Here is a 135,227-nt window from a genome sequence, read left to right on the forward strand (position 1 = left end):
CTGGCCTCTGTTCCAAGCACCCGTTCCCCGCCATGGCCCTGCTCAACTGGCCCTTCTGTGTGGATAGAAGCATCTAGAGCTGTGTTTGCTCGGCAGGGCTGGGCGGGGAGGGCCTTCCTGACCTAACCCATCTGCTCCCTCATCTCCCTCCCTCTCTCTGATCTCTATAATCAGTTTACCAGCTTCCAGATCAAAGACAGGGAGAAGAAAGGGGGCTAGGGCAGGGGGGGGGGAGAGAAGGAGGGAAGGCCAGCCAGGAGGGAGAGGGCCTGGAAGCTGCAGGGGAGAAGCAGGGGTGGCGGTCCAGGAAGGCACCTGCGCTCTCCAGGTCAGGGGAGGAGGTGGCGGCCTGCAGGTGGAGCTGTAGGAAGCGCTTCAGGAAGAGGGGTGGCACCTGGCTCTGTCTGTCACCAGCCAGGCAGCTCGGCATGGGTAGGGCCCCAGGGGCCAAAAGAAGGCTGGGGTGGGAGGTGGCGGGGGCCGGGCAGGCTAAATCCTCTCTGCCGCCGAGACAGCCACCAGGGCCACTGCCCTCACGAGAAGCAGAAGAGTCGGCACCGGGAGACACAGCGACGGTGGCAGGCACCGAGGGCAGGCTGACCCCAGGATAAGCAGGGGCGTGGGGGCGGCCTCCGGGAGACCAAAGAGAGCCCAGACTGCCGTGGCGGACAGCACTGCTGACCCTGGCACGCAGGCAGCGGCTTCCCGCCGGCACTCGCACCGGACCCGAGTGTCCCTGAGCACAGCCCTGCACGTGGGGTGTGACCCACAGGAGACCTCGCCCCACGCTCAGGGGCAGGGCAGACAACCCTCCTCGGATTCTTCCTCACCCAGGGGGGCCTGTGCTTGAGCACTCTACAAAGCCACGACAATACAGGAGCGGGGTTCGATCCCTGGTGCCGCACGGTCCCCTGAGCATGGCCACATGCGGCCCCAAGCGAAGAAGCAAGGACACTGCTTGTGCACCCGCTGCTCACCCAGTCTGCTCCCACGTCTCAGCTGGTGGAGCTGAAGGAAGCTCTGAGCATGGGTGTGGAAAGAGCTCCTTGAGAACCTGCTTCCAGTCTTTTTAGGGGGAGGTCTGGTTTGGTGGCTCCGTCTGGCAGTGCTCGAGGGATACTCCCAGATCAGTGCTCAAGAGTCACTCCTGGCAGTGCACAAGGGATCACATGGGGCCTGGGATGAAAGTTGGGCCTCGAGTGCCTCGAGTCTGTGCTCCGGCCGAGGGGTCACTGCAGGCCACAGGGCGATTTACTCTGACTTGTTTTGGGGCTGCACGTGTGACTCAGGCCAGAGATGCAAGCCTGAGGGTCTGGTCTTGGGCCTGGCAGTGTCGGGGGCCAGCAGGGGCCAGTGGTGCCAGGGATCAGATCTAGGGCTGAGCACACAGTTGGCATGTGTGAGGCCACTGAAACTGTCCCCTGGCACCACACCTGCTCTCTGAAGTCCCTGAGCAGCACTGTCCCCCCAAGCTGCCCAGCAACTGCCCAGCACCCGTCTCTCGGCACCGGCGCCCACACGCTCCCTCCCCTCCCCTTCCTGCCCACAGCGGCCACCCTCAGGGGGAGGGCATCTCACTGTGGGTCTGGCTGGCGTGTCCCTCGTGGCTAATGCTGCGGAGCACTTTTCTGTGTGTTCACTGACCAGATAGGCAGCGGATGTGGCTCAGAGGTGGCGTGGATGTGTCTGTCGCCTGTCTGGGGCCCTGGGCTCCACCCCTGGCTCCAGCAAACTGAAACAGCAGCATTAATCCCCCTTCCTTGCCCAGGATGACCAAAAAGTAAGAAAGAAAAATAAAACTACAAAGAATCCACATAACGATGGGGCCGGAGCGATAGTACAGCGAGGAGGGTGTTGACCTTGCAGGTGCCAGCCCAGGTTCAGTCCCCAGCACCTCAGATGCTTCCCCGAGCCCCACCAGAAATGATCCCTGAGCACAGCGCCAGGAGTAAGCCCTGAGCACTACTGGGTGTGACGCAAAAAAAAAAAAAAAAAGAAAAAGAACAGACACGCCAAGGAGCACACGGGGAACTAAAGAATACCAGGAACGGAGACAGCGCCAAGAGCTGGAACATCTGCTCCGCGTGCGGGAAACCCAGGTTCTAGCTCCGGTGCTACACGGGCCCGAGCACTGCTGTGCGACACCCAAGCACTAAGCTGGGAGTAGCTCCTGAGTTCTACCAGCATGGCCCCCAAACCAGCACATAAATGCCTAAACACAAAAGTGCCACACAGCCACAGGCCAGACTTCTTACTGCGCAGGCGACATTCCAGAGCCAGCACGGGGCCCGTCAGAATAGCATCTGCCTTCATTTTCAGAAATCGGTGAGATGATGCTAAAATATGCAGGAAAATCTACGGGGACCAAGAACAACTGAGGCAATCACGAACAAGAGCAACAACCGGAGAGCCGCAGCCTTGGCACTTTCGACAAGGCAAATCTCTACTAATTGAGACAGAATGGCACTGGGGTGTGGACAGACAGACGGATCAGAGGGACAGAATCGAGGCCCAGAAATAATCCTCATGTTCACGGTCAACTCCTATTCCACCAGGGCATCAGGACAATCCAGGTTTGCCTGAATGGCAACAGGACACCGTCCCCCTGGGTACAGAAGGTACAAGATGCTGACCACAGACCCAGACACTGGTCCTCAGAATACACCCGCATCCCGGTGGCCCTGCATAGGCCATGGCAGGAAACACAGACCAGCGCTTCCTCAGAATGAAGAGGGCCAGGAGGCGACAACAGACCGAGCACTTGATGGCATGAGGGAATCCAGACTGGATCCCAGCACTGCTAGCTCCCAAAGCCATGTCCCCCCGACTACAGGGCATGGAGTAGTCCCTGAGCACTGCCAGGTGTGGCCCCAAATAAGCAAACATGGGGCACACTAGTACTTGCGACAAAACGGGTGACTCCTTAGGCTCCCTGAAGTGAAGAAAGTTGGACACCAAGGGCTCAACAGCGAAGAGGCACCTTCAGAGATCTGGGGGTGCTGCCAGACCCCACTCCCAGGAGAGTGGAATGGCAAGAGACTATGGTCAGGGACTGAGAAGGGGTCTCTGCCCACCTGGGGTAGGTGAGGAGACCCCCCTCACTCTCCCACCCCTACTACCTCCGGGCCATCCCCAGCAGGCCTGCCCCCACCAGGCTGTGCAGGGGTCTCCCTCCCTCCCCTTGCCCCCCTTACTAGCTCCTGCAAGCTTTGCCAACAGAGCCCGGGCTGGCTTGGGGCCCTGTGCCCGGGCACCAGCAGGATGAGCCGGCACTGAGACCCTGGGAGCGGGGCTGTGAGGCGGGAGAGGAGAGAGTGGAGGCCACATGAGCGGGCCAGAGCTGCAGGCAGGAAACAAAGCCCCATTCAGGCCGGACCAACAATAGGCCCTTGTCCTCTCCTCGGCCCGGGCCAGGCTGCCCGGCAGAGTGGGAGGGCCCAATGGGCAGCCCCCCAGGCAGGACTCCCCCCAGACAACGCAAAGGAGGGTGAGCCCCATTTCGAGGAGCCAATCTGTGTGGGCCTCTAAGAAAGGCAGCAGCCCTGGGTGTGGACGTGGGGCCCTGGGACAGCCCCACAGGACATCTGCACAGGAAGGACCAAAGGGCCCTCAGCAGGCTGCAGGGCTCCTCGTCTGGGTTTGGAGAGCTCAGAGGGGGACTTGCAGGCACAGGCGAGGGCCTGAGGACAGGGCAGGGACCTTGGGTAGCTTGAAGCATCTGTTCAAGGAGAGGCACCTGGAGCAAGAAATCAGGGCTCAGCCCACAGCTGGCTGCAAGCAAGGCTGCGATGGAGACACTCCAGTCAGCCGGGGCCCATCAGAACTGCAGCTGCCTTTATTTTCAGGAGTCAGTACGTGATGCTAAAATCTGCAGAGAAATCCACGGGGACTCAGAACAGCTGGAAGAATCACAAACAAGAGCTCAGATGGGCTCAGCCCACAGCTGGCTGCAAGCGTGACGCCTTCCGGGCTCCACAGTCTGCGGTTCTCAACTCACACACACGGTCTGTGGGACTGACTACCAGATCCCCAGTGCCATACAGAGTTGGGCACAGTGACATGTACAGACGTCCTCCACCCCTGCCCATCCCAGGCCTCCGTGTTTGGGTTGAGGGTCTTGCTCCCCATTTCCTTACAGGGTGACCCCCCACCAACCTCCCAGCCTCCTGCAGTCACGGTGGTCAGGGTGGCAATGGGGACAGAGGCCTGTCTGCCCACTGCCCGAAGCTGTCCACATGGACCCATGATGCTCCAAGAGTCTGTCAGCTCTCCACGGGGGAAGAAATGAGTGAAATGGAGAACAGAGGCCAGGGAGGGCTTTGCAGAGTGGACACGAAGCGCGATGCCCCAAGCAGAGAACCTTGCCCTTGGCCCATCTTGTTAGAGGCTGCTGGAGAAAGAGCAAGAGTCATCAGAGGCTTCTGCTGACAGACAAGGGCCCACGAGTGACAGAACCCGGGCCATCGGAGGAGAAACACGTGAACAGATCACGGGTGCTGGGTCCTATGGCAGCGGCGCCGCCAGGCACACAGGCGCTAGGCACAGGTCTGAACCTGAGCTCTGGCTCTGCAGGCAGCTGACTCGGGGCCTCAGTTCCTGGCTGGAGCCCCGTTTCCTCTGTAGCACCTGGCATTCCAGGGGGTCCTAAGGGGAGGAGCCGAGCAGGGCTGTGGTGGTCCTTCTCACGGGTACTATCCTCTCACTGTCGCATTCTTTTACATCATTTTCACTCTGGCTGAGGACAAAGAAAGGAGTGAATGCAGAGCCAACCAAGAACTCAGACGGCCAGCCTTCCCCAGCGCTGGGGGGGTCTCCCCCATCTATAGGGGGGAAACGCCTCCCCCACCTCATTCATAATTGGATCCCTTCCCCGACTGCCACTGTCCTGTGTCTGTGGAGACTGGGGGTCCTTTGTCTGGATAAGGCCCTCTGGATCTACCATCTCAGGCAGGCTTTCAGGGGCGAAAAGGGGTCTCAGGGCGGGGAAAGTGGGAACTGTGGTCACAGGGCAAGACTTCCGGGCTAAAACCAAAAGAAACAGAATAAAGGCAAGAAGCGGTGGGGGAGTGCGACACCTCACCCTGCTCTAGCTCCAGGGTGCCTGGTCTTCCCTGCTCTGTCCCCTGGCTCCTGTCCCTCCCATACCCCTGCGAGGCTGCAGGCGGCAGGGATAGGCGCGTGCACCCACTGCTGCCCAGTGGCACTGTCGGTACTGCCTCGGAGCACTGGCCTGTCCAGGATGGCTCTTAGCAGAGACGCGGGGGGGTGTGCAGGGGGGCTCTGGGAATATTCCCATTCTGGAAAAGAACTAGCTCTCAGAGCAAAAGGAGGCAGAGAGCTTCCACCTGGCAAAGTTTTTTGCAATTCTGCCACTTCTCTTTCCCCTCGAGAATCTAGGACTCTCCAGCGTAGGGAAAGTTAAAACAGATGGGCCGGAGGCTTGTGGCTTAGAGGTATGACAGTACCCACCCCCCACCCCCACCCCCAGCTGCTCTGCTGCATTCTCTGGGCTCTGATTGGCTCTGCCAGAAGCGGAGACTTTAAGAACACTTTCGCACTGATAAGGCCCCTGGCCAAACAGGACTGGCCAGTGGAGACTGCCCTTAAACCCATTTTGACCTCTAGCCTCCTTGGTCTTTAGCACCACCCTAAAACACACACCCCTGATAGCACTTCTCTGTTTTCTGCACATGTGATGCATGTTCTCTGCATGTTCCTCAATGTGCACACTCTTTAATCCTCCTTCATGGATATGTCTGCGTCGCCTGAAAACCACTCGAACACGAAGATGCCGTTCGGTCACTGCCCTGCGGCCCAATAAACCAGACCCACTTGCTCGCTTTGAAGCTGCTGCCCGGTCCTGCCGGCACCTCCTTCCCAGCGGACGTCATTTCACTGCCAACAGAGCCCCCTGCTCTGGTTGTTCCTGCACTCTCTCTAGAATGACATGCCTTAGTTTCAGAGACACAGACTGTCCGCCACTGTCACTGCATCGCAGCTTGAGGCAGTAATGCAGCAAGAGCAGCAGGGACAGGGGAGCCAGAGGCCAGCAGCGGAACAGATGACCCGAAACGAGAAAGAATCTCAAAAGGCCGCAGCCTCCTCTCCTCCAAAAGCCGTGTCACGGACCAGAGTTTAAATGGGTCACAGAAAAACACAGCTTCTGTGTCACAGGAAATCACAAGGTGGAAAGGGAACGAGGGAGGGAGGAAGAGAGGAGAGAGAAGTCAGGGATTAGGGTTCAGACCTGACAAAACATGGCAAACCCTCCATTCTTCCTTCTTATTTGCAAACAAGGTGGCGGAGCCTTTGGACCAGAAGTGGGGAGCTTCTGTCTTGAGCAGTCCTCTGCTCCCCACAAAGCTGCCCCTCGGCCAGGGAGAGCCCAGCATGCTCAAGCTGCAGAAAAGGTTGCGGGGAGAGGGACGGAACTGTCTGGAGGCCTCAGAAAGCTAATGCCCAAACACGACCGAGCCTGAAACTCTCTCCAGGACCCACATCACCGTGGCAGCTGGAAGAGGCAGCAATACTGGAGAAAATACGCCCAGCTTACCAACGTGCCATGTGGAGCTCTGAATGAAAGGGGCTGTTATCTTGTTTAAACAACCTGGAATAATAGGTGCTAAGCAAGGTGCTATAGGTGCTAAGGACTCGGAGGCCCAGGGAGGCTTGAGCTGCAACATGGAGGGGTCCTGGATTGATCCCCCACACCACATAAATAAACAAGAAACAAGTAGTGGTGGGGTATCGTGTAAATGCCAGGGACACAGACAAAGAGGTGATACAAGTCTCAAGTGAATAATTAAGCTTTCAGTTTGCTACATAATTGTGTGAGTGTGTATATGTATGAGCATGTGACTGTGTGTGACTGTGTGTGTCAATTGTGAGAGTTTATGTGAGAATGTGTGTATGTACAAGAGTGTGAATGCGTGAGTGTGTGTAATGTGTAAGTGCGTGACTGTGAGGGTATGTAAATATGTAAGAGTGTGTCTGAGTGTCTGATGGTGAGAGTTGTGAGAATGTGAATCTGTAGATGTATGTGTGAATGTGTAGCATGTGTGAGAATGAGTGTGTATGTGTGTGTGTGTGTGCTGTATATGTGTTTTGCCGGTGACTGAATCCAGCCTCACACGTGCAAGGCAGCTGGATCCCTGGCCCTACATAAACCATTTTCCTCATCAATTCTACCATTGGAATGTGTAAAAATCAGTGGCTGTTAGCATATTCAAAGTTGTGTGGAACCACCAGCCCTATTTAGTTCTAGAATATTTTATCATTCCCCACAAAAACCCAGCACCACACTCTCCCCATCCTACCCCCTCCCACCCCTGGCAGCTACCCATCCACTTCCTGTCTCTCTCTGCACTTGTCTGCCCTGCTTCTGTCATAGAAAGTTCCTGTGATGTGTAGCCCTTTGTGTCCAACTTCCTTCACTGGGCAGAATGTTCGTGTATGTGTCAGCCCTTCCTTCCCCATCAAGGCTGAGTAACACCCCAATGGTAGACCACATTCTGTCTCTCTTCAGCCCCTGATGGACATTTGCTATTTCTACTTTAGGGGTATTATGAATAATGTTGTTATGAATATTCATGCATCGGTGACATTTTTAAATACATGCTACTTAATCATGCAGGCTGGCCTCCCTGCTCACGCTTTAATTAGTCAAAGCTGAATCCAACATTGCAACCTCAGAGCTCGACTCCCAATTCCGCCACTTCGATAACAAAACACAGGCAGCCAAGAAAAAGTAGGCATGGGTATTTCTCAGGGGGAAACCATCCAACAGAAATCATGGCGAAGGACATAATGACATATATTCTAGACAAAGACTTCAAAATATTTGTCTCAAAATTTAATTCTCCAAGAATTAATGAAGGATGTAGAAAAGACAAGAAAATGATGTGTGACCAAAGTGGAAATTTCAGTAAAGTCAGGGAACAAGAGAAACCCAGAAGAAATTCTGGAGAGGTAAAAGACAGAAGCTAAAAGGAAACGTCACTAGTGGGGTTCAAGTTCAGATGTGAACATGCGGAGAAAGAACCACTGAACTTGAGGATTGGACATGGAGATCATCAAGTGGAAAAACAAAAAGAACAAGAACTAAAGAGCGAGCAACTAGAGAGAGGAATCCAGCCATGCAAATCAACATACCTCTGGAGCTGTCCGGGGGAAGAACGAGGGAGACAGAGACAGAGAGTCTCTGAACAAACTGGCTGAAAATGCCCAAAACTTAATGAAAATCATGACAGAAACATCCAAGAGACTCAGTGAACGCCAAGTAAGACGAAGTTAGAGATCGCGGGGCAGGGAGACGCTTCAAAGGCTGCAGCACCTGCTGGAGCCCCAGGTTCACGCCCAACACCGCGTGGGCCTCCAAAGCACTACTCAGACTGACCCTGCGCCCTGAGCCAGGAGTAGCCCCCAAAGCACCTCTAGGTGTAGCCCCAAATGAATTTTAAAAAGACCCAAAGATTCATTATAATCATGCCCTCAAACAGCAAAAGAAATATGTGGGGAATTATAAAATATAGTACTGATTTTTTGCTTGTTTGATTTGGCTTTTGGGCCACACCCAGTGATGCTCAGGGGTTACTCCTATCTCTGTGCTTAGGGGTTACTCCTAGCGGTGCTCAGGGGACCATATGGGATGCTGAGAACCGAACCCAGGTCAGCCGCGTGCAAGGCAAACGCCCTACCCGCCCCAACCCGCTGTGCTATGGCTCCAGCCCCTCAGCTCTTACATTTTAACAAAGATCTGAAACTGTATTTTTATTTCCTTCATGACTTAGAGACTAATTTAATTAAAATGATCACTAATTTACATTTGGGGGCACTCTGCATAAGGATGTAATCTTGTGATATAATGAGTTAAAAGCAATTATAAAGGAACATTTTTCGGTACACTATAAAGTTTAAGTTGACATAAATTCAAACTACAATGTTATAACTTTGGGTTGTTAATGAAGTTCTCATGGCAACCATAAAGAAAATTAACATAGAATATACACAAGGAAGTGAAAAGGGAATTTAGACACTTTCATAACAAAGAAACCAACTAAACAGGTTCGGCAAGACTGCATAGGGCATAGTGTGATTGTGTTGCATGCTGCCCACCCCGCCGAATCCCTGGCACACCAAAAGGGTCCCCCAAGCACTTAGGGGTCACTCGTGAGCACAGAGCCAGGAACCCTGAGCACCACTGAATAAGACCCAAAACAAAACTAAACAAAAGAAATCAACTAAGCAAAAAAATTATAAAACAGAAAGGTAAGAAATAAAGTACAAAAAGGTCATGAGTTGGGTCAGAGAGCTCAATGGGCCGAATGCATTGCAAACGGGAGAGCCAGACTCCAGCCCAGGCATCCTGCGAGCCCCAGAGGGAGTAACGTCCCCCACCCAAAGAAAGCCAGGAGTCGCTCCTGAGCACTGCCAGGCATGTCCCCCAAACAAAACAAATTAGAAGATTGTGGCCATACAGCAAACAAACAGCACAGGAGAGAAGCACACAGTCTTCCTGAACGCAACATCCTTATTTTTGTTTTTTTATTTCGGGGCCCGGTAGTGCTCAGGACTTACCCTTGGCCCTGGGCTCAGAGATCATTCCTGGTCCCAGAGGACCCTATATTGGATGCTGGGAATTAAACCTTGGTCAGCCACATGCAAAGCAAGTTTCATACATGCTGTACTATCTGACCTCTGTGGTTTCTCTAACGGAAATGAGTTAGAAGCTGGAGTGGCAGTATCACAGGTGCTTTTACCCTGGTCTGATCCCTGAGCACAGAGCCAGCAGATTGCCAAGTGTGGCCCTAACCACCCACCAGGCATAAATGAATTCAATGCTCCAACAAAAGTAAAATACCTGATTCAACTCTCAAGACATACTTGAGATCTAAAGACAGAAATGTTGAAAGAGAGGGGGTTGGAGCTATAGTACAGCGGGGAGGGCAAACGCCTTGCACGCTGCCAACCTGGGTTTGATCACTGGCATCCCCTGAGTAGCCAAGAACAGGCCCCCTGAGCACTGACAGGAGTAATTCCTGAGTGCAGAGCCAGGAGTAACCCCTGAGCATCGCTTGGTGTGACCCACAAAGCCAAAAATAAAATGTTGAAAATGACAGGAGAGAAAATAATACTGAATAGTAGCCAAAAGAGGGTAGGAACTGCTGTACTAATTGGGCTAAACCAGACTTACCCCAAGTTTATAATGGAGAGAAAGAGATATTATGTATAATAAAGAATATTGTATAGCAAAAAAATATAATTGAGGGTCTGGAGAGAGAGAACAGTGGGTAGGATGCTTGCTTTGCATGTAGCCAATCCAGGTTCGATCTCCGTCATCTCCCATATGGTCCCCCAAGCACTGCCAGGAGTGATTCCTGGGCATCATTGGGTGAAGTAACCCTGAGCATTACTGGGTATGAATAAAAAACTATTGCTACTACTATTACTACTACTACTACTACTAATCACTGTATCACTGTCACTGTCATCCTGTTGCTCAATGACTTGCTCAAGTGGGCACCAGTAACGTCTCCATGGTGAGACTTCTTGTTACTGTTTTTGGCATATTGAATACGCCACAGGGAGCTTTCTGGCGGATACTCTTGGTAGCTTGCCGGGCTCTCCAAGAGGGAAGGAGGAATCGAACCCAGGTCGGCTGCGTGCAAGGCAAACGCCCTGCTTGCTATGTTATCGCTCCAGCTCCACTACTACTACTACTACTACTAATAATAATAATAAAATAATTTAAACGTTTATATTCTAAAGGATGATCAAAATACACGAAGCAAAACTGAGAAAAATACAACAATTCTCCAATAATACAGTTGGGGTTTGGGGCTGGTTTGTTTTCGTGCACACCCACCCTGCTTACTCAGGCCTACTCCTGGCTTGGCTGCGGGATCACTCACGGCCATGCCCAGAGGACCATGCGTGGTGCCAGGGACTGACTGCATGTGTGCGCGGCAAGTACCTACCTTCTATACTATCTCTCCAGGCTGTTTTGTATTTTTTTGTTGTTAGGTTGGCTTGCTTTTAGGTGGGCTCACCTAGTGGTGATTGGTGGCTAGTTCTGGCTCTGTGCTCACAAGTGACCCCTGGCTGTGCGTGGGGAAAGCAGCCAGCGCTGACAGCACTGCAAGGCAGGCGCCTGGCTGTACTATGTCCAGCCCTCTTTGGAGCCTTTAATGCCCACTCACAGGAATGGAGAGAACCACCCGGGAGAAGTAAGGGAACAGGAGACTGACCCAAGGCAACACCCAGCAAACGGAGCAGAGAACTGGGCTTCTCCGTCTTTCCCTCTCATGAGCCCTTTGTGTCAGAGACACTCCAGGCTCAAGATATATCTTGATTCAAAACGCAGTTGATTTTGAATTAAATTTTGTTCACAAGCCTTTCACTGTTACAAATTTTTCTGTATACCCTCATTCAGTTTTGGGGTTGGGAGCCACAGGTTAAAAGCTAGGGCAGGGCCAGAGGGATAAGTACAGCTGACCAGGGTTCAATCCCCAGCATTCCAGATGGTCCTCCAAGCACCACCAGGAGTAGTTCCTGAGCATTGCTGGGTGCGGCCAAAAATAAATAAATAAATAAGTAAATAAAAGCTAACAGGACACTCCACCTAACAATAGAACACCCTTTCTTCTCGATATACATCTTCTCAAACAAACAACATGATAGGCTCTAATTGGCTCTCAGGGACTTATTTTATTTTACTTTATTTCGGGCACACTGGCTTTACCCAGGGTTTACTCAGTGCAGTTCTCAGTGCCATATGGGGTGACAAGGATTGAACCCAAGCCTGGCGCTTGTGCAGTCAGCACTGTACTATCTGTACTATCGCTCTGGGCCTTCAACAGATCTTAAAGATATCACACAAAGTATCTTCTGGACAACAAAGGGATAAATTAGAAATCAACTGGCCGGATTTGGCCCAGTAGGAGTATTGAACCCATGTTCAATCTGCAGTACTGAACACACACACAGTTCTAAATCAATAACAATGACAAACGGAAACTAGAAATTTTACGAAATTATGAAAATTCAATAATAAAAATATTCTGGGTGGGGGAATACCTCAAGCAGCCCTCAGAAGCCCAGGGGTCCCTCCTGCTGGTTCTCAGTATGGCCAGCCAGTGTTCAATACAAGGGCCCAAGGATATCGGTACGGCTCAGATCCCGTGGTGCTGGGGACCCGTGACAGTAAGCAGGGCCTCTAGGGCCACAGCTGGCAGCACTCTGGGACCAAAGGGTGGGTCTGCCCCCCACACACACACCCAAAGCATACACCACCAGCCCTGAACTATCTCTGTGGCTTTCAACAAGAAATTTTCAAACAACCAAAGAACAAATCATGAGGAAAATAAGAAAATACTTAGAGAAGAATGAAAATAAGAACAGAACACACTGCCAGAAAAAAAGACAAAGGTGCTTGCCTAGCATCTGGCTGGAATGTAATTTTTATTTATTTATTTATTTTGCTTTTGGGGTCAGACCTGGCGATGCACAGGGGTTACTCCTGGCTCATGCACTCAGGAATTACTTCTGGCAGTGCTTGGGGGACCGTAAGGGATGCTGGGAATCAACCCGGGTTGGCCGCGTGCAAGGCAAACGCCCTACCCGCAGTACTATCGCTCCAGCCCCCTGGAATGTAATTTTAAACCCAGAATCCGCACCACATGGTCCCCTGAGCCCCACCAGCCCTGGCCACTGAGCCTCACAGGTATGGCCCCAAAGCCAGAAATAAATAAATACAACATATCAAAACTTACAAATACAGTGACAGGATGCCAATGGCACAGGTAAGAAAAGAAAAATCAGACAAATCTTTGTAAATTTTTTAAATTTTGCATTAAAATACCTTATTCACAGAAAAGATAATCCATAGAATGAGGAAAATACTTTCCTATCATAAACATGACATTAGCACCTAGAATATACAGAGGATCCCTACAACTAAACAACAGAACCAGAATGATTCTCAACTGGGCAGAGGACTTGAATAGATCCTCCAAAGATCCATGAATGGCCATTAAGCCCTGAAAAGAGAGAAAGTACAATGGCGGTTGCCGGGGCCGGGAGGGCTGGGAGAATGGGAGGATGTGGTGGGGGCCGAGTTTCCAGTTTATAACACCAGAGGGGCCCGGACTGAGATCCAGAAGTTGGAAACTCGAACTTTCATGTTACATGTGTTTTACGCAACCACAAGTGAAAGGAAAAAAGAAATCTGCAAGAGCAAAATAAAATAGAGGACCCGTTTTGGATTCAAATCACAGAAGCACAGCCAGGAAAAGTTTCGAACAAAAGCAAGAAGGAGCCTGCAATGAATCCCCCACTGAGACTGACCTGGTGTGGCAAAATGATGAGGGGGGCCTCTCACAATTCCCCCCACTGAGGCAGAACATGTGAGCAGGCCGAGGAATTTCAGGAATCAAAAGGGCAAAACATTTAGAAAAAGAACCACGTGAGAGGAGGAATCTGCAACTAGACCCAGGGGAGCCAGGGTCTGAAATAGGATAAGATCATCATAAAAAACCCTGAAGACATCTATTAATAATCGCCTCACGCTATTCCTGCTCCCGCAACCCTAGACCAAGAACTCTAAGGCGCACCCGGCCCCGCACCAGATGGGCAACCAACCCCAGGTTGAAGCAGGAAGGAGGGGACCCCAGGAATTCCATCTCCCGTTACATAACTCCAAGGGGCCTCTGGGACAAAGCTGCATCACATGCATTTGAAAGGAGTAAGTCAGAGACCCAGGCTCAGGCCAGCATCTGAGGAATAGTGCTCTGGGGGACTGGCCACACCCCTGCCCTAACAGTCTGTTGATCCTCAAGTGTGGGAACCAGGACCCCCCCAAAAATGGAAGCCACATTCCTAGGAACACTAGGGTGCTGTCAACAGAGCACTGCTGTAAAGTTAAGCTCCACCCGGGCTCAGAGACCACCTGTCCCTCCTGCTGTGAACAACCCCAACCGTGGGGGTCTGGGAGAGGCAGGTAAAGCACAGCACTGCAAGCCTGGGCCAGGGAGATCATGAGTTTGTTCCCCAGCACTGCCACATGCGCCCATGGGTGATTCTGCACAAACATCCTGCTGTTTGGGACCCCCAGTCCTACCCCAAAGTAAGCCATCTCGGGCCCACTGCAGCCAAGGGCTTGTGACGCAGCAACGAAGTGTGTGAGCCCCGGCTGCAGAAACCACCACCAACGGCAGGCAAGGGGGAAGCCAGAGAGAGAGAGCAACGTAGGGTACTTGCCTTGCACCAGGCCAACTTAGATTCAATTCCCAGCACCTCTAGGGTCCCCTGAGCACCACCGGGAGTGATCTTAGTGCAGAGCCGGGAGCAACCCCTGAGCACCACTGGTGTGGTCCAAAAACAAAACAAAAGAAAAAAAAAAACTGAAGAAGGAACCCAGATACGAGCCCGCAAGGCTGTTCAAAAGGGCTGGTGCACCATGCCTCGTGTGCGTGGGGCCCCAGATTGGAGCCCCAGCACTTCTAGGGCCAAGCAGCACCAACCACTTGGCTGGCTAAAGTACCAAACCAGCGGGCCGGGGGTGCTTCCAGGCCCCGAACACACTGGGGAGGACCACAAAACGAATACCCACCCTCAGAAGAAGCTAGATAAAACACACGTATGGATGTAATTCTCTTTTTAATCATTCTTTAAAGCAAGAGAATGGGGATAAAACCTAAGGGGAGGCAGAAAGGAGGGACGATGAGACCTCGACTTAAAGGCAAGTGCAGAGGGCAAGCCGGGGGCCACTCCCAGAATACTGTGCCGCTCTGGCCCGTGGGGCTAGGGATTACCTCCAGCGCCATACCTGGTGGTGCTAGGGGGCCTCCAGGGCCATGCCCAGTGGTCTTGGGGGACCATGTAGTGTCAGGGATCAAACTTGGGTCAGCCAGAAGCATGGCATGCACCCTAACCATTACACTATCTCTCTGGCCCCTGGTTTTTGTTTTAGTTTGAAACATTTTAATGGTTTCTAATCCTAAAAGGCGACCAGTTCTCCTTTATTTCTTTTCATTTCTTTTCTCCCCTTTTGCAATTGCGATCAAACATGTAATAGTTCACCATCTTAACTGTGTCTGGTGTACGCTCAGTGCCCGGGGGTATGGCTCAGGAATAGAGTGCAAGCCTACTCCTTGGGTGAGGCCCTGGGGGGTCCAAAAACAGGGCTTGCCTGGGGTGGGGCGGGTGTCTCAAGAGGCTGGAGTGAGGCTATGACGTGGGAGCCCAGGCGGGGTCGCTGGCAAGGCTGGCCCATCCCCCGCGCCCCTAGAATGCAGCTGGATTAGCCTAAGCACTGCCAGCTGGGCCCCAAAATAAAGAAACAAAAAGGGGACACCCAAGGCACAGCCCTGGGCCCATCCAGGGTCGGGGTGTAAAAAGAACTGAACCCAGAGTGGGCCAGAAAGACCAGACCCATCTCTCTCCGCCAAAGAACAGTGCGCAGGAGGGATCGAGGAGACCTAGCCCGAACAGAGGGCAGCTGGGGAACAAACGCACCCCCGGCTCCCGCCGCACAGGGAGGGAGGCTGAGGAGCAGAGGAACACACCCACCCCCGACCCCTGCAGGAATGGAGCCTGTGGGACCAGCGGGAGCAGCGAGGCCCACAGACCTCTCCCGGCCTCCTCCCATGCAAACTCCTGCTCCTTGGCCCCCAGAGCTACGGACAAGAACATTTCCAACCAGCACCAAAAGAGCCCGAAGGCTTCTGGGAGGTCGACAGGATGGACACAGAGCCCCGTGGGACACCCGCGGAATCACAGCTGCCCCAGTAGAACTCTGAGGCTGTGAGGGTCAAAAACAGGCCAAAGCAAGCAAACATAACTCGGGACAGCCTGAGGGGTAAAAGTGGGAGAGTCAAGAGCATGAATATTACAGAAGTCACAATAACTATTGTGGGCGTAGAGCCCGGAGTGCTGGGGGGGGGGCCTGGCCTCCCCCTTAGCCCCAGGGATTAAGGAATGTGGGGAGAACACAGAGAACACACTTTTGTGTGTGTGTGTGTCTGTGTGTGTGTGTGTGTGTGTGTGTCTGTGTGGTGGTAGCTAGGGGCTTTAGACCACGCCCTGTGGTACTCAAGGGTCACCCCGGCACAATGCTCAGGGCGGCAGTGTGGGCATACAAAGCATGAGCTCCAGCCTTTGCGTCATCCCCTGGCCCCATGATGTTTTGTTTTGAAGGTGTGCTTGTGTGTTACATTTGTCTCCTGGGGCTGGGGCTGGATGTGGCTGGTGGTAGGAGCATGTCGTTACACTCAGGAGACCCAGCCCCACAAAATGCAATAATAAAAATCAAATGAAAGTGTCTTCCATAAGGGTGCGGGCCTGTGGGGCAAGTGATGACTGCTATGTGGCTCTGAGCAGCGCCGCCATCCATGCTGGCCGGGCACGAGGGGGCACGGGGCAGGGACAAACTGCAGGAGGAAAATGGAATTGAGATTTTACATTTATGCACATCTGGCCCGGAGAGACAGAGAGTTCAAAGGGCACCTGCCTTGCATGCAGCCAACCCTAGATCAATCTCCTCTACCACATGTGGACACCCAGCACTGCCAGGGGTGATCCCTGAGCACAGAGCCAGGAGAAGCCCTGAGCACGGCCAGGTTTGACCCCCAAACCAAAATTGAGAATTATGATAATTTTAAATATTACGCATATCTATATTTTTAATAGTTTCATTTAGAGAGCTATATGGAGGGAATGAGAGAAGTGAGACATTCAAGAGAGACCAAGGGGTCCCCTCGAGGGGAGAGTTAGGACACATTCCGCCACGTGTGAAGGAAAGGAGTGCAAAGCTCAGGCTGACACCCAGGGGAAGGTACCGAGATTTGTATTTTAAATAGATTCCAATTTTAAATGCATTTATCATCTCTAAAAGGACAGATGAGGGGCTGTAACGATAGCACAGTGGGTAGGGCGTTTGCCTTGCATGCGGCCAACCCGGGTTTGATTCCCAGAATCCCATATGGTCCCCTGAGCACCGCCAGGAGTGATTCCTGAGTGCAGAGCCAGGAGTAACCCCTGAGCATCGCCGGGTGTGACCCAAAAAGCAAAAAAAAAAAAAAAAAGAAAGGACAGATGAAGTCCTTTAACCCTGCATTCCTCAGTCCAAGGGCCCCTCTGGGTCCCCAGGATATTCCAAAAGGGCCACAGATGAAAGTAATATCAGTGGGGGACACAACACAAGACAACAGGGTCTGCCAGCAGGACAGGGGTCCACAGGAAGGAGCCGGAGTTGGGAGAAGGTCAAGAAACACTGCTTTGACCAAGTCTGAGTCCGATGAGGGGAAGGAGCAAAAGGAGGGCCCAGGAAAGGAGCCAAACTCTGCACAGAACACAGAACCCTAGCTGGGCAGGGGTGGGGAGAATGTCGGAACAACCCACCGCTCTCTCCCCTGAGGACAGACTGAAGGCTGCATCGGGCCTACTCACTGTCACATCGGGAGCGTGCCCTAGGGAGCCAGGCCCTGATCAGCTGGGTGGCCTGTCGCTCACCCTTCTGAAAACTGTTTCTGTTTCCTTTCACTATCAAAGCCCCTTCTTGGCCAAGGCAGAGCACGGGGGCAAGGGGGTTTGCCTTGGATGCGGTCACTTGGCAGCCCTGGTTCTCTCTGGCACCGCAGACTGTTCCCCAAGCACCGCCATGGGTCACCCTTGAGCACAGACCCCCTCAGGGAGTGGGCCCAACGCCCCCCGCCTCCAAAGCCCCTCATGTAACTGTGCAGGCAAGATGACAGCTTGGAGATTGAGTCACCATCTTCCAACCTGCAGGCACACTGCCAATAACGCTCTTCCTCTCAACGGTGCACAGGTCAAAAAGGGCAAGTGTTGGGGCTGGAGTGATAGCACAGTGGGGAGGGCGTTTGCCTTGCACAAGGCTGACCCGGGTTCGATTCCCAGCATCCCATAGGGTTCCCCAGCCAGGAGTAATTCCTGAGTGCAGAGCCAGGAGTAACCCCTGTGCATCACTGGGTGTGACCCAAAAAGCAAAAAAAAAAGAAAAAAAAAAGGGCAAGGGTGCCAACAGTCTGGGCACGGGCTTTGCATGCAGGAGCCCAGGTTTGATTCCTGGCACTGCAGGGTTCCCCCAGCACCACACGGTTCCCCCAGGTGTGACCCCAAAACAAAAACAAAACAAAACCACAGAGAGGAGCATAGGCTTTGCACGCCAGAGTCCCAGGTTGGAGCACTGCTGGGGGCAAGCTGGGTACTGAGCCAAAGGCAGCCCCCACGCACTGGCAGCTACGCCCCGAACCCCCTACCCCCACCCCAAATAAACAAATAAGCAAAAGGAGACTGCTGCACGGTTAAGCATTTGTACTGGATACGGGCGTGAGCTACGAAAGCCCCTTTTATAACAGGAAGGCCTCACCCCCTGGGGAACTCCCGGCAACCTGTCATGAGGCTGTTAGTTTCCAGACAGACTGAATGGCGCTTGGCCTTCCTCGGCCCCCTCAGTCAACCCTCCACCAGGCCTGATCCCGGCAGATGACACGCCATTGTCTCAAATGGCTTCACCACCGGGCTCCTCCCCAGACCCCCCAGACCCCCACCGCCCACGAAGGCTCTGGACACTGTGATATCACGGGAGACAGAGAGACCCAAGTCTGCGTGTGATGGCACCATGGGATCTGGTCTCATTCCTGGGGCAGGGCCTGCTGTTTTCTTAAATATTTGTGGGCTTTATTATTATTATTATTTGCTTTTGGGTCACATCTGACGATGCACAGGGGTTACTCCTGGCTCTGCACTCAGGAATTACTTCTGGCGGTGCTCTGGGACAATATAGAATGAATATATATATATGTATATATATATTCATATATATGATTGAACCTGGGCCAGCCGCGTGCAAGGCAAATGCCCTCCCCGCTTTACTATAGCTCCAGCCCCTTAAATATTTGTTTGCTTGTTTATCCCCTTCCCTTTGTCACTGTTGCTAAAATGACAGGCTGACACTCACCAGGCTGGGTGCTCCTGGGCTGACACTCACCAGGCCAAAGTGCTCATGGGGGTGCCCAGAAGCTCACTCCCTGGGCTGTGGCCCGGAGCCCAGGAGGTTCAAACCCTCACACAGTCCTCAGTGCGGGAGACAGCCCCTCACCTCTCTGCTTCCTGTGAACCCGCAACAGCAAGGCCCCAGCCGTGGAGCATGTCCACAGGAACAGAAGACCCTGTGCTCGGAACCGACTGCTCACTCATGCCTTCTGTGGCATCTCTGGTGGTGAATCAGTAAGCGGAAGTAAAGGTTTCCCTGAGCCATTTGGTCAAAGGGCTCTGGGACTCAGTTTTGACCCTGGGGAGTCCACACTGCCTCTGGGTGGTCTATGTCAGAAAGTGCAGGACATGAGGCAAAGAACTTGAGGTGCTAGGCAGACCACCAGGCAAACCACCCCAGACACCCCTCAGTGGAGATCCGGTTCACTGGGCAGACCCAGTCCAGCTGGGCAGATGGGCTGAGCCGGGGCTCAGACTTGAAACAAACTCAAGAGGCCATTCAAAAGACCTGGACCATGAAATCCAGGTCACCAGAAGGAACCCAGAACCCAGAGCACTCAAAGAGAACTTCTCTGCAAACTCTTCCTCCCTGGGACCCAGAAAACACCACAAACCAACCCTCCCACACCCCAGCTACAAACAGACTCCGTGCGAATGGCAGGTGGCTGGCACTGTCCCTAGGCCTGGCTTTTCTCATCTCCACGCACTGCTCACTGCCTGGGTACCCACCAAGGGCCCTCCAGGGCAGCTCCCCCACGAAGTTCTTCCTGGGCATGCCCCAGGGGACAGGCATTCTGCCCTGCGCCACCCACAGGGCCACAGTGAGGCAATGACCATTCAGGCCACCACCTGACCTACATCTTCACATCGAGTGACCCCAAGAGCCCAGAAGCAAGGTTTCTGTTGACCCTATTTTACATTTTTTTTTTTTGGCTTTTTGGGTCACACCTAGCGATGCACAGGGGTCACTCCTGGCTCTTCACTCAGGAATTCCTCTCAGGAGGAATTCCTGGTGGTCTCGGGGGGAGGGGGGACCATATGGTATGCTGGGAATCGAACCCAGGTCGGCCACGTGCAAGACAAACGCCCTCCCCGCTGTACTATCGCTCCATCCTCCCCCATTTTACATTTGAGGAAAATGAGGCTCAGAAAGGCTGAGGCACTTTCCAGAAAAGACAGTGTCAGCAAAGAGCAACACGCAAAGGACCTGACCCGGGGGCCCTCTATGCTCACATCTGCCTCAAGCTCCTTCCCTGCCCCCCAGTGTTGGCCAGTGCCCCCCAGGGAGGTCAGAGCCACCTGCAGAGGGGGCCCAGGGGCAACGGGAGCAGGAGGGCACTGCGCACAGTTGGCACCTCCCTGCGCTCACATGTCAGACCCTGCCCTGGGGGTCTTGGCTTCCGTCTTCTCCCACCCCGGGGGTGCAGGGATCCTGGGTTCCATCAGGAAACGGAGGTTCAGCCCACACAACAGAGCGCCCGGGGCCTGCAGCCTTCAGCTTCCAACAGGACCATCTCGGCCCGTTCAGGGGCACCACACCTAAGGCAGAGACAGGCATCGCCACAAGACATGGGGCGAGACAGCACGCCGGGGAGCCCCTCACCCTTCTAGAACCAAGTGGGCTACTGGACAGCGACCCCAAGCAGCAGCGAAGGGTGTAGCGCGCAGTCTCCACCTGAGACAGGTATTTCCGCTCTTACCTCCGCTCTTCCCCACCCTGGCCACAGCCGCATCCACACGCAAGGCGCACACTCACCTCCCTCCCTCTCCCTCTTTCTCCCTTCCTCTCTCCCTCTCCCTCTCTCTCCCTCTCCCTCCCTCTCCCTCTCTCCCTCTCCCTCTGACCCTCTCCCTCTCTCCCGCTCTCTCTTTCTCTCCCTCTCACCCTCTCCTTCTCTCTCTCCCTTTCTCCCTCTTTCTCTTTCTCTCTCTCCCCCCTCCACATTGCTCCAGATAAATTTCTGTAAATTATTTTACTTTAAAAATTTGGGGCTGGAGCAATAGTACAACAGGTAGGGCGTTTGCCTTGCACGCAGCCGACCCAGGTTCGATTCCCAGCATCCCATATGGTCCCCCCGGGCACCACCAGGAGGAATTCCTGAGTGCAGAGCCAGGAGTAACCCGGGTGCATCGCCGGGTGTGACCCAAAAAGCCAAAAAAAAAAAATTTAAATGGAGTGCTCATGACTATGCTTGCTGAGATCAGAACAGCGGAGGGGTGGCGCAAGGCCTTGCTGAGGACCTGGTGGGGCCTGAATGGTTCACGGGGCTGAGCAACATGGTAGTGGAGGGCTGAGGGATTGCTCAAGGTTTTTTCTTTGCTTGGGGCCACACCAGTGGCACTCACAGCTTCCTCCTGAGACTGTCAGAGACCACTCCGGGCAGGCTCCAGGGACCATAGGGGGTGCAAGGGATTGAACACAGGTCGGTATTTGGGGTGTAGTGAAACTTTAAGATATAACAGATGGAGGCTGGAGTGATAGTCCAGCGGGCAGGGCATTTGCCTTGCACGTGACTGACCCAGGTTCTATCCCCAGCATCCCAGATAGTCCCCTGAGCACACCAGGAATAATTCCTGAGTGCTGAGCCAGGAATAAGTACTGAACACAGCCCAGAATGACTACCCCCGACCCCAAAAAATAACAGATGGCCGGGGACAGTGGTTCTAATGGCTAGAGCAAGGCTCTGCACGCAGGAAGCCTGGGTTTGATCCCCAGCACTGCGTAGGCTCCTGAGCAAAGCCAGGGGAAACCACCCCTATACCCCAGCACCACACCAGGAACGCCCCTGAGCACTGGCTGGGAAGAGAAGAAGAGTTTCAAGAGAAGCACTGACAGTAAAAGGAAGCTGAAAGATCAACACGTGAACTGCGAGCTATAATAATCCCGCCCCAAACAGCAAAAGAGCTAAACAGGATCCTCAGCAATACAGAGGACCCACAGGCTCCTAAGGAAACGCATGGGGCTGGAGAGACAGTGCAGCACTAAGGGCACTAGCCTTGATCCAGGTTCGATCCCCAAGCCCCACCAGGAGTGAACCCTGAGTGCAGAGCCAGGAGTAAGCCCTGAGCACCACCAGGTATGGCTAAAAAATAAATAAGTCAATGAGAAATGCCCATCGTGGGCTGGGGACGTCACCTGAGAGGGAGGCACATGCCTTGCATACATGAGGCCCTGGGATCCAAGCCTGGCACCATGTGGCACCTGAGTACTGCTGGCTGTGGGCTCAGCACCCCAGCCCCACTACCACTGCTCACCTTTACTTGAGACAAGAAACTGCAAATCTAAATCACAAATGAGCTCCCAGCCCACATCCGTGAGGACGGCCTCTCTCCTAAGAACCAGAAGCTCGGCCTAGCATGGGGGCGCTTGGGGAAGGGGCCCTCTCTGCATCGTCAGGGAGAACGTGAACTGAGCCAGCCACGCTGGGAATCAGCATGCAGCTTTCTCGGGGTGCTGCACACACAGCATACGATCCAGCAGCCTCTATCTGAAGGATAGAAAAACACTGATTCACAGAGAGATTCTAAATCTGCTGGTCACCGCAGCACGATCTACAATAGCTGAGATCTGGAAACAACTCCAGTGGCCACCAGTGGCCAGTGGACAGAGGAGATATGGTACAGCCAAGTTCAATGGCAGAGCGCTTGCTTAGTGAGCCTGAGGCCCTGCGCTTGACTCCTGGCACTGCTAAAAGTACTATATACAAACGGTGGAATCCTACTCAGCTATTAGAAATGATGGGCTCTCACCATTCACAACAACACGAATGCAGTTAACGGGTATTACACGAAACAAAGTCAGAAAGAGGAAGACAAGCACCAATGACCTCACTCCTATGTGGGATATAAAGAAACAGAGCAAGGAAACAGACCAAACAAATCCTCAGTCTCAGAAGTGAGGGTGTGGGAGGGGAGGGCACAGCGACCATCAGGGGCAGGGGGCCTGCTGGAATGGAATAGACGCAGCAAGGCTGAGGACACCGCAAGGCTTCCTGGGGTGCAGTGGCAGAGAGGGGCCAGGCCTGAGAGAGGACCCGCACACGGCCGCACGCAGGGGTGGAGGGGTGCAAGGACGAAAGGCGGCGAGTCAGGAGCTGGCTTCTCAGCCTGGGGAACAGCCGGCAGAGCTGGGGATGGGCACCCGCACTGCTGTCTCCAGACTTTGTCTGCTCTGTACTGGGCACAGGCCGAGCGCTGGAACCCCCTGCCGGCTGGTGCAGTGACTGAGAACGGGCTCAGAGAGAACTGCGTGATCACACTATAAAGTCAGTGTCCACGCAGTATCACCCACATGGCGGAGAGACAGTACAGGGTAATGCGCTTGCTGTGCAGATGGCTGACCCAGGCTCAAATCCCCAGCACCGCATAGAGTCCCCCGAGCCCTGCCAGGACTGATCCCTGAGTGCAGAGCCAGGAAGAGCCCCTAGCACCACTGGATGTGGTCCCACCCCCGCCCTCCCGCAAATAAATAGATAAAACGTTATCCACTGCAGTAACAGGCCAGCAGCCCCAGGGAGCTGTGCTGAGATAAGGCCGGGCCTGTGGGAACCCTGATGCCAAGGAGCAGAGACCACATGTGGCTCTGTTAGTCCCTGTCTGTCTTCCTTGAGGGAGAGATTAAATTCATCTCTGGAAACCAAACTTGTTCTGTGCTGTAATCCCATTCTGCTATCCCAAGCAGTCACTAAAATGCTGTGAAATGTCTATTTTATTTCATCCTTTGGGAGGGAGGGGCCACACCTGGTGGTACGCGGGGGACCAGATACGGTGCCTGGGATTCAGACCACTGTCCTGGCCACATTGCAGGGAAAGCAATTGCCTTAACATCTGAACTTCCTCTCTGGCCCTATTTGGGTGTCTTTTTAGTTAAGCCTGAGTCTCTTTGCCATACAAAAGCTTTTAAACTTCATCTCGCTCCACCTGTTTGTTTTCATTTTCGTCATCTTTGCCAGTACATTGAAAACACCTTTGGGTCCAGAACTAGAGCACTTCTGCCAGCCTGTCCTAACTCCAGTTCTGTTTTGTTTACTGCAGCTTTACAGCAGAAAGTCAGGAAAGGCAATGCCTTCCAATTTATTTTTTTTTTCAAGATGGGGAGAAGAAATGAATAGACACTTCCATGAAGAGGATATGTGGATAAACAAGCATATAAAAAGTGCTCATTACCACTTAGTATCATGGAAACACAAATCCAAACAACAACAAAGTATCACCTCACACCAGTGAAAACAGCATACACTTACTGGAAACAATAAGTGTTGGTGGGGTGTGACAAAAAAGGGACTCCCTGTTTGCTGTTGACAGGAATGTCATCTGGTCCAACTTCTATGGCATCAGTATGGACATTTCTCAAGAAAGAAAGAGGGGCTGGAGTGACAGCACAGCGGGTAGGGCGTTTGCCATATGGTCCCCTGAGCACCGCCAGGGGTAATTCCTGAGTGCAGAGCCAGGAGTAACCCCTGTGCATCACCGGGTATGATCCAAAAACCAAAAAAAAAAAAGAGAAAGAAAGGTGCTCCTATTTGATCAGCTATCCCACTTCTAGGCATCTACCCCCAAAATACAAAAACATTAACTCCAAAAGGGGCTTCCTCTCTCAAGCCCATGTTCCCTTGAGCACACAACTGTCTCTCTGCTCTGTTCCCACGCTGGAGAAGCCTGGGTTCTCTCTTGAATAGGTATCCCCCTATCTTTCTCTCCCCTTAGTCTAAGTAAATTTTTTTCAATAAAATTTATCTTGCTTCAAAAACATAAAAAGATAAGCACACCTATATTCACCGCAGTACAATAAGCAGGATACGGAAACCACCCAATGTACAACAACAGATGAATGGATCAAGAAGCTGTGGTTTATGTACACAATGGAATTCTGTGCGGCCCCAAAAAAAAACAAAGCCAGACAATCTGCAGCAACCTGAACGGAATTGGAGGGTTTCATGCTGAGCAAAATGAGCCAGAAGCAGAAGGACAAATACAGGATGATCTCATTCGTCGTGGTACACAGAAATATGAATCAAGCCTTTAGAAAATATTAATTGATAATAAACACTGAACACTGATTACAGGCCTGAGAGTTACAGGAGTGAATGATGAGGTAGACTAGAAGTAAACAGGAACACAGGTGGAGGGTGTGGAGCACCTGGGTGGAGGCTTAGGTGGGTAATAATATGTATCAAAAAACAAACTGTTGGGGCTAGAGAGATAGTACAGCAGGTAGGACATTTGCCTCCCACACAACTGATCCAGGTTCAATCCCTGGCATTCCCGAAGACCACCAGGACTAATTCTTCAGTACAGAGCCACGAGTAACCCCTGAGCATCACCAACGTGCCCAAAAACAAACAAACAAAACCCCATAACTGTCAGTCAACAAATTAGGGTGGAGAGCACAGGGAGATGGAGGAAGGTCAAGCCAGGGCTGGTATAGGGTCGGGCACTTTAGGGGTGGTGCGTTGCAGTGACTTTGCACATGAATATGATAAGCATTAACACTATCGTAACCCTTTTACCTACACTGCAGTTTAAAAGGAAAAAAAAAAAAAAGCAGCTTGGGGCCGGAGCGATAGCACAGCGGGTAGGGCGTTTGCCTTGCACGTGGCCGACCCGGGTTCGATCCCCGGCATCCCATATGGTCCCCCAAGCACTGCCAGGAGTAATTCCTGAGTGCAAAGCCAGGAGTAACCCCTGAGCATCGCTGGGTGTGACCAAAAAAGCAAAAAAAAAAAAAGCAGCTGATTTGAAGTCTTTCCTGCATTTCCTCGGGGAAGGATTTCACTGACTGCTTCATGGCCCGCACATGTGTCATATCAGGTTTCTTTGCATACCTCAAATTTATTTTTTATTAAAAAATAAGTCTCTAGCCCATGCACCTGGCTGTCTTCACCGGGGCCCCTCAGAGGGGGTGGGTTGAGTTTCCCTCCCCGCCCTGAGCAGAGCCCCGGCAGCCAAAGGCCTCGGGAACCCAGCCCCAGCCATGCTCAGGGCCTCTCTCCACATATTTAGACGAGCCTCACGCATAAAGGAACCGGCAGAGGAACCCAGGTATGCGGGACCCAGGGCCAAGATTTCCAAGCCTGCTCAGATCAGGACTGGGCCTCTTCCGCCCAGATCCCCCGTTTTCCAGTAGCTAGGCAGCCACACCCAGAAACTGCCTCCGGCGCCGTGTAATCCAGACTATAAAACCAAGCTCCTGGAAGCGTGCAGCTGCAAATGTGGCTGTGCGACATCTTATAGCCTAGTTCTCTCTCTCAGAGAACCTGGCAAGCTGCCAAGAGTTTCCTACCTGCACGGGAGAGCCTGGCAAACTCCCTGGGGCATATTCACATGCCAAAAACAGTAACAATGATGGGTCTCATTCACCAGACCCTGAAGAGCCTCTAATGTGGCACCATTGGGAAGGACAAATAAAGAGAAGCTGCTAAAATCTCAGGGCTGGGACGAATGAAGACGTTACTGGGCCTGGTCAAGCAGACAATGATCAACAGGATGACAATGATACAGGGATTAAAAACAGGATTTAACCACATTTTCTTGAATAAGTGTCCCTTGCATTACTGCAAGCCTTTGAGAGTTCTGTGAAAATTGATTTTGGGTGGGGGGTGGGGGGCAAAGAGATAACCCTAAGGGCAGGAGTACATGCTTTGCATGTAAGAGAGGGTATTCAATCCCTGACACTTCATGGTGCCCTGGGCATTGCCAGGAGTAGCCCCTGAATACCACCTGGTAGGATCCAAAAAGAACCTTTATCCACCACTCCCTAGGTTCTCTCTCACACAGCATTTAGAAAGAGGTTTCTATCCTCCTCCCAATTTTTCAAAGAAGTATTAAAGCTAAGAACTGTGATAGCTAAATACCCTGATCTTAAGCCACGATTGGTATTATAGATTGCACACTTCTCTATTGCCCATGTTGGGTTTTTTTGTTTGTTTGTTTGGGGCTACACCTAGCTGTGCTAAGGACTTACTTCTGGCTCTGCACTCAGGAAACATTCCTGGCAGGTTCAGAGACCACATGGGATGCCAAGAATCAAATCCAGGTCATCCACATACAAGTAAGTGCCTTACCTGCTGTACTATCACTCTGGCCCTGCACCCTTCTCTATTTAAAAAGATTATTCTTTAAATTAAAAGACAAGAAATTAAAACAAAAAAAAAAGATTGTGTAATTCCAAAATAAATGGAAAATATGTTACAAATTATTTGATACTGTATCTTTCTGGCGTAAAAGCTCGGTGGTCCTGGTGCTGTGGTGCAAGTCTAGAGAAACTTTGAGCATTCCGTTTGAAAGTTGCTTCACAGACTCACTGAACAGGTTACATATGTAGCAATCCCTTCCGAAGTCTATTCTGCGCTTACCCATTTCCAGATATAGAAATGCTGCTCTCAATGGCCTAGTAAGCTGGCCAGCTTGCCCCATTATACAAGTGGGGGGAGGTGTGCTGTTTCCTTTTTTTCTTTTAGGGGGGGAGTGCCAGGGCCATATCTCGTATGCATGGGGTCAGGGGTGTGGTTTACTCCCAGTTGTGCCCAGGGAACCAGGTCATGTGGTGCTGGGGAACAAACCAGGGTCCGTCATGTGCAAGCACCTTAACCCTGTCCTGTCTCTCTGGTCCCATTAAGTTCAGGTGAAACTTCTCAATATCCCCTGCATTTCACACCCCCCATCACAGTAGGGGGGCACACATTCTCCTCTCTTTGAAGGGGACTCTGTTACCCAGGGACATCACTTTCACCATTTAATAGTCTCTTACAGGACCTATCACAACAATCTCCTTCACCACCTGAAGCAGGTACAGAACAAAGGTAAGACGAGGCTGGAGCTAAAACTCTTGCAGAGGCACCGGAGAGAGTCCAGTGAGGAAGGCGCTTGCCTTGCAGGAAGCCCACCCAGTTTTGATTCCCAGCACCACAACTGATCCCCTGAGCACTGTCAAGAGTGAGCAGCTGGAGAGATAGTACAGTTGGTAGGGCACTTGCCTTGCAGACAGCCAACCTAGGTTCAATTCCTGGCATCCCATATGGTTCCCCAAGCACTGCTAGGAGTGATTTCTAAGTGCACGCAGAGCCAGAAGTAACCACTGAGCATTTCCTGGTGTGGCCAAAAAAAATAAGTCATCCCTGAGCACAGAGTTCAAAATAAGACCTGAGCACTGCCAGATATGACCCAAGTTGTTTTGTTTTGTTTTGTTTTGTTTGCTTTTTGGGTCGCACCCAGCGATGCTCAGGGGTTACTCCTGGCTTTGCACTCAGGAATTACTCCTGGCGGTGCTTGGGGGACCATATGGGATGCCGGGGATTGAACCCAGGTCGGCCGCGTGCAAAGCAAACGCCCTACCCGCTGTGCTATCGCTCCGGCCCCCTGACCCAAGTTTAAAAACAACAACTCTTGGGCCGGAGCGATAGCACAGCGGGTAGGGTGTTTGCCTTGCACACGGCCGACCCAGGTTCGATCCCCGGCATCCCATATGGTCCCCCAAGCACCGCCAGGAGTAATTCCTGAGTGCAAAGCCAGGAGTAACCCCTGAGCATCGCTGGGTGTGACCCAAAAAGAAAAATAAATAAATAAATAAAATATAAAAACAACAACTCTTGCAGAACATGGGCCGGAGAGATAGCTCAATGGGCAGAGAGACTAGAAAAGCTTTGCATACAGGAGCCCCTAGCACCCACGGTTCCCCAAGGAGGGATCCCTGAGCACAGAGCCAGGAGCAAGCTCTGAGCATTGCTGGGCGTGGCACTGGAGGGCCCTGAATACACTAGAAGGGTTCTGGTGGCCCCCAGAAGCAAAGGCCAAACAGCATTCTCAGGCCCAGCATCAGCCATCAGCCCCTTGGTCTAGAACCAACAGGAGCAGCCCCAGGCACTGAGGAAAACAAAACACCCTACCTGTGCCACTCGCGTGCTGCCCTCGAAAATCAGTTCCTCCCTGTAAACCCATCTCCTCATCCACAGATGAACGTTTTCCAGGATGCTTTGTAATGACATCACAGCCACAGATTTCACACTGCTGGGACCAGGGCAACAGCACAGCGGCTAAGGCGCTTACCTCGCACACAGCCGACCCAGGTTTGATCCCCAGCATCAAACATGATCCCCCGAGCCTCACGTGGAGTGATCCCTGAGTGCAGAGGCAGGAGGAAGCCCTGAGCACTGGCAGGGGTGGCCCCCAAGCCCAAAAAATGATAATGGTAACAGCAATAGACTTCACACTGCTAAACAAACGAATTCATCAAAGCCCCCAGACATATCCGAAGGTGCTCGAGGCGTGACCTCCCTCCGAGGAACTGTGGCCTTTCCCACACCCTGAGCACCCGGTAACAGGCACCCGAAAGAAAGGTGACCCACACAAGCATGACTCAGCACATCGAGATCACGGAACTTCCCGAGGCCTCTGCCAGGGGCGGGTGTGGAGCAGGAGAGGAGCGGCCACAGGTGGGGTTTGGCCCCACTCCTCCCACCACCAAGGGCGGCCTCTGAGAGGCCCTGCTTGCTGGCCGGAAGGAAAACAGGTTAGGAGGTGAGGGACAGGGGCAGTGGGGGATGGCCATGCCTTCCAACATGAGACACGAAAGCCAATGAGAGCCACGGGCATCCCCCGCCCCCGGGATCACCAAGGAGATGGCAAAGAAGAAGAGCGCAGGGCAGCGCCTTCACCCCCCACTCTCCACTCTCCACCCCTGTCCTGGTAACGGTAACTAATGGCTCTGGGGACCCAGCAGGGCCTTGAACTAATTAGCTGGCCTGGGAAAATGAGGCCGCAAGCTGAGTAACGTGCCCTTCCGGAATCAGAGCCGACTCTCACACAAACGGACCAAGTCTTGCCCTCGGCCAAACCCACCTACGCTCCGCCTCGATTCCCTACCTCTGTGCAACGAAGAGAAACAAGGTTCCGGCCGACGGACAGAGAAGAGCAAGATGAGGTGAGCAGAGGGATCTGGGTGGACGGAAACTCCCCAAAGCGGGGGTCCCTTCCACCCCACACCTGTCAGCAGACCCCTTTGGGGGAAAAACAGCATGGGGAGGCCTGATCGAGGACAAGAGGACACACTCGGGGAAGTTCTCAAGACAGGGGACAGGCTGAGTCACCTGGGAAAACCCCTCAGATAACGTTGGCAATCCCTGAAAGTTCAGCACACGCAGGCGCGTATCACCCCACCCCACCCCGCCTCATCCCAGCAGCACCAGGGAAGTGCATGTAGGGTGTCTGAAACCCCGGAGAACACGAGATGGGGACAGAGCAGGTGCCTGGCCATGGCCACCCCGCCCAGGGCTCAGGCCCAGGATTCTCAGGCTGACCCTGGGATTCAGGCTGAGAGGGCAAGAGGCACGGGCAGGGCTGCCTGAGCATTGGGGGAGGACATGGGGTCTTGCCCTGGCCCCTCTCATTTCTATTCCAGTTGTGTGCAGGTCTAGAAAGGCGGGCAGGGTTCTCACAAATGCCCACAGAGCCCCCCGGGCCCAGCATCCTGCTCGGTCCCATCCTGCTGACCACAGGGCCTCTCCGTGACCTGAGGAGCGCCGCACCCTCCTCTACCCTCCCCAGAAGCTAAGCGGACCCCCAAGACCAGGACTAACACTTCCCCAGTCCGAAATTAGCCTTGTGAATTTCAACACACACACACACACACACACTCAGGTCTGGACTCAGGGCGCAGGACTCACCGTCGGGCGGGGGTCTCTCTCCGAGGCAGGTGCTCCCTAAAGCAGAGAACAGACACGCATTAGCTCATCCGCAGCCCCCGAGACCTGGTCCCATTCGTGTCAGGGAGCTGGTGTGCGCGGGGCACTAGGCAGCACCAGGCAAAAGGGGGTCCCCGCTGCTCCTCTAATCGCTCCCAACTGGCTTTCTCAGCCGTGCAGTGGGGAGAACACTCGGAGGCCTCCAGGGAAGCCCAGCTGGCACCGCACCTGGCAGAGTGGCGCCCGTGCAGTCCCCCCAGCACCGTCTCCTCCAGAGGCTCCGGAACCATACTGGGGCGCTGAGGTGCTTTCTCCCCACCCACCGCCAAGTCCCCAGAGCCCCTCACCCCCAGGTGGCCAGGCATGCCCTGAGGACTGCCTGCAGGCACAGCCAGACAACACATCTTCGTTTCTTTTTTTTTTTTTTTTTTTTTTGGTTTTTGGGTCACACCCAGCGATGCACAGGGGTTACTCCTGGCTCTTCACTCAGGAATTACCCCTGGCGGTGCTCAGGGGACCATATGGGATGCTGGGATTAGAACCCGGGTCGGCCGCATGCAAGGCAAACGCCCTCCCGCTGTGCTATCGCTCCAGCCCCACATCTTCGTTTCTAACCTGGAGGGTCCTTAGCTGGTTCTGCAGAGCCCCCTGCACCCAGAGAGACAACCTCCACAGCCAGTGTCCCCCCACTTTCCTGAGACTGCAGCTGACTCAAGCGACTGGTCACCAAAGAACAAAAAGGTGAGGGGCTGAGGAGACACCCCTAAGTTTGGAGTCCCACATAAACACCGCTAGAGTGGTTCCCAGCGACACCCCGCAGCTTCACTGAGCACCCAATGTCACAAGTATCCCCAGGCCTGCCCCCCACACCGCCCCGAGCATACACGGTCCACACAGCCCACCAAGAAGGCCGAATCCAAGTGCCAAGGAAACAAGCAGGGGCCAGAGAAACAGTACAGCGGGTAAGGCACTGGACCCAGAGTGGGTGCCCCGCACCCTGCCAGGAGTGATTCCTGAGCACCCACAGCTGTGGCCCCAAATGCCAAACAAACAAAGCGCAGCCTTGAAAAGTGGGTTCAGGTGGACTGCCATGGGGCATTCCAGACGAAGGAAGATCCACTGAATGTGCACACGGCCCAAGGCCGAAGACAGGTTCTGCCCCCCACAGAGCCAAAACGAGGGTGGCTGGGCGCTATGACAGAGAGGGAAAGGGGACCGTGGCAGCCTATTTATTTCTTGTTGGGTGCCTAGGAGCTTCCCAGTTATGTGCCGACAGGACCTCACTGGACCGTGTTTAGGTTGTAATGAACCATGTCAGGAAGAGTTTGGTCAACGCTGGCTTTCAGATCACTCTTCCTCTTGTTGAGCGGCCTCAGGTGGTCCTGAGATGGCGCGCTATTTGCTGAACCCTGGAAACCTGGTGAGACCGTGCAAGTCCAGAAGATCGAACCTACACACTCACTTTAAGAACACTTGGGAAACGGCTCAGACCACCAAGGGCACGTATCCAAAAAGCCACTGAGTTGTGAAGGCTGTCACTCTGCAAAGCAATGCGTGCCCTTCCAGCATTACTGCGTCAATGCTGGTAGGTAAGCCAGGCCAAACAGTGGGGCTGGACATAAGGGCAGTGGCCCTAACGTGCTGAATTCTTCCTGCACATGCTTAAAAGTTCAGAGAGTAATCCTGCACTGAAGGGTTTAGATGTAGACTCTCCGAGGATCCACTGAGCATGTCCTGGTAAACAGAGCACCCAGATGTACCTTAGAACTTACAGGGTGAGCCAGAACAAGGTAGGGCCCTTGCCTTGCATGTAACTGACCCAGGTTCGATCCCTGGCCTCCCATATGGTCCCTCGAGCCTTCCAGGAGCTTTTCTGGAGCAGAGAGCCAGGAGTTAGATCTGAACACTTCCAGATGTGACTCAAAAAGAAACAACAAAAAGCCTTACAGGGACCCTGGGTGGATTAACACCTTAACATGAACTCTCCCGGCCACACTGAGATGATCCTGATTGAAAGAACGAATTGTTCCTAAGCCTGAACTGCAGCTTGCACAGAAGAAACCGAAGAAACAAAAACTTATGGCCCGGGAATACATTGGACATAAAATAAGTAGAAATTCAAGTTTTAAAAAAAAATAATGGTTTATTAACAACCTTAAACCAGTCATTGCTACTAAGAGAGAACTTAAATCCAACTGAAGTCACTTGAAGTTACTGTTTCTGGGTCCTCCCTGGAGGTTTTGGGGGACTCTCCCAACCTGGATGCTTTTCTTAGGGGTGAGTGTGGGCCTCCCACGGGCTCCCCTCTCTCTGCCTCATGCCCTGAGAACTGTCTACTTGGGGCTTGTTCCCACCCCGAGACTTGCTGTGTGGAACTGGAGCTCTGGGCCACTCCCCTGGGCCCAACTGACCCCCCTTCGCTTCCCTCCAGAGGCTCGGCTGTGGGTGCTTGGCCGAAGGTAACCGAAGGACCCGCATGTGTCCGGGGAGAACAAAGGCGAAGGGGCAGCCACTGCTCTCGCATGCTGGATAAAAGACGGGGGGTCTTGCCCCACTGGGCTTTGACTTCCATTAGGCTCCACGGCACCCTCTTCTGCTCCCGTCCCCAGACTGTGCTATTCTCTGCAGCCTGCAACTCTCACCTCCTCTCCTGATCCTGTTTTGGACAGGCCCTTTCCCCTTATCTTATCCTGCCCAACTGAGCCAGCTTCCAGACTCAGTGAGGCCAGAGCTGGACAGTCCAGGCCTACCCAGGCGACCCCCATCTAACTATCACCCGCAGGTGGGATGCCACGACTGCCCCGGTCTCCCATCTTGCCCCTTCCCTCCTCACTGATTTCTACTCATTCGTCCCAAACAATTGCCAAGCAGCTGGTCCTTCTGGGACGGGAAAAGGGCCACTGAGAACTGACCTGGGACTGACCTGGGCCTCCTGGAGCTGTGCTCGGACAGGCACCTGGGCCGCTGGGCGGAGGGCGAGGAAGCAGGAACAGGAGAAAGGAAAGGCCACCAGTGTTGGCACCTCGGAGGCAGGTGGCAGGGATTCACCAAGGGCACAGTGTCCTAAAGGGGGCCCTCGGGGAGACCTGGCCCAGAGAGGCGGGGAAGAAGGTACAGAGGGGATCTGGGGTGCCTTGTAGGAACTCTGGCTGGCAGCCCAAGGCAACTCACTGCAGATTAGGCAACTGGTGTGCCAAGCCCACAGAGGACTGGACGTGCCGGTCGCTCAGCCTACTGCGGCCCCCCTGAGCCATCAGACCCCACGTCTGACTTCGCTGCACCTCTGCCAATACCCCCACCCTTCTCCCGCTCCTGGGGGGGCCTTCACAGGGGGCTAGTCAGCCTTCCCCGGCTCAGCTGGGACAGACCATTTCTGCTACCTCCCCTCCCACCCTCCTGGCCCTCCCCTTACAGGTAACCGGGGCAAACTCACCTCCCAAATCAAACCTCAGTTTCTGCAAGTCGATCCCTGCCTTTCTAGGCCCTGCAGGGCCCTGGGGGTCCCGAGAGGCCTTGGATGGATCCACCTACCAAGGCTTCCGTGTTCTAGCCCCAGCCTGGCCAGGCTTTGCAGGAATTTTGCCCAGATTTATGGGCCCTCACTGAACTTCCTCTTTCTTCCGTTCTCCTCCTCAGGCCACACCTCACCTCAAGGCTCACACTTGTACAAACATCTTACTTGCTGCTGCAGCTTGTTTATTCTCTGCTCCCCCAAACAGCGGTGGGGCACGGATTACCCACTGGTCCCCAGCTAGGGCTCTGCCCCGGGGAAGGTGTGCAGAAGCATACCAGGAAGAGTTCAAGAGTTAAGACAGAGAAAGGTGAAGCGTGTCGCTCCCTGCCAAGCCCGTGCAGCACATACAGGCATAGGGTGACGGGGGAAACGAGGAGGCCGGCAAGGCACATGGTAAAGAACCCAGGGCGCAGGCTGTGGTCTGGTTAACATCAACCCCCTCTGCGTCTCTGTCTTCTCAGCTGCAGGTGGAGGATAAGGAAGGGTCCAAGGGATACACAGCAGGGAAGGCGCCTGCCTTGCACAGGCGGGGCTGACGGGGTTCCATCCCGGACCCCACATGGGGGTCCCCTGAGTGCACAGTCGGAGTGAGTCCTAAGCACCCGCTGGGTGTGGTTCCCCCCCCAAAAAACAAAATAAATAAACCGAATGAGGATAATGAGCTACTCCCACAAAACGAACAGGCCAGCAGATCTCCTGAAGAACTTCACACCGGGGCAGGAAAGAGCTCAACAGGCTCAGGGAGAAAGTGTCCGGGCTCCACGCCCAGAAGCAAGCCCCAGGCAGACCCCCCCACCACCACCACCACCACCCGCCCGGGACGGGGCTCCAGCATCAGCCCAGCAGACGCAGGTGAGGAAAGGAGCTCTCCAGGGGCAAACTACTCGCTCGGGGAGCACCACGCGAGCAGCACCTGGCAGAAGCAGCAGCGCGGCGGGTCCTGAGCCGGGTTTCTGGGTGCCAGGCCCGGCGCACCCCGCAAACTAACTGCTCAGGTAACGGGCCGAGCCAGCCCCACCTCCTGAGCGCGCCCGAGCTCCCCGCGGAGCTACCGGGAGGCTCGGCGGGGCTGGGGAGCGGCCGAGTCTTGGGGAGCCCGGGCCCCCGGACTCGGGCTCGAACCCTCCGGGGCCAGGACTTCGGGGGCTTAGTTTCTCCATCTGCAAAATGGGCCCGAGAGCGAGACTAAGGCCGCGAGCGGCGGCGGGGCGGCGCGAGGAGCGGGAGGCGGGCGCGGGACGGATGCTCGGGGTCCCCCGGGAAGGAGCCGGGGGGCGGGTCCGCGCCGCCGCCGCCGCCGCCGCGGGAGGGGGAGGGAGGGAGGGGCGGCGCACGTCGCGTCGCGTCGCGCAGCGCCCGCCGCCGTCTCCTCAGGCCGTCACTCGTGGAGCCCGCGTCGCCTCGGCGCGCGCGACCCTTACATAAGCGTCCCCGGCGGCGGCGCCGGCGCACGCCCACCCGCTGCAAGCCGCCGTGGAAAGCGGAAGGTGCAGAGCGCCGCCGCCGCCGGCACTCACCTCCTGGCCGCCGCCGCAAGTCGTCGCCACCGCCTCTACGGTCGCTGCCTCCACTGACAGGGAACAGCTGCGGTCTCCGCGCAACCGAACTTGCTGCAGTCTCGGCCCCGCCTCACCGACTTTCTATTGGCTTAGATAGCCCAACCCCTCCTGCTATTGGGCAGAGCGCTCCGTCACTCACCGCTCCCCCACTTCGGACTCCGCCCCCCGCCCGCCTGCCCGTCATGTTTAAGAGTTGGCGCCCCACGTCAGCCCCGCCCCTCGCGTCCCCGTCGGACCCCTCGATTGGTGACAAGGCGGGGAGAGCCCGCCCCCGGAGCACCGCCGCCTACTCCCTTGTCTTCAGAGACCCACGTGGGCTGCAGGGCCTCGGAGGCGCTCTGCTATAGGGTGGAAGGGCCCGGCTCCGGCGCACTGTGATTGGCTGTCGGCGGGGGTGGGGACGTGCGATTCATTCACCTGAGTAGCACGTGTCTCCCCAAGCCGCAAGCATAACAGATCGCAGGGGGGCTCCCGAATCCTGCTAGCTGCGGATCCGCGTGAGTGGTTGGAGACGAAGTCAGAGGAAAAGCTTCCGTAAAGGGCAGGAGGAAGAGATGACGCTTGTGCCGCACGGATTAACGTGATGTGTCCTTTAGCAGCCGTGAGAAGGAGACGGGGTGATGGGCAGAAGTCTCTCGCCATGTGACCTTGTACAAGCAACCTCAGCTGTCTGGGCCTCAGTTTCCTAACCTAAAAATCGAGGACACTCCGGACTAAGAGGGTTCAGAAGGCTTGGTTGAACAGAAAGCTTCATAAACCGGGCTCTCTGCCAGCCGACGCACCAGGAGTGACCAAAACAAACCAAACTTTCCTCCCTCCAGTGAGCGAAGAAAGAAGATAAACCAATAAAGGGGGCAGAGAAACAGTACAGCGGCTTGCTTGGGGCTAACCGGGGTTCAATTCCCAGCCCCCTATCTGGTCCCCCCCAGCCCGCCAGGTGTGATTCCTGAGTGCAAAGCCAAGAGTAACCCCTGAGCCCCCTCCCCACCCCCCCATCGGACCCCATCTGGAATGTGGCCAAAAATTTATAATACGATATTTCAGGACATGGATTTTAAAGAAATAATAATCTGCTTCCAGGCAGGAGCAAGGACTATCTTGTTAGCTAGAAACTGAGCATAGAGCTCTTACAACTCAGTACTGTACTAGTGCCTGTGTGTATCCAACTCCTTACCCTTCCTTCTACCTCTCTAGCTGAGCTCCTACACCGCCAATCCAATACAGCTCTTTCAGTAGCAGAACAAGGATTCAAATCCCAGTTTTCTAGAGTCATCATAACAAATGCTGGTTTGTGAAACAGACACCCGTGAAAAAGACACAGCGCAGTTTGTCCTAGAGCTTGCATTCTATTGGCTATCCAATAGAATAGTCCAAGTCCAAGGACTATTTCTACCTCACAGCTTTCTATACTCAGGACAGAGTTTAAAGCTGTGTGACCTTGAGCCAGTCCCTGCCTTCTCTGGACTAAATTGCCACATAAAAGGGGCGGGACTTGATGAACTCTGAGCCCATCATCTTATTTGTCCCTATTGCGTTCCTAGTGTGTGCTTATCTTGTGATTTCAACACTTCCACTGCCTGAATTTTATCTCCCCTGCAGCGAGTCTTGCCGGGGTGATCTGGCAAGGCCTGGCTGTAGGGCTAGCCATGCCACAGGGGGCTGGGACTGGGCTGGCTGACTCAATCGGGCCTGGCCCTGGTGAACTCCTAGATCTAGAACAGAGGGCAGAGGGCGCCACCAGCTTCTGGTGACTCCCACATCCACACCAGCAGATGGAGGTCTGAGCCAAAGGAAAACTAGAATTGAGAACTAGAAAATGAGCTGCCGCGAAGGAAAGTAGTGCAGGGGGCTGGAGGGTCAAGAAGGCACAAGGAGAGCTCAACTAACAGGAGGCCGGGTCCCATCCCTGGCACTGCGTGATCCCCTGAGGACCACCAGATATGCCCCTGACCACCACCACCACCACCACCACACACACGCACACACACACACACACACACACGCACACACACACACATGCACACCAACAGATACACAACACAGATGTCCTGAGCACTTCTGGGGAGCAGAAGCCGCAGTGCTCATCCCCTCCAGACGATTGTGCAGTGGGTAGCCAGTCAGAGGCCCGACGGAGCCACTCCTCACTCTCCTGAGAAGCTCCAGGCGCTCTAGAAGCCAAACAGATGGCTCCGGCCCCTGGGCCCTCTGGCCTTCGGTTCCGAAAGTCTAGGTTGGGGTCCAAGGGTCTTCTTTGTTTGTTAGTTTAGTGTTGGGGAAGGTCATGGAAAGAATGTGAGCCTGTGGAGAGAACTGGGATCCTCGCCCCGCCCCATCCTGGGAATGTGCATTCCACGTGCCTCGCCTCACCCCCTCACCCCGCCCCCGGGAGCTTGAGATCACGAACCCATCTCAAGGCTGAACCCGAGTAGACCTCAAAACTTTGAGATTTGGAGGCCAGGTGCGCAATCTAGCCACCCCAAAGCGGACTCATTAGCGAGCTTCCTGGGTTTCGGTGGCCACACCTGGCAATACTCAGGGGACCCTAACGTGCAGGCTCCCACATGCAAAGCACGTGCTGCGGCCCTCTGAGCCGGCTGCCCAGCCCTCCGTGCTTTGTTCAACCTGCCCGCTGTCCCCCTGGAGTGCTTCCCGCCCTGCTTGCCCTTCAGGAAGGGGACCAGTGTGTGACCTGCACCAGTTAGTTAAACAATCTCCAAGGAATTCCCAAAGCCTAAGAAGCTTGAGCCTCTTGGCTGCCTTCCCGATGAATCAGGGGACCAGTAAGTGCTGCGTGGTGAAGTGGGAAACCCAGGAGTCCCTACTCCCCAGCAAATCCTGCTACTTCTGGGAACACGTGTAGCCACAAAAGGTTCCGGTCTACGATAGCTGTGGCGAAAACAGGTGACACGCAGCAGGCTGGTGATAAGGGATGTGTGTCCTCAGCGCAATCGTCTTGCCCACAGGAGCACAAGAAGGGATTTTCAGGGCCAGGGAGATAGTGTGGAAGGCACTTACCTTGCACGTAGCCAGTCCTTATTCATCCCTGGCTCTGCATATACTTCCCCAAGCAATGCCACTAGTGACCCCTGAGCACAGAGCCAGGAGTAAGCTCTTAGCACTTTCATTTTTTTTTTTTTGTTTTTGAGTCACACCCGGCAATGCACAGGGGTTACTCCTGGCTCTTCACTCAGGAATTACCCCTGGTGGTGCTCAGGGGACCATATGGGATGCTGGGATTAGAACCCGGGTCGGCCGCGTGCAAGGCAAACGCCCTACCCGCTGTGCTATCGCTCCAGCCCCTCTTAGCACTTTCAGATGTGGCCCAAAACCAAAAAAAGCGGAGGGATGATTGGGAGAGGGGCTAGGGAAGGAGGTCACAGCTCGTGGTGCCCCAGGCCCACTTCTGGGTGCTAGTGGGACCATATGTGGTACCATGGATTAAACCAATATCAGCTACATGCAAGACAAGTGCCTTTAGCCCTTGTCTGATCTCTCAGGCTTGCATGGGAAGCTTCTGTGGAGAAAGAGAGCAGCAGAAAGAGTGGGCCGGCATGGGTTCCGGAGCCGTCCAGGCCCCGTGGGCTGGTCTCGAGGCACATTGTAGCTTATCTGCTCGTCCAAACAAAGTAAGGACAGAAAGAGGCTCACAGTCTTATCTTTAAGTTTCTGGGCAAAGGGGCAAAAATGAGACAAGGACACATCAGACAAAGACAGATTGGGAGTTTGCTGTTCCTCATTTCTCTGGGCCGGTTTCACAGACTCCCTTGCCCTGTAGAACTCAAGCCCATACCCATATTAACCAGCGGTGCCTGGTGTTCTGACTCATACTAAGAACAACAATCACTTGGAGGACGCAGCTCAGCAGCAGAGCTCCTGACCACAGCATAAATGGAAGAAAAAAGAAGGATTCAAACACAAGCAAAACTCCCACTACCAGCCCCTTCCACGTGTCAACACAGCAGCTGTGAGTCCCCTCTAAACACCAACAGAGGGCGCTATGCACGTCGCACAGCGCCGAGTGAGGGCCTGGGTTGAGATTTATCAAAACTTTTGGCAACTTGCCCCTTCTTCTCCCCCACAAAAAAAAATTTAGAAGGACTCTGAGATAAGGAAAAGTCAAAACAGATGGGCCCAAGGCTGGTTGTGTCTGGGGGTTGGTGGGGGAATCACCTCGCCCTGAGAGAAGTGACCTCACAGTTTTCTCTGATCATGCTCCACCCAGCCTTAAGGTCCCAGAGCAGCTCTGACAGCAGCGGCCAGAGGAGACTTCGCAGTGGAGCCCTTGTCCCCTATTCTTGATCTTTATTTCCTTCCTACAATTCACACCACTGTGTGTTTCTCCACCATTTTCCCTACCTGTGACATATGTCCATGGTATGTTCTTCGACTGTACAAGCTCCTTATCCCACATGAATATGTATGAGCTTCCTGGAAAACTGTAGCACATGGATTAGTTGTTGCATTGCTCTACCTCCGAGGGGCTTGAACCCAGACCCGACTCCCTGTCTCCAAGCTGTTCTCTGGACAAACTTCCCAGCTTACATCTCTCCACTGCCAATAAAGGCCCTGGTTTCTGCCGGGACCGTAAGACCCTGTGCCGTCTCTCCCCCCCTTTCTGACTTTGGGAACCTTCCAGACTCAGGTCCCGGAGGCTAACTAGAAGCCTTCCCTTTCTCCTCATGGAGGAAGGTGGGTCGGGGGGGCTCAGGTGACCTGGAGAAAGGCCCCCGCTCCTGAGAAACTCACTTACACCAGTGCAGTGCACCCCCCACCCGTGCCTTGCTGGGGTTCACGTCAGTGGGGGAGCTCCTCTCAGCAAGGGGCCTGGCTCGCCCCAGAAATCTGTGACTAGTTGTGTTTGGGATCAAGTTGTCAACCTCGAGGGTGGGTTTCTGAGACCCTCCAAACTGGCACTGTAGGTGCTCAGGCTTTGCAGCTTGAGGCCTCGGGGTCCCAACATAAACCCAGGGGGCCCCATGAGCTCAGGTCGCAGAAGCCAGCCCTTCCAAAGGCCTAGGGTCCACCCAGCCACCTCAGGGGAGTCCTGAAGGTCACAGCTCAGCCTGGACGGCCTGGTCTGCCCTCAGGTGACTAGTGACTCAATCCTGGCAGCGATGCCTCTGACGTTGAACCCTGAGGGTAGGGAGGCAGCTGAACCCCAAGAAGGAAACTGGCTCTCAGCAGGCTGGGGGCTCCAGGGGCGGGGGTGGGGAGCTTTGCAGATGCGGTCTCCGTGGTTCACACCCCAAAAGCCACCAGGATGACTCCCACATAACAGAGGCTCCCAGGCACCCTCGCACTTCCCTGGGTCACCCCACACATGGGTCCCCCTCCCTCCACACTGCCCAGCAGCCTCCTGCCCAGCTGTGCCCGCCCGGGACAGCAGTGCTGAGGGCTTACTCCTGGTTCTGTGCTCAGCGATCACTCCTGGCAGAGCTCAGGGGGTCTTGTGCATTGTCGGGGATCAACCCCGTGTAGGCTGTGCGCGAGGCAAGCGCCTTCCTCTCTGTACCATCCCTCCGGACCTTCCTTTGCTTTTTGTTCCCCAAAGGTGGGCACGGACAGGGCTAGTCACAGAGACCACAGAGACCACATGCTCGTTAAGGGGCTCATATGCGCAAGGGCAGCTGTACCAAGACCAGACGCTCCATCACAGCATCAGGGACCCCCGACGGTGGTGCTGTCGGAGTCACACTCGGCACCAGGCGTCAAACTCGAGGCTTCAGGCCTGCAAGACCGACGCTCTGCCACCAAGCCAGGATGGTGTGCGAGTTGTGGGAAGCCGAGATCTCAACGCTTCTCCCCGCTCTGGTCACCAAGTTCGCCAACCTGGGGGCAGGTGGGGTGATGAAGGGGAAACCATTCTGTCTTTTCCACTTCCGGCTCAAATCACGCAGTCTGGAAAGTTCTGTAGAGCGCCCCCCTATCCTGGAACCCCTCTATAAGACAGTCTGACAGTGGCCTTGGTGCCAGGCTGGTTCGTGTCAAGGTCGCTGCCTCTGTCGCTGTAAGGGGCTGAAATGGGACATAAGAAGATTCTCTGTCCATTTTGCAGGGATTCTTTGTCCATTGTGCCAAGATGAGCACTGAGACTCAAAGATCACAGGGATTGTGGGGACACAGGACCCTGGACCAGGCTCTGGCTCTATACCAACTGCCTTGGGGATAAAAAAAAAAGGTTCAAAATGTGCAAAACTGGGTCCTAAAGATAATACAGCAGTTAAGGACCTGGCCTTGCACGCGGCTCACCCTGGTTTGATTTCCAGCACCTTGTCTGGGTCCCAGAGCACCAGATCCCTGAGCACGGAGCCAGAAGTAAGACCTGAGCACCTCCAGATGCGCCCCCTGCCAAAATATTAAATAAATAAATACGGAGCTAATACTTTTTCCAAGAAAGGCCTCTGGTTTGATTTGTGTGTTTGATTTGGCTTTGTCATTGTTTCGGTACCGTTTGGGGTTCACACCTCGCAGGGGCCACTCCGGACTTATTGCTAGGGGGTTACTCCCGGCAGTGCTCAGGGGACCTAAGTGGCTCCAGGGATTGATCCCGGACCTTGCGCGTGTCGCATGTCCTGGCACGCGCTCCAGCGGCTGAGCTGTCTCTCTAGCCCGTTGGACTGAAGTTTGAAATCTGAACCCTTGATCACCATCCCCTGGCAGAAAGGACCTTGAGCAATTATGTTCCCAAGATTTCTCACAAGATACAGGCCACCTGGGACGCGATCCCACAGACTGTCCGGCAGGCACAGACTCCCCGGTCACAGATGAGGGAGGACACAGGCCCTCCGCCATCGGTCATCATCCGGGCCCCCCAGATCTGAACGAATGCCCGGCACCCCTGGGGCGGCAGCGGCTGGGCTCCACTGATGTACCTTAAACTGACGCTCACCAGCCCCTGAGCTCTGGAAAGTGGCACAGCAAGAGCTCATTTGGTGGGAGCTTCCAGAAGCCACAGCACAGTGCGATTTAGCGTCCCTTTGACTTCACTGAATGGGCGGGCAGGTGGATAAAATCTGGCCTTGAGGCGGCAGCCGACGTCCCAGCTGCTTGTGGGGACGGGCACGCCCCAGCAGTGGGTTCATCTGCGACCGCTGCTCTGGAGTGAAAGAACAAAGTTCTGGGCAGGCGAGACAGTACAGCTGGGAGAGCATTGGCCTTGCACACAACCGCTCCGGGTTCAAGCCCCAGCACTCCCCAGGGTCCCTTGAGCACTGCCAGGAGTGATCACAGAGCCAGGAGAAGGTCCTGAGCATTGCCAGGGATGGCCCAAAATACAAACAGGAAAAAAAAAAAAAAAAGAAGTTTCCCCCAGCGGTCTGGTCTTATAAGAGCTGCGGGGCTGTGACATAAGCAACCGGAAACAGCCAGAGCCAGCCCCTGTGGGCAGGGCGAGAGCACAGCAGGGAGGGCCCTTCCCTTGCACGTCAGAGACCCAAGTCTGATTCCCGGCATCTCATAAGATCCTCCAAGCCACCAGGAGTAATTCCTGAGAGTGGAGCCAGGAGGAAGCCCTGAGGACGGCCAGGTGGGGCCCCAAAACCAAAACCAAAACCAAGCACCAAGCACAAGTCACAACTCTTCAGTTAGTAAAAAAGAAAGAAAGAAAGAAAGAAAGAAAGAAAGAAAGAAAGAAAGAAAGAAAGAAAGAAAGAAAGAAAGAAAGAAAGAAAGAAAGAAAGAATAAGAAAGAAATTTTGTCATTTGCAGTCAAAGGGAAGGAGCTCAAAGGGATGGTTTAAAGCGAAATTAGCCAGAGGTGAAACACAGGTGAGCTCACCTAAGTGCGTAATACAAGGCAATAAAATCGGGCAGACACAGCAGCGAATCTAAACTAATGAACGTTGGTGAGAGAACTAAGGTGATTCTGGGGAGAAAGGATGGGACAGAAGAAAAGGGGGAGGGGTGTGTGTGGGGAGAAGGCACAGTCACGCCCTGAGCCATACCTCAAAGGGCTAGAGCAAAGGCCTGCTCCCCAGAACCAAGTGCTAAGCCAGGAGGATCCCCCAAGGATGGCTAACAGCAGTGAAAACCACCTTTTGAAATTTACTTATTTTAGGGGCTGGAGCTGTAAAAAACTAAAGCCCGCCGACGGGCATGTGCACTCACGGGCTCTTCGAGCGGCTCTGTCTCACCGCCCACGTTCGGTGCTCTGGAACCGCTGTGTGTGGCTGTTGGTCAAGGGCAGGTGACAGAAGGAAGAAGACCAAACTGGTTGCTCGATCAGTTTATTTCATTCTCTCTCTCTGCTTCTCTCCCGGCTCTCGATCTCTCTCAGGATCTCTGGATCTGGCCCCCCAACCCACTCTTACAGCCTAGTTAAATCCCCCCAGCGTGGGGGGGTTGGGGCGTACACATAGGTGTGGTCACAATCAATAGGGTAAGGTTCCTTTCCCTCAGGGGATGCTTCTCCTAGGGCTGACTCTCTTTCAGCAGGAGGATCCACCCAAGGGTGGAGTCCCATGAGTGTGTTTCTCTTCTCCTCATCCAGCAAACATATAAGAATTCATAATATTAATCATTTTGTATGTCACAATAAGAAATGCATTAAAGCTTATAGAATTGCTCTCCTGGGGCCATCTCGATCTCAGACTACAGTGCTCAGGCCAGATCAGTCTTTCCTATCCCTAGCAGGGTCCTAGTCTCGTCATTACTTTTGGCTCATGACAGCATTTGTCTATGACCAAGCTCTTAACTTATAGTTAAGAATTAGGCACTTTGGCCAGGCCCATCTCGATGCCAGGGTAGCACATAACTCACCACTTGCCCTGGATCCGTCCCGTCCCTCGTCGGGACCCTGCTTTTGGGGTGCTAGGAACTGAGGGCAACTGAGGCTTAAGTGGAGAAAGCAGATGCCCGGGAGGGAATAATATTCGAAGCCAATTAAGCCCTAAGTTACAAAAACATAATATTGTCTTCTCGCGTCTATACAAAAAGGACATTGCTTTAAAGTAAATTATTCAAAAGGCGTAAGGGGAGGAGAAAGGCAATATTAACTTATAATATAAGTTCAGTATCCTAGGAAGGTCTGACCTTACAAATTAGCAGAGTCAGATTAGGGGGAGAAGCTGATTAACTCTTTTTGGGGAAGAGAGCATAGAGAAGTGATTACAGCTAAACAAAGGGATGGGAGAGATTCGAGAACACCTTGATGGGTGAGACTGGGGTAAGCCTAAACTCCAGGAAAAACCGGGACAAGCTCCTCATGGCAAGGGGGGAAAGGACAAAGTAATGTCATCCTACAAGAGCAATAGCATAGCGGGTAGGGCGTTTGCCTTGCACGCAGCTGACCTGAGTTCTATTCCCAGCATCCCATATGGTCCCCAAGCACCACCAGGAGTAATTCCTGAGTGCAGAGCCAGGAGGAACCCCTGAGCATCCCTGGGTGTGACCCAAAAAGCAAAAATAAATAAATAAATAAATAAGTTATTTTGAGACTTTGGGCACACCTAGAAGTCCTGGGGTGAGGGTGTCTCTCCCAGCAGTGCCTTTGTAGTGCCGGGTCAAACCTGGGGCCCCCACATGCAAAACACATGCTTCCGCCCTTTGAACCCTCTCCTGCTACAAAAACAGTGCTCAGTTAGATGTACACATCTCCACAACCCTTACCTAGCTTCTGAGGGATATCCTGTTTGTGTGTGTGTGTGTGTGTGTGTGTGTGTGTGTGTGTGTGTGTGTGTGTGTAATGATTGAAGCACCATGATTGACCAATTGTTCATAACACAGTTGTTTCTGGTACTCGATGTTCCGATAAGGATCCCACCACGGGTGTGCCTGTCCCTCCACACGTATCCCCTGCCTCCCACCCACCACCCCAGCCTACCCCCTTCACAGGCACACAAAAATTTTTTTACTTTCTATTGTTTGTACAACACAAAGGCAAATGAAATGATAAAATCTTAGATCAATCGAAGTCAGCTCGTGATGGCTGTGTCTCATGATGGTGTCACGGAAGTCATTGTGTGAGATCTCCGGTGCCCGTTGGCACCCGCTGAACCTTCCGTGCTATTGTTTAGGCTCGCTGAGCTTGGTGGCTTCTACACGACCTTCCCATCAGGTTTGCTGCGACCCTGCCTGCTGTAGGGTTTGGAGGCACTCCAAGAGCCATGGGGCTGGCACGATTCGCTTGGTTTGTCAGCCTGGGGAGGCCCAGAGGGGAGCTGGAGGGTGTCGGGCGAGGCTGCAGGCTGCTGGGCCTTCAGGCAGGCCTGAGGCGGATGCCCCCGTTCTGAGACGGCCCCAGAGTTCTCAGCCTCGTCCCAGCTCCCTGGGAAGGTCAGGTGGCATCACATTCTTTCTTTTTTTTTTTTTTTTTTGCTTTTTGGGTCACACCCGGATCTGCACAAGGGTTACTCCTGGCTCTGCACTCAGGAACCATCCCTGGCGGTGCTCAGGGTACCATATGGGATGCTGGGAATTGAACCCGGGTCGGCCGCGTGCAAGGCAAACGCCCTACCCGCTGTGCTATCGCTCCAGCCCCAAGGCATCACATTCTTTCGAGATTAGCTGTGCAGCTGGGCCGTTTCTCCAGCAAAATGGGGGGTGCCCAGATACCCTGTTTTCTAGGAAAATTCCGGCAACATAACCACTAGGCCGAGGTTCTGTGATCATCCTGCCGGTGTATGAAGACCCAGACTTGACCAAGCGGGATGGGGTGAGGGGGAGAGGAACGTATATTTGCTGTTGAGTCTCAGACTGGTTCTGCGGGACTAGACTCGGCCTCACTCCCTGTAAACCGTGTGTCTGCGGGCAGGTGGCTCCATCTCTGTGATTTCAGATGAAAATTAGGGTGGAGGGGTCCAGTGGGCGGGAGTCTTTCATGCAGGGCTTGGGGTTCAATCTGGAACCCACGAGGTCTCCTGAGCACCTCTGAGTGTGCTCCCCACCCTAAACAACAACAACACCTTCCTCCGTGTACACTGGTCCAAGGGTGCAGACTCGGGGCCAGAGCGATAGCACAGTGGGTAAGGCGTTTGCCTTGCACTCGGCTGACTCGGGTTCGATCCCCGGCATCCCATATGGTCCCCCAAACACCGCCAGGAGTAATTCCTGAGTGCAAAGCCAGGAGTAACCCCTGAGCATCGCTGGGTGTGACCCAAAAAGCAAAAAAAAAAAAAAACCAAGGGTGCAGACTCTCAAGTGCTCCAAGGAGCACACGACCCACCCATGCCCACCTGTGGCCCCTGGCGCTGCAGCTTTCTTTCCGTTATTGGCTGTTCGCCCGGTCTGTGGTGCTCAGGGGCTCTGCCTGGCAGCGCTGAGCAGACACTGTGGTGCCAGGGATGGGGCCCAGCGTGCCCACATGCAAAGCGTGCTGTCGGCCCTGTAAATCATGGCCCAGGCGGCACCCGATTCCCCAGGCGCCACCAGAGGTCACTCCTGAGCACAGAACCAGGAGCAAGCCCGGGCCCTGCCACTTGGGGCAGAACACTCCAAAAGAAGAAAAGAAAAAAGGAAGCTGGGCCCGAGCCTAGCAGAGCCGGGAGGGCGCAGGCCTGGCTTGCGGCCGGCTGACCCAGGTTTGAACCCCGGCTCCCTAGACGGTCCCCGAGCACCGCCGGGAGGGACCCCTGAGAGCAGAGCCAGGAGTAAGCTTTGAGCACGGTGCCCCACCCCAGCACCACGAGAAAGAAAAAGGAAAAGGAAACCGGTTCCCCCGTTTGACTTGGAGGCAGACGTATCCCCAGGCCCTGGGAGGTGCCTTCAGCCCCTCCCCGCACTAGAGTCGCCTGAGCCCTGCCCCCAGCTACTGCAGGGGAAACACGCGGTTGTGGTCCAGGCTGGGCGAGGTCTGAGCCGGGTAATTTGCTGCACAGCGGATCCACTGTGACTCATCGCCAGGACTGAAGACGCTCTGCGGCGCCGTCTGGGGCGCAGAGATGCCCAGCACGCAGCAGGGCCCTTGCGGGGACACGCGACAGGAACGGCCTCTTTGCGGGAGAGGGGACGAACTGGAGCAGAGACAGTCCCCGTAGCCCAGGCTGGCGGGGAGGGACCGTGGCCGCATCGCTGAACTGAAAGTGGGTCGGGTGGAGAAACCAGAGGGGCGTCGGCGCAGAGCCGCTGGCGTCTGCACGAGGGTGCCAGGACCCAGTGCCCCATGTCCGAAGCCCGTATGCCTCTCGGCAGGATCCCGCCCGCTGGACAGTGCACAGGACCCAGAGTCCCTGACCGCCTGGGGGCAGAGCTCGAGACAGGCTGCGGCCATCCTGGGCCCCTTTCCTACCGTCCTCGGACCCTCCCGCCTGGCTGGGGTCTGCAGTGGCTTCTGAGATTGCCTCATCCAGGGTCGGGAAACTTCCAGAGAGGACGGAGAGCAAGGCCCAGCCTGAGGTGGAGGGCCTGGGTGAGCCAGAGCTGCAGCGTGGGCTTCCCTACCCCACACGCAAACACCAGAGGCAGGCCCTGACCCTCAGCCCCGGGGCAAATGGCCGGCCTTGAGGGGACCTTGAAAGTCAGGCCGACTGTGGGGAGAGCAGGGGGTGTCCCAGGCCTGCCACTTGCTGGACTTGAGTGATCTCCGGGGCACTCACCTTACTATGCTGTAAGATCAGGGAACAGGGCCAGGGAGATGGCGCTGAGGGCTGGAATGCAGGAGGGAGATGGGGGTGGTGGGGGGTCAGGGTCCCTCCTTCCGTACCGCCCAGCCCCCCTGGAGCACTCAGAACCAGAAAAGGGTGGAGTGGAGACAAAGTCCATTTCATAGTGCTCTCGGGAGGGTTAAGTGAAATACAAGGGCGAGAGAGGTAGAACCGGAAAGGGGCCTGCCAGGCACTCGACTGGCCCAGGTTCCATGCCTGGCACCACAGTCAGTCCCCAGAGCACTGCCAAGGGTGCCCTTGAGCACAGAGCGAGGAGTAGTCTCTGAGCACCACTGGGTATGGTCCAAATCTCATCCCCCAACCCCCCAAAAAAAGAAATAAAAGCTCCAGAAATGGCAAACACGCTCCAGAAATAGTGTTTCAAAATAGAAGAACAGGAAGAGAGACCCGTTTCAGCCCTCGTGCTCTCTGACCCTCACGTCTCTCCTTACATGCATTTTTTAAATTTTGGTTTCGAGACACTCCCAGTAGTGCTCGGGGAACCGTACCGTGCCGCCAGCTCCAAGTCCACTCCCAAACGCCTTCCCAGGCTCCTGTGCAAGAGCCCTGGGGCCGCCACATTCACCCTGAAAGAACACACACAACAGGAGCTGAGCCCGGGAGGGACTCTGCTGAGAAACACACCACCCGGGCCAGAGCCACAGCACAGCAGGGAGGGCGCATGCCTTGCACGTGACCAACCAGGGTTCAATCCCCAGCACCCCACATGGTCCCTGAGGCCGCCAGGAGTGATCCCTGAGTGAGCAGAGCCAGGGGTAAGCCCTGAGCACCCACAGGGGGTGGCCCAAACAACTGTCACTGTCACCCCATTGTTCATGATTTGCTTGAGCGGGCACCAGTAATGTCTCCATTGTGAGACTTGTTGTTACTGTTTTTGGCATATGGAATACGCCACAGGTAGCTTGCCAGGCTCTGCCGTGCAGGCAAGATACTCTTGGTAGCTTGCCGGGCTCTCCGAGAGGGACGGAGGAATGAAACCCGGGTCAGCTGCATGCAAGGCAAACGCCCTACCCGCTATGCTATCGCTCCAGCCCTTGGGGCCCAAACAAACATACATAAAAGAAAGAACACATGGGGCTGGAGTGATAGCACAGCAGGTAGGGCATTTGCCTTGCACCCGGCCAACCCGGGTTCGAATCCCAGCATCCCATATGGTCCCCTGAGCACCACCAGGGGTGATTTCTGAGTGCATGAGCCAGGAGTGACCCCTGTGCATCGCCGGGTGTGACCCAAAAAGCCAAATAAATAAATAAATAAAAAATAAATAAAAGAAAGAACACACCACTTACTGATGTGAACTTTAAAAAATTTGCATTGATAATTTACAGATTATTAATGTTGGTCATCACAATTATATTTTCATCATGACAAACTTTCAACTTTTCCCAAATCATAATTTTGGACAGAATTGGAGTATTTTCTTTAGACTTATTTGAAAAAACAAATGAAACCTTTTTATTATTCTCTTTGTAACTAGGATATTGCCGGCAGCTGTTGTATTAAAAATAAAGTGTATTTTCACTACCATATAAAAAAAAAGGTAGTGAAAGAGGCTTCCCCCACCCAAAGCTCCATGGGGCTTCCCCCACCCTAAGCTCCCCCCACCTGGAGTCACATCTCACACACACAGGGGGAAGCAACTAGGAGGTGCCCTGGTTACAGAGGTTGAGCTATTGACCACTTCCCTGAGTAAACTTCAGAGCAGAGCCCCGCCTGGGGACCCCCTCGGCCTGGGAGCTAAGATGACACTCCTGGCTCAGTCCTCTATCTTTTAAAAGTATTTCTTCTTGGGGGACAGAGAGATAGGACAGTTGGTAAGTCACTTGCCTTGCCCGTGACCATCCTGGGTTCAATCCCTGGCACCCCATAGGGTCCCCGGAAACTTCCAGGAGTGATCCCTGAGCAAAGAGCCAGGCGGAAGCCCCAAGCACTGCTGGGTGTGGTCCAAAAACAAAAAGGAATAATAATAATAATAATAATAATAATAATAATAAATAAAGAAACAGTTCAAAGTTTGGGGCTCACAGTAAACACCCCATCCCCCCCACCCTGGACCTTCCACCTCATTCCTCACTCTCTATGAACTTGAGGTTGGAGCTGCCCTATTGGGGGGGTGGCGGACTGGAAGGGGTCTACACCCAGTGGTGCTCAAGAATCACTCCCGGGGGCCCTTGGGGAATTTATGGGTGTGCGAGGAGTGTAGCCACCTGCAAGGCAGACACCGCACCGCTGTGCTATCTCTCCAGCCCAGAGCTGCCCCATTTTTTCCAATTCTGTCCCTGGTTTGTGGTGGGGCCATTGGAATGAAGCCAAGCAACCAGGACTGTGGGGCTGCAGGGCTGGGGAACCCTGGTAGGCTGCCTGGAAAAGGAGGAGGAGGAGAAGCCTAGAAGGTGAGGCAAATGATTCAGGGATGGCGGTCCCTGTGACTTTGCCCTTTGGTTTATGATGGACACCTCAACAGCACCAACCTTTGCCCCCAGGTGAGCTGCCGGCAGACGGGTGGAGCTCCAGAACCATCTCAGAGGACCGGTGGCGGCTGACGGAGGGGCTGGAGCAGCCTCAGCGTCCAGAGCCATGGGCCCTGGGCGCCGCAGCCAGTCCCTGCGCGGGTCCCGGTCCTACGGCAAGCTCCAGGAGCCCTGCGGGCGGTGCTCGGGGGGCCGCCTGCGCCGGTCTCTGAGCCTCAGGGAGCGCGGTGAGAAACACAGGCCCTCGGACGCGAGCCCCGACACCCCCGCTCCCGAGCGCCTGCCCGGGGCCCTGGGGGACACCGAGCAGCTGATCGAGGCTCAGCACCGAGGCGGCCGGCGGTGGCTGAAGTCTTGCCAGCAGGTTTGTGGAGGGTCGGAGGGTGGAGGAACATCACGGGGTGGGCGGGCGCTGCTGGGGGCTCCAGGGAGAGGTTTGGGCGCGGGAAAGAGATCAGCCGTCCGAGGGGGAGTGGAGGGCGAGGACTCGGGGCGCAGAGCTCAGCGGAGACATTCGGGACTGTTTTTGGGAAGAGGGAGGATTGAGTCACACCTGGCAGTGCTCAGGACTTACTCCTGGCTCCGTGCTCAAGAATTACAAGCACCTTTAGGTCTGTGCCACCTCTTCGGCCCCCAGGACTTTTGTTATGTTTCGCTCTGTTTTGTTGAGGGCCACACTTAGAGGAGCGAGGAGTAGCTCCCGGGGGTGCTGGGGGCACACTGAGGTGCCAGGGCTGGACCCGGGGCTTCCCGCCCCCCCACCCCGAGCCAGGCGCGCGGGATTTCCCGCACCGGCGCCGGGCGGTCGCGGGGCGGGTGAGCGATCCGGCCCGCGCTAAGGCCATTGATCTGGGAGTGGATTGGATGGATCAATGCTGCCCAGGCAAAGAGCTCGGTCAATGCAAAGTCCGTTCCTGGCCCCCACCTCCGCGGACCGCTTTGCGCACCCCTCCCGCAGGAAAGGGGCGGCGCTCCCTGGGGTCCTGGGGCGCCCGGAGTCTGCAGCGCTTCCGCCGCCGGCTCTAGCACCGCCACGCGGCTGTCGGTGGAACTGCACCCGCAGCACGGCGCTCCGGCCCCCTTGGTGTGCTCGTAGGTCAAGAGGCGCTGGGAGAGCTTCGTGGCCAGCTTCCCCGGAGTGACCCTGAGCCGGCCGGCGTCCCCGGAGGCCCCGCTAGGAGCCACCAGCTAATAAGGAAGCTGCCGCTGCGCCCGGATGAGACGCCTCGGACCCGTGTGGACGGTGACTGTGGACTGCTCTGGCGCTCACGGCTGCCTGGCTCTGCCTCCCGGTCACTTCTGTCCCCTGTGTGTCATCACCCCCGCCCACGGTGGCACGTATGACGTTCTCAGATTACCGACCTGTCCCCAGAGCGGGGAGGAAGGGCCTGCCCCAGTCCTGCCCAGCTTCCACCTGGAACGGAGCTCCGTGAAGCCAGACGTGGCTGAGAGCTCCCTGCACGCACTGGGGCCCCCCCAAAACGGTCCATGAGCCCCCGCAGGACCGACGTGCACACCGTCTGTTTGTCCATCTTCATGCCTGAAGGAAGAGGGATGATGAGCAAGCCTCTTGGGAGGGAATATTGGATGCTTCACCCCAGGACTCCCGGGGCGGGGAGGGGGGAGGGAGGGAGGGGAGGGGAGGGGACAAGGAATGCAGAGAATAAAGGTTGCGGAGCTGAGGGTGTTGCAGTGCCTGACACTGACTTGCTTGCGCCTTCCTGGGGCCACCTGAAGGATGGGCCCCTCCTGCAGTCGTGCTGGCCGAGGCACCTAGGGAAAGCGTCCTCCATCCCGCACACACACTCAGCCCTTCCTGAGCTCACCCGAGGGCAGGTCCCCTCAGAGGGCCGGAGAGCGGGTTGCCCTCCACCAGACAGAGGAAGAGGGTTGAGCCCCAAAGGCCACCAGCTTCTTCTGGGGGACCCCGGGAGGCCTCCAGATATGGGTGTGTTCCAATGCTCCTGAGCCCTGGTCAGGCCATTCGGGAGCAAGAGGGGTCCTGGAGCAGGGGGGGCACCCACAGCCCCCGGGGTCTCTGTAGGAAGCTCCCGCCTCAGCAAGAGCCCCTCAGCTCTGACCCACAGGCCCGTTGGCGCTGAACGAGAAAGAATTTGAGCTGGAGAAATGGGGGCTGGAAAAGTGGTGATGCGGGCCCCACATTTGTGGGGTCGGCACCCACAAATAACCGAACTAAATTTGAAGTATAGAAAAAAGGTTTTCTAGAGAATAGGATACACTGAAGAAACACCGATGGACAGGGGAAGGCCCAAAGGACTGAGTGCAGTGTGGGGACGGGACACGGGGGAGGGACACTAATGGGGGAGGGGACCCTAGCGGGAAGAGGGGACACGGGGGAGGGGACATTGGTGGTGGGGACTGGTATTGGGATACTTATGCCTGAGACAACTTACTATGAACAACTTTGGATATCACAGGTGCATTTCGCTCTGTTTGTTTGGGGGCACACTCGGCAGTGCTCAGGGCTCACTCCTGGCTCTGTGCACAGGATCACTCTTGGCGGCTCAGACAGCCAGATGAGGTTCAAGGGATTGGGGTCGGGCTGGCGTGTGCGAGGCAACCCTGCCCCCTGTGCAATTGCTCTGGCCCAATCAGTGTCTTAATAAGCAGGCTTGGCACACAGGAGCTCTGGGCTTGATCCCCAGGACCATGAACAAGGCCCTGAGCACCATCAGGAGTGACCCTGAGCCTGCCAAGTGTGGTCCCAAAACAAACAACAAACTAACGGGAAAAGCCAGAATGCCTAGCCATGCTTTGAGCAAGGAAGGATGAGCAGTTTACTGAAAGGTGCCGACACAGTCACAAGGCCCCAGAGAAGGGGCAATTCTTTTTTTTCTTTTTTTTTTTTTTTTTGCTTTTTAGGTTACACCCGGCGATGCACAGGGGTTACTCCTGGCTCTGCACTCAGGAATCACTCCTGGCGGTGCTGGGGATGCTGGGGATTGAAACCAGGTTGGCCGTGTGCAAGGCAAATGCCCTACCTGCTGTGCTATCACTCTAGCCCCAAGAAGGGGCATTTCTGCCCAGTGTCTCAGCTGCCTCAGTACAGGATGATGGTCAACTAACGAAGGGTGGAATATTTCTCATATTTCAAAATGAAGGAGGTTTTGGGGATGACAACTGCCTGGAGTCAAACTGCCCGCAGATGCTAACCCTATTTGGTCATTTCCCGCGGTTGCCAAAACCCTGCCACAAGCTGTGGTGAGGGTGGGACTTCGCTATGCCAATGTATTCTAATGATATGGTAATGAGCCCAGAGTCCCCCATTGGTCACTTGCTCCTCCGTACTGAATGTTCTTGACTCCAGCGATCTTGGGTTCTAATGGGTCCCAGACCTCATTGTCCCACCCTTGAGGCACCCCCACCCATCCCACCGTCACCGTGACTGAAAAGAAACCACAGCACAGGAACTAATGAGCATGCAGGTCTCACTCAGGGGTGACAGGTCCTGGTCACATTGTCCTCTGCCACATCTGTGCAGAGACTCTGTCCCCACAGCGAGGTGTGGCCTTGTTGCATTGGCTGTTCTCCTGCCTCAGGGTCACAGCCTGGACTGTGGGTTCCCCACAGGGTTCTGTTTGAGCCCACACACACACACACACACACACACACACACACACACACACACACACACACACACATCTCAGCAATCACAAGAGGAGCAAGGCCCAGTGGCGGCAGAGACCAGATGGCCAGGCGCCCCCCCCCTCTCTCTCACACACACACACACACACACACACACACACACACACACACACACACACATATTCACACAGAGGCAACAGAAACGCATCCTGGTTCCGAAAACAAGCCAATTTCCTGGCTGCCCAGAGCCACCCAGTTCATGCAGCCCAGGCCTTGGGGTCTCAGCCTGGAGTTGGGGGATCTACCCCGAGACCTCTTCCCCACCCCCCAACTCCATTCTCCCTCCCGCTCACCTTCTAGCACACTTGGCTTCTCCCACACTCAGAGCGGGGAGGGCATTTGTCTTCACGTGGCTGACCCGGGTTTGATTCCCAGCATCCCATATGGTCCCCCAGCACGGCCAGGAGTGATTCCTGAGTGCAGAGTCAGGAGTGACCCCTGTGCATCATCGCCGGGTGTGACCTAAAAAGGAAAAAAAAAAGAACTTAGTGCTCACGGCTTCTCTAGCTCAGTCCCCCACGCCCCACTCAACCTGAGCCCTTGGGGACTTCACAGTTCAGCTGGACAGACAGACAGACAGAGAGGGAAGTGCTTGGTGAGCAGGCGGTGAGGCTGGTTAAAGCAGATATGGGCTCCTGACCCTCAGCCACCAGCCCTGGGCGTGTCCTGTACACAGTCCCCAGTGTCCTACGGCCAGGCTGTCAGGACAAATCCTGGGGTGACGGGGGGCTGGGGAGCAAGAGGTCAGCAGGACTCACAGCGGGCCTGTGCATTTGGGCTGCGGACCCCCACACCCCAAAGTGGCCGCTGTCCTTCTGGGGAAGGAAACTGGGCCCTGCAGGGTCCCACCGTCCTGCCCAGGACTGACCATCACAAACCTCTCTGCACTGGGGGCGCCAGACTCATGTAACTGGCCCGCCTGGTGTACCACTGCCCAACCTGGAGCCCTGGCAGAGCCCAGCTGAGCACCCCTGGGTGCCCATTAGCCTCCTCCACGGGGAACTTCCTCCACTGTGACGCGGGACTCCAGACAGGCATGTGCGGGTCAAACTGTGCTGCGCCCCAGGGGAACCCCTCAGGTTCCCTCCGTGTCACCGTCTGCACCAGGCCAAGAGCCACACGCACAAAGCCCTGCAGAGAACACCTCCCTTAGCACGCCGGCTCCCCGCCTACTGGCTGTGTGGCTTGGGGCAAAGTGCCTAACCTCTCTGTGCCTCGGCACCTGTCCCTCCTCACGGAGCTCTTTGCTCACCGTGTCTGTGTAGTCAAAGCCCTTTAGAGCATTCTGCCCTTGGTGCTTCGGAGCCAGTTCCAGGATGTTCTTTGGCCTAGGGCAGGTCCTGTCCCCTGGGATGCTAATAATAACCCCCAGTGCGGGAATGTGGGGGGAGGGGCGCAGGATGGGCCAAGCGCACATGTGCTGAGCACTGAGAGTGAGTAGCAGCCTGGGGAAATCCTGGCACCCAGGGCAGCGTGTCCTCAGCTCACCTTGGCCCGGCTGGGCCTTGGCAGGGGCCTGGGCACCCGCGTCCAGGAGGGCCGAGCAGCCGCAGACCAGACGGCCGCTCCCTCGGGCTCTGGCAGGAAGGGCACGGGAGGGAGCCACGCCCATGACTGTCCCCACATGGGGCACTGAGCCTTAGCGCAGCACCCCCAAAACTGAGCAAGCCTCCCCCCCCAGTCAGGCCTCCAGGCCCCCTGCCCCACCGTCCTGACTGCAGGCTGGGGGGTCTGGCGGCTGGAGAGGGACCCCTGAGGGTGCACTGCAGCCCTTCACCCCAATACAACAGTTGGGGGGCCTGCCGGGGGATGCTTGGGACCCCCATCACTCAGCTTGGGAAGGAAGGTGGGAGCCACGCAGGGGAGGACACCCAGGGGACAAGGGTCGGCTTTCCAGGCATAGAGGGGAGTTTGCACGGGGGGCGGGGCCCCGGGAGCACCCAGCAGAGGAGGGAGGGGCAGCCTTGAAGACTCCAGGGAGCCCCAGCACAGGGGAGTGGCCCCTCTTACAGATGAGAGTGTCGAGGCCCGGGGTGGAGGGTGGACACAGCAGGCTGGCCCAGTGCCAAGCTCCCAGGGCGCCCACCCCCTAACTCCCATGCTCCTCTGCTCGGGGACCCTCGCCCCAAGCAACAGCAGCCAGAGGGGATCTGGGGAATCTGCGCAACGGGCGAGGTTACCCCCCTGCTTGGCGGCTGTGTGACCCAGGAAGTCTTCATTTTTCTGGACTTCACATGTTTTATCTAGCAAAAGGAAAGAATTGACTGGTTTTTCCGGTACTGCACTTCCTGTCTCAATTAATAGGAAACGGGATCCAAAGGAGATTGAGGGAAATGAAAATTTATTAACACGTGTAACTGAGATGTCAAGACAGCTTCATGTTCAGCTTGATCAGGCTCACAACCATGTCCAGGGTCCGTCTGTCTCTGTCTTTCCCTCACCCCTTTTCCTCTCAGATTCATTTTCTCATGTTGCTGCAGCGAGTCCCAGGCCTTCTAACCTGAGGCCCCAGGGAAAGTATGCTATGTTCGCCCATGTGGCATTTCTGACCCAATTGCCCAGATGGCCAGGCAAGGTTCCACGGATGAGGTCTGTGATTCCCAGGAAATCACGTGGGAGCCTGGAAAAGTCTCCGAGGACTGTTCAAAGCCATTAGAAGAAATTACGGCGATTGGCCGAGTCACATGACCTCCCACAAGCCGTCTCCAGCTCAGGCTCTTCCATCCAGCTTCCCGCACCTCGAAGTTGGGTGCAGCTCTCAGGCCCAGTACATTCAAAGCTGCCCTCCTGCCTCCTGTGGGGTCTGTTCGATTCCTAATGCCCCCTGGGTGGGCCAGGAATCATGCACAGAAAGTTAGTCAGAGTTCCCCAGAGAAGCAGAACCAAGAGATCTACCACACTGTTTAATTTTGTTTGGGGGCCACACCCGGCAATGCTCAGGGCTCACTCCTGGCAGTGCTAGGATGCGGTAGATAGAACCCAGGTTGGCAGTGTGCAAGGCAAGTGCCCTGTCCAATGTGCTATCTCTCAGGGTCCTCTTTCTTTTTTTGTTTGTTTGTTGTCCATGCCCAGCTGTGCTCTGGGCTTTCTGCTGGCTCAGTGCTCAGGGATCACTCCTGGCTGGCTCAAGGGACGATACACAGCGCCAAGGGTTGGCTGGAAGCTGGGCTGGCTGCACGCACAAGCATCGCATGCCCCATACTACCTCTCCAGTCCATCAACAAACATTTATTACACCGAAACTCCTGATGTAGCATTGGAGAACAGGAAAAGGATGCTGGGTGGGAAGTGAGCCAGGATGTGGGCTTGAGGCTGAGAATTGTCAAAGTCTCATCTTCCTTCATAGGAAGGCACTTGCTGACGTCTACATTTCAAACACTGAGACATTCTGATCGTATTGTCGACAAAAATGGAGGCGAATCCCAGGAAATTCCTATACTGGGGATGGTCCCGGGATGGGGTTGGGACGAAGAACTCATGATTTTCTTCACAAGTTCAGACTATAGGATTTCTTAAAACAGAACACAAATTGCTTTGATCAAGATGAAATTAAAAAATAATTAACTATATCACCCGTTTGTACATTATTTATGAGGAGCAGCTGTTTGGGAAATCAGTCCCCAAAGGTCTCTTTGGAAAACAACTCAGAATGATTGGGGAAAGTGCAAGAGGACCTAAATCTTCGATAATGGGTTCAGGTCGTGGTTGTCTTGATGGAATCTGACTTCTGGGCCTGAATAAGGAATAATAGTGAAGTTTTGTCTCTGGTTTCCAGCCCAGAGCTAAAACCCTGGGAACTTCCAGAGTGGTCCCATCCGCGGGCTCTCTGCCATTCTTAAGAATCTTTCAGATGAATGTCCTAATGGCCCCTGCCAAAATAGAACAAGCTTCACACTGTTTCCTCAATGGATTTTTTTTGTAGCATTTCCAGCAGTTTTTCATAACAGACAATACAAAATATACTATTTCAGTTGTGCTTTGGGACAGAGATCGAGGCTTGGGATAGAAACATCCCAAATATGGTGGTGGGAAGCTGTAATGGGGGTGGGATTGGTGTTTGAATATTAAATGTAAGCAAATATTATAAACTACCTCATAAAATAAAAATTTAAAAAAATCTTTCTACTGGGGGCTGGAGCGATAGTACAGCGGGTAGGGCATTTGCCTTGCACGTGGCTGACCCAAGTTCGATTCCCAGCGTCTCATATGGTCCCCCGAGCACCGCCAGGGGTAATTCCTAAGTGCAGAGCCAGGAGTAACCCCTGTGCATCGCCAGGTGTGACCCCAAAATCAAAACAAACAAACAAACAAAAATCTTTCTACTGTATTTCAAGTCATGCTAAGGTGGTCATCCTGTGAGCTGAAAATTGGCCACCAGAGGAGGCTCCCACATGATTAGGGGTCTAAAACTTTCAGTTGAACATCCCCCCCCACACACATATCCAGAGAGGGGACAAGTCCAAAAATGGGACCGTTCCCCAGAAGCCACGGTTGAATCAGATGATCCTACTGGACTGAGCTGTCAGGGAGGCGGGGACCCTTAGCAACATACATCAGGAAGTCAGAATGTTACAGAAATCTGACCAAGAGACAGACAGCACCCCAGAAATAGGAGCGAGACACCCCAGTTTTATTGTATGGGCAGATTCCACCTGCCTTGTGCCCAAACAGGCCGAGCCTCGAACCCAGTTCGAACTTTTACAGGCTCCACACAGGCAACACCATGCCAGGGAAACGCTCTTCACGTCATGTTCACAATGGTCGCTAACATGCTCGCTAACGTGCACGGGGATCAGTGCAGTCGGCAGTGAACACAGTTGGCTGTAAGTTCACACAACGTTTCCTCATTCTTTCTGGGACCCTGTTCCGTTCCTGCTCAGGCAGCCGGACCAGTCTTGCCCTGCTGCTCTGTTCTGGTCATTCCTTTGTGACGTGTGACCTCGTCCTCTTTGTTCTGCTCTGAGGATGGGTCACTCAGAGATCCTGCCTCTAGTTTCCTGCCTCTGTTTCTAAATTTCCTCACTTCAATAGGTGAGGAACTGGCTCAGGACAGACCACAGGAATCTATTTAGCTTTCTTAAGACTCTTTTTACAGGAGCCCGCATTCTAGAATAACTTGTCTATCTGTCCCTGAGCAAGGAATTTGGATACAGGCACCCTGGGTCGCAAGAAGGGTGGTGGTCAGACCAGATAACGAGACACATATCACACGACCCATATCACAAGACCCAGGACTGCCCCCAGAACCGGGACATTCCTGAATATTGGCACTAATACTGATCTCTAAAACCATAGGCTAAGGAGTGGATGTCCTTTTAAATGGATTGGTTAAGAAAGTTTGTAATATTACAAATCTATTGGCTATGAAATGCGTGGGCTCTGCCGTAACAGCGGGGAAGGCCTATATAAGATCTCCTTTGGAGAAGCTCGGGGTCTTTTGCCCAACCTGCTGGACCTGCGTGTCCGCGTAGGCGGCTGGACCCTGGCTAGCCAGTCTTACAATAAACCCTGCTTGCTGTTTGCAGTCTCTGGAGTCTCTTTGTCGTAATAGGGAGATTTCAATCCGTGCCCTAACAGATAAAACCAATCTGTGGCCTGGAAAGGATCCTTCCGGGGCGGGAGCATATTGTTCTGCTTGCAGGAGACCCATTCCAATCCCCCCAGCCTGGAGTGGCCCCCAGCAGAGTTGGGAGGGGGGTGTGACACAAAAAACAAACAAAATCCTGCCCCAGCCTTAGGTGTTGAACTGAAAGTGACTCGGCCCACTGGACCCACTCAGGAAACACCCAACAGGGACAAGTCCCCAATGGGCCTGAAGGAAACCACCAGAGTCTAACGTGCCTAGAGCCCCAGGGAAGCAGCAGGAAAAGGTCTCTGGGATTCCCTACAGAAAGCCGGGGTCCAGTGTGACGGCAGAGCGCACCTTCCATACGCAAGCCCCCATGTCCCAGCTCCAGTAACACACACACACACACATGCACACACACGCATGCACACAAATGCACATGCACACATATGCATGCACATGTATGTACTCACATATACACATATACACGCATATACACATATACATGCATATACACATACACACACATGCATACACACATGCACATACATGCACACACAATGCGTGCAGACACATACACACATGCACGAACACACATGCACACACATGCAAGCTCGCACACATATACACGTGCACACAATGAAGATTTGCTCATATTTTCTAGAAGGCAGAACTGAAAACCTCCACCACTCAGACAGCTGGTGGATGAGATTTAGGGCAGCTTGGACATCTCACCGGATGTTGGAGCTCAGGAAAGTATGCTTCTTGAGAACAAAAGGAACTAGCATTCCTAGAAATATTTCCCTCGTTAAACTTAGAAGTTCAGCTGTTGGTCTGATTAAGCCAAAAAACAAAAAACAAAAAACACCCTCCGTCAAGACCTATACATATAGCTGATGCCTGTTAATCTTTACCCCCATCCTTCCCAGCAGGCACCCCATTCTCAGGGCATCCCTAGCAGCCTTTCTAATGAAGTTTTCTCACTCACTGTGGAGTCTGGTCTGGTTGCTGGCAGCTTAACATTTCCTAAATAAAATTATTTCAGTTCACTCCTTATCTTCTCCTGAAATTGCTTTTTGCTAGACAGACAACTTAGAAAATGTAGGTAGTGGGTTTGGGAATGATAGTACAGCAGGTAGAGCAGTTCCCTTGTACATGGCGGACTCAGGTTTGATCCCCAGCATCCCATATGGTCCCCTGAGCATGACCAGGAGTGATTCCTGAGTGCTGAGTCAGGAGAAACTCCTGAATGTTGCCAGGTATGACTCAAAAGCCCTCCCAAAAAATAAAGACTAATAATAGTAAAATAGTAATTTTTTAAATCTAAAAAAGGAAAATTGCAGGTAGAACTCAAAACTGACTTTCACCTTTTCTGAAAAGAGCATAACCTGGCCCAGCCTGAGAACCACGGCCCCCTAGGACTGGCTCCCATGCCACGTGGGTGAGGTGGGCTCTGGGTACTGCTACCTTAGTAAATCTGGCAGGATGCTAATGCTGCACTGTGCCCAGACGGAGCTGGTGCAGCCTCTGCCAATGCTGACCTCCTGGCACTCACTCCACCAGCAGCGTTGGTGGCGAGCCAGCCAGGAGTTAGACTATAGTAATGCCGCTGGCTACACTATATAATGGAATCTCCATAAAACCCTCCAAACAATGGAACTGGGTAGGGAACACATCAAAGTGCCAGGAGGGGGGCCATGAAGAGAGGATCTGTTTGTGGTACTCACGGGGACAGGGAGAGGGCACACATCAGGTCATAGTGCTTACGGGCAGAGCATGAGCCATCACACTTCCTTTGGTGGCAGTGCTCACACATTCTCACTGTGGTGATTGCGGGGTGGACCACAATCACCACAGGTGGACCACAACCACCGCAGGGACCCTGCGGCACACGTGCTTGGTGTGGGTCCCACTCTGGGCTGCAGTGCTCACACCTTTTTGACGGCCCGAGAACCACAACTCCGTGGGACCGTGTTCACCCTACATTTGTGATGCTTGCACACATCTGGCCATGTTGTGGTTGGTAAGCACAGGCAATTTCAGGGGTCAAGAGCTGCCAGAATTGGAGCCAGAGCAATAGCACAGTGTGTGGGACATTTGCCTTGTATATGGCTGACCCGGATTCAATCCCCAACATCCCATATGGTCCCCCAGCGCTGCCGGGAGTAATTCCTGAGTGTAGAGCCAGGAATAATCTCTGAGCATCGCTGAATATGACGAAAAACAAACAAAAGAGTTATCAGAATCATGGTCAACATGTAGCCAAGGTACCAGGGATCAAACTCACAATCTCACTCTTGTGAGGTGAGCACTTTAGTCATTGAGTATTTTAATTTTTTGGATGATTATGGAAGACAGTTCTTCAGAGAGGCCTGCTGGAAAGTGTAGGGTAGGGCTGCCCTCTGCTCTCCAACAGTCTAGAAAGATGTATGTAAAAGACTGTAAGGAGGGGCCAGAGAGATAGCCCAAAGGGCTGGAGCACTTGTACGCATATGGGAACCCCAGGACAGATCTCCAGCATCACACGGTTCCCCAGCGCTGCTCAGAGTAAACCCAAGGCACTGCTCAAATAATTCCTAAGCACTGAGGCAGAGGTAGCCCCCAAGTATGGCTAAGTGTGGCCAAAAGAAAAAGCCTAAACCAAACAAATAAAAGAGGGAGAGATGGGGGGGACTGCACATGACAGAAGTCTGACATGCTCGCTGAATAATGTATCAGCCTAATTGGATAGCGCTTCAGATCCCTTAAAGAGAAAGAAGGGGGCTGGAGAAGTAGTGCAGCGGGTAGGGCTCTTGCCCTGTACCTGGCAATCCCAGACTCAATCCCCACGGCTCCTCGTGGTCCCCCGAGCACCTCCAGGAGCGATTCCTGAGTGTCAATCCAGGAGTAAGCCCTGAGCAATGCCAGGTGTGACCCAAAAGCTGAATCAAAAATTAAAAATGAAAGACAGAAGACAGGAAAGTAGTACAGGGGATGAGACACTTGCCTTGGCCATGGCAGACCTGGGTTCAATCCCCAGCACCAAATATGGTCCCGAGCACAGGGACAGTGACCCGTGAGCAGAGTCCAAACTAAACCCTCAGTACCGCCAGGTGTGGGCCCCCCAAAACTAACTAAAGCAATGAGGTGTTTAGGTGACACAGGTCAAGTCTAGCGCACATGCCTCACACATATATAGCCTTGGGCTCACCCCTGGTACCACATGCCCCACCCAGCACTGCCTGAGTCTGTAAGCTCCGCAGGGCACAGTTGGGGCGCCCACAGAAAATAAGGCATTTGCCTCTCATGCACTCACCCCTGGGTCAATCCCCAGTACTAGATATGGTCCCCCTAGTCCTACGAGGGGTGAGCCCTGAACACACAGCCACTGAGCAGAGCTGGTGCAGCCCCAAATGCAAAACTAAAATAATAACAATAGGGGCTGGAGTGATAGCACAGCGGGAAGGGCGTTTGCCTTGCACGCGGCCGACCCGGGTTCAAATCCCAGCATCCCATATGGTCCCCTGACCACGACCAGGGGTGATTCCTGAGTGCAGAGCCGGGAGTAACCCCTGTGCATCGCCAGGTGTGACCCAAAAAGCAAAATAAATAAATAAAATAATAACAATAATAATATATTTTTATCTGGGTTATTCCCAGGAGGTCTGGTGGGAGAGAAGGGCTCGGGCCATAAGGACACAGAAGCCATCCCTGGTCGTGCTCTGGGGGCCGTGCTGGGCGGAGGATCAGACCCAGAGACTACAGCGTGCTAGGCAGGTGCTCTGCCCCCTGAAAACGCCCCCTGGCCCTCCCCAGTGATAATGCAGGGAGGATCAGCAGCCAAGTAAAACTAAGAAGCCAAAGCATCTGCTTGGGAGCTGCTGCTGGCGGTGCCACACTTCAGTCCCGACACGGCCTGCAGCGAGTGGGTTCAGCCGCTCAGCCATCTGGGGTCCAGGGACCCAGATGTGCAGACCCCACACCTTCATGCGACCTTCAGTCATCACAACAACACGAAGTGGGGAGACATAGTTTCTCAGAACTGAAACCATCAGACTAACCATGAGGAGACGCAGCTGCCCCCAGAGTCACCCCAGGTGGCCCCGTCTCCTGTTGAGCCCTGGGAGCCTTCTCTGATGGGCGCAGGCCCAGCACCCCACCCACGCCCCACATTCTCTGGCACAGAAACAGCCCAGCTTCACAGTTCCAAGGATATTCATTTTTCCTTTGCTTTTTTTTTTCTTTTTGGGTCACACCTGGCCATGCACAGGGGTCACTCTTGGCTCTGCACTCAGGAATCACCCCTGGCGGTGCTCAGGGGACCATACGGGATGCTGGGAATCGAACCCGGGTCGGCTGCGTGCAAGGCAAACGCCCTACCCGCTGTGCTCCAGCCCCTCCATGGCTGTTCTTGAAGAGACGCCAAGCGCGGAAGGTCCCAGTCTCGCGGGCCCTGAGCTCCAGGGGCTCCCAATTTCCCAGCACCGACAGCCCAGTAGGACCGCAGCAAGTTAGAAGGCGAAGGCACAGAGAAGCCCGTTCAGCTCAATGAATAAAGCCAGCAACACAGAAGGCCCCGTTAGCCGCTGCCAACTCAGCAAATCCCCAGACAACGACTGCAGTGAACTGTCATGAGGTAGGAGAGTGCTGAAAATTCTCTTTTACTGAACTATGTTCTAATCATTCAGTTCGCCATGTGGTTGTAACAAGCAATACAGGGGCTGGAGCAATAGCACAGCAGATAGGGCGTTTGCCTAGCACGCGGCCGACCCAGGTTCGATTCCCAGCATCCCATATGGTCCCCCGAGCATTGCCAGGAGTAATTCCTAAGTGCATGAGCCAGGAGTAACCCCTGTGCATTGTCGGGTGTGACCTAAAAAGCAAAAAAAAAAAAAAAAAATACAAGCAATACAGAGTCACCTATTTTGTGCCTGCTGAGGAGGCAGGCTTGCCGGGGGTGGGGGTGGGGGGGCCGGGGACATTGGTGGAGGGAAGGTCACACTGGGGGTGGGATTGGTGTGGGAACAATTGGCCTGACACAATTGTTTTTATTTATTTATTTATTTATTTATTTATTTATTTATTTATTTTTGCTTTTTGGGTCACACCCGGCGATGCACAGAGGTTACTCCTGGCTCTGCACTCAGGAATCACCCCTGGTGGTGCTGGGGGTACCATATGGGATGCTGGGAATAGAACCTGGGTAGGCCGCGTGCAAGACAAATGCCCTACCCACTGTGCTACCGCTCCAGTCCCTGACACAATTGTTTTAAGAACAACTTTGAAAAGCATATATTTTTTTTCTCTTTCGGATCAGGGGTTGCTCCTTGTTCTGCACTCAGGAATTCATCCTGGCGTTGCTTGGGGAACCATCTGGGATGCCGGGGCTCGAACCCAGATCGGCCGCATGCAAGGCAAACGCCCTCCCCACTGTTCTCTCGCTTCGGCACCTATGTTCAAAATCAAGGTTCAAACATTAAAAAGAGAGAGAGAATTGCAAACAGCCTTGAAGGGGAGGGGAGTGGAGGGAGTCGGAAGATGCGCCCAGCGCTATGACTGAGCAGGCGAGTGTCGGGATCTGCTTCATTTCCACAGCAGCCGGGCAGTGCCGTGGGCCTTGGGTGTGACAGTCCCCGCTGCGGCGGGGTGGAAGGTGCCCCACGGCCTCCGTGTGCCCGCCCTGTGGTTGTGACTTATCCAGAAAAGGGGAGAAATGTGCCCAAAGGGGCGGCGACTGTGGCCATTCCTGCTGCTGCCACTGCCTCAGACAGGGAGGCCACCCGGCGGACAGAGACCGTCGCTGTCCAAGACCCAGAGCCCACAGCGGAGCAGCTGGATGTTAGGGACTCCTGCGCCCAGGAGGGGACCTGGCGCGTGTGCGTGGGGAAACTCTAGGTGGCGTTAGCTCCTGGCCAGTGTACCCACCCAGTGACCACGGGACGTCCAGACACCGAGGAGGTGAAGAGGGAGCCGCTGGGGGTGGGGTGGAGCCCCGGGGCTGTGCCAGAGACAGGCCACCAGCCTGCTGAGGGGACACACACGGCGGTGGCCACCTCTGAGCTGTCTCGACCAGGGCTGGCTTTGCCTCAGCTGCCCTGGCAAAGGCTCTCGGCTGTCAGGTTCTGCTTCATCACCAACGACATGGAACGAGCAGGGAACCAAGTCCCGGGGAGGGGAGGCTGCAGGACTCGGCAGAGAGCTGGGCTCTCCTGAGCACTGTTTCAGGTGCCAGTGGAGCTCCTAAGGCCCCCACATGTGTGAGGGGAAGAAAGGAAGGAAGGGAAAAAGGAAGGAAGGAAGGAAGGAAGGAAGGAAGGAAGGAAGGAAGGAAGGAAGGAAGGAAGGAAGGAAGGAAGGAAGGAAGGGAGGGAGGGAGGGAGGGAGGGAGGGAGGAAGGAGGGAAGAAGGGAGGAAGGGAGGGAGGGAGGGAGGGAGGAAGGAAGGAAGGAAGGAAGGAAGGAAGGAAGGAAGGAAGGAAGGAAGGAAGGAAGGAAGGAAGGAAGGAAGGAAGGAAGGAAGGAAGGAAGGAAGGAAGGAGGAAGAGAGGGAAAGAGGGACGGAGGAGGGAGAGAAAGGGAGGGAGGGCGATGGGGCGGGAGGGAAAGTGGGAGGGAGGGTGGGAGGGAGGGAGGTTTTGAACCCAGTTTGATCCCTGGCACCCACATGGTCCCCATAACACCACCAGGAGCAGTTTGTGAGTGCAGAGCCAGGAGTAAACCCTGAGCATCGTCAGGTGTGACCCCAAAACAACAACAACAAAAACGTGTCCTCCGAAACCCTTTTTATGAGAGCCTGGGATGGACCCAGGAAGCCTGAGTGAGATTAGGGCTCGCTCTGCTCTCCCTCTGCTCTCCTGGGCCCAGCTCCCCGGCTAATAGGCAGCCAGGGTCACCTGCCCCGAGGCAGAACAAGCAGCCGTCAGATGCGGATTGAGGGGCGCCTGGGGGCCGGTGCGGTGAGGTCTGCACAGGGCAGGGGCTCCCGCAGCCTCTCCCCGCCCTGGCAGCATCGACTCTGTCCTCTCCTCCCCCCTTCACATAAGTCACCCACAACATGACAGGACCATCTGCCCAGCTTTAACACTTTTCTTTGTTCTGGCTTGGGAACGGCGCACAGCGGTGCTCAGGCATCATTCCTGGTGCACACGCGCGCACACACACACACACACACACACACACACACACACACACACACAGAGTTCTGGCAGGGCTCCAGCGTTGTGGTCACAACCGCATGCAAGGCAAGTGACCCTTACTTAGACTGTCCCTGGGCCTGCGCCCACAGAGCCAAGGAACTTTCCAACACTGGCCCCTCAGCAGAGAGAAGAGAGGAGATCCAAACTCAAGTTACTTGGGCGCTTAACTGCAGGAACACACACACACACACACACACACACACAGAGTTTACACAAACGCACCAGCAGAGGCGGGGCCCTCGCTCACCTTCCCGGGCCAGAGCTGGGGGGGTGGAGGGGAGCTTGCTTTCTGTAGGGGAAATCTGTAAAACTGCATTCTTCTGATTTGTTGGTGGTTTTTATTGGTTCTTTCCTTTCACTCTCTCTGCCAGTTTCCTGTCCCCCACCCTCCCCCAGTCCCCAGACGCTGGGCCCCCAGGAAGAGGGTGCAGAACAAAGGCCCCATGCTTGGCTTAGGGTTTGCAACAAGCCAGCAGAGCTTATCTGGGCTGTGATGAGAAAAAAAAAACCTCACCCTCTATTGGGGGAAAACTTGACTTGTCCAGCCACCGTGGAAAGCTATTCCAAAAACTAGGAATAGAATTGCCAGGCAAGCCAGCAATCCCACTTCTTGGCATCACGAATCAGGAAATCCCGTTGATTGTCGATTTCTCGAGTGGTCTCAGTAACGTCTCCATTCGTCCTATCCCTGAGATTTTAGAAGCCTCTCTCCACTCGGCCTTCCCAACGATGCCACATTGGAGGCTCTTTCAGGGTCAGGGGAATGAGATCCAGCTTGTTACTGGCTTTAGCATATGAATATACCATGGGAATCTTGCAAGGCTGTCCCATGTGGGCAGGAAACTCTCAGTAGCTTGCTAGTTTCTCCCAGAGGGAGAAGTAAGTTATAAGATAACTTCTTGGCATCTGTCGGCAAAATACAGAAGCATGAATTCAAAGGGATCTATGCACATCTACAGTCACCGCAGTGTTCAGTCCAATTGCCAAGGTACGGAAACAACCCAAACACCCAACTACAGATGAAGTGATCAGAAGTTGTAGTACATAAATCTACAATGGAATACTATGCAGCTGAGAAAGAGCCAGATCATACAATTCGCGGCAAATGGAAGGCATTGAGGCAGAGGCAGGAAACTAGAGGCAGGATCCCTGAGTGACCCATTCTCAGAGCAGGACAAAGAGAACGAGGTCACACGTCACAAAAGAATGGCCAGAACAGAGCAACAGGGCAAGACTGGTCCGGCTGCCTGAGCAGGAATGAAACAGGGTCCCAGAAACAACGAGGAAATGTCTGCGTGGAACTCACAGCCAACTGTGTTAACTGTCGACTGCACTGATCTCGGTAAACATTAGCAAGCATGTTAGCGACCATTGTAAACGCGATGTGAAGAGCGTTTCCCTAGCAATGGTGTTGCCTGTACGGAGCCCGTAGAAGGTCTTGGTGAACTGGGTTTGGGGCCCGACCTGTTTGTGCACGAGGCAGGTGGAGTCCCCATGTGCAATAAAACTGGGGTGCCTGCGCCTCCCTCATATTTCTGGGGTGCTGTCTGTCTCTTGGTCGGATTTCTATAACAATACCAGAGGCTGTCCTGCCGCGTGAAGCCAGTCAGAAGGAAAGGATCGATCCAGAATGATCTCTCATATGTGGAACTTTGGCATACACACAGCAAGCGGGGAAACTTAGCACCAAAGACAGCACGACAGGGGCTGGAGTGATAGCACAGCAGGTAGGGTGTTTGCCTTGCATGCGGCCGACCTGGGTTCGATTCCCAGCATCCCATAGGGTCCCCTGAGCACCACCAGGAGTAATTCCTGAGTGCAGAGCCAGGAGTAACCCCTGTGCATCACCAGGTGTGACCCAAAAACCAAAAAAAAAAAAAATAGACAGCACAGGCCTACCCAATCGAGTGGGGTGGGGTAAAAGGGCGGAGCACTGGGGCCTTGGGGGAGGGAGGCGGGGACACTGGTGAAAGCTGTGGTGTTGGAATTATGTGCACAGGAGACCGCCATTCGCCGGATTGTACACCACAGACTCTCAGTCAAGAAAATCCATGGGGGGCCAAGAAACAGCACTGCGGGAAGGCTTCAAGCCCCAGTACCCCATAGCATCCCCGGGGGCCCACCGGAGATCCCTGAGAGCCAGGAGTTAGCTTTGAGCACTGCCAGATGTGGAGGAAGAGGAGGAGCAGGAGGAAGAGGAGGGAGGGGGAAGAGAAAGAAGGAACACACATGACCCCTGTGCACTGTTCATGCAAAAGTGTCCTGGGGCCCCATTTTGGCCCACTAGAAGCCAGAGAAAGCACCAGGGCACACCCTTACCCTCCAGACCTTGTCCCTGGAGAGTCTGGTTTAGCTTTTCCTAACCCCAGAGAGTCCTTTTAAATTTTGTGGGGTGGAAAGAGAAGTAACAAAGATTCACAAAGTGTCACTAGAGCCCCAAGCCCCCTCTTACTCTGTGCTTGGCGTTGGTGGTTGTGTATGCCCTATCCCTCTCCCTCACCTTTTTTTTTTCTCCGCTTTTTGGGTTACACCCGGCGATGCACAGGGGTTACTCCTGGCTCTGCACTCAGGAATTTCTCCTGGTGGTGCTTGGGGGACCCTATGGGATGCTGGGAATCGAACCCGGGTCAGCCGTGTGCAAGGCAAACACCCTACCCGTTGTGCTATTGCTCCAGCCCCTCCCTCGCCTTTTTTCTTTTTTTTTTTTTTTTTGCTTTTTGGGTCACACCTGGCGATGCACAGGGGTTACTCCTGGCTCATGCACTCAGGAATCACTCCTGGCAGTGCTCAGGGGACCATATGGGATGCTGGGAATCGAACCCAGGTCGACCCGCGTGCAAGGCAAACGCCCTACCCGTTGTGCTATTGCTCCAGCCCCTCCCTCGCCTTTTTAGAATCATCTCGTGCACGCTAAAAAGCAGAGGGCAGGCCCCCTCTGGAGAGCAGCAGACTCGCGTACAGAGCTCAAGGACGAGGCAAATTAACTGGGGACGGACCCTTCCTGCTTTTTCAGGAAGAAGGAGGATGCTGGGCTGGGAATTCCCGGGGCCAAGGCGTAACCAGGTTCTGAGCCCCTTTCCATGGCAATTGCAGACCTTCACGGGGCAGGTGATTTTTCTTGTGTTTTCCTAATAGCTGAAAATCTCCCTGGTCACCAGGCCCTTTGACCCGAATTTTCTTGCCTGTGACCAGGACAGAATTCATTGTTCTGTCCCCTTAGGGCGTTTACATGTGAACTCTCGATAAAAGATCATGATGTCACTTCAAAGAAATGGTGACCTCCGTGTAAGAGAACATTCTTTTAAAACCAAGAGGGCGACTTTTTCTAGAACCTGTAACTCGGGGCATCTGTGCCAGTCACACGTACACGCACTGTTTCCCGGTCCCAGCGGACCCCGGGAGGGAGAAGCGGGCAGTCTCGTGGCCAGACGAGGACCTGCTGCAGGTAAATACTTTGAAGTTACCATCTCTCCATCTCTTAGGTGCCTGGGACCAGCCCCCGAGACCTCGCTCTCTTCTGTCCCTCACTGACTTCTGCTCTATTCAGGTTTAACATTCAGCACACAGGTATGAAAACACGCCTCTGGATTAAGAAATGAACAGGAAGGCAGGGGCCGAGGGGGTGGAGGGTTCGAACACTCAGAGCTGCGGGGAACGAGATGGAGGCTTTTGTCCCACACGGGCTCTTGACTGGAAAAGTGTCCCTGTGATGTATGCTCTGCCTTGTCTCTGCGGGAAAAAGGATTTACTCAGACGGTCCAAGGCAGGACAGAGACGGGCTTTGTTAAGAGAAGGAAGCTGGGGGAACGGAGCAATAATACAGTGGGCAGAATGCATGGCTCGCACACGCTGACCCGGATTCAATCACGTGGTCCCTGAACCCCACCAGGAGTGATCCCTGAGTGCAGAGCCAGGTGTGCACTGCCAGGTGTGGACCCAAAAACAAAAAAAAAATAAAGGAAAGGGGGCTGGAGCGATAGCACAGCGGGTGGGGCATTTGCCTTGCATGCGGCCGACCCGGGTTCGAATCCCAGCATCCCATATGGTCCCCTGAGCACCGCCAGGGGTAATTCCTGAGTGAAGAGCCAGGAGTAACCCCTGTGCATCGCCGGGTGTGACCCAAAAACCAAAAATAATAATAAGAAGAAGAAGAAAGAAAGAAAGAAAGAAAGAAAGAAAGAAAGAAAGAAAGAAAGAAAGAAAGGAAGGAAGGAAGGAAGGAAGGAAGGAAGGAAGGAAGGAAGGAAGGAAGGAAGGAAGGAAGGAAGGAAGGAAGGAAGAAAGAAAGAAAGAAAGAAAGAAAGAAAGAAAGAAAGAAAGAAAGAAAGAAAGAAAGAAAGAAAGAAAGAAAGAAAGAAAGAAAGAAAGAGAAGAAGAGTCAGGGGAGCTCTGTGGGCAGGCCCCCAGCCTCTATGGCAGGGAGCGGGCCTGGGGAGGGGGGGGGCGGTTAATCAGGCAGGCGACCAGGTAACTCTGCCTCCCCACAGCCCATTAATGTGCCCCCTTTGTGTCAACCTTGGGCAAGGTACAGAGCTGAAGACAGGGACAAGAGGCCCAGCCATTGGAAAAGAGCAGGAAGGGACCTGAGCAATAGCACAGGGGGTAGGGCATTTGCCTTACATGCGACCAAATCCCCGGCACCCTGTATGAACCCTGTATGGTCCCCCACCGTGCAGAGCCAGGAGTCATTTCTGAGTGCAGAACCAGGAATAACCCCTGAGCATCACTGGGTGTGACCCAGAAAGCAAAAAAAAAAAAAAAAAAAAAGAGCAGGATTTGGCCACCATCCTATGGTGGCATGGTGGGAAGTCCGATGCTGCCTTGGGAGTGGTGAAAGGGCGGCAGGCAGGATATGCAGGATGCAGGGGGTCTCAGTGCCTCTAGCAGGGAAAACACCAGGCAATAAAATGTCTGAGGGTATGAGCGCGGGCATGGCTCCCCGTACCGTGGGGGAGTGCTCCCTACCCTGGGGGAGTGCTCCCTACCCCGGGGGGCCCTCATCTGCCTAATCATCTCCAAGCCTAGAAGGCCGGGCTCTGGGGACTGTCAAACAGGGTCAAGGGTAAACTGGGTGGAGCTGGGTGCTTGTCCAGGGTGAAAGGCAAGGCAAGATGGGCGGAAGAAAGAGTAGGAGTGACCCCCATGGGACAGCTCCTGTAGCAGATCTGAGGCAGCAGAGAAGGGCTGGGAACAGAGACCGTCAGAGTTAACAACTGGATTGCGTCTCCCCAAACGTCTCCCAAACCGCGCACGCTTAAGCCCATACCCGCATCGTGACTATGGGCTTCCAGGCGAAACGGGCTGGTTTGTTTTCGCTTGCTTTGCAACGCCAGGGATCCAGTCCAGGTGTCTTGCATGAAAGGTTTTTCTTTAGCTACTGAGCCACATCCCTGCCCGCCCCCCCCGCCCCCCAGCCCCCCAGCCCACACTGTCTATACAGAGAATATTGCTGGGGCTGGAGCAAGAGCACAGCAGGTAGGACGTTTGCCTTGCATGCAACTGACCCGGGTTTGATTCCCAGCAACCCATATGGTCCCCTGAGCACCACCAGGAGTAATTCCTGAGTGCAGAGCCAGGAGTGATCCCTGTGCATTGCCGGGTGTGACCTAAAAAACAAAACAAAAAAAAAAAAAAGAGAGAGAGAGAATATTGCTATGGGTATGCTTTGATGGGTCATCTTTGGGGTTGGGCTCTCCTTTAATTGCTAGTTTATATGTTTGACTGTATTTACACACTGTGGTTTACAAAGTTCTCCCTAACACAATTGTTTGGGGCATGTCAATGTGCCAACATCAACCCCACCATCGGTGTGACGTTCCCTCCATCACTGTCGCGTTTCCCACCCACTCCACAAGTCTGCCCCCTTAGCAGGCACAGAATACTTTGTTTTATGTTGCTGAATCCAACAAAACGGCTAATGGAATTATCAAAAAATACTTTAGTGAAAGAAACTGTGAAAATTGTTCTTTCTCACATGGGACCATTAAAGTCATTGAGTGAGGATTTACGGAGTTGTTTGCTGCTAGTTGAGCCTCCTGTGTTATTTTTTTATTTATTGAGCTTGGTTGGCTTCTTCTCTGCTACTTTCCCATCTAATCTGGGGTGCTCCTACTGGGCTGTCGGTGCTGTGAATTTGGAGGTGGCGCGTGGCCACATACTCTGTCGGAACTCCAGGAACTGTAGCGCTGGGCTGTGAGTCTTGGCAGCCTGGCCGTGGGAGGCAGGTCTTCACTGCTAACCTGCGTGTGAAAAAAAAAATGAGGGGCTGGAGCGATAGCACAGCAGGTAGGGCGTTTGCTTTGCATGCGGTCAACCCGGATTCGAATCCTAGCATCTCATATGGTCCCCTGAGCACCGCCAGGGGTGATTCCTGAGTGCATGAGCCAGGAGTAACCCCTGTGCATCGCCAAGTGTGACCCAAAAAAAAAGGCAAAAAAAATGAGGGGCTGGAGTGATAGCACAGCGGGTAGGGCATTTGCCTTGCACACAGCTGACCCGGGTTCGGTTCCCAGCATCCCATGGGGTCCCCTGAGCACTGCCAGGGGGAATTCCTGAGTGCAGAGCCAGGAGTAACCCCGTGCATTTCCAGGTGTGATCCAAAAAGAACAACAACAAAAAAGTGTTCCCAGACCCGCAAAATAACCTACCAGAGTCACACCAACTAGAAGCGTTGTGCTTTTGAATCTGGAAACAGGGCCAAGAGGGAGGTAATTAGGGTTAAATAAGGTCACAAAGGTGAGGCCTTAATTGGGCAAGCCTGATGCCTCCAGTCCTTATCAAAGAGAGAGAACAAGGTGTTCCCTGCATGGGCCCCTTGGAAGTACAGTGAGAGACAGGCCGCCTGCAAGCCCCACACACATGCGCCCCTGGGCGCCAGCTTCGCAGGGCCTTGCCCTTCCTAACGATGAGCAACTTCTTCTTGCTTGTCAACATGTGCCAGTCTGGGGTATTTTGTTACGGTAGGTCATGCTAGGTGGCCTAGGTGGCCACATCCTCAGGTGGGTCTAGGACGGAGAGAGGCTGGCTATGTCATTTGCAGCACCCTGTGTGAAATGAGGGCACCAGCCCCTTGGCACAAGCATTCCAGAGCGCTGTGGGCAGGCGGCAGGGAGCCCTGGCATCCGGGCCCAGGCTAGCCTCCCGAGTCTGCCCGGGAGAGCTGTTACTGTGAGGTCTGGTTTCGTCACCACACGAGGACACCAGGGATCATAATGGTGATGTGTGGGAACCATAGCCAAGAAGGAAGCGCCACAGTGGAGAGGCACGGCCCACTACGACCGGCCCAGGGAGATGTCCAGGCAGGACAGAGGCAGTCCTGCCCTCCACCAGATGGCCAGGCTCACTGCCTGGGCATAAGGAATGGACTGGGAAAAGACAAATAGTCAAAAGACAAAGCAAGTGAATTTTATTTAGGAAATATGAGGCAGGAGAGGAGAGCAAGAGAGAAATGAACATTCCAGCGTGAGCGTGGTTTCTCCAGATAAAACTGTCATAAAAAACTTGCACAAAAAGGGGCTGGAGCAATAGCACAGCGGGTAGGGCATTTGCCTTGCACTCGGCCTACCCTGGTTCGATTCCCAGCATTCCATAGGGTCCCCTGAGCACCGCCAGGAGTAATTCCTGAGTGCAGAGCCAGGAGGATCCCCTGTGCATTGGCGGGTGTGACCCAAAAAAGAAAAAAAAAAGAACTTGCACAGCTGAAGTTGGTTGAAAGATTGCTGATCTCAGCCAGTGCAGATAAAAGTGAAGAAATAGGAGGAATTTACTGGGGGTGTGATCCTGGATGACCCTACAGGCCCCCGGTGAGGCTGGGGTAGAGCCGCATCCTGGGAGAGACTGAGAGGGATTTTGAGCTGTCTTGGTTGGAAAAAGGGTACAGAGACCAGTGGGGCCTGGGCGTTTGGTCTGGCCTTCTGTGATCTGTAGGGGATGTTTGTGTGGAATGCAGCCTGGTGGCTTCCTGTGGCCAGTTAGGCCATAAGTCCTTCTTCTGCACTGGGGGAGGGTGATTTTGATTCTGAGAATGCCGCTTTTTCATCAGCTGGCCACCATTTGGTCCGAGCAAACCTTACATTGGTATGCACGTGACTCCCAGGAAGTGTTTCCCCCCGTAGAGTCAAAGAAACAGCAGTAACCCCCAGAGCCGACAGGGATGGACAACTCCTGGGCAGGATGGAGAATTCATCGCTTGCTGGTGTCTTTAAAGATGGTCTCCTGGGGGGCCAGAGCCATAGCACAGCGGGGAGGGCGTTTGCCTTGCACTCGGCCAACCTGGGTTCGATCCCCGGCGTCCCATGTGGTCCCCCAAGCACCGCCAATAGTAATTCCTGAGTGCAGAGCCAGGAGTAACCTCTGAGCATCGCTGGTTGTGATCCAAAAAAGAAAAAAAAAAGTTAAGATGGTCTCCTGGGTCAAAGTGATAGTACAGCACGAAGAGCATTTGCCTTGCACGCAGCCAACCCGGGTTCAATCCCCAGCATACCATATGGCCCCCCGAGCACCGCCAGAAGTGATTCCTGAGTACAGAGCCAGGAGTAACCCCTGAGCATTGCCAGGTGTGACCCAAAAAGCCAAAAATAAGTAAATAAATAAAACTGGTCTCCAAATGATCTAAGATGAAGTCTGTTGCTAGGGCGTGTCAAGGAGGAAATCCTTCATTGGTGGGTGGATCTTTGAAGTATTCTAGTTGGTTCTGACTTTATGACATTCACCTGAAATTCATCACCAAGCCCTCCCAACCACACACACACACACACACACACACACACACACTTGCCTGCTCCAGAGACACAGTGAAGGGGATGGTCAAGTAAGAGTTTTAATGGTGGGGCTGGAGTGATAGCACAGCAGGTAATGCATTTGCCTTGCACACGGCCGACCCGAGTTTGATTCCTACATCCCATATGGTCCCCTGAGCACCGCCTGGAGTAATTCCTGAGTGCATGAGCCAGGAGTAACCCCTGTGCAACACTGGGTGTGACCCAAAAAGAGAAAAAAAAAAGAGTTTTAATGGCAACTGGCTGGCAGGGTGAAAGATAGCAGACTCATCACTTCAAAGTGGCCACCCTGCTTGCCCGGCAGAAGGGGTCATGAGGGTTCATGAAGTAAAAGAACAAGCACTGTTCTCAGAAAGGGCAGGCTGAGACCAACAGGCACCAGAACAAAGAATAAGGCCCTCATGGACTGGTCCCGAGACCGTTTTTTCATCTTCTCTGCAAACATAAACAAAGTAAGGTGACATTTTGGTGGAAAGGGAAAAAGCAAGGTCAGTGTCCTTATCTGGAATTCTTCTGGCTTCTACTGCGGATCTCTTGGCCACTTGCAGAGGTTCGGGATTCCAGTCTTGATCTAAGACAGGGGGTCCGTGAAAGCCGGGGTTCTCACATGGGCTCAGCCACACAAGACCAACATAAAGACCAAGCAGAAGATGGGGCTGGAGCAATAGCACAGCAGGGAGGGAGGGCGTTTGCCTTGCATGCAGCCAACTCAGGTTCGATTCCCAGCATCCCATATGGTCCCCTGAGCACAGCCAGGAGTCATTCCTGAGTGCAGAGCCAGGAGGAACCCCTGAGCATCGCCGGGTGTGACCCAAAAAGCCAAAAGAAAAAATGAACAGAAGAGATGAGAGATATTTACTGCCAAGGAAATGCAGCAAATACAAGTGGAGAGATTCAATCCGCAGGAAGAACGAGAGTGAAGAAGGTGCCGGCAGCCACCAACGTCGTCCAGTCCACTCCATATGCTGCAGGGCAAACCCAGGGCGCCATATTTGTGTCACATGACACTCCTGGCCACCGTGGATTGGAGCCGGATGGGTCACCTGACCTACACCAGCCAATCACAGCTCTCTTCCGTGACTGGGCTTCTAGCATCAGTGCCGGAGGGCAGTGGCGTGGGGGGTACCTGTCCCTTCCACGCGGGGGCTACAGATAGGAAGGGAAAGGACAGCCGTAGTGGGGAGGTCCTAGGGTTTCTCCGCCCCCCAGTCCTTGTCCTTTATGATAATGCAGCTGTCTTTTTGCACTGGGGTGCCTTGGAATGACCGCAGTAGCCTTGACGCACCCCCTCTTTGACGTTTTTTTTTCTTTTTTGGGTCACACCCGGCAATGCACAGGGGTTACTCCTGGCTCTGCACTCAGGAATTACTCCTGGCGGTGCTGGAGAGACCATATGGGATGCCGGGGATTGAACCCAGGTCGGCCGCGTGCAAGGCAAACATCCTACCCGCTGTGCTGGCTCCGGCCCCCCCTGCTGGTTCGAGTGGGTCCTGTTCCTGGGAGTCGGGGGTGGTTGGGGGGGGTGGGATCTCCCAAGGGAGTGGGGCAAAGCGCTGGGCCCCAGAGAAGAGTAAAGGAGTCGGGGCTGGGGGTCAGCATGAGAAACGGGAGTTCCCATGCAGTGGCGGGGAGAGGAGGGGAGGAAATGGGGACGTGGTGAATCTGGAAATTGCCAGACGCGGCGGGTGGGGGAACAGCCCAGCAGGCCTAGACCGCAGGAGGAGCTCGGCCATGCACTAGGTGGAGCTCATGGGCAGAGTGCCCTGCGGGGGCCCAGGACCCCAGACTGCCTCTGGTCGAGGGCTCTGCTGAGTGCCCTGCTCCACTTACCTGCACATTTGCTATTTTTACCGCGCAAACTGGGCTCCTGGGTGGAGACAGGCACGGGATTGGTGGGGGGCCAGGGGAATGTAGGGGTAGCACGTCTGTTGGAAGCTTGTTCTTCCTTCCCGGCAGGCATTCCCGCCCCATCATCCGTGAGGCCAGGCTGCTTCTGCTCTTCCCTCCTCTCCTTCACTCTCTCCCCCAATCACTGACTCGGGTTTCTCGTTACCGTTATTACCTGTTTTTCCTCTGTTCTAACCCCACCTCTGCCGACTGTAGACGTTTGTTCTTGGGCTTCCACCAGATACAAGGAGGCAACGTACCGACATAGGAGAGCAGCAAACGTGTGCATTCCCTTGGCAGATTCATCCCTCCTAAACCACTCTTCCTTGAAAATAGTTTGCTGGTGGGGCAGAGAGATAGTTCCCGGCGTGCTAGCCCTGCACGTGACTTGACTCTGATAGCCCGTGTCTCAAATGGTCCCCTGAGCACAGAGCCCGGAGTAAGCCCTAAGCATTGGTGGGTATGAGCCAAACACCTGAAAATGTAAAAAGTTCTTTGCACCAAGGAGATGGCCCAAGATGCTGGAGGTCAGAGTTTGCATGATGGAGGCCTGATTTAATCCCCAGCTACTGCGGGAGTAGCCCTGGAACAATGCAGCTGGGGTAACCCCTGAGTACTGCAGTGTACCCCCCAAAAAAAATCTCAGATCCCTAAGCTAGAGAAATCACTCAGAGGCTACAGTTCGTGCTTTGCAAGCAGGAGCCCTAGGTTGAATCCCAGACACCATGCGGGCCCCTGAGCACTGCCAGCAGTGATCCCCAAATATTGAGCTAGAGGTTGCTTCTGATACCCCAAAACAAGAAAAATGTGTTTGGTGGGGGTGGAACTGGCTCCCTGGCTAAAGCACTCGCCTTCCAGAGCCAAGACCCACAAGGTGGTGAGTTCAACTCCTGGCACCTCCCCACGGGCCTGATACCATTTAGGGTCTCTGCTGTTTGGGGGTCCTGAGCCCACAAAATAGGAGATGTCCAAGGGGCTGGAGTGATAGCACAGCGGGTAGGGCTTTTGCCTTGCACGCGGCCAATCCGGGTTCGATTCCCAGCATCCCATATGGTCCCCTGAGCAACGCCAGGGGTAATTCCTGAGTGCAGAGCCAGGAGTAACCCCTGTGCATCGCCGGGGTGACCCAAAAAGCCAAAAAAAAAAGGGGAATGCCCAGCACACCACAACACTGGGAAGGGACAAGTCATGGAAACACTTTTTCACCCCAGTTTTAGAGGGATATCATCAGGTAGGGTTTACAGCCAGTGTCCTTTGGATTCATTTATATGTTGCAAAATGACCCAAATATCACCTAACACCCCCAAGGCCTCACAGTACCACCATTTCTATTTTGGGGTGTTTTTTTTTTGCAAGGGGAAAAGTTGGGGCAACACCTGGCAACGCTCAGGAGTTACTCCTGGCCATGCGTTCAGGTGCAAGGCAAGCGCCCTCCCACTGTGCTATGGCTCCGCCCCGGTTCTATTTTGTGGTCATCTGCTCACCTGTGGGACTGCAGCAATAGCACAGCAGATAGGACGTTTGTTTGCCTTGCACGAAGCAGACCCGGGTTCGATTCCTCCGTCCCTCTCGGAGAGCCCAGCAAGCTACCAAGAGTATCCCACCCGCCTGGCAGAGCCTGGCAAGCTACCCGTGGCATATTCGATATGCCAAAAACAGTAGCAACAAGTCTCACAATGGAGACATTACTGGTGCCCGCTCCAGCAAATTGATGAACAACGGGACGACAGTACTACAGTGACAGTATTCACCTGTGACTTTCCAGTACACAGTGCAATGTTGTTTTTCTCTCCCAGTGAACTTGGCTCACCCTCTAAGTACCAGAATTCAGGTGCCTTATAAATTGTACCCCTCTAACTGACATCTCCAACCACCCTGTATCCTGTTTCTTATCTGGCTTCCTCTGTGGCGGGAGGGCAGGGGACTCGGCAGCATCTGCCCATCTCACTGCCTTCCCCACGCCCCATACAGGAGTTCCTCTGGCCCTTTTCTGTTTGGTTTGGGGGCGCACCGGACTATGCATAGGGCTCACTCCTGGCTCTGTGCTCAGGAATCACTCCTGGTGGCGCCCAGTCACTCTTGATGGTGCCCCAGGGACCATCTGTGGTGCCGGGAATCAAACCAGGGTTGGAAGTATACAGCACTTCCCGTCTTCCAGCCACCCTATCTCTCATCTTCCTGGCCATTCATCTGTAGAGGGACACTCTGAGCCGTAAGATGTGACATTCGCTCTGCCTCTCTGCCTCCTACAGGGACAGGCAGGAAAACCAGCACCTTGGGATAGGTTCCATGTAACGTGGGAGGCTGACAGACAGTCGGAACAGCGCATAGGAGAGTTTGCCGGTTTGTTGTTTTGTTTTGGGCACACACCCAGCTGTGCTCAGGGCCTACTCCTGTCTCTGTGCTCAGGGATCATTCCCGGAAGTGCTGGAGGACCATATGGGATGCTGAGGATCAAACCCAGGTCGGCCACATGCAAGGCATTTGCCTTATCCGCTGTACTATAGTTCCAGCCCAAGAGAGGGTTTTGAAAGACGAAGAGGAGTTTACGGGCAGACAAGCTGACAGAGGACATTCCCTACACTTAAGACCAACTTCATAGGGGCTGGAGCAATAGCACAGCGGGTAGGGCATTTGCCTTGCACACAGACAACCCTGGTTTGATTCTCAGCATCCCATACGGCCCCCCGAGTACCACCAGGAGTAATTCCTGAGTGCAGAGCCAGGAGTAACCCCTGTGCATCACCGGGTGTGATAAGAAAGAAAGAAAGAAAGAAAGAAAGAAAGAAAGAAAGAAAGAAAGAAAGAAAGAAAGAAAGAAAGAAAGAAAGAAAGAAAGAAAGAAAGAAAGAAAGAAAGAGAGAAAGAGAGAAAGAGAGAAAGAGAGAGAGAAAGAGAGAGAAAGAGAGAAAGAGAGAAAGAAAGAAAGAAAGAAAGAAAGAAAGAAAGAAAGAAAGAAAGAAAGAAAGAAAGAAAGAAAGAAAGAAAGAAAGAAAGAAAGAAAGAAAGAGAAAGAGGAAGGGAGGGAGGGAGGAAGGAAGGAAGGAAGGAAGGAAGGAAGGAAGGAAGGAAGGAAGGAAGGAAGGAAGGAAGGAAGGAAAGACCAACTGCATAAATCAAAAGCTTGGCAGCAGCAAATGGCTCAGTGCTTTGGGGGACTAGCTTGCAAGGCACAGTGGCCAAAGCCAGAAGCTTGTGTCCCAAGGACGGGCAAGGGCAAGAAGATGGAAGGAAGTGGTCCTCGAGAACGTAATCAGGGAGACCCTGCACCTGACTGCTCCCTCGCTGAGACATTTCCAGAAAGTGTTGGCCTCCTCCCAACTGGGAAAAGAACAGAGAGTGTGGTTCCTGGGGACTCCCCTGAACGAGGGAGCCCTTACACCTGCTCCTCCCGTGCTCCCTGGAGGGGAGCACTGCCAGCATTCCTGCAACCAGCGGCCTTGCCCAGTCCAGGCCTCTGCCCTGATGTGCTGGGCCCCGAGGCTAAGGTAGGCACTTTGGGCCAGAGGAGGGTCAGTGTCCAGACGGCTGGTACCGTGATTGGTGGCAAACCCCACCGACGAAGTCCCCTCCTCCCTCCCGGGCTCCCTGCCCAGCTCTGAGCTCACGCTCCAGGGTCTGTTCCAGCTGTGTTGGCTGCCCAGCACCTCACTGGGGACACCTGCCACCCTTCAAAGGTATCCCTGGCCACCAGCAATCAGCCAGCAGAGGCCTGGCATCTCTCCGCGCTGCCCATGGCTCAGGGTCTGGGAACCCTACCTGGGTAATCTGGCCCTAGTTAATTTTATTATTATTTTCATTTTTTTTATTTGGGGGACCACTCTGGGTCTGCTCCCCGAAAACCTGTCTGGAGGACCGTCCTCGTAAGAAACATCCTGTAAAATCAGCCTTCCTTGGGGCTGGAGCGATAGTACAGTGGGTAGGGTATTTGCCTTCCATGCAGCCTACCCAAGTTCACTCCCTGGCATCCCTTATGGTCCCCCAAGCACCACCAGGAATAATTCCTGAGTGCAGAGCCAGGAGTATCCCCTGTGCATCGCCAGGTATGACCCAAAAAGGAAAAAAAAAAAGGGGGACTGGAGCACATGCCTAGTGCAGAGGCCCCGGGTTCAATTCCCAGCACCACACAGTCCCCTGAGCGCTGCTAGGCTAGCCCGGATGGTCCACAGAATTTCTTGGGAGAACGCCCCAGAAAATCACCAAAATTCTGAATAAAGACCCTGAAGGGGCTGGAGTGATAGCATAGAGGGTAGGGCATTTGCCTTGCACGCAGCTGACCCGGGTTCAAATCCCAGCATCCCATATGGTCCCCTGAGCACTTCCAGGAGTAATTCCTGAGTGCAGAGCCAGGAGTAACCCCTGAGCATCACCGGGTGTGACCCAAAAAGAAAAAAAAAAGACCCTGAATACTCCTAATATGAAACGATCACTTGAAGTCACTCCTCAGTCATGCATTCTCCAAAAACACTGGTCCCTGTGCAGGGGTGCGGGTGATTAGAGCTTACTCCGGCAGCCCAAGGGACAAGGAGGGACCTGACCACGAGCAGGACACATCACACACCCCACCTGGCACCAGACGGCACACCCACCTGGCACCAGATGCACGCATGCACACACGTGCCACTATAGCCAGTAAACCTCACTGCACATCTGTGTGGGAGGTCAGGGGTCCCCGGTGAACCCCTAGAGATGTGAGGCCACCCACCCACCCTCCCACACACTCCAGTAGAAACCATTTTCTTTCTCATCAACATCACACAAAACCACGTTGAGAGCAACTACTGAAGGACCTGCTGTACTTGAACATGCCAGCAGGGGGCAGCAGAGCTGGCTCGGAGGCTGGTGTGCCAGCTTCACCTGTGGGTGCTACGCCTTTGATCCCAGCACTGTGTGGCCTCCAGCACCCCTGGGAGCAACCTCCAGGCCCTGAGCTGGGAATAGCCCCGGGGTGTAGCCCAAAGCAAAACAAATGCCAGGGGCCAGGAAACACAGTACAGGGTGAAGGCGTTGGCCTCGTATGCCACTGCCACTGAACCCGGTTTGGTCCCTGAGCGACTCTGGCAACACCCCTCACACACCAGCACAGAGCCAGGAGGGTCTCCTGAGCAGTGCTGGGCGTGGCCCAAAATCCAGGACCCCCTAAAAAATTATATCCCAGTTGCAGCCTCCTGGGACCCCGTCCATCTGAGATCCTGGGGTTCCCACTCTCCCCGGATCACCCTCATGCTCCGTTCTTGTTCTTCATGGCAAAGATAAGGTCATGGTTGGTGATGCCACATGAAAAGCAGAGCCAGGAGGCCACATCCAGCCCAGCCTGCTAGGGGCCTCCAGCAGGGGGCTCACATGTCCCCATCCCCTGGCTACATGCTCTTGGGAGGACCCTAGTAAAAGGCATACACCCCATCTTCTCCTTGCTGCCTCCCCAGTCAGCTCGGGGACAAATGGACCCTGCCAATGTCCCCCCAACTCTCAGCTGCAGGCCCTGAGGACTGTGGGTCTCAATGGAGACTGTCCCTTCAGGGGGATCACTCCTGATGGTGCTTGGGGGACCATGCATGGTGCCAGGGACTGAACTGAGTTCTGCTACATGCAAGGTAAGAGCCCGACGGCTCTACCATCACCCAGGTCCTGCATCTTTTTTTTTTGGTAATTTTATCTTTTTTTTTTTCCTGGTGACTTTCGCGGAGTTAACACTGGTTTGTGATCTCCTCTCCTGGAGAGAGCCGGAGAATGCACTTTTTCAGGCCAACAGACTGGCCAAGCGACTCCCTGAGGCGGTGACTGGCTTGGCAGGTGTCAGGAACAGAAGGCTGGGGAGCGGGGTGGAGGGTGGGCAGAGGAGGGTGGCTTCAGGGACTGGAGGTGGGGGAAGTGTCGCAGAGCCCAGAAAGGAGCTTGGCTTGCATTTCCAGTGCAGTGAACAGCAGGTGAGAGCACTGGACAGACCACCCAGGCAGAAGAGCACCAAACCCCCAACGTGCAACTCAGCGCGGATCCAGGGCGCGAAACTCCCTTCTCCCCGCCAAAGCCTGGCTGATCTCCAAACCGGAGCAGCTTCCAGCGGCCCCCCCCCCCTCCACGCCCAGGCTCAGCGCCATCCCCACCGCTAACAGCAAAGGACCCCAGTCGAGTTGCCGGGTTGCCTAGCTTATGCGCTGGTGCCGGTGGGAGTCAGCCCTGCCGGCTTCTCCCCTGCGCGCCCCACACCAGAACACGCCCCTCCTGTGTGCGTCTCTGCCGTGCTGTGCCCTGGGAGCTGTGCCACGGTCCGTGTAGGGGCCTTTGTGACCCCACCCGCTCTCTGTTCGCTGAAGGGGTCGCCCCCGGGAAATTGGCAAGCTCTCCAGGCCAACAGCACCCGCCCCTGGTCCCCCGGGAGCAAGGAGCTCTCTACTCCCTCCCAACCCGTGTCCCCAGACCTCCGTCCCCAGCTGGTAAACGGGCGGACTCCTTCCAAAGCCGAAAAGAGAAAGTTAAATGAGAAACAACCGAGAAAAGCCCCGCGGCCTTGCGCCCCCACCCCCGCACACCCCCGACGCCCAGCAGCACGGTTAAGGCCGTGGTTCTCCCGGCCCAGAAAAACATGCGAACAAGGGCGCCCCCTGTAGGAGATGCACGAACTGCACCCCTGGCTCCTCTAAATCCTGCCCAGGGCTGCCCCATCCCGAGACCAACACGGATTCGCCCCTACTGAGGGGACAGTACCCACCAAGTTGCTCCCAGCACCCCCAAAAGCCCCAGAGGGCCCCTTTACCGGGAATCGCCGTTGGCCTTGCACCCTCGCCCCCTCCTGAAGCCCTCGCCCCGGGCCCTCGGCCCACCCAGACCCGCTCTCCCGTTCCCTGCCCCCCGCACGTGGCCCCTGCTCCCGGGCGCGCGCCTCCCTGCCTCCCAGACAGCGCGGGCAGGGAGGGCCCCTGTCCCCCTGTTCCCGGAAGATGCGAGCGCGCCCACGCCTGGCACCGGGCCCAGAGTCCGGCGGGGGCGTCGTAAATGGCTCCTGAATGATTCATTCATTGCTCTGGGAGAGGCGGTGCGACCCCTAAGGGGCGAGGGGGGTGCGCGGTTCCAAGTCCCCCAGGGCTGGGTTCAAGTCTCGGCTCCGACCTTTGGGAAGATCAACACGGCCTCGGGGTCCTGTCGAAAGTGAAGGGACACCCACCCTCCCCGCCCCGAACCCTGTTCGGCGCGGGCGCGGGTGCGGGCGCCAGGCCGGCCTGCAGAGGGGGATCATCCATCCGGCGAGGCGAACCCGCCGCCGCTCCGCCCGCGGCGCCCCTCCTCGCTGGTGCGCAGCATCCGCCGCCGGACAGAAAGAGAAACTGAGGCCCTCGGGGACCGCAGGAACCCGGGTGCGGCCGCGGCGGGGCTCCAGGCCGGGCCTGCGAACTGCGCCCCGGGGTCGGCCGGCCTCGCAGGGAGGGAGAGGGGCCCGGGTGCGCCCCCCCTCCGGCCCCCGCGCCCTCGGCCCCCACCCGCACCGCGGCCTGCGGGTGCGGGGCGCGGGCCACCCCCCCCCCCCCGCCGGGCTCCCTCCCGCGTGCGCTGCGGGGTCTGGGGCTCGGAGGCTGCGCGGCGCTCGGCGTTGGCACTTGAAACTGAGCGGGGCGCGCGCGGCGGGCTCCTGGGAGCGTGCCCGGACTGCGGCGCCGCGCCCCGAAACCCCCGGCCCCGCAGCCCGCCCAGCCCGCGCCGGCCACACTGCAGCGGCCGCGGCGCGGGAGGGAGCGGCGGGGCTCGGCGCCCCTCGGCCGAGCGGGTGAGTACGCACCGCCGCGGACCCCCCGCCCCCGCCCGGCTCCTGCACCCCGGCACCCCTCCACGCCACCCCCGCCACTCGCACGCGTCCCGGCGCCCGCGCGGCGCGCACGCCCCTCACTTTCGCACTCGGCACACCGACCGTCCCCACCGCCCCTGGCCGCCTCGCGCCGCTTCCAGCTCCAGGGTCCGCCCCCCTGCACCCCGGCTCCCGTTGGCGCCCGGGTGTGTGTGGGGGGGAACCCCAGCTCGGGCTGTTGGGTCTCGGGAATGACTTGAACCTGCGGGGCACGTCACCCGCCTCCCTGGGGGTCCCGGCCCCTCAAGAGGTTCTGACGCGTCTGTCCCGTGTATGGGGCGCCTTGCAGGGTCCCTTTGGGACTCTTTTGCCACTGGCTGTCTTTGGGAGAGAAAGCTAATGGGGGTGGGGGGATTCGGGCCGAAGGGGGGTTGGGAGGAGCCAGATTTGTGGGGCACTGCAGAGACCCCTCCTCAGGACAGGAGGCCAGGACTTCCCACCCCCAGGTGCCTTGGAACTGCACGCCCAGCCAAGTAGGGCCAGGGGCTGCCCCAATTTCTGCAGAAAGGCAGGGGGGAAGCTGCGAGTTCAGAGGACCCCACTAACCCAGCCCCGCCACAGCCCTGAGCTGAGGTCCCCCAGCCTGGCTCACACTTAGACCCCTCTGAGGACCCCTGAGAGCCTGTTTCTTTCTTTCTTTTTTTCCTTTATTTTTGCAGCACTGAGGACCGAACTCAGAGCATTGCTTGGCAGATGCTCAAGGCTGAGTGCTCCCGGCTTAGTGCTCCCAGCTGAGCGCCATACTGAGCGCCTGTGCCTCAGTATTCTTGCGGGTACAAGGGCCCCTCCCCAGGGTGGCAGAGAGAATCTGCCCAAATAATACATGGCAAGTGCTCGGTGTCCTGCCTGGCACGCAGGCGGCGCCCAACACATGCCAATGACGTGGTTCTCTGAGCTGGGGGCCCTGGGAAAGGATTTCAAGCTTAAAGGGCCTCAAGAGGGTCTTGGGGACAGCTCGGGGCTCAGGAGCACGTGCCCCAAACATGTAGAGACCCGAGTTCAGTCCCCAGCCATGCATGACCCCCATCCACAACACACAACACACCGCCGTGTGGTGCCCGGTGACCCATCACCTGGACATTGAGCCATCGGGGCTGGTTGGCTGGTTGACCAGGAAGAGGCCCCCGGGCCCCCTCCCAGCACTACTCGGGAGCCCCCTCCCCCAAAAGCATATGCTAAAGAGGTGTGCAGGCTGGGAGAGAAGGGACCCCCAAACCACTTCCTGACTGTTAATCCACTGGCCTTGGAATGGGGGGCCCACTCCTGGCCAGGGATGTGTTATGGGGGTACAGTAAGCAAGGAAAGGGGGTCCCTGGTGGCAGAGGTATTGGCCCCTGTCCCCAGCAAAGGCACAAATTTCCTGAAAAGCTTTTGTTCTAACAAGCCCAGGAGGCTCCCCTGGGGTCCACTTCCAGGAAGGCGATGGGGGTCCCCACCTGGGCCCCCCAAGGCTCCTAGGCAGGAGTCAGCGCCCAGCTGAGAGTCGGGGTCCCTGACGCTCCCTCTGCTGCATGCAGGGGCGTCCCTTCTCCCCTACGCCTGAGTGTCTGGGTGCCCCCCTGTGCTGGGCCCCCACCGAGCCCCCGGCAGCTAGCGTGCTCTGTCCATCCGTGCAGAGCTGGGCCGGCGCGACCCCCTTGTACCATCAGCTGTTTCAGTGGGCGCACTCCGTCTGGGCCAGGCTTGGAACCGGGGACCGGAACAAAGAGACGGGCTGGGGTCCCAGGAAGGGGTCCGACCACCGAAGAGCTGAGAGGGGAGGGCTGTGGCAGCGCTGCTCCCCACACGGTACCCGGTTTTCCATGAATCTGAAGCCGGGGAGCTCAGGTCACAACGCGCCTCATCAGCATTTTTGTTTAAGCCAACGCTGCAGCCCCTCAGCCTGGCACGGCTCCCGGCTGGGGCGGGCTGCCACGGGCGCCGCTCTCCGGAGCTCGCGCTCAGCTCGCGGGGCCTGGTGGGTGACTGGGCGCAGCCCCTCCCCTGTGGGCACCTCACTGTCCTCCTCCGAGGGGTGGAGGACAGCAGGATTTGGCCCCCGGCACTGTGCTCCTAGGAATAGGTGGGAAGTTAGTGGCAGCGAGGGGCCAGTGGCTGCCAGGTCCAGCGTGGCCTCTGCTAGCCGCGTGGCTCTGGGCCAGTGCCCTCGTCTTTCCGGGCTGCCCACCACCCGGCCCGGCCCACCGCAGGGCTTGCTCTGTGACAGCGAGGTTGCCAGGGGCCTCTGGGAGAGAACTGCAGGAAAGACGCCAGTGTGGCCCCCCCGCTCGGCTGTCCCCAGCCCCCCTCACCTTACAGGGACCTGGAGGTCCGTGCTCTCTTTTTTAAGAACTCACATTCTGTTTTGGAGGGTGGGGAGATGTTCGGGTTTGGGGGGTCACACGCGGCGGTATTCGGGGCTTATTCTTGGCTCTGCGCCCTACTTTTGCATACTCTCTCAGGCCCAAGAAGCCACGTTCTGTCAGGAAACGCCCGAGTTTTCCAAGTTGTCGACTTGAGGACAGATGAAATAAGGACTTCGGAGTGGCCAGCCAGCGCGCAGGCTCACACCGGGGGGCCCAGGGCTCCGGGGACCCTCCAGTCCGGTAAGCACAGCAGCGGGGCCCCACTTACCACTTGGGACTCTCTGAGGCCCTGAGGTTCAGGGCCCCCAACCCTCCTCCTCTTCCCTCTGCAGAGTTTCCTCATGTGCTAGGGGGCTTGGCGGGGGGGGGGGGGGGCTGCTGCAGAAAGTTGTGGCCAGGGTGTGCCCAGAGCCACCCCTTTACAGAAATCCCAACTCCCAGACAGGAGTTGGGGTGTTGGGGTGGGGGGTCAGGTCTGAGGAGCTGAGCTGGACCAGCCCGGGAGGGTGCACAGGAGGCTGGGGGCGCCGGGACCAGAAGGACCCACCTAGGGGTGTCCCCAGCCACCCTCTGGCCACGACTGTCTCAGGGGGTAGCAGAGTCCCGGAAAGGCCCAGCCCCCTTCTGCCAGGAGCGGGGGGCAGGTGGGGGGGCGCCTCTGGGGGAGCCCCCCAGGCCCTGGCCAGGAAAGGTAGGCAGCCCCCAGCGCCGCCCTGCAGCGGGCGTCGACTTACTGGATCTGCAGAGCAGAGGCTGAGGAGCGTTGCAGGGGCGGGGGCGGGCGAGGCTCCGCCAAGGTTAGGGAGCGCTCAGCCCCGCGGCTCCGGCGAAGGGGTGCCCTTCCTGGTGCCGCCCCCCATTTCCATGACGACCGCACAGCAGCGTGGGAGCGGGGTGATGGGGGGGCACCACCGGGCGCTGTGGCGAGGAGCAAGGAGCCGGCGCAGGGCACGGCGGGCTGCTGAGGCTTCCTGCACCGGGGCGGCCCCCCACACACACACCCTGCCTGGGCCAAACCTTGCGGGGTCAAGACCCCCCAGAGTCGGAGGTGGTGGCCACCCCTGGACTCCCAGAAGCGCTGGGAAACAGGCCTGAGCCGCCTCCCCCAGTGCTCTGAGGGCTTGATCAGGGCCTGCGGTCACCTGTGTGCAGGGGGCGGGGGTGGGGGCGCACTGGAAACTGCAGAGGGCAGTGTGAGTGAGGTCCTGGGTTCAAATCCTGCCAAAAGCCACTCAAGGGGGCCAACAGATCATCCTGGGGCTGGTTAACAATCTGAGCACAACTAGGGGTGCTGTGAGCCCCAAAGACAGAGCCTGGTGTGGCCCCAGCAACTCAAAAACTGCACACAAAGATCCTGGGAAGGGGGTCTCACCCTGGGCCCCCTGATTGTACCCACTGTCTGAACCTTACTTTGGGGTTCTTCTGCCACTTAGGAACCTCCTGTCATTCTGTGTCCCTGGAGCTGAGCTCATCCCAAGCCTCCCCGCTTCCAAACCCCACTTCCTCACCAGGCAGTATTGCTAAGTGGTCAGCGCTGAGTGTGGTTCAGACCTGGCCCTAGACACTGCGACATCAGGAACTGCCCCCGGTCCCCTCAGGAACACACCTGCTTCTCAGCAACAAGGTTGGACAATGAGCAGCCACCTGGCTCAGGCTCGTAGGAGGGCCCAGACCTTTCTAGAATAGCTTTGTCAGAACTTCCTTCATTCCTTCACCTTGGGCATGGAGGGGGTGGGAGCAACTGAGTGGAGGAAAGTTCAGAGAACCCACAGCGCCCGCTGAGGAAGGCAGAGCCAGAAGTCACTTGGAACCCCAGGTCACATGTCAGGCCAGTAAACAGTGGTGGCCGTCACTTGAACAACATCAGAGGAACTACAGATGCCTGTTTTGTGGGGGTCCGTGACACTGGGGCCAGGCCCACACTGAAAAACAGACTGGGAGGTGGAAGGGGATTCGGGTGACACCCACCCACGGTTCCCAGGGGCTACTCGAGGCTCTGCGCTCGGGAGTGACCCTTGGCGGGGCTCAGGGGACCCTGTGTCGGCTGGGGCTCAACCAGGGCAAGCGCATGACTCCCTGAGCTCGGGCCCCTGTGAGCCTGGGAGGGGACAGTCTGTGAAGAGAAGTCCAGGGCCCGGGCCATGGGGCAGCAGGGAAGGCGCTGGGTCAGAGCGGCTGACCCTGGCCGATCCACCGCACCCCACATGGTCCCCAAGCCCCACCAGGAGTGATCCCGGAGCACAGAGCAGGGTAAGCCCTGAGCACGGCCTGGAGTGCCCCCGAGAGCAACAGAAAAGGGAAGTAGAACTTCAGAGACCCCTAGAAACAGTTTCTAAGTGTGTTCTTCGGGGGGAGGCATGATAGCCGGGATTGCTCCTGGCAGGCCTGGCGGGGGATGGGGGGTGGGTGCTGGGGTTCAAACTGGGCGTGGCCACGTACAGCCAGGCCTTCCCACAGTCCCATTGCCTTGGCCTTCTGCTCTGATGGGGGCAGGGAACCAGAGTCAGGGGCCCCTCCGTGCTGGGGTTGGGGGCTTCGGGGAGCCCCCCGGCCCTCCCTGCTGACTCTCTCCTGCTCTGTCTCAGCTGCTGCAGTGGGCACCATGACCGTGGACGTGGCTGAATACCACCTGAGCGGTGAGTGCCGCGGGCCACCCGTCACGGTCTGCTGGCCTGCAAGGGTGATGCGCCCGGGCTCCCTCAGGGACTGGGGGACCTCTGCGCCCCAGCGGCCATCCCCGAAGGTCTCCCCCATGCCAGGGGTCCCCTAAAATCTCCCCCATGTCACAGAGGGGTCCCAGAGCCCCCCTTGCACCCCTGTTCTCCCGCAGAGCTGGGAGGAAGGGCAGGAGTGTCCCAGGGCAGATCACGGGTCCAGGTGTCCCCACACCCCTTCACCCAGCTCCTGAGCACCAGGGCAGAGTTGGGACCCCCCTCCCGGCACCCCCCGCCGGGCCTCACCCCACACCGCGGGCACACAGGCTGGCCCAGGCTTCGGTGTGGCCATGTAGAGTGACACAGCCCGGGAGCTCCCGCATGTGGGACCAGCGAGGGTCAGGGGCTAAAGTCTAAAGGGGCCCTTGGCCCAGGTGTGCATGTGTGTGTGACATGTCTGTGTATGTGCCTATGTGCACATGTATGTGCCAATGTGCATGTGTGCCATGTGTCTCTGAGGATGTACCTGTATGCACATGTGTGTGCTGTGTGTCTGTGCCCATGTTCACGTGTGTACCTGTGTGCACGTGTGTGCGCCATGTACCCGTGTATGTGCCTATGTGCACGTGTGTGCCTGTGTGCCACGTGTCCGTGTATGTGCCTGTGTGCACATGTGTGTGCCTGTGTGCCGTGTGTCTCTGTGAATGTGCCTGTCACATACAGGTAGGAGTCCGGGCAGGGGTCAAGCTCTGCACAGCTGGAACCCTCTCACTTCCTCTGGGAGTTGGGGGAGGGGCTGGGGCAGCTCTGTTGGGAGCAAACCCGCCCACCCCACTCACCACAGGCCCAGCCCCAGGCTCCCCCCCCACCCCCCTCCGAGAGCGCCCAGCTCTGCTCCCCCAGCCCTGCCGCCACTGCCGCACTGTCTGTCCTTGTGGCCGCCCTCGGCGGGCATTTCCCTGGGAAACAACCGCAGCACCGTGATCCTCCGCGAGCGGCGCCTTTCACTTGGTGCGATGTTTCCCTCTCGAACCTCACTCCTCCTGCCCTGAATGATGCTCCACCGTCAGCGTGTCTGGGAACAGCCCGAGTCCTCGCACTGGGGCCAGTGGGGAGGGCCGCGGCCTCGGGGAGGACCAGCGGCTCAAGTCTGAAGGTGCCGCATCAGTGAGAGATACTGGGTTACTCTAAATGAGGTTCGAGGCGAAAGGGAACCACCCCAGATCCTTCCTTCCTCCCTCCCTCCCTCCCTTCTTCCCTCCCTCTCTCCCTTCCTTCCTCCCTCCCTTCCTTCCTTCCTTCCTTCCTCCCTCCCTCCCTTCTTCCCTCCCTCTCTTCCTCCTTCCCTCCCCTCCCTCCCTCCCTTCCTTCCTTCCTCCCTTCCTTCCTTCCTTCCTTCCTTCCTTCCTTCCTCCCTCCCTCCCTTCTTCCCTCCCTCTCTTCCTCCTTCCCTCCCCTCCCTCCCTCCCTTCCTTCCTTCCTCCCTCCGCCCCTTCCCTTCCTTTCTTCCTTCCTTTCTTTCTTCCTTCCTCCCTCCCTCCCTTTTTCCTTCCCTCCCTCCCTTCCCTTCTTTCTCTTCTTCCCTCCTTCCTTTCCTTCCTTCCTTTGCTTTTCTCTTTTCTTTTTCTTCTTTCTTTCCTTTCTGTCACAGCTAACAGTACTCAAGGCTTACTCCCGGCTCTGTGCTCAGGAGTGACTCCTAGCTGTATCTGGGGGACTGTACGTGATGCTAGTGGATACCAACCAGGTTTGGCCGCATACAAGGCAAACGCTTGAACTCCTGTCTTACCTCTCCAGCCCCCAAGTCCCTCTTTCTTTTCCCTGAAGCCCCAAAGGGCTGCCTTGATTATCCGGAAGCAAGTTACGGGAGTCAAAAAACTCAAAAGGAAGAAAACCCTGTTTGTTGGGGGCTGGAGTGATAGTATAGGGGTAGGGCTTTGCCTTGCACATGGCCAACCTGGGTTCGATCCCTGGCACCCGAGCTCTGCCAAGAGTGATCCCTGAGCACAGAGCTAGGAGTAACCTCCAAGGACCACCGGCTGTGACAAACCTCCCCCGCCCCCAGCAAAAAATAAAAAAAGAAAGAAATCCCGATTTGTTGAAAGTCTAAGGAGTATTTGGTGGGGCTGGAGAGATGGTACAGCAGGTAAGGCGTTTGCCTTGCATGCGGCTGACCCGGGTTCAATTCCCAGCATTCCAGATGGTCCCCTGAGCACCGCCAGGAGTAATTCTTGAGTGCAGAGCCAGGAGGAACCCCTGTGCAACGCCAGGTGTGACCCAAAAAGAAAAAAAAAGGAGTATTTGGCTGGTGCTCTTGGCTCTTGTCTCTACCCAAGCGTCCCTCCTGGGGGGGCTGGAGCAATAGCACAGTGGGTAGGGCGTTTGCCTTGCATGCGGCCAACCCGGGTTCAAATCCCAGCATCCCATATGGTCCCCTGAGCACCGCCAGGAGTAATTCCTGAGTGCAGAGCCAGGAGTAGCCCCTGTGCATCGCCAGGCGTGACCCAAAAAGCAAAAAAAAAAAAAAAAAAAAACACACAAGCGTCCCTCCTGGGAGCTAGGACGCTGGGCAGGAAAGACAGGAGCAGAAATCCCAGAGAAAACGTGTCTGATTCCACCCGGCCCCTGCACCCAGCCCGGCCCGCACACAGCACATGTGTGAACGTTCCTTCGTGCCTGAATAAGTCTCCCCAGCCCGGGCCCTTGGAGGGGAGGGGTGCCGGCGGGGAGAGCGAGGTCCCCCCACACTCACAAGAAGCTGCTCCCCTCTTTTTTTTGGCAGTCATCAGGAGCCCCCCGGGCTGGGAGGTGGGTGTCTACGCCGCGGGCGCCCTGGCGCTGCTGGGCATCACCGCCGTGAGCCTGTGGAGACTCTGGAGCTCGGGGAGCTTCCCCAGCCCCTCCCCGTTCCCCAACTACGACTACCGCTACCTGCAGCAGAAGTACGGGGAGACCTACGCGGAGGCCAGGCAGAAGGTGAGGCTCCGCCCCCCGCCCCCACCCCGCGCCCGCCGCGCTCTCTCCCTCCACCCCCTCCTCCTCCCCGCCCCCGCCCCCTCCCCCTCGTCCTCCTCATGCTCCGCCTCCTCCTCACTCCTGGGGAAGTTCCTGAATAGGAGCCCTTCTCCTCCTCCAGTGTCCGACCCCTGCCGGGTGGTCAGTGAATAAAAGACACTTTCTACTGGGTAGGTCGGGAGGAAACTTGTGAAAAACACAGGAAAATATAAATAAGGAAGGGAAAAAGCCTTGTAACTGTGGTATTGGAGAAACAATGTTAGAAGTATTTCTTTCCGGGGCTGGAGAGATAGCACAGCGGGTAGGGCGTTTGCCTTGCACACGGCCGACCCGGGTTCAAATCCCAGCATCCCATATATTCCCCTGAGCACGACCAGGGGTAATTCCTGAGTGCAGAGCCAGGAGTAACCCCTGTGCATCGCCAGGTGTGACCCAAAAAGCAAAAAAAAAAGTATTTCTTTCCAATATTTTACCTTTTTTTGGGGGGAGGGGGTGTCACATCCGGCAAAGCACAGGGGTTTCTCCTGTCTCTGCATTCAGGATTCACTCCTGGTTGAGCTCGGGGGACCATATGGGATGCTGGGAATCGAACCCGGGTCGGCCGCGTACAAGGCAAACGCCCTACCCACTGTGCTATGGCTCCAGCTCCACTTTCCAATATATATTCTTTGGGGTCACACCTGGCAATGCATAAGGGTTACTCCTGGCTCTGCACTCAGGAAATACTCCTGGTGGTGCTCAGGGGACCATATGGGATGCTGGAAATCAAACCCGGGTTGACTGCATGTAAAACAAAGGCCTTCCCCCCTTCCAGCCCCTCCACTTTCCAATATTTTAAATCTCTCTCCTCCCCGCCTAGACTGTTTTCCATGCATAGTTTTTTTTTGGGGGGAAGCAGTTGTTTGTTTGGGGTGCCATACCTGGAGATGCTCAGGGGTTATTCATGTGCTCAGGAATTGCTCCTAGCCTAGTAATTGCTCCTAATTCCCCTAGAATTACTCCTAGGGGACCATATGGGATGCCGGGTATCGGACCCTGGTCAGCCATGTGCAGGCAAGTGCCCTTCCTGCTGTACTATCTGTCCAGCCCTGGTGCTCGGGTTTTATCCAATGGGTGTTGTTTCTACACAGAGCTTTGCATCTAGCTCTTGCCTCTCGTTTATATATATATATATATATATATATATATTTTTTTTTTTTTTTTTTGCTTTTTGGGTCACACCCAGCGATGCTCAGGGGTTACTCCTGGCTTTGCAGTCAGGAATTACTCCTGGCAGTGCTTGGGGGACCATATGGGATGCCGGGGATCGAACCCAGGTCGGCCGCGTGCAAGGCAAACGCCCTACCCGCTGTGCTATTGCTCCGGCCCCTTGCCTCTCGTTTATAGAAGCATTTGTTTGTGATGTTTCGTGAGCACCATTTTAGGGGCTATGCAGGAGGACTTTTGCACACATACGTGCCATTGTCAGCAATGCAGTGAATATTATTTTGTTCGGGGGGCATGGGGCTTACACCCAGTGATGCTCTGGGCCTACTCCCAGCTCTGTGCTTGGCGGCTGGTCCCAGCGGGACTCGGGATGCCATGAGGCGCTGGGCACCGAGCACTCCAGGCCCTCACATTCCAGGCAAGTGCTCCAACGCTGAGCCACGTCCTCGGCCCCTGGGGCGCGAATGTTTTAGATATGAAACATCATCCTTGCTTGGGGTTATGTACTTTGGATGGGTGCCCGGATGTGAAATGACTGTTTCAGGGGTTACCAACGTTTCCAGGACACTCAGCGGAGACTGCTCTGCTCCTGCAGTTGACAGACAGCACGCAGAGCGTTTCCTCATGCCACGTGTGCAACCAGCAGACGGCCCCACGGGCACTTTCTGCGGGTCAGATGGGGACCCGCTCTCTCGGGCAGGGCTGCAGCTTGGCCCAGCAGTTCCTAAGAGCCTTTTGGCGTCCGAAGCTTTCCACCCACTGTGTCCGCTGAGCCGGGATTCCAAGAAGGCTGTTGCTTGCTTAATACTTGTGAAAAATTAGCAACATCCAGCGAGCAGAGTCCTCGGATTAGCGAAGGCGGGCAGCCTATTCAGGGGCACCAGGGCACCGCTGCGGTGCCACGGCTGTTGGAACGGCCGGTGCTTCTTTCCAAGCTCCGGGTCGACCTAGAGGGGAGAGCCTGTGGGCCCTAGGAGAAACCCCCCATATTGGGGCCTCCTTAGAGGCTGCAGGTTCAGAGACAGGCTAATTCTCTGCAGGGATTTTTTTCTTTTTTTTTTTTGGTTATGGGCCACACCCAGCGGGACTCAGGAATTACTTCTAGCTCTGCACTCAGAAATGACGCCTGGCGATATTTAGGGGCCCCTATGGGATGCCGGGGATTGAACCCAGGTCAACTGTATGTAAGGCAAGCGCCCTCCCCGCTGTGCTATGGCTCCGGCCCCTCTGCAGGGTCCCCTGCTGGGCCTGCAGACTGCTGGCCCCGTCCTCCTTCCAAGCACTGCTCCAGGGGCATGGCCGAAGGCTCACGGGGCCAGGGTTCAAGCCCCAGCACTCCATGCCCCCCCCCCCCCGCCTGCGCCCCCAGCATGCCAGGGTATCGCCCTGGTGGCGCCCGGCGCTGCTGGCGCATTGCAGGCTGCCTGAGTGAGGAGAGACGGAGCGGGCCTTGCGGGGGGTCGGGTCTCTGGGGTGCGTGCGCCATCAGGCGGTTATCCCCCCACCTCCCCCGCAGAGAGTGCCTGGCTGGACCTCGAGGGCGCCCAGCCGCAAGGGCAGCCTGAGCGTGGAGGACACGTTCGAGAGCATGGGCGAGCTGGGGCCGCTGGAGCTGATGGGCCGCGGGCTGGAGCTGGCGCCCGAGGGGACGCTGCGCAAGTCGCAGTCGGCCGACTCGCTCAACTCCGTGTCGTCCGTGAGCAACACGTTCGGGCAGGACTTCACGCTGGGCCAGGTGGAGGTGAGCCTGGACTACGTGGCCGCCTCGCACGCGCTGCGCGTGGCCGTGCTGCAGGGCAAGGACCTGCTGGAGCGCGAGGACGCCGCCTTCCAGTCCTGCTTCGTGCGCGTCAGCCTGCTCCCCGACGAGCAGATCGTCGGCATCTCGCGGGTGAGTGGGGGGCCCCGCCCGCACCCCCCAGCCCTCCCCCGCGGACCCACCCGGGGCTCCGTCGCTCTCCCTTGCCACATCTGCTTCAAAGTGAGGTCCCGGCAGGAAAGGGGGTGACCAGGGGTGGGAGCTGGGTTTGGGTGGAGGCCCAGGGACCTTGGGGGGAGCAGGTGGCCTGAAGGGACTAGGGGAAGGCGAGGACCCCAAGGGGCAGGAGCGGGGAGAGGGGTGCCCCGCACCCCCACCTCCCTGCCTAGTGCGGATCCTCTCAGGCTGGCCCCCTGCCCCCACCCCAGCCCTAGACGCAGCCCCTGGGGCTGCCCCCTCCTGGGGGGGGCAGGAAGGGCGGGCAATGCAGACCGAGGGGTATAGCAGCCCCACCTGCAGCTCCCCTCCTGGGTGCCGGCAATGGGGAGCAGAGCCTGAGCTGAAAGTGAGCAGGGGCGGGGGCTGGAGCGATAGCACAGCGGGTGGGGCGTTTGCCTTGCACGCGGCCAACCCGGGTTCGATCCCCGGCATCCCATATGGTCCCCCGAGCACCGCCAGGGGTAATTCCTGAGTGAAAGAGCCAGGAGTAACCCCTGTGCATCGCCGAGTGTGACCCAAAAACAAAAAAATAAATAAATAAATAAATGAAAGTGAGCAGGGAGGGACCCACAGACCTTTTGGATGAGGAGCCTCTGACACCCCCAGGGGCAGCCCCCCCCTTGCCTCCCGATCACGGTTGTTCCCTTTAGTTTGGGGGCTGTACCCAGTGGTGCTTGGGGAATCCCGCACAGGGCCGGGGATCAAACCTGGGCGCCCACCTGCAAAGGCGGCACTGTAGCCCAGAGCAGCGTCCCCGCCTGCGCCCCGTCACTGCGGCACTGACCAGTGGCTGCCCTGGTGGAGACACTGGTCAACACCACGAATTAGTGCCCGCCTCTGCGTGGCGCCTGGTAGTAAACGCCTTGGGCGCAGGGCCTCCGGCCTCCCCGGGGTGCTTCTGGGCCCTTTCTCGCTGGGGGTCCCCAGGAGCAGGGCTGTCCTGAGCCTCTGCCCGTGGGGGTGGCCCTGGAAGTCAACCTCGCAGCCTTGCAGTTGCCGGGCGAGTGTTTTAAGCCACTGAGCCACCTTCTGGGGCCCCGCGTCGTGATTTTCGAGAAGATAATGGGTGAACACAGGCCAGAGTAGTCTCTGACCTCGGGCGCACGAGGGAGCACGGGGCCCCGTGCCTGCAGAAAGACACGCGCTGGTCCTGGACACGTCCTCGAGAGGGACAGTCACAGCCAGGACAGCTGAGCTGGGCCAAGAACCCACCCGGCCACAGGAGCCACCCCCTCGAGCCTCATCAGCCCCAACAGTGTGGGCTCTTAGGGCTTCCCACAGATGAGGAAACTGAGGCACGACAAAGAGCTCTGCCCCAGACAAGTGAGCAGGCCGCCCACTCGAGTCCCGGGGCCTGTGATCTTCATCCACATGACACAGAGAATGGGGTTCAGGGGGCCGAGCCCCGTGGGCAGGGGCACAGTGGCACAGCCCAGAGCCTAGTTTGACCCCGCCCTTCCCCCTGTGCGGTCTGCGGTGACCAGGATCTCCACCCTTGTCGCATGCTCTGAGTTCTCACGCTCTGTTGCACCCTCTCGGGGTTCCAGACGGCGGATGGAGCTTGTGGCTCTGCTGCTTGCACGCGCGCACACTCACACCCCTCCCCCCGTTTCCGGGGGGGCCTTGATCCTCTCTCAGGCCAGCAACTGGGCGGGGACTGCAGCTCCCTGGGGGCCATGCGCGCCAGGGGAGCCGCCCACAGCCCAGGCAGGAACTGGAGAGTGTGATCAGGGGCACTCGGAGGTGCTGGGGAGGTTTCTTCCCAAGAAGGCAGGTTTTGTGGATCCCAGCCCTGCCTGCCAGTTCCAGCTAGTGGGCACTGTTCCCAGGCCGGGTGCCAGAGAGGAGCGCTTCTCTCCTTACAGACTGCCAAGGCAGTGACTAAGGCAACCCCCTCTGGGAGCAGGAGTACTGTGTCTTCCAAGGGGCCTGCCCACGGCGTACTGGGAGGAGGCCAGGGTGCCCACCAGGCAGTACTGGGCTTGGAACGTGTCTTCCCAGAGAATCATCACCCCGTCTATTCAGCCACGCACCCATCCATTTATCATCCACCCAGCCGCCATCCATCCACCCACCCAACCATCCATCCTTCCATTATCCATTCATCTACCCATCACCCATCCATCCATCCATGCATCTATCCAGCCCTCCACCCAACCATCCATCCTTCCATTATCCACCCATCTACCTATCACCCATCCATCCATCCATCCATCCATCCATCCCACCACACTAAGAGTTCTTGGCCAGGCTCTGCAAGGGTGGGACAGCAACCACCATCAGCATCACAATGGTGGGAAACCCACTACGCAACTGGTCGGGAGCTGGACCTGAACGCCTTCAGAAAGCTGGATACCAGCTCTTGGCCGGTATCTCCAGGGAGTTCTGTGGAACCAAGGGCACTGCTGTGGGGATCAGTTGGGGTCATATTGTTCAACTTCACATGACAAGTCCTTAAAGTGGCCATGGCTGAAAGGAGAATAACTGGAGTCCTTTGATACCCATTGGAGTATGGGTAGATGGATAGATGGATGGATAGATGGATAGGTGGATAGATGGGTGGATGGATAGGTGGATAGATGGGTGGATGGATAGATGGATGGATGGATGATGGGCGGGTGGGTGGATGGAAGGATGGGTGGATGCATGGGTGAGTGGGTGGGTGGATGGATGGATGGGTGAGTGGGTGGATGAATGGGTAGAAGGATGGATAGACGGATGGATGATGGGTGGGTGGGTGGGTGGATGGATGGATGGGTGAGTGGGTGGGTGGATGGATGGATGGGTAGATGGATGAATGGATGGGTGGGTAGGTGGGTGGATGGGTAGGTGGGTGGATAGGTGCTGGGACCCTGGCCCCACTTCAAGCTGAGCTGCCAGTGGCCGCCCTGGCCTGGGGCTATGTGGGCAGCAGTGCCAAGATGCTTGCCTGCATCCCCGCCCAGGGTACCAGTTCCTCCCCCTCTCCCACCCTGCCCCCGGCAGATCCAGCGGAGTGCCTACTCCATCTTCTTTGATGAGAAGTTCTCCATCCCGCTGGACCCCGGCGCCCTGGAGGAGAAGAGCCTGCGCTTCTCCGTGTTCGGCATCGACGAGGACGAGCGGAACGTCAGCACGGGGGTGGTGGAGCTCAAGCTCTCCGTCCTCGACCTCCCGCTGCAGCCCTTCAGCGGCTGGCTCTACTTACAGGACCAGAACAAGGCACGGCCGCCCTCCTCCCCGGGGCCCCCCACTGTGCTCCCCACAGTCTGCACACGGAGATGCGTGCAGAGACGCAGTTCACGGGGCCTGTGGGCGCTGCCTCCACAGAGGCTGTGCTGTGTGCAGGAGAGCCTGGGGCAGAACGAGGTTTTTCACGCCAAGGAGCCACTCAGCACAGCCCCCACCCAGGAGGAGGGGCCAGGAGTGCAGGGGGCCCTTTGCCCCCCTTCCAAAGCAGGACAAGGCAGTGGGGAAAGCAGCCCCGTGTCTCCATCCCGCCAGCCTCGACTGGGGACACAGGAAGCCTCTCGCAGGCTTCTCCCTGGGCTGCTCCAGGCCCGGCAGGATGCTAAGCCCCCTCTCTCTGTAGGCAGCTGACGCGGTGGGCGAGATCCTGCTTTCTCTCAGCTACCTGCCCACGGCCGAGCGCCTCACTGTGGTGGTGGTGAAGGCCAAGAACCTCGTCTGGACCAACGACAAGCCCACAGCGGGTAAGAACCTGCTCCCCGCGGGGCCCAGCTGCTCCACCGCGGGCTCCCGGCAGGAAGAGGGATGCAAATGACAGCGGGGAACCACAGCGAGTACAGGGAGCCCCGGTGCGTGGGGCGCCCGCGAGCAGGAGGCGCCCACGGCCCAGAACTGGAATCCCGGAGGCGGCACGTTCCCGAGCTCGGCCCCCAAACGGGGGCGGGGCGGGGCGGGGGCCTGACCTCGGGCCCGGCTGGACCTCAACCTAGCGGGCACCTGGGGGCCGCGCCGGGCAGGCCCGCAAGGACACGAGGGGCGGGAGGTGCAGCAGACGGCGGAGCTGCGTGGCCCAGTGCGCTGGGCGGCGGCGCCGGTGACTCAGGCTGACGTCTGCTCGGCCGTTTATAGAAAGAGCGCGGGGGCGGGGCGGGGGGGCGCGCGCTCCCCCAGGGTCGGGTGAGGAGAGTGGGGGGGCGGGGTGGGTGCCGGCTCCTCCCGGCCCGTACCGAGCCTGTTTCCCAGCTGTAAACCGATAGCAAGAGGAAGCACCCAGGGCAGAGCGAGAGCTCAAGCGGCCGGGCGCAAACCCTGCGAGCAGGAGGCCGGGGTTCGGTCCCCAACACTGCATGCTCTCCTGAGCACCGCGGGGTGACTCCCGTGGGGCACTGATCCGGAGCCTGAGACAAACCTAAGCGGGGGTGCGGGAGAAAGGGATCAGAGGGAGGTTGGGGAGCTCGGAGCCAGCGGGCCGGGCGGGACGTGGGGGCCGGGGGTGGGGAGGCAGGACCCTGGTCCCATTCCATCCATCTCCGGCCCTCTCCACAGACCCCTTCGTCAAGGTGTACCTGCTGCAGGATGGGAGAAAGATGAGCAAGAAGAAGACGGCTGTGAAGAGGGACGACCCCAACCCCGTGTTCAACGAAGCCATGATCTTCTCGGTCCCAGCCATCGTGCTCCAGGTGGGGGGTGCCGCGCGGGGCGGGGCCACATTGTGGGCGGGGTTCTGAGGGGCGGAGCCACGATGGTGGGCAGGGGCAGCGGTGAAGGGGCGGGGCTTGAGGGGCGGGGCCACGGTAGGGCGGGGCCAAGAAATCGCTTTGGGGCGGGCGAGTGAAGGGCGTGGCCTTGCTGCGGGGCGGGTCCAGGAAATAAGTGAGCGGTACCTGAGGGGTGGGGCCAGAAAATTAGGAAAAGACGGTGGGCGGGGCGTGTAAGGAGGTGGGGGGCGGTTAGGGAGGAGCCGGGGCGTGGTCAGGTCGGGGCACAGGCCGGTAGAAGGGCTCAGGATGGAGCCAGGTAAGGAAGGGACAGGGTGCACAGCTTCTCCCAGAGGATGGAGCGGTCAGATGGGATCTATTTCAGCCCAAGCAATTTTCCCTCTTGCTCAGCTATGGTCATGGGACGCGGTACCCCACAGTTCTCTGACCGCGCAGACAGAGTTCCCAGGTTTTAAGACTGTAACTCTGGTGAGGAGGTGGCTAAGTGGGCAGATCTGGGTTCCGTTGCTACCCTTGGCCGCCGCCCAGTAAGGAAGCAGGGGGCGTCTGGATATGGGGTAGGCAGATGGGAGCTAAGGAGTCAGGGAGCCGACCCGGAACCCCGGAATTTTCAGCTGGGCCAGCAGCCGAGGCGGCCCTCTGGAGCCCCCACATTCCCTCCTGCCAGGATCTGTCCCTCCGTGTGACGGTGGCTGAGAACAGCAGCGACGGCCGTGGAGAAAACGTGGGTCACGTCATCATCGGGCCATCTGCCAGCGGCATGGGCACCACGCACTGGAACCAGATGCTGGCCACGCTGCGCCGGCCCGTGTCCATGTGGCACTCTGTCCGGCGAAACTAGCCGCAGGACGGGCAGGGGGCACTGGAGCTGCCTGGAGCCGGTGCCCGACCAGCTGACACGGTGAATGCTGAAGTCCCCCAGGGGAGCGCCCTGTCCTCTGGGTCCCTCTGCCAGAGGTGCAAGGAGCAGGCATGGCCAGATGTCGGGGGCCCGGGGCTCCTGGCCCAAAGGACCAGCACAGTGGGGCCAGAACCCCAGGGGCCACAGACAGGCCTTGGAACCCTGCAGCGCTCCTCACCCACCAACCTCTCGAACTCCCATTGTGATGGCCCCACACGTCTCTGACTGACCTGGGGGAAGCTTCTGGAGGCTGAGCCTCCTTACCCCACCCCAACGGGAGATGGTGACAGGACTGCGGGGGTCCCAGAGACCAGGTGCTGTGCTTGGTGATCTCAGGACTGCCCAGTGGGAGCAGGAATTGGGAGCCATGCTGGGGGGAAGCCACGCCCCCCCGAGCGGGACAGACACACAGCCTGACCGCACGGCGTGGGCACAGGGCTCAGAGTCCTAAACTCGGCCCGAGGAGGGCACGGGGTGGCCAGGCCAGTTCTGGAAGCTGATTCAGAGAAGAGGTGCCTGGTCAGGGGACCCCAGGAGGACACACGGGTGGCTGAAGGCATCGGGAAGGGGGGTGGGTCCCTGCTCCTGGTGGCTTCTGAAAGGGGGACCCTTGAGCAGGGTAACCCCAGATCTCTAGGGTGGGATGCACCCCGGGGGCCTACCAAGAAGCAAACAGCTGAGGGGAGGGGCTGTCCATCACACCCCCAGGCATCACTGGTCCAGGTGCCCCCGAAACCAGCAGCTGACAAATGCACCCTTGGGGGCGGGGGTCCCACTGGCCTCAGGGCCAGTATAGGAAGGATGCAGCCGCTGCTTGTGGGACCCCCACAACCGAGTGTGACTCTCTGGCACTGGGGAGCCGGCCCCATCCACGGCCGACCCATCGGAGGTCCCAGTGATATGGGAAAGGGGCAGATGGGGGGCTCTCGACCGAGACGAGACCACCAAGGACTGTGGCACACACACATGGCCCGCCCAGGAGCCGGGCTGTAGGCCCAGTGGTCTGCTCTGCCCCCGGCTCTGCTGCCGGGGGACCCCCAGCCCCTGCCCCCACCCTTCCCCCTTTCCCCCCCTGCATGAACTGTTGACTGGCGGGGAGGGGTGTGCCGAGGAATGATTCTAAACCAAAATAAAGCTGGAGCAGGAAGCAGGAGCCCCGGGGAGCCCAGCTCAGCCCGGACTCCCTCACATCTCCTCCAGGAATCAGGGAGTCGGACGTCCATGTGGCTTGCTGCGAACATGCCTTCCCTTGCTGCTGGGTGCCCACCTACGAGGTGGGGGAGAGCCACACACACACTTGGGGAACTCAGAGAAGGACACCTGAGCTAGGCCTGGAGGGGAAGGAGGGTGGAGCATACCAAGAAGGCTTCCTGGAGGAGGAAGACAGGCGGGCCTATCAAGGAAGCCTTCCCAGTATTGTGTGGCTCCCAGACACCAGACGCACGGGGCATCTTTGAGCAGGTAATCCCTTCCTGGGGGTTCTACTCCCTCCTTCCTGTATGGTCCTCCTACGCAGGAGGGTCAGTGCTCGTATTTCCATCTTCTCCAGGAAGCCCTCCCTGATAACCACTCCTCCTGAGTTCCTGCAGCAGTCTATCTCATTTATCACCTCCACCTGCTCAGTACTGGAGGCGGGGTGGCCAGAAGTGCTTCATAGTCAGGCCCTGTGATGGGCAGTGCCCGGTCAGGGGTGTGCCTCTTGGCATTGAGGGTCTTCTCCCCTCCCCCCCACCCTGGAGGAGCTGAGGGACGGGCAGTGGGACCTAGGGGTTAAGACTGAGAGACAGGGGCCGGAGCGATAGCACAGCGGGTAGGGCGTTTGCCTTGCACGCGGCCGACCCGGGTTCGATCCCCGGCATCCCATATGGTCCCCCAAGCACTGCCAGGAGTAATTCCTGAGTGCAAAGCCAGGAGTAACCCCTGAGCATCGCTGGGTGTGACCCAAAAAGCAAAAAAAAAAAAAAAAAAAAAAAGACTGAGAGACAGGGGCTGGAGCGATAGCACAGCGGGTAGGGCGTTTGCCTTGCACGCGGCCGACCCGGGTTCGAATCCCAGCATCCCATATGGTCCCCTGAGCACGGCCAGGGGTGATTCCTGAGTGCAGAGCCAGGAGTAACCCCTGTGCATCGCCAGGTGTGACCCAAAAAGCAAAAAAAAAAAAAAAAAAGACTGAGAGACAGACAGCCCCAGCTTAAATCCCAGCTCTGAGATGTTTAGGGCTGTGTGGCCTCTCGCCAGTTACCTAACCTCTCTGAGCTTCCATCCCCACAGCTGCAAAGAGGGCTGAGGAGAATGCCTGCACCCGGCACAGTGCTCCCAGCACTCACTGCTCTTGGGCTGGGGCCCTCTGAGCCTTCCTCCTCGCTCCTTCTCCCCACCCTTCCCTCCCTGGGTTCTAGCTCAGTGAACAAACTGGCCCCATGGTGTCCCTCCTGCCTTTTTCCGTTCCCGGTGCCAGGAACGCACTGCTTCGCTGCCCGTCCACCTCAGAGGCCAGCGGGCTCCTTCCTGCCCTAATCTGGGCCTCGCCCGGTTCTCTCCACCAGTCACGCCTGGAAGGGCCCAGAGCACTGAGGCCTGGTCCCAGCCGGTGGCTCCCGCCCTAGTAAGACCTGGGTCTTGATGATCTCACTCGCTCCGAGCAAAGTCTGTTCCCCTCCAGAGCCTCCGTTTCCGGGGCCAGAACAACGGGACAGCGGGGAGGGCATCGACCTTGCACACAGCTGGCCCGGGTTTGATCCCCGGCATCCTATATGGTCCCCTGCGAACCACCAGGGGTGAGCCCTGAGCACTGCCAGGTGTGCCCCGCCCCAATCTAGAGAAAGAACCACTGGGTACCAGGCCTTAGAGCTTCCTAAACACCTTTGGGGGCTCTGCGTGTAGGGACTGGAAGTCAAATGCCTGGGTTAGAAGTCCAGCCTCGGGCCAGAGAGAGAGAGAGAGCACAGAGGGGAGGGTGCTCGCCTTGCAGTGGCCGTCTTGGCTTCAAAACCTGGCACCCTGTATGGTGTCCTGAGCACTGCCAGAAGTGATCCCTGACTCTGCCCCCCTCCCCCCAAAAAATAGTACCAGCTCCTACCCCATGGGATCTTGGCCAAAGCAGTGACCGCTTCAGGCCTGTTTTCCCGTTTGTCAAGAGCGGATAAGAATTAGATGTTGAGGGGCCGGAGCGATAGCACAGCGGGTAGGGCGTTTGCCTTGCACGCGGCCGACCCGGGTTCGATCCCCGGCATCCCATATGGTCCCCCAAGCACCGCCAGGAGTAATTCCTGAGTGCAAAGCCAGGAGTAACCCCTGAGCAGCGCTGGGTGTGACCCAAAAAGCAAAAAAAAAAGAATTAGATGTTGAAGGACAGAATGAGATGATCCATTCCACGTAGGAAGCCCCTGGCCCTGAGTTCGAGTTTTCGAGGGAGGCAGCTGCCAAGGCATAGCCGGAGGGATCCGTGTTTGGGGAGAAAGGGAAGGGAGGGGTCCTCGGAAGCCCTGAGGAATCCGCAGGGCAGGATGGGACTCTGAAGTTCCACCCCTTCGGCAGCTGCTTCCTGCTTTTTCAGCCTGAGGGTGACACCCCACATCCACCCCCAGCCCAGCTGTCGGACCTGAGCAGGGACCTGCAGGGAACAGAGTGGCCACGCGGGGGCAGCAGAGACCCGTCTGAGCTTGCAGGGTCTTCCCAGCCAGCCCGTCCCCTGGCCGGGGGAGAGGGGCGCTAAGATCACGGGCCCAAACTGTGGGCTGGCGGGTGGCCCCCTCTCTGCTGCCCCCACACGCGAGGTGCATGGGTTCCTTTCTTCGCTGGCGCTCCTTTCTTCCACTTCCCTCGCTCCCTGCGCCCTCACCGTCCCGGGATTGTCCAGGCAGGCTGCCAGCTGGTCTCAGCACCCCAAGTCAGGGCTGGGGGCCAGCCCGATGCGCTGCTTCTCTCGAGAGGGGACAACCTTGGTCCCTGCCCGCTGGGTGCCCAAGGCTGCTGCCTGCCCTCCCGGAGCCCCCCGGGGGGACTCCATGTGGCTGGAAGGCCAGCTTGGCCACTTCTGCCATCCTGGGGTCTGCGAGCAGAGGTCCACTCCGAACCCGGGGGGCGTGGTGGGGCTGAGGCAGGAGAAGGGAGAGGATGCCACCCCAGGCCAGCGGGCAGTGACCATGACCGCCGCACTGTGGCCGGATCCCGGGAGAGCTGAGTTCTGGTGCTGACTCTGGCCGGGTCTGCAGGCAGTGGCGCCGGGTGGACCCCCTGCACCGCCCGCTCTCAGTCAGAACAGAGGGAAGGACGCCGGGAGGGGCTCGGTGGGGGCAGGCCGGGCCTCACCCTCAGTTCCAATTGCAGGTTCTCCACCCACGGAGCAGCTGCGCTCTCAGACCCAGGCTTGATCTCCCCAGGCCTCAGTCTCCTGCTCCGGAGAATGGGCTGCTGGCGCCACACACCAGGATCAAGGCCCCGTGGGCGCTGCTATTAGGAAATGCTCAGTGAAACTGGAGATCATGACAGGCACCCAGGGTGTCATTAGCGCGATTATCCCCTTAGCAACCAAGGCCAGACGCCATGGGCCTGCCTCTCTGGCTCTTCCGCCCCCAGCGAGGCCCCAGCTGCCACCCAGGGGCTGGTGCCGGAGAGCCGGGGCTGACAGTTGACGGCTGCGGGTGGGGCCTGCCCTCCACTCCCTGCTCCGCACTGCAAGTCGCTTCCCGGCCCCGGGGGCAGTTTCGGGGAGCCAGGGGCTGCTGAAAAAGGGGTGTCCTAGGATCTTACCTGCTGGGCAGGAGGGTGTCAGGCCCCGCCTCAGAGGGGGAGGGGCAGTGCCTGGGGGTGCCGAGGGCCACCCTCCTGGTCCCTGTGAAACGCTATTAGGAGGGACAGCACCCAAGCCCCAGTCTCATGCGTTAATTCAGGGTCTGGGGAGTCCCGGGGCCCTTTGTTTCTTTCTTTCTTCGGGCCACACACAGCTCAGGGGTGACTCCTGGCCCTGCACTCAGGAATCTCTCCTGGTGTTGCTCAGGGGACCAGATGGGATGCTGGGGATCGAACCCAGGTTGGCTGCTTGCAAGGCAAATGCCCTACCTATTGGGCTATCACTCTGATCCCCCTTTAAAATTAAAAAAAAATATATTCAGTTTGGAGCCGGAGAGATAGTACAGCAGGTGAGGCGCTTGCCTCGCACACGGCAGAATCAGGTTCGACCCCTGGTACAGCCTCTGGTCCCCCAAGCCCCTCCAGGAGTGATCCCTGAGCACAGAGCCAAGAGTAAGCCCTGAGCACTGTCAGGTGTGGCCTCCCAAACCAAAATAATTATAATAAAAGGTTTTAATTCTCAGGATGAAGGTAGGACAGAGGTGAAGGGGCTTGTCTTGTATGTGGCGGTGCTGGTTTGATGCCAGCATTACACATGGAGTGACCACTGGGCACTGATCCGGGAGGTAGCCCAGAGCACTGCCCATGTGCCCAACCCTACACACACACACACACACACACACACACACACACACACACACACCCCAAAACTAAAAGGGACAACAAGGGCTGGAGTTGATAGCACAGCGGGTAGGGCATTTGCCTTGCACGCGGCCGACCAGGGTTCGATTCCCAGCATCCCATATGGTCCCCTGAGCACTGCCAGGGGTAATTCCTGAGTGCAGAGCCATGAGGAACCCCTGTGCATCGCCAGGTGTGACCCAAAAAGCAAAAAAAATAAATAAATTAAATAAATTAAAAAATAAAAGGGACAACAGAGATTAACCCAAAGGCTGGAGTGCAGGCCTGGCAGGCCCACCCTGGGCTCTGTCCACGCCCCACTTACCTTGCACGCGGCCAACCCGGTTCAATCCCCACACACCCCCTCCCCGCAGCACAAACGTTCCCCAGCACTGCCAGGGATGATTCCTGAGCGCAGAGCCGGGAGCAACAACCCCTGGGCACCGCCGGGTGTGGCCCCAAAACCAAACAAAAGACCCAGCTGCAGCTGGAACGCCGCGGACAGCGGGGACCCGGCTGTCCCCTCCAAGGAAGGTCAGGCCGCCGGGACGGGGCTGTCCCTGCGCGGCTGGTCTCCCCGGCTCACCTGGGCGCCGCCCCGTCCGTCGGGCCCGCCCCTCCCACATTCCAGCGCGGCCGCCGCGATGCAGGACGCGGGCGCCGAGGCTCCGGCGGGCGCGCGGGCCGTCAAGGTGGTCCTGGTGGGCGACGGCGGCTGCGGGAAGACGTCGCTGCTCATGGTCTTCGCGGCCGGGGCCTTCCCCGAGGTGAGCGCGGGTCTCGGCTCGGCCCCGGGAGGGATGCCCCGACGCCGCCCACCCCAACCCCAACCCCAACCCCACCCCTTCGCTGGCAGGGGTCCCCCGGGCATCAGCCCACCCGGCCTCCGCGGGTCCCCCGGGGATCAGCCCACCGGGACTCCGCGGGTCCCCCCGGGATCAGCCCCCTTCCGCCGGCCTCCGCGGGTCCCCCGGGCAACAGCCCGCCCAGCCCGGGACACTCGCGAGCCTCGGGCCCGGCGCTGGGCTCCCGTTCAGCCGCGCCACCCCTGCCACTATGCACCCTTGGGCAGCCCCCTGGCCCTCTCTATGCGGGTTCCACAGCCCCGCCAGAATGACGGTGCCGCCCAGTCACCTTGCTGCGGGGGGGGTGGGGTGGGAACTGGGGGGCAGGAGGGGAGGAACGCAGTGAGAAGTCAGGGGTCAGCTGTTCCTGTAACGGGAAGGGCTCCCTGAAAACTTGTAGGCAGATGTCGTTCTGGGTGGTGGCGGGGGGGGGGGGGTGTCACTCCCCAAGCCCTGCCCCCACCCCATGTTATTCCAAGGAACCTGCCTGGTGGGGGTCTCCAGCTGCCTTAGGGGTCCTCAAGAGCCTGTCTGGTCTCTCTGGGCCTTACCTGGCGTGGAAGGGCCTGGGAGGGAGGGGGCCCCCACTTGGCCTCCCTGCGTGGGCTTCAAGCTCAGGGGCTAGCTCCAGGTCAAGCCCAAAGCGGGGACTCCCCAGCACATGCCCCAGCCCTGGAGTCTGCGCTTGCCTCTGGCCAGGCAGGCGCGGGGGCGGGGGTGGGGGCAGGGGGGAGGGCAGGGCAGTGTGGACTGTGGACGGCCCCATGGAGGAAGCTGGTGACGCTGGGATGGGGGGGAGGGGGCAGGGGGGCGCTGGCTTTCCACTGCGGCGGGAAGCCAATTCCTGTGGTTTATGGAACTGACGTCACCTTCCCAGCCCGGTCACATTGTTTAAGTTGGGGGGTACAGGGTTTCCGGGGGCCCCTGATGCTGTCCATGTGAACCCAACAATTATGGCGCAAGAATGGAGCAGCGTGGCCGGGCGGGCCAGCAGGGGTGAGGGAGAGGGCGCCCGGCAGATTGGGGCAAGGTCGGGCGTCCTGGTACCAGCGTGGGGATCCGCAGGCTGCGAGGGGGAGGCCGTCCAGTCCCACACCAGCTCTGGGCATCCCGCCCTGGCTGGCATGTGGGGGCAGGCTGGCTGGGGCGTGGGGGGGGGCTGTGCTGATCCCGGCAGAATCACCCCCCCCCCCCCCGTTGCTGTTGGGGTCCTGGCGCTCCCTCAGGTCCATTTCCGAGAGCGATGAGAGTCCCTGCGGGCACTGGGTCCGAGCAGGAGAGCCGGTACCTCAGCTGCGTGGGGCTGCTTTGTTCACAAAGACAAGGGAGATTTCCAGGGCCCGGAGCCATGGTAGTGCTTGCCTAGCGCTCGGCCCACGCGGGTTCATTCCCCGGAACCCCCTAAGGTCCCCCGACCCCACCAGAAAAATCCCTGATTACAGAGTAAGCATTGCTGGGTATAGCCTAAAAAAAGAAAAAAAAATAGGGGGATGGGCTGGAGCGATAGCACAGCGGGTAGGGCATTTGCCTTGCATGTGGCCAACCCAGTTCAATTCCCAGCATTCCACATGGTCCCCTGAGCACCGCCAGAAGGGATTCCTGAGCTCAAAGCCAGGAGTAACCCCTGTGCAATGCCGGGTGTGACCCAAAACACAAACAAACAAACAAACACAAAAAAAATTTCCAGGGTACAGAAAGCTGGCACACAGGCTAAGTCATTTTTCTTACATGTGGAGACCCCAGTTTGATCCCTGCCACCCGGCACTCCACGCATGGCCCAAACCCTCTCCTGATTTTTTTTGGGGGGGGGTCACACCCTGCATTGCACAGGGATTACTCCTGGCTCTGCACGCAGGAATTACTCCTGGCGGTGCTCGGGGGACCATATGGGATGCTGGAAATCGAACCCAGGTTGGCTGGGTGCAAGGAAAACCCCTACCCGCTGTGCCATGGCTCCAGCCCCACCCCTGATTTTTTTTTTTAAAGCAAGTAGATTTCAGTGCCTGAACAATAAATAGCACAGAAGGTCAGGTGTTTGCCTTTTCCATGGCTGACCTGGGTTCAATCCCCAGCACCCCAGAGGGTCCCCTAAACACGGTCAGGAGTGATTCCTGAGTGCAGAGCCAGAAGTAACCGCTGAGCATCACCGGGTGTGGCACAAAAACCAAAAGAGAAGGTAGATTCCCAAGGGATCACTGAGTGACATTCTTTTCCCTGGAAAGAAGGAAGTAGGCTAAACAAATCTGGGGCCTGTTTCCACGGGGACCCAGAAGGCAGCTTCACCTCAGGGGCCCACTGGGACGCGTGGTTTGCCCGCCTCTGCCCGCCTCACGGGACCAGAGAGATGGTACCAGGGGGTGACTGTTGCTTTGCACGCACCCTACCCGGGTTCAATCCCCGGCACCCCATACGGTCCCCCAAGCCCCGTCAGGAGTGAGCCCTGAGCACAGAGCCAGGGGTGAGCCCTGAGCATGAGTGGGGTGGCCTCCTCTGTCCCCCCTCAGAAAAAAGACACACTATGGGCCAGAGCCAGAGGACAGCGGGGAGGGCACTGGCCTTGCCTGAGGCTGACCCAGGTTCAATGCCTGGCACCACATAAGGTCCCCTGAGCCGGCCAATACTGATCCCTGATCCCTGAGCACAGAGCCAGGTGTAAACCCTGAACACTGCCAGGTGTGGCCCCAACACACACACACACACACACACACACACACACACACACACACACACACACACACACACATACACACACAAAGACTGCCCTGCCCACCCTAGACCCAAACACTGAAGCCCCCAGTGCTCTGCCCAGCTGCCCCGGCCTGCTCAAGCCTCTGGACTCCTCTTCCAGGCAGCCCTCCCAGCCCAGGTGCCTGTAGCTACATGATTTGGGGGTCTGAATCCTTGGGTTTCCCACGCACAGTGGAGAGCAGAGCAGGCTGGGATCTAGAGGGGCACATTCATTCATTCATTCTCTGGGGCTTAACCTGGGGCCAGAGCAGGCAGGCGGATAGAGAACGCCCAAGACGGAGGGCGGGGAACCAGCTGGGACAGGGGGACTCAGGACTAGGACAGGGGGACTCAGCTGGGACACAGAGTGTTGGCTGGGACAAGGGGACTCAACTAGGACAGGGGACTCAGCTGGGACGGGGACTCGGCTGGGCAGGGCCGGGGGGGCCAGTGAACACAGCTGGGCCAGGGAGACCAGGCGAGTCCTGGCACCTAGGGCGGGGGAGGGAACCATCCCCAGGGTAGGGGGGAGAGGAGGGGTGCCAGCCCCCTCCGGAAACAGCACAGAGCCGTGGACCCTGCCCCAGGGAAAGTGGGGCCCCTCCTGGGCCCCCAGCCCCGCCGCAGGGCTCCAGCCCCAGGCAGCCAGCAGGCGCGCTGATCGCTATCCTGCCCGATGATGCAACGCCCCCAGGCCTGGCCCTGGGGGTCCGCTCAGAGCCCCTGCGACTCCACAGAGCCAGGTGTGGTCTAAAACAACAAAAAAACAAGAGATTTATCTTTATTGGCCCTTGGTGGGGGGGGGAGCAAAAACCACCCCAGAGGTGGATAGTCCAGAGTGGGGGGTGGGACTCACCAGTTCTGGGGAGGGGGGGCTCTCCCAGGCCTGGCTCCATTCTCCTCCTTGGGCTCAGTGTTGGGCTGAGGGGATGGAGTGCAGGACAGGTGAACCCCAGGCCCCGGCTGCCTCTGCTTCTCAGCTGCCCCGGCCCCACTGCAGCCCCGTGGTCCCCCGGGTTCAGAGGCCACCGTGAGCCCCATTCAGGTCCACCTCCCAGCAGCTGGGGCCCAGCATCACGAGTCCCCCCACTTTTAACTGGGACCCCGGGGCAGCGGCTGTGTTGAGGTTCTCCTGAGCACTCCACTGATTTCTGGGACCCCATCTGCAGAAGTTCCCTTTCATTGTTTTTTTATTTTGTTTGGGGGTCACATGCAGCAGTGCTCAGGGCTTACTCCTGGCTTAGTGCTCAGGGATCACTCCTGGCAGGGCTCGGGGGCCATATAGGGTACTGGCGATCGAACCCAGGTTGGCCCTATAGAAGGGTGTACCTCCCCCCGCGGTCCTATCTTTCTTTCTGCTCCCCCTTCTCCATTTTTGAGTATGTATATAAAACCCGGTCATTGGGCTCTGTGGAGGGTCCCCGGAGGTCTGGGGACAAAGGGCCTGGGGCCTGATGACCTCAGATAGGCTAAAAAAAAAAGCAAAAATGGGGAGCATGGTGTGGGGAGGCCTAGAAAATAGTCCAGCAAGAGGTGGTCTTGGTTGGATATGAAAGATGGACAGGCTGAGAACAGACCCCCAAAACTTTTTTTTTGCTTTTTGGGTCACACCCAGCGATGCACAGGGGTTACTCCTGGCTCATGCACTCAGGAATTACTCCTGATGATGCTCAGGGGACCCTATGGGATGCTGGGAATTGAACCCAGGTCGGCCGCGTGCAAGGCAAACGCCCTCCCCTCTGTGCTATTGCTCCAGTCCCCCCAAAACTCTTTATGCCCTCTCAAGGGCAGGCACTAAGTCTCGATGATTTCTAGCTCCCCAGGATCTAACACTGAACTTCGAGAAGGTTCATTTGCTCAATGAATGAATGAAGGGAAAAGGCAGGCGGATGTTTGAATGAACAAATGGAACCAGAATGAATGCACGAGCGGGGTGCAGGGGACAGCTTGAAGGCGCGACCCAAGTTCAACCCCCAATACCAGATGGCACCCAGGCTCTACTGAGGAGGTCCCCCTCCAGTGAATGAATGAATGAATGAATGACTAAGCGAATAACTTGCTGTCAGTCTGGGAGAAGGAGCCACAGGAAGTGTCTCAGAAATTACAAAGACAGGGGCTGGAGCGATAGCACAGCAGGTAGGGCGTTTGCCTTGCACGCGGCCGACCCGGGTTCAAATCCCAGCATCCCATATGGTCCCCTGAGCACCGCCAGGGGTGATTCCTGAGTGCATGAGCCAGGAGTGACCCCTGTGCATTGCTGGGTGTGACCCAAAAAGCAAAAAAAAAAGAAAAAGAAAAAGAAATTACAAAGACAAATGCGTGTGGCGGGTGGGCAGGGCACTTGGCTTTCCAGCAGCCGGCTGGGTTCCATCGCCAGCACCACATATGGTTCCCCCCAACCTGGCTAGTGACCCCTGAACACTCCTGGCATGTGGAAAGGCCCATCCGGCCTGCCCAGGAGCACCTTGCTGAGTGCCTTAGTCAGAACCACCAGTCAGGACTCCGGGAACCCTGACTCAGAGCTCAGCCTGTGTCCAGTTTCTCCCCAGAGCGGCCCAAGAGGGCCCGAAGGCTGGGCGTGGGCTTGGCATGTGGGAGCCCTGGGTTCCAGCCCCCCGCCCTCCCACAGTCCAGTGGTGCCCCCAGCACCACTTGGTTTGGCCACAAACCCAAGCAGAAGTGCCTATATTCTGGGGCTGAAGAGAAAGCACAGCGGGGAGGGCGCTTGCCTCACACGCGGCCCACCTGGGTTCAATCCCCGGCACCCCACATGGTCCCCCGAGTCCCGCCAGGAGTGACTCCTGAGTGCAGAGCCAGGAGCAAGCCCTGAGCATTGCCAGGTGTGGCCCCAGACAAACAAACAAAACCCAGAAGTGCCCACATTCTGCCACTCCCTGAGAGGGTGGCGGGTGTGCCCCGCTGTGGCCCGGGCACGGGTCTAACCCTGCTTCAGAACTGGCTTCACAGCCCCGCTGCCACCCCTTCTCCACAGAGCTACACCCCCACCGTGTTCGAGCGGCTCAGTGTGAACCTACAGGTGAAGGGGAAGCCCGTGAACCTCCAGATCTGGGACACAGCAGGTGGGTGTGGGGGACGGTGGCCTTGGGCCCTTCTGAGCGGGCCAGCACCCTGGCGCCCATTGTGTCTGTCAGCTGCCCCAGCCAGGGCAGCCTCCAGCCAGGGAGGCTCCAGCCTGACCTTGACCTCTGCCCCCCCAACACACACCCAGCCTCCTGACCTTAGCTGATCTCGGGGCGCCCCAGCAAAAGTGTCCTGGTGGGGGGTCTCACCTGTCCTCACTTCCAACCCCAGGGCAGAGCAGACCCCTGCATGGTGGCCTGGAAGCCCCAGGTCCTGCGCGACCCTGCCTGAATTCTCCCAGAATGGGGGTTCCCTTGTCAATGAGCCGTGCCCGGCCAGGGGACTTGGCTCACCCCTAGGAAAGCCATGGAGCAGAGCCCCGCGGGCACCCGAAGCGCAGAGCCCTGCACCTACCCCATCTGTCCCGCTAGCTGTGCGGGAGACGCTGACCGGCAGTGACCACGCCCCCGCCCCCTCTCTGCGCAGGGCAAGTGGACTACGACCGTCTGCGGCCACTCTTCTACCCTGATGCCTGTGTCCTCATCCTGTGCTTCGACGTCACCAGCCCCTGCAGCTTCCACAACATCTCCAGCCGGGTAGGGGAAGGATCTGGGCCCTGCAGGCACCCGCCAATCTCCAGCCCGGTAGGGGGTAGGAGCAGGCCCCAGCCCTTAGGTGTAGGGGGCGGAGCCAAATCCCAGCTGTGTTGGGCAGGGGGCGGTGCCCCACAGAAACCCACCAATCGGGGCTGGAGAGATAGCACAGCGGGTAGGGTATTTGCCTTGCACGCGGCCGACTTGGGTTCAATCTCCGGCATCCCATATGGTCCCCCAAGCACCACCGGGAGTAATTACTGAGTGTAGAGCAGGAGTAACCCCTGAGCAACACTGGGTGTGACCCAAAAAGCAAAAAAAAACCAAAAAAACACCAATCTCCAGCAGCAAGGGGCGGTGCTCTGCAGACACCCACCAATCTCCAGCCCAGTAGGGGCAGGGGGCGGGGCAGTCCCCAGGCATTAGGTGTAGGGGGCGGAGCCAATCTCCAGTGTGTAGGGATAGGGGGCGGTGCCCTGCAGACATCCACCAATCTCCAGCCCAGTAGGGGCAGGGGGCGGGGCAGCCCCCAGGCCTTAGATGTAGGAGGCGGAGCCAATCTCCAGCTGTGTAGGGGCTGGGTTGGTGCCCTGCAGACACCAGCCCATCTGCCTCAGGGTAGGGGTACGGACCAGCAATACCAGCATCTGTCCTGTGTCAGCCCCGGACCCAACATATGGCTGGGCCCTCAGCATGTTAGGGAAACTGAGGCGGGAGTGGGGGACAGGGACTTGCTGGGAGCCCTAGGGGAGCTTGAGGGCTCCGCACCTACTCCAGATGGCCCGAACCTCTCTACCTCCCCAGTGCGGTGTGGACAGGCAGCTCTCACCTCTGTCTGCCTGCGGGGCCGCCTCCTGGGACTCCCCCCAGTGATGTCAGAGGTCCCTGAGGCTGCTCCAGGGATCAGGACATGGCCCCTGAGTGTCTGCTTCAGCCGCCTGGGGCCACAGCTCGGCCGAGACGGACCCTCAGGTTCTATTTCTGGCTCCTTTGGTGTGGGTGCATCTGCTGCTCCAGACTCAGGGTGGGGGGGTGCCAGGGCTAGGGGATCAGGCTGGGGGCTCACTGCTGGATCCTCCAGAGGAGTCAGGGGGCCTTCCTGGGAGAGGATGGGGCAGGACATCTGCTCCCAGGACTTACTGTCCTCACCCCTCCCCCATCCAGGGCCTCTCACCCCAGAGAGAACCACAGGAGGGAAAGCCCCAACCGCTGTTGATGCCACTTTGGTTTTGGGGTGGGGTTTTTTGGCTTTTTGGGTCACACCCAGTGATGTTCAGGGGTTACTCCTGGCTCCGTACTCCTGGAGGTGCTCGGAGGACCCTATGGGATGCCGGGGGTCCGCCATGTGCAAGGCAAATGCCCTTCCTGCTGTACTACCACTCCAGCCCCATGCTGAGGCCACTTTGTACACGACTTTATATACACACTTCGTGTATATGCTCCATGTACACCCTTCATATACATGAATTCATATACACAGCTTCATGTATTTATTTATTTGTTTATTTATTTTTGCTTTTCGGGGTCACACCTGGCAATGCACAGGGGTTACTCCTGGCTCTGCACTTAGGAATCACCCCTGGCGGTGCTCAGGGGACCATATGGGATGCTGTGAATCGAACCCAGGTCAGCCGCATGCAAGGCAAATGCCCTACCCGCTGTGCTATCGCTCCAGCCCCCCATGTATTTAATTTTGGGGTTGGGTTGGTATGTTTTTTGTTTTTTGTTTTGGCTTTTTAGGTCAGAGCTGGCAGTGTTCAGGGGTTACTCCTGGCTCTGCACTCAGGAATTATTCCTGGTGGTGCTCAGGGGACCATATGGGATGCTAGGGGTCAAATTCAGGTCAGCTGCATCCAAGGCAAAAAGTCCTCCCCGCTGTTCTACCGCTCCAGCTTCATGTATTTGAGGCAGGCGCTCTCCCCGGGGGTCACTTCTGCAGGTGATTTGGCTTCTTCCGGGGTGCTCCTGAGTGGCACTGAGCAGTGCTCAACCACATTCCAGCCTTCACCTTCAGCGCTGCCCTCTCTCCACCCACCACCTTTCCCTGCCTCTCCTCACGTGGTTCTGGATGTTTTCTCTGGGCCGTTTGGGAAGTGCCGGCCCTTCACAGCGCGGCAGTGGAGCGGGCGGGCGTTGGGCGAGGCCCAGGCCTGCCGCAAGTGGGTCATGATGCTTCTCTGGGTCTCGGTACATGAGGGACCAGTAGTGGCCGAGCCCATCATGCTGTCAGTGCCCGCTCAGGTGCCCTCTCTGGGGCCAGAGAGTGCAGGAGGCAGGGCACTTGCTTTGCACACGGCCACCGCCAGTCTGGTCCCCAGCACCCCTACAGTCCCCAGAGCCCCTCCAGGAGTAATTCCTGAGTGCAGAGCCAGGAGCAAGCTGCGAACAAGCAGGTTGTGGCCCCCAAACCAAAACCAATTAGGTGCCCTCTGTGCACGTGGGTGGAGCCGGTGTCCAGCCGCGTGACCAGCCCTCCCTCCTCACTCCTCCCCTGCAGTGGTACCCAGAGGTGAATCACTTCTGCAACAAGGTGCCCATCATCCTGGTGGGCTGCAAGACGGACCTGCGCAAGGACAAGATCCTGGTGAAGAAACTTCGGAAAAACCGCTTGGAGCCCGTGACGTACCACAGGGTGAGCCCCACCCCAGGGGAGGGGGGTGCCGGGAGGAGGGGGCACCCCAGCCTGCCCTCTGCGACCGGGCTGTCCTGCTGGTGTCTAGGAGGGGAACCTAGAATGTTCTAGAAGGTCCAACCAGTGGAAGGTGAGCCCTTGAGTTAGCCCCCAGCTCTGTTATAGGCCTGGTCAGGGGGGGAAGTTAATTGGCACCTTGAGAGGCAGAGACCCAGCTGGGAGGTGAGGCCTGAAACCGGGCGAGGCCGAGAACGAGGGATGGGGGAGCCGGGAGCTGCAGGTGCCTTAGACTAACTCACCTTCCGCTGCTGTGGGGGGGCCCTGAGCGCCCCAACCTCACTCAGCCCCACCCTCTTTCCCCTAGGGCCAGGAGATGGCGCGGTCGGTGGGGGCCGTGGCCTACCTGGAGTGTTCGGCTCTGCTCCAGGAGAACGTCCAGGCTGTCTTCCAGGAGGCCGCCAAGGTGGCCCTGAGCAGTCGCAGTCGCAACATCTGGCGGCGGATGACCCAGATCTTCTGTGCCATGTCCTGACAGCTGGTCAGGCAGGAGCTGGGCACTCACCCTCTGTCTGGACGACTGGGCTGGACCCAGCCCCCCAGACAGCACCGAAAGCAGACGGGCGCCTTCAAGGACAGGCCCCTAGCCCCAGGGCGGGGGTCCCTGGACAGCAGTGAGACCCCACTGAGTCCCCAGGATTGGGGTCCTTCGGGCTCACGCCCCAGGCAGGGGTGGACCTGGAGTCCCCTGGAATCGCTCCGGGTCGGGACCGCGCACCCCGACTTGCCTGGCGCCGCCTTGTGTCTATCCTCGGAACTGCACCCCTCGGGTCTGGCCAGCTGCAGCACCTCGGGCACCTCCCGCCCTGGCGCTCCCGCCCTTTTCCATGGTAACAGCAACAACAAAATGACTGTCCCTGGTGCCATGTCTCTTGTTTCGAAATGATCTTACACATATGACCCATGACACTTAAAATTCCATCCCAAGTGGGTGCTGGATCCAAACCCAGTAGGCAAATGACTTTGAACCCTCCAGACTTAATCTACGAAATGGAACCAGTCCAGGGCTGCGTCATCCAGCTATTAGATGTGTAAACGCGTCAGGGACACATCCGAAGACCTTAACGGGCCGGGCACCCAGGGCTGGAAGGTTCTGGGGTGTGTTCTTTAGGATTAATACAACATATAATACGGGATTAGGCCATTAGTCAGGGTTTCCAGTTGGAACTATAGAATCCTGGCTTGCAATATCCTGAATGCTGGCAAGCCCAAAACCTGTAGGGCAGGCCTGAGACTGAGTCTCGCTGCGCAGGTGAGGTATTGCTGCACAGCTGTTGGGCGGATGTCTAACCTGAAACCACTAACCAGTAGATGGGGCTGAGGTGGGTGAGCCTCGCCTAATCAGTTGAAGCATTCTCAGATGAGGTTTCCTACTAGGAGGTCAAGGTCGGAAGGGGAGGGGCAGAAGTGTGCAGATAAGGGAGAGACTTTTGGATCCTCTTTCCAGGAGGAAAAGAGCCCTGTGCTAGGTTAATGGAAGATAGACTAGCTCAGGAAAGGGAGAGGGACTGGGGGCGGGGGGGGGGGGAGGGCAGGGAGGCACACCCAGAGGTGCTCAGGGCTTACTCCTGGCTCTGTAGTCAGGAATCACTTTTGCAATGCTTGATACGGGATGCCGGGGCTCGAACCCTGATTTCCCATGTGCCAAGCTAGCAGCCTCCCCTCAGTACTATCTCTCTTACCCGAGAGGGAGGGATTTTCTAGGCAGGCTACTGCAGGCCCCGCCCCGTGTCGGCTCGGCGCGCCTTCCCATTGGACGGGTGTCTGTCTGTCTCCCCTGATTGGCAGCTCCCTAGCGCGGCTGCCCAGAGAAGTGAGTGCCGGGGAGCGCGCTGGGCGCTGGGCGAAGGCCTGGCGGTGAGTCGGGCCACCCTCGGCCCTTTCCGCCTGGCCCCCTCCCCGCCAGCCCCCTTCCGCAGCCCCTCATGGGAGCTCTGCCCAGCGGGGGACCCCTCCGGGCCACCTGCACCGGCCTGGGAGTGCTGAGCGCCTGCATGGCACACGGCAGCCCCCGGGGTCGCCCCTTGTCACCGCTTGATCCTGGAGCAGTGCAGGAAGCGGCACTTCCCACCCTAGCACCAAGCCCCAGACGCTCCCAGCATTGCCAGGTGTGACCCCAAAACAAAACCAAGACACCTGACCCTCCAGGAGCCCCCAAGCCTGTGCTCATTACCTCTGGCCTTTCCCCTAGTCAAACCCTCCCTCCCTCCGCCCCGAATAAATCCTTCAGGGTCCCGCTCAGGCACATCCCTGCTGCACCCATCTCACTGCCGGCACAGGGAGGAAGCTATCAGCTGGGGTCCAGTGAAAGACTGGAGGGCTTCCCGGAGAAGGCGGCCTGCCGCAGGCAGGGCTGCTATGAGGACAAAGCAGCGCCAAAGATCCGCCTGGCTGCTGCTGTAGACAGGCGTCCAGACTCCAGGAACAAGTCACCACACGTCCTGGAGGGTGGCTGGGGCTGGACTGCTGCAGGATGGCACCGGGGAAGAGGAAGCACGCACGCAGACTTCCTCCAGTCCCGGGAGAAACCGGACCAGACAGGGTCCTTCCCAGGACCTGGGACACCCGCCCAGGGAGGACCCAGCGGTGGGGGGCCAGAGGACTCCCCCCCTCTCTTCACAACCCGGGCGGCGCCTCCAGACACGCAGGGGAAGGTCAGCCGGGCCGGAGCCACAAAGCGCTGTCCCGCCGACGCCCTGCCTTGGGGTGTCTGCCGGGAAGGCAGAGGTGGGGGTGGGGATCCCGAGCTCCTCCGGGATCGGCCCCTCCCTAGCATCCTGTGAGGGGGCGGGGCCACCCCTCTGAGTCACAAAGTCACAGTCCTCCCTTGGACCGCCCAGGGGCCCCAGATGGGGTGCAGGGAGGGAGAGTGGCGGGATGCCTCACCCCTTTGGGCCACACGCCCTCTTTCTCCGACCTCACCTGTGCTCCGCGGCCTCTCTTTCGGCCTCTCTTTTGGGGGAAGTCAGCAAGGGATCAGGACCAGGACAGCAACAACCCCCCCCACAACACAGCAGAGCAGCTGACCCTGCACCCCCACACGCCAGGCATTGCTTTCCCAGCCGCGTGCTTCCCCCGATGAGTAGGTTGGGTCTGGAAAGCACGGGGGTGTCCTGGGTTCAAACCCCAGTTCTGCCCATCACCGGCTCTCAGGGGTGCTAAGCCATCAGCTGCCACTCCTGCTCCCTGTGCTGCTGTGGCCTGGCAGAGCTGCCCAGCAGGCTGTGCTTGCCAGGACGGCACCAGCAGGCCACTGGGATCGTGTGTGTGTGTGTGTGTGTGTGTGTGTGTGTGTCTGTGTCTGTGTGTGTACATATATGGGAGAGCATTTCGGCCACACCCAGAGCTGCCCAGGTCCTACTCCTGGCTCTGCACTCGGGGTTTACTCCTGGTGGGCTCCGGGGACCATAGAGGGTGTGGGGTTGAGCCCCGCTCAGCCATGGGCAAGGCAAACGCCCTCCCCCTGTCTTATCTCACCGGCTCCTGGGCTCATATAAAAACAATTGTGGAGGACATACCTGGTGGTGCTCAGGGCTTCCTCCCGGCTCTGTGCTCAGGAATCACTCCTGGAAGTGTGTGTGTGGGGTGGGGGGAGTGGGGGGGGTGGGGGCAGTCCACCCAGCCCCCTGGAGGCTCATGGAGTTTAGGGAACCGGACGGCCCATGTCCACCAGTACTGCAGGGCTGGGTGGTTGATCCCTAAAGAGGGGCCAGGGGAGGGAACTCCAGCTGAGTGGACAGTCCAGACTGGGCTGTTTGCTAGAGGTGGGGCTGGTTGGGGCAGCAGAGGAGGCATCTACTACCAATGTCTCCCCCGTGCTGGCTGGCTTTAGGTGTGTGTGTGTGTGTGTGTGTGTGTATGTGTGTGTGTGTGTGTGTTGCGGTGGTCCTGGCCAGCCACACTGCCACCCTTCAGCTTCCCCTATAGACAGCCTTCGGGGCAGAGAGCATTCAGGGCAGCCCCCTCAGGCCATGAGAAGGACATCAGGGGAACTGGGGGTGCAGGCAGGTGCCCCCACATGAAAGGCACCTGGGGCCGGAGTGACAGTGCAGTGGGTAGGGCGCTTGTATTGCACATGGCTAACCTGGGTTCGCTCCCTGGAGCTCCAACAGGGGCGAGCACAGAGTCAGAGCACAGGAGTAATGTCCCCAGGACCTCACACGCTTCCCTCTAGCCCCCAGGGTGGCGTCAGCCCGGAGGCGTCAGTAGTCAGCCAATCGGGACATCCACCGCAGGCCCCAGGGTTCCACCCGAAAGTTTTCCAGGACGGCCGGAAGCCAGGGCCGTGCGGACACACGGACTGGCCAGCAGAGGGCAGCAGGGACCCCGCAGCGGTGCCTCTGCCCGGACCCGCAGGGACTCAGACACCCCTTCCCAGCCTCGGGCACCCCAAACGCTTTACCCGAGGCTCCCGGTGACTTGGCCATTGTCTTGTGTAGATGCAAAACCCCAGGGCAGAATCTGGGGTTCTAACGCGGCCTTGCCTCCCGGAGGGGAGTTAGGGGGATCCGTCTGCACCGCCCCCCACCTCGTTTCCTCTTGGCTGTCGCTGGGGAAGCGGGTTTGGGACTGAGGGTTCTGCTCGGACCACACCCAGATTTGGAGCATAATTCAGAGGGTTGATATGAGCCCTTTCGAAGGTTCAGGTACCCCCTGCGAGTGCCCCCAGAAAGCACGGACCTGGAGCGGCCTTACTGGGGTACCTGGGGGTTGGCATGCGGCCAGAACTATCCTGCGGGGCAGGGGGCGGTGAGGGGAGGGTCTGAGGGATCCAAGTTTTCATCCTGCTGGGAAGCAATTGAGAGGGGCACATTTTGTAACTCAGGGGTCCCCTGGGTCACCTGACACTCTGAGTACCCAATCTGGCCACTTCAGACTCTGGGCTCCGCACCCCAAATCCTCCCCAAATTAAAAAACGGGGGGGTCAGGAAAGTAGAGACTTAAAACACTATAGAAAGCCATGGAGGCAGGTTTGACCCCCCCCTCACCACACCTGGTCCCCCACACCGCTGGGAGGAACCTCAGAGCACAGAGCTGGGAGTCATTCACAGCAGAGCGGCCAGGAGTGACCCTGGGGGTGGCCACAGGCAAAGAAAGACAAGAAGTGGACAGATGAGCACTTTGGGCTGTTCCCTCTCACTGACCAGGTCCCTCTGCGTTCAACTTCCTGTTCCCCAGGGCCCACACACGCGACTGCAGGGCCAGAGGCAGGTGTGAGGGCCCTGGAGCTGCCCTCCGTGGCCCGTGCAGTCCCCCCTCCACTGTCGTCCGGGTCCCCCTCTGCGGAGCGGGGCAGGCGGAGGCGCGCTCCGCTCCTTCCTTTTCCCAAGGGCTCTGCATTGAGCACCTACTAAATTCCACCGCCCAGCCCGGAGCTGGGACCCATCCCCGGCTCCTGGGTCCCCTTGCGCAGAAAGAAGGGGAGGCACGAGCCCCCTTCCTCCTCCGAAGCCAGCCCCCCACCCCCACCCCGCAGAACCATCCGGCTCCTCCCTGGAGGGGTCCGCCCCGCCGGCGCCCGTGCGCGCTTCCTGCGGCTCCCGGAGCTCGTAACCGCCCGCAGCCGCCCGGTAACTCGCGAGGAAGCCGGAGGAGGCCTGGAATGCGCCGAGATTCCAGCAGCGCGGATAGACGCTTGTCCCCACGCTGGTGGGCAGCCGTCACGGGCCTGGTTGTGAGGGGGGGGCTTCCTGATGGAACTAACCAGCCCGTCTGGGAGCCTGCGAGATAGAGCAGCGGGCTGGACACTCACCTTGCCAGGTTGGACCCCGTTCTAGCCCCGGCACCCCAAATGCTCCCTGACTCCCACTAGGAGTGACTGTGAGCACAGAGGCAGGAGTAAACCTTGAGAGCCACTGGGTGTGGCCCCCCAACCGAAGGATAAATAAGACAAAAATTAAATTAGAGCCTGAAAAGTAGTACAGTGGGTAAGGTGATTGCCTTGCGTGCAGCTGTCCAGGTCCAATCCTCAGCACTCAGGGTCCAATCCCTGAGCACCTCCAGGAGTGAGCACTGAATACAGTCAGATGTGGCCCCCCAGATATAACTTAACAAATGTCTGTAGAGTTCCCATATATTTGTCATTGTCTTCCCCTGGACTTTTTCTCATTTTCTGTTTTTTTTTTTTTTTTTTTTGGTTTTTGGGTCACACCCGGCGATGCACAGGGGTTACTCCTGGCTCTTCACTCAGGAATTACCCCTGGCGGTGCTCAGGGGACCATATGGGATGCTGGGATTAGAACCCAGGTCGGCCGCGTGCAAGGCAAATGCCCTACCCGCTGTGCTATGGCTCCAGCCCCCCTTTTTCTCATTTTCTAATGTCCCCTCTTGCCCTGCCCCAGGGCCTTTGCATATGCCCCTCTCCCTCTGCCCTCATACTCTTCCTGCTCAGATCTCAGGATGTTCTCACCTGGTCTCCCGGAGAATCTTCTCTGTGTACCCCCAGAGTCCCATCGCTCCCTGTCTCTCTATATCACTTCTCTCCTCCAAGGGACTCTGAGGTCCCTGGGTCCCAGCGTCTGTTTGTTCTGGGGCCAAACATGTTGATGTTCAGGGGTTCCTCCTGGCTCTGCAGTCAGGAATCATTCCTGGCGGTGCTCAGGGATGGGATGCTGGGGACCAAACCCTGAGGGCTGTGTGCGAGGCCAGTGCCCTCCCCACTGTGCTATCGCTCTGCCCCCTCTCCCCCCCCCCCGTTTGGTTGGTATTTGTGCCCTGCACTAAGGAACAAGCCTGCCCAGGGAAGCCAGGCAGCTCTGTGCTCTCCTGTGCCTGGCACCTGATAAGATCCAGCAAGTGTTTGTGTTTGTCAGCGGGGAGCCGGGAGCCCGCACCCACTCCACAGAGCGGGCTCTGAGCAAGAAGAAAGAAAGACGGGCTACTGTAGAGAGAGCATGGAGGCGCGGGGGAGGGACATTTCTTTTCTTTCCCCTTTATTTTGGCTTTTTTGCCACACCCGGCCGTGCTCAGGGCTTCCTCTGCTCTCAGCGATCACTCCTGGCAGTGCTCAGGGGACCCAGGATCAGACCCAGGGGAGCACCTTCGGGCAGCCCCCACCTGCTTTTGTCCATTGGTTGTTTTCCGCACTCCCTTGCTTCCTCCCGTTGTAGGTGTCCTCGGGCTTACCCCAGGGACCCCAGAAGAGAAGATTCATTTATCAAATCTAGGAACTTAGGGGACAGGGAGGGGCATTATAGCACACGATAGAGTCCCCTCAGCCTGCCAGGAGCGACCCCAGAGCGCAGAGCCAGGTCAGCCCTGATACCTTTTGGTATGGTGAAACAAACAAACAAAAAAACCAATAAATAAATAAAGCACACAGAAATGAACGCTTACACTCCAAACTTTACTCGACTTCAACAACTTTCCCCATAAAGTCCCTGTAATGCTCCCAGAGCCCGGCCGGCGGCCGTACTACGCTCATGCCTACTTACAGTGGCGCTTCTTTCATCTGGACATAGTCTTTGGGTTTTCTTTTTTTTTTTTTTTGGCTTTTTGGGTCACACCGAGTGATGCACAGGGATTACTCCTGGCTCATACACTCAGGAATTACTCCTGGCGGTGCTCAGGGGACCATATGGGATGCTGGGAATCAAACCTGGGTCGGCTGCATGCAAGGCAAACGCCCTCCCCGCTGTGCTATTGCTCCAGCCCCTCATCTGGGCATAGTCGAGCTGCGGGGGGGCTGGCTCACTCTGCGGTGCTCAGGGGCTACTCCTGGCTCTGCGCCCAGGGGTCCCTGGAGTGAGGGCTAACTGTGCGCAAGGCAAGTCCTTAGCCCTGGGTCCTCTCGTTGGCTCCTTCAAATGGGTTTAAAAACATTTTGTCTGTGAACCTTTTATTTCTTTGCATTATTTCTAGCTGCCTGCTTTGAAGACTATCCGGAAACAGCCCATACTCTGGGGATGCTGCTTGGCTGTTATATGGAAAATTAAAGTCCAGAGCACAGCCCCCCCCCCCACAGGCAAGACGCACACTAACTAACCACATTCAGCAGAGGTGACGCACACAAGGACACACCACACACGGCACAGGTAACACATACACATGGACAAACCACACGGCACAGGTAACACACACAAGGACATACCACCCACAGCACAGGTAACTGACACACCACACCACCACACGGCACAGATAACATCTAACACACACACACACACACACACACACACACACACACACACACACACACACTACGTGGTGTGCAGATAAGGGAGCTGAGCAGGAGCCCGGAGCAGGGCCTGGGGCTCTGGGAAGTGCCCCCAAGGCCCAGGCAGCCACTTTCTTTTTTTTTCTTTTTTGGGTCATACCCAGCGATGCTCAGGGGTTACTCCTGGCTCTCTGGCTCTGCACTCAGGAATTACTCCAGGAGGTGCTGGGAGGGGGGGTGGGGGGTGCTGGGGGGTGGGGGTTGAACCCTGTCAGACACGTGCAAGGCAAACACCATCCCCTCTGTACTATGCTCAGGCCCTGAGAGACACTTCCTCGCTTCACACACTTTCCCTGTCGGAGCCAGATAAAGTGCCCTGCGGTTCCTCAGGATAATGAGGTGCTAATGGGCCCCCCAGGAAGAGTCCGGGAGCTTAGTGACACCCATCGGTCAGAGCTAGGGCTCGCCTGCCTCCAGGCACCCCCTCCGGATGCCTTTAGCCTAGTGCTAGAAGTCTAAGATTTCCTGGGACTTGAGCCCCTGGAAGGCAAGTGAGTTGGGGGTGGGGGACCCCTCTGCGGCACACACTGACACTCTCCCACCCCCGCCTCCACCGGGCGCCCAGCCCTCAGGTGCTCTAGGCTAGGAGGGAGCAAGGGATGGAGGGGGCAGGAGAAGGAAGAGGTGGGGAAGGAGTTTCCTTCCATGTGTTGGTGCTTTGGTGGTGCTCAGGGACCCCTGCCCGCTCTGGGCTTGGGGGTCACTCCTGGAGGTGCCGGGGCGTCCTGCCCTGCATGCTCTCAGCCCACTGGGCAATCGCTCGGGTTCCCGAGAACTCTCTTTTAGGGGCTGGAGCCATGGACAGCGTGGAGGGCTCTTGCCTTGCACTCGGCCAACTAGGGTTCGATTCCAGCACCCCATAGGGTCCCTTGAGCCCCACTAGGGGTGATCCCAGAGCACAGAGCTAGGAGTAAGCCCTGAGCGCAGCTGGGTGTTGCCCCCAGAACAAAACTACAAAACTTAGCAAAGCATGTTACCTCTGAGATCGTCCTCCCCAAACCCAGAACCCAGATCTAAAGGTGAGGGGCTGCAGACAGAGGCAGGGTGGAGCCCCAGAGGCCCCCCCCTCCCCCCGGCCTCCACCATCCAGGGCATGAGACTTGCAGCAAATGGGATGCTCTGAGTGTGTCCGACACCCCCGGGCACACGAGGCAAAGATCAGGTCAGAGCTCACAAGCGCTGGGGTCTGAGCTGGCGCTCCTGGCTTGGTTTAGTTTGGGGTCACACCTGGCGATGCTCAGGGCTTACTCCTGGCTCTGCACCCGGGAATTATTCCTGGCAGTGCGGGGGATGGGGGGACCCTATGGGGTGCTGGGGATCTTCCCCGCTGTACTATTGCCCGGGCCCCTTCCCTGCTGCTGCAGGCAGGATAATGAGGACTCTGCGGTGAGCACTTTCCCTGTAAGAGGAAACTGGTCCAAAAGTGGTTTTCCATCCAGATGGGGGATGCTGCGCCTGGCAGCCTGGAGTTCTCAGAAGGTCAGTCCTCAGAAGAAACCATCCGGAGGCGACGGAGAAGGTGCAGTGTGTAAGGCGCTGGCTCTGTATGCGGCAGACCTGGGTTCGATCCCTGGCACCCCATCTGTTCCCCGAGCAGTTCCCACCATGAGTGATCCTTGAGTGTCGAGATAAGAGTAGGGCGTTTGCCTTGCACACGGCCGACCCGGATTCGATTCCCAGCATCCCATATGGTCCCCCAAGCACCACCAGGAGTAATTCCTGAGTGCAAAGCCAGGAATAACCCCTGAGCATCGCCAGGTGAGACTTAAAAAGCCAAAAAAAAAAAAAAAAGTAAGCCTCAAGCAACACCAGGTGTAGTCCAAGAAAACAAAAAATCATCCAAGACCACCGGCTGGTTTTCTCTGCTGGGGCCGGGATCCTGCCATTCGTGTCGCCGGGCATTGTCCCCCAAGCCTGCTGTGGTCCCAGAGCCTTGGTGACATCCCCTCCCTGACCCCACCAGTCTAAGTGAGGTCCATGAAAATGTATGTAGGGGCTGAGAGAGAGTTCAGGGTGCTGCTGTCACAGTCACAAGCCAGCCCTCCCCCCCAGCCTGTCCCCCAGCACTGCAGCTGGTCCCCTGGCACCCGCAGTGACCCCTGGGCACCTCAGCATTAGCCATGAGCTCCCTCCTCCACAGAAAGCGGGTGATGGGTGAGCGGGGGTGGGGGGTGGGGCGGGGGCCTGCGCACATCCTGCCCCCACAGGCCTCCCGCCTCTGAGGGGCTTTAACAGACCGACAATAGGAATGTAAACAGCTGGAGGGGGTGGCTGACACTCTGGGTACCTGTCACCCCAGCCTGGGATGGGGGAAGGGCCGCCCGCCCATGCAGCTCACAGGTGCCCGCCCCAACCAAAGGCGATTTCAAACTACTCTCAGCACTTTGTCCCGAGGAGCTGGAAGCTGAGATCGGAGCGTCCAGGACACCAGCGTACCCCTGGGGGCAGCAGTGTCCCCTCCCTACTCAGCAGGAGAGACCCTGGCAATGTCTGAGTCACTGGGACCAGGTGGGAGTGGGGTGGGCGCCTGCTTTGCATGCGGTCCACGTGGTTCGATCCTGGGCACCACGTAGGGAACCTGAGTACTGCTGGGTGTCCCCCTGCACCCCAACATGGTAAAGTAGGTGCCGCCGCCCGAGGAGAGTGGAGGGAGAGCGGAGGCGGGTCCTCCTATTTGTGCTGATCGCCAGGCTCCTCCCAGAGCTGGGGGGGGGGTGCTCCCTCACAGATCTCCCGCCGGGGGCCTGGAACACCGGCAGAGGCTCCAAGTGGGACTCTGGGCAATGGAAGGAAGGGAGTCCGGCTGGGGGCAAGGGAAAACAGCGCCCCTGCAGGAGCCAGGCCCTCTCGCTGTCCTGCTGGGCAGGGGGCCGTCGCCTCCCTCAGTCTTGTGTGGTGGCTTGTTGGGGGGAATTTGTCTGGGGGCCACCAAGTGGTATTGGGGAATCTAAGTCCATGCTCCAGCCCTTTGGGCTCCCTTGGCCCCTTGGGGCACCATTGCCCCCCCAGGCCTGATCTGCATTTCCCAGGGGCTTCCTGTGGGCTCTCCTCCGTCTGCCTGTCTGTCCTTCACCTGCGTGCATTTCCCGAGTGCTCACCTGCTCTTTCCACAGGCCCAGGGTCTCTGGGGATTTAGGGCGAAGAGTGGGGGATAGAGGAGAGCCTCAATGAAAGCCACATTCAGGGCTGCAGTGATAGTACAGTGTACGGTGTTTGCCTCGCATGTGGCTAACCTGGGTTCGATCCTTGGCACCCCACATGGTCTCCTGAGCACCAGCAGGAGTAATCCCTGAGTACAGAGCCAGAGGAAGCCCTGAGCATCGCTGGGCATAAAAAAAAAAAAAAAAGCCGCGTTCAGGTCGGATAGGGCCCGAGTTAAGGTGTTTGCCTTGCACACAGCCAACCTGGGCTTGATTCCTGCCAGGAGCCGTCCCTGAGCACAGAGCCAGGAGCAAGCCTTTAGCACCGCTGGATGTGACCCAAAATAAAAAAAAAACATTCAAAATAAACGTTCAAAACGTTATTCAAGCAGGGCTTGAAGGCTGTCTCTGGCAGCTGACAGAGCCGCCCCCAGGAGGAGCAGGAGGAGCAGGGAGCCTGCTGGTGAGGGGGTGAGCTCCCTCCCCGCACCCCTCCCCCCTCTGCCTCACCCAACACCCTGGCTCTGAGGCTGCCGCCTGGGGCACTCTCCCCCTCCACCCCAGTTCAAGCCCTTCCCTGGAAAGCTCCAGAAGGCCCCTTCCCTGCTCCCCCTCACCCCCCCCCCCCCCAATCACTCCCTGTGAGGCTGCCCATAACCCTGCCGGCCTCTGCCCTCCCGGCCCCTTCCAGCTGCACAGCCGCACCCCTGCACACAAAGGACAGAAAGGGAGCTGTCACTTCTCAGCTGGCGGAAATAAGGGGGACCCCGACCCAGTAGACTCAGGACCCAGAGCTCTGGAGAAGGTGCCCCTGTGCTTTTCCCCTTCGTCTTCTCTCTGACCCTCGCTTCCCAGCGCACTTCGAGTTCCCTCCACTCGGACCCTGGTCTCTGGGTTCGTCTGAAAGCCCCACCCTGCAACCCACATGAACTCTGTTCCTGTCTAGGTCAGAGCCCAAGAGCCAGTTGCAGGAGCTCAAAGACTCACAGACTCACCCCAAGTTTCCTTCCAACGGTCTGCCGGCCAGCAGGCCAGCAGAGCAATCCACAGCGAGCTCTGCCTTTTTTTTTTTTTTTTTTTTTTTTGCTCTTTGGGTCACACCTGGCGATGCAGAGGGGTTACTCCTGGCGGTGCTCAGGGGACCATATGGGATGCTGGGATTCGAACCCGGGTCAGCCACGTGCAAGGCAAACGTCCTACCCGCTGTGCTGTCGCTCCAGCCCCTCTACCTTCTTGATTCTCACGGCACTGGGGATCAAAGCCAGGGCCCGCACGAGGCAAGGGCCTTGTCCCCAGCCCCCTCCAGCTCCCTCTCCATCTTCCACAGCATCAAACTTGAGGTTTTTTCTTTTCTCTTTTCTTTTTGGGTCACACCTGGCTCGACACTCAGGAATCACTCCCGGTGGCCCTGGGGGAACCATATGGGATGTTGGGGGCCAGACCCCGGCCAGCCGTAGGCACACGCCCTTCCCACTGCACTAGCTTCAGCTTCATTGAACTCGGACTTAGTAAGAGTTCAGTTCCCCAGATGAGTGGGTGTGTGCACACGCGTGTGCGCGTGTGCGCGTGTGCTCATGCTCTCGTACACTACTCAAGAGGATCTTAGAAGTGTTTTAGAGGACCAGGTATTTCAGTGGAAAGCGGGGGCTGTGGCTCCGGCTAGCGCTCGGGTAGGGAAGGCTGACGTGTGGCTCCGGCCCCCATTCTCGCCTCAGGTCTCCGGAGTCCCCAGCCCCCAAGGGAAGGCGGAGGATCACTCCCAATTGCGTAGAACCTGTCCCCTGGAAGGGGCTGGCTGGGCCCTCGCCAAGAAATGCAAATGTCCCTGCACCACGCCCCTCACAGGGCCTAGTTGGTGGCTTGGCCCGCCCTTCCTCGCCTGCCCCTGCTAAACTGGCCTTTCTCCGCTGCCCGCCGAAGGCTTTGGCGCCTCTGCCAGCACGACCCCCCGCCAGCAGAGCCCCTTTGCCTCTGCCCACCCCGCCCGGCGCTCCTGCCCCCAGCAGCTGCCCGCCAGGCGCCTGGGGCGGTGCCGGGGTCTTTCCCATCCCGGGGAGCCCTTTGAGGCACTGGCCCCTCCCCGTCTGGCCGCCCCACGCCCGCTGCCCTGCCTGCGTCCCGACTTCCCCCGACTTCCCCTTCCTGCCGGCTGGGTCTCCCTGGCACAGAGTCTACCTTCCCTCCTGCCACCTCTGCAGGCCAGAGCAGTCTGCCGCACCGCGTGCCTGTGTCACCCCCCTGGACGGGCCAGCACTTCCTGAAATTGCCGCTCTCCTGGTGGTCGGCTGGGCCGTGGGCCCCTGCACCGATGTCCCCCATGTTTCCAAACCTCTCCAGACACAGCGGAGGGGGCAGGCACAGGGCAGCTGTGCAATGCGGTGCTTGGGCTCCTCTGGCACCCGGGACCCCCTGGCGGTGTGGGGCATGGGGGAATGTGGTACTTGGCACCTCACATCTTCATGGCAGAAGCCCACCCACTGAGCCTCAACTGTCTCTCACCGCACCCCCCATGGGGCTTTGCCACTCTAGGGGGCACGTGGCTATTGCTGAGACAGCACCCACGCCCCTGGGGGGGCTCACGGGCCCAGCAGGGGGCAGGTTCTGAACTGGAGGAAAAGGAAGGACCAGGACGGGGCCCAGGGGAATCCAGGGACAGCCCCAGTGCTGGGGAAGGGTCAAGTCCCTGGTGTCCCGCGGGGGAGTCACTGCAGGCGGGGCGTCCTGGGAGGCAGACGGGCGCCTGCTTTGGCCTCAGCGCCTCCGCCGGGGCCAGCACCTGTCCAGCGGGCTCTGCTCCCATCACTGCTGTGCCCAACTCTGGGGTGCAGGAGAGCAGGAAGATGCGGTTTCAGTGGGAGAACAGGACAGGGGAGGCTGCCCTTCGCCACGCCCAAGACTGGGGGCGGGGTTCAAGTGCGAACTCCTCAGCCTCAGGTCGACCCCTGCCGCTGAACCCCAGGCAACGTCCTCAGCCTGGGCTCGGCTCAGCTGTCCCAGCCCACAATCTCCTGCTTCCTCCCCGCATTTCCATCTCCATTTCCTGCTCCCCTCACCCCACACCTCTGCAGGCCACCCCTACCCTCCCTGAGCCCGGCGGGTGTGCAGGCGTCCGGCTGCCTTTACTCTCCGCTCCCTCCCTAGTGTGCCAGCACAGCTATCAAAGGTCACCCCTGATGTCATAGTGCCTCCCCGCCCCTCCCGCAGCCCCGGGGCTGCTGCTCCTCTTCCTGCAGCTGCAGGACAACTGTCCCAGGGGCCAGGAAGGTCTCCTCCTCCTCCTCCTCCTCCATGTCCGCCCTCCTCTTGCTCCCTTCTGTGGTCTTAACCTGACTGGTTCTGGGCCCCCGAATCAGCACTAACCTGCCCTCCTCATGAGCCCTGCAGCCTCGCCCGGCGCCTGGGAAACCTTTTTCTCTGCACACTCCCTCCCACTTTGGGGGGCTCAGCAGATGCAGGGAGACCAGGGGCTGCTTCCCCGCCTTCAGAGTCTGTCCAGGTGGTTTCTGGGACATGCAGGGTGAGGCGTGCGGGCGGGGCGCGGGGATGCAGACTGGGACTGAAGTCTGGCAGCTCTCACCCCAAGACCCCCATAACCCCCCAGCCCAGCTGCTGCTCGGGTTTCAGGAAGCCCATTCCCCTAGGACCTCCAAGTGTCGCCCTCCAGAGAAGGTTCCAGAAGATTCCTTTTCTTTTGCAGGGACTGGTGGGGCCACAGGATGGGTCTTGGGGTTACACCTGAGCTCCTTGCTCCAGGGTTGCCCCTGGCAGTGCTCAGGGACCATGGATGCTGCAGATAAAACTCAGGGCTCCAGCGTACAAAGCTTATGTTGTTCCTCTGTGTCACCTCCTTGACCCTGTCTTGACACTGCCGTCCCTCCTTGGAGAAGGCCTCCTATTTCCTTTTTATTTTATTTTATTTTATTTTTGCTTTCTGGGTCACACCTGGTGATACACAGGGGTTACTTACTCCCGGCTCTGCACTCAGGAATTACTTCTGGCAGTGCTCGGGGGACCATATGGGAAACTGGGGATCGAACCGGGGTCGGCCGCATGCATGGCAAACACCCTACCTGCTGTGCTATCGCTCCAGCCCCTATTTCCTTTCTAGAATGTCTGGGATGGCTTGTGCTGGTTCTCCCAAGCTCTGGGATCAGCCACACTTCACAAACCTGATGTGGGGCTGGGCCAATAGCACAGCGAGGAGGGCACCTGTCTTACACTGACCCTGGATTCCATCCCCAGCACCCCATGTGGTCCCCCAAGCCTTGCCAGGTGCGATCCCCGAGTGCGCAGCCAGGTGTAAGTTCAGGGGAACTCTGGGTGTGGCCCCCAAAGAAAACAAACTTGAGGATGTGGGACTTCCTGTGTGCCAGGCGCTGCTCACCGTAACGCTCTCGGGTCGCGGCAGACACCGCAGTCTCTGAGGACGGGCTTCCTGCCATCCCACCAGAGGAGCAGAAGCCCGAGAGTGGGTGGGCTGGGCAAGGCCGTGCCTGGCTGGCGTGTACCGCTGTGTGTTCTCTCAGAACGGGGCTGCCAGGTCCTCCACGTGTCCTGCCACCGTATCCATCCTAGGCTCTCCGCCACCCCACGCCCATCCCTACAACAGACACTGTAGGATAACATAGCCTCAGGTAGTTTAGATTTATTGGGTTACTCCTGTTACAGTGCTCCTATTCCTCTTTGTTTATTTGTAGCTTCTTTCTTGGTGTTCTGTTGACTTGTAAATAATGTTTTTCTCTTCTCCTTGAGTCCTTTGCATAGTTTATTCAGAGCAAGTCCTTTTTGTGTGGACACAGGAAGACTTAACAAATGTTATGCTTTTGTAACCTGGGAGTCATTTGACTCTACATGATATTTTCCTCCAGGGCATCTGTTCTCTTGACCTAAGCCTCAGCTGCCCTTACTTCCTAGCACCCCCAAAGCAGGGTCCCGACAATGTGGGACGAAAAGGACCCAGGGCAAGCGGTGAGTTGTGTGCTACCCTGGCATCGAGATGGGCCTGGCCAAAGTGCCTAATGCTTAACTATAAGTTAAGAGCTTGATCATGGACAAATGCTGTCATGATCCAAACAGTGATAACTAGATTTGGATCCTGCTAGGGTGAGGAATGATTAATCTGGCCTGAGTGCTGTGGTCTGAGCCTGTGGCAAGATGTTGCCAGGAGAGCTGCCTTGCAAACCTCAATGTATCCCTTGCTATGTCCATACAAAAATAACTAGTATTAAGATGTTAATAAGTTCCTGGACTAAAGAAAAGAGAAAAACATTATTTACAAGTCAACAGAACACTAAGAAAGAAGCTACAAATAAACAAAGAGGAATAGGAGCACTGTAATGGGAGTAACCCAATAAACCTAAACTACTGAGGCTATGTTATCCTACAGACACTGCTCCGTCTGCTTGTGGACAGTGCTGGGAGAGGCCCTCTAGGAGGTGGAGCTAAGTGCTTGTCGTCTGGCTGCTGTGTCCAGAGCAGGCCAGCGCTGAGAAGTGCCCATCCATCTGGTCTTCTTGCGGGTCATCAAAAAGCTCAGCGTCCCTCCCCCATACTTTTCAAAAGCATCACCCCCTCCATGAATTCTCCCTTGGCTAAAGGACACCTCCCTGTCTCCCAATCCAGAACTGGCCCTTCCCACCTTTGTGACCTCACAGTGTCCAAAGGAAACTGTGTCCCGGCCTTCATAAAAGTGACGGCCGTCGTGGCACTGGTCCTGGCTCACGCCAAGGCACACCTCTAGCAGACCCTTCCACTCCTTCCAAGAGTCTGTTTGGAGGCCAATTTCCAGGTCACCTGATCGCTCCCTCCCTCGGGTTGTAATCCTAGTGGTGCCAAGCACAGATGCTCTTTCTGTGGGAGGGAGGAATGAATGAACATTTGATCTGATGGTTAAGAAGGTCCACTCCTCCCCTTCCCCCACCACACATCCGGCGCGCAGACAGAGCAGCTCTCAGTAGACACGC

At 57.1% G+C, this 135,227-nt stretch overlaps 4 protein-coding genes across 4 annotated transcripts in view; 3 read left to right on the forward strand and 1 right to left on the reverse strand.

The window, feature by feature from the left end:
• Nucleotides 1–35,845, reverse strand: part of PC (pyruvate carboxylase) — a 72,415-nt gene extending 36,570 nt beyond the window's left edge. The window contains exons 1-2 of the mRNA XM_055141610.1: nucleotides 35,721–35,845; nucleotides 30,672–30,707 (exon numbers count right to left, since the gene is read on the reverse strand). The gene's annotated coding sequence lies outside the window, so the exon portion shown is untranslated. The remainder of the gene's footprint in view (nucleotides 1–30,671; nucleotides 30,708–35,720) is intronic.
• A 15,065-nt stretch (nucleotides 35,846–50,910) lies between these two features.
• On the forward strand, nucleotides 50,911–52,400 carry C6H11orf86 (chromosome 6 C11orf86 homolog). Its single transcript, XM_004618555.2, has 2 exons — nucleotides 50,911–51,196; nucleotides 51,929–52,400. Exons 1-2 carry the CDS (start codon nucleotides 50,939–50,941, stop codon nucleotides 52,022–52,024), a joined length of 354 nt encoding a protein of 117 aa, XP_004618612.1. The 5' UTR covers nucleotides 50,911–50,938; the 3' UTR covers nucleotides 52,025–52,400.
• Nucleotides 52,401–85,514: 33,114 nt separating this feature from the next.
• SYT12 (synaptotagmin 12) lies at nucleotides 85,515–102,455 on the forward strand. The gene is made up of 9 exons (XM_055142726.1): nucleotides 85,515–85,661; nucleotides 88,181–88,324; nucleotides 90,670–90,720; nucleotides 93,521–93,714; nucleotides 96,476–96,850; nucleotides 99,923–100,138; nucleotides 100,509–100,629; nucleotides 101,432–101,565; nucleotides 102,272–102,455. Exons 3-9 carry the CDS (start codon nucleotides 90,687–90,689, stop codon nucleotides 102,443–102,445), a joined length of 1,248 nt encoding a protein of 415 aa, XP_054998701.1. The 5' UTR covers nucleotides 85,515–85,661; nucleotides 88,181–88,324; nucleotides 90,670–90,686; the 3' UTR covers nucleotides 102,446–102,455.
• Nucleotides 102,456–108,457: 6,002 nt separating this feature from the next.
• Nucleotides 108,458–118,683, forward strand: RHOD (ras homolog family member D). Its single transcript, XM_004618556.2, has 5 exons — nucleotides 108,458–108,744; nucleotides 114,542–114,629; nucleotides 115,117–115,226; nucleotides 117,721–117,855; nucleotides 118,220–118,683. The coding sequence occupies exons 1-5, from the start codon at nucleotides 108,622–108,624 to the stop codon at nucleotides 118,385–118,387; spliced, it is 624 nt and encodes a 207-aa protein (XP_004618613.1). The 5' UTR covers nucleotides 108,458–108,621; the 3' UTR covers nucleotides 118,388–118,683.
• The last annotated feature ends 16,544 nt before the right edge of the window (nucleotides 118,684–135,227 follow it).

This window comes from Sorex araneus, chromosome 6 (assembly GCF_027595985.1).
Source record: "Sorex araneus isolate mSorAra2 chromosome 6, mSorAra2.pri, whole genome shotgun sequence".
Classification (NCBI taxonomy): Eukaryota; Metazoa; Chordata; class Mammalia; order Eulipotyphla; family Soricidae; genus Sorex; species Sorex araneus.

Coding starts and splice junctions, on each gene's coding strand:
- C6H11orf86 (XM_004618555.2), top strand. CDS start 50,939: ATGGGCCCTGGGCGCCGCAGCCAGTCCCTGCGCGGGTCCCGGTCCTAC. Junction 51,197..51,928: donor GGCTGAAGTCTTGCCAGCAG/GTTTGTGGAGGG, acceptor GTGTGCTCGTAG/GTCAAGAGGCGCTGGGAGAG.
- SYT12 (XM_055142726.1), top strand. CDS start 90,687: ATGACCGTGGACGTGGCTGAATACCACCTGAGCG. Junction 100,630..101,431: donor CAACGACAAGCCCACAGCGG/GTAAGAACCTGC, acceptor CCCTCTCCACAG/ACCCCTTCGTCAAGGTGTAC. Junction 101,566..102,271: donor TCCCAGCCATCGTGCTCCAG/GTGGGGGGTGCC, acceptor CCCTCCTGCCAG/GATCTGTCCCTCCGTGTGAC.
- RHOD (XM_004618556.2), top strand. CDS start 108,622: ATGCAGGACGCGGGCGCCGAGGCTCCGGCGGGCGCGCGGGCCGTCAAG. Junction 108,745..114,541: donor CGGCCGGGGCCTTCCCCGAG/GTGAGCGCGGGT, acceptor CCTTCTCCACAG/AGCTACACCCCCACCGTGTT. Junction 115,227..117,720: donor TCCACAACATCTCCAGCCGG/GTAGGGGAAGGA, acceptor CCTCCCCTGCAG/TGGTACCCAGAGGTGAATCA.